This window comes from Ovis aries, chromosome 13 (genome assembly GCF_016772045.2).
Source record: "Ovis aries strain OAR_USU_Benz2616 breed Rambouillet chromosome 13, ARS-UI_Ramb_v3.0, whole genome shotgun sequence".
Classification (NCBI taxonomy): Eukaryota; Metazoa; Chordata; class Mammalia; order Artiodactyla; family Bovidae; genus Ovis; species Ovis aries.
Window position 1 is genome coordinate 74,525,015 of NC_056066.1, and position 121,896 is coordinate 74,646,910.

At 50.5% G+C, this 121,896-nt stretch overlaps 12 protein-coding genes and 1 pseudogene across 30 annotated transcripts; 7 read left to right on the forward strand and 6 right to left on the reverse strand.

The window, feature by feature from the left end:
* Positions 1-2,285: 2,285 nt before the first annotated feature.
* Positions 2,286-14,297, reverse strand: WFDC3 (WAP four-disulfide core domain 3). 3 transcript variants are annotated; one of them, XM_012189280.3, is made up of 6 exons: positions 14,199-14,297; positions 13,772-13,854; positions 12,097-12,331; positions 4,050-4,181; positions 3,098-3,284; positions 2,286-2,504 (listed from the first exon to the last, which is right to left on the reverse strand). In XM_012189280.3, the coding sequence occupies exons 2-5, from the start codon at positions 13,826-13,828 to the stop codon at positions 3,115-3,117; spliced, it is 594 nt and encodes a 197-aa protein (XP_012044670.2). In that variant the 5' UTR covers positions 13,829-13,854; positions 14,199-14,297; the 3' UTR covers positions 2,286-2,504; positions 3,098-3,114. The 3 variants fall into 3 exon arrangements, with proteins under 3 accessions (XP_012044670.2, XP_060253051.1, XP_060253052.1); XM_060397068.1 differs by having other exon boundaries at positions 3,098-3,359; XM_060397069.1 differs by having other exon boundaries at positions 3,098-3,359; positions 13,772-14,297.
* Positions 14,298-14,363: 66 nt separating this feature from the next.
* On the forward strand, positions 14,364-39,166 carry DNTTIP1 (deoxynucleotidyltransferase terminal interacting protein 1). 2 transcript variants are annotated; one of them, XM_012189279.5, is made up of 13 exons: positions 14,364-14,526; positions 15,099-15,169; positions 16,187-16,283; positions 22,409-22,507; positions 26,884-26,952; positions 27,215-27,271; positions 27,526-27,584; positions 28,818-28,866; positions 31,803-31,861; positions 31,961-32,021; positions 36,524-36,595; positions 38,653-38,708; positions 38,805-39,166. In XM_012189279.5, the coding sequence occupies exons 1-13, from the start codon at positions 14,422-14,424 to the stop codon at positions 38,941-38,943; spliced, it is 993 nt and encodes a 330-aa protein (XP_012044669.1). In that variant the 5' UTR covers positions 14,364-14,421; the 3' UTR covers positions 38,944-39,166. The 2 variants fall into 2 exon arrangements, with proteins under 2 accessions (XP_012044669.1, XP_004014653.1); XM_004014604.6 differs by having other exon boundaries at positions 28,821-28,866.
* Positions 35,454-35,577, forward strand: LOC114117683 (U5 spliceosomal RNA; annotated as a pseudogene).
* A 1,053-nt stretch (positions 39,167-40,219) lies between the features above and the next one.
* On the forward strand, positions 40,220-43,689 carry UBE2C (ubiquitin conjugating enzyme E2 C). Of its 2 annotated transcripts, XM_004014605.6 has the most exons (6): positions 40,220-40,403; positions 40,962-40,989; positions 42,044-42,130; positions 42,568-42,772; positions 42,879-42,938; positions 43,439-43,689. In XM_004014605.6, the coding sequence occupies exons 1-6, from the start codon at positions 40,303-40,305 to the stop codon at positions 43,495-43,497; spliced, it is 540 nt and encodes a 179-aa protein (XP_004014654.1). In that variant the 5' UTR covers positions 40,220-40,302; the 3' UTR covers positions 43,498-43,689. The 2 variants fall into 2 exon arrangements, with proteins under 2 accessions (XP_004014654.1, XP_060253053.1); XM_060397070.1 differs by having other exon boundaries at positions 42,879-43,689.
* Positions 43,690-51,011: 7,322 nt separating this feature from the next.
* TNNC2 (troponin C2, fast skeletal type) lies at positions 51,012-54,055 on the reverse strand. Of its 3 annotated transcripts, none has more exons than XM_027976352.2 (6): positions 53,989-54,055; positions 52,276-52,327; positions 51,985-52,128; positions 51,783-51,897; positions 51,480-51,616; positions 51,012-51,192 (listed from the first exon to the last, which is right to left on the reverse strand). In XM_027976352.2, the coding sequence occupies exons 1-6, from the start codon at positions 53,989-53,991 to the stop codon at positions 51,161-51,163; spliced, it is 483 nt and encodes a 160-aa protein (XP_027832153.1). In that variant the 5' UTR covers positions 53,992-54,055; the 3' UTR covers positions 51,012-51,160.
* Positions 54,056-57,419: 3,364 nt separating this feature from the next.
* Positions 57,420-63,040, forward strand: SNX21 (sorting nexin family member 21). Its single transcript, XM_027977245.2, has 3 exons — positions 57,420-57,913; positions 58,344-58,522; positions 61,967-63,040. The coding sequence occupies exons 1-3, from the start codon at positions 57,652-57,654 to the stop codon at positions 62,639-62,641; spliced, it is 1,116 nt and encodes a 371-aa protein (XP_027833046.1). The 5' UTR covers positions 57,420-57,651; the 3' UTR covers positions 62,642-63,040.
* On the reverse strand, positions 63,034-77,213 carry ACOT8 (acyl-CoA thioesterase 8). 2 transcript variants are annotated; one of them, XM_004014607.5, is made up of 6 exons: positions 77,003-77,213; positions 75,353-75,489; positions 69,064-69,289; positions 65,445-65,599; positions 64,731-64,925; positions 63,034-63,275 (listed from the first exon to the last, which is right to left on the reverse strand). In XM_004014607.5, the coding sequence occupies exons 1-6, from the start codon at positions 77,119-77,121 to the stop codon at positions 63,157-63,159; spliced, it is 951 nt and encodes a 316-aa protein (XP_004014656.1). In that variant the 5' UTR covers positions 77,122-77,213; the 3' UTR covers positions 63,034-63,156. The 2 variants fall into 2 exon arrangements, with proteins under 2 accessions (XP_004014656.1, XP_060253050.1); XM_060397067.1 differs by lacking the exon at positions 77,003-77,213 and having other exon boundaries at positions 71,442-75,445.
* Positions 77,214-77,415: 202 nt separating this feature from the next.
* Positions 77,416-94,201, forward strand: ZSWIM3 (zinc finger SWIM-type containing 3). Its single transcript, XM_012189483.5, has 2 exons — positions 77,416-77,785; positions 91,786-94,201. The coding sequence occupies exons 1-2, from the start codon at positions 77,631-77,633 to the stop codon at positions 93,707-93,709; spliced, it is 2,079 nt and encodes a 692-aa protein (XP_012044873.2). The 5' UTR covers positions 77,416-77,630; the 3' UTR covers positions 93,710-94,201.
* A 1,087-nt stretch (positions 94,202-95,288) lies between these two features.
* On the forward strand, positions 95,289-98,312 carry ZSWIM1 (zinc finger SWIM-type containing 1). Of its 5 annotated transcripts, none has more exons than XM_012189282.4 (3): positions 95,289-95,323; positions 95,757-95,800; positions 96,255-98,312. In XM_012189282.4, exon 3 carries the CDS (start codon positions 96,401-96,403, stop codon positions 97,769-97,771), a length of 1,371 nt encoding a protein of 456 aa, XP_012044672.2. In that variant the 5' UTR covers positions 95,289-95,323; positions 95,757-95,800; positions 96,255-96,400; the 3' UTR covers positions 97,772-98,312. The 5 variants fall into 5 exon arrangements, with proteins under 5 accessions (XP_012044672.2, XP_042086138.1, XP_027833047.1 ...); XM_042230202.2 differs by lacking the exon at positions 95,289-95,323 and adding an exon at positions 95,502-95,580; XM_042230204.1 differs by lacking the exon at positions 95,757-95,800 and having other exon boundaries at positions 95,289-95,477.
* A 654-nt stretch (positions 98,313-98,966) lies between these two features.
* SPATA25 (spermatogenesis associated 25) lies at positions 98,967-100,184 on the reverse strand. The gene is made up of 2 exons (XM_004014868.5): positions 100,029-100,184; positions 98,967-99,647 (listed from the first exon to the last, which is right to left on the reverse strand). Exons 1-2 carry the CDS (start codon positions 100,081-100,083, stop codon positions 99,046-99,048), a joined length of 657 nt encoding a protein of 218 aa, XP_004014917.1. The 5' UTR covers positions 100,084-100,184; the 3' UTR covers positions 98,967-99,045.
* A 1,069-nt stretch (positions 100,185-101,253) lies between these two features.
* On the reverse strand, positions 101,254-103,722 carry NEURL2 (neuralized E3 ubiquitin protein ligase 2). 3 transcript variants are annotated; one of them, XM_042230206.2, is made up of 3 exons: positions 102,689-103,722; positions 101,865-101,955; positions 101,254-101,494 (listed from the first exon to the last, which is right to left on the reverse strand). In XM_042230206.2, exons 1-3 carry the CDS (start codon positions 103,428-103,430, stop codon positions 101,428-101,430), a joined length of 900 nt encoding a protein of 299 aa, XP_042086140.1. In that variant the 5' UTR covers positions 103,431-103,722; the 3' UTR covers positions 101,254-101,427. The 3 variants fall into 3 exon arrangements, with proteins under 3 accessions (XP_042086140.1, XP_004014657.2, XP_042086139.1); XM_042230205.2 differs by having other exon boundaries at positions 101,384-101,494; positions 101,771-101,955; XM_004014608.6 differs by lacking the exon at positions 101,865-101,955.
* Positions 103,723-103,799: 77 nt separating this feature from the next.
* CTSA (cathepsin A) lies at positions 103,800-110,317 on the forward strand. Of its 2 annotated transcripts, XM_027977252.2 has the most exons (15): positions 103,800-103,847; positions 104,054-104,247; positions 104,598-104,709; positions 104,984-105,034; positions 105,128-105,214; positions 105,445-105,600; positions 106,013-106,104; positions 106,496-106,580; positions 107,378-107,469; positions 107,552-107,630; positions 107,725-107,864; positions 108,502-108,577; positions 109,259-109,348; positions 109,522-109,626; positions 109,871-110,317. In XM_027977252.2, exons 2-15 carry the CDS (start codon positions 104,054-104,056, stop codon positions 109,952-109,954), a joined length of 1,443 nt encoding a protein of 480 aa, XP_027833053.1. In that variant the 5' UTR covers positions 103,800-103,847; the 3' UTR covers positions 109,955-110,317. The 2 variants fall into 2 exon arrangements, with proteins under 2 accessions (XP_027833053.1, XP_060253049.1); XM_060397066.1 differs by having other exon boundaries at positions 109,259-110,317.
* On the reverse strand, positions 110,251-121,537 carry PLTP (phospholipid transfer protein). Of its 5 annotated transcripts, none has more exons than XM_060397065.1 (16): positions 121,372-121,537; positions 120,038-120,148; positions 119,814-119,913; positions 119,155-119,283; positions 118,723-118,878; positions 117,663-117,726; positions 117,499-117,562; positions 116,318-116,409; positions 114,894-115,070; positions 114,762-114,821; positions 112,944-113,108; positions 112,781-112,848; positions 111,367-111,409; positions 111,195-111,258; positions 111,026-111,102; positions 110,251-110,565 (listed from the first exon to the last, which is right to left on the reverse strand). In XM_060397065.1, the coding sequence occupies exons 2-16, from the start codon at positions 120,135-120,137 to the stop codon at positions 110,434-110,436; spliced, it is 1,491 nt and encodes a 496-aa protein (XP_060253048.1). In that variant the 5' UTR covers positions 120,138-120,148; positions 121,372-121,537; the 3' UTR covers positions 110,251-110,433. The 5 variants fall into 5 exon arrangements, with proteins under 5 accessions (XP_060253048.1, XP_027833050.1, XP_027833048.1 ...); XM_027977249.2 differs by lacking the exon at positions 121,372-121,537 and adding an exon at positions 120,779-120,850; XM_027977247.2 differs by lacking the exon at positions 121,372-121,537 and adding an exon at positions 120,775-120,850.
* Positions 121,538-121,896: the final 359 nt, after the last annotated feature.

Here is a 121,896-nt window from a genome sequence, read left to right on the forward strand (position 1 = left end):
TCACCTAGCAAGCACTCAAGGTGAACCAGGTGGAAGCCTGAGGGTTAGGGAGTGGGAGGTGTGTGGCCTTTCTACCAGGTCAGAAGTTAATTTAAGGGTACAAGGTTACAGAATGGGACCAGGGACCACAGAGGCCTTCAACCCTCAGAAAGGAAAGGTTCTGATGGCTTCTTTGGTTTTACAGTGTGGGAAATAAAGCCTACCGGCCCAAACCCAAGGAATGAACCCAAGGAATGAAGTGCGATATCCGATATCCAGCGTCTGGTGCGCACACCCGGGTCATCCTAATAGGGTTTTTACTCTCTCTGCTCCCAAGTCCGTCCCCCAGCTCCTCCTTGGCTGAGCACTACAGGGTTAACAATCTTCCCGAGGACGTCACCTGGGTTTACGACTCTCCCTTTGTCTGGATATTCCGTAAGCATCCCAAGGGCTATTACACATTAGCAGGCTGTCACTGGTCTAGTTGTCCTTGAAAAGGTATCAATGTTAGGTTTTATTTCTTCCAACAATAGGAAAAGCTGCCTAGAAAGGTCTTGGGGGCGGGGGCAGGCAGGTAGGGTGCAAGATGTGAAATTTGGCCTCAATTTCAAAACTGAAATTTGGTCTCAGCTGTTGACCACCAATGGTTGAGCCCTAACACAATCCTTGGAGAAGGCAATGGCAACCCATTCCAGTACTCTTGCCTGGAAAATCCCATGGACAGAGGAGCCTGGTAAGCTGCAGTCCATGGGATCGCCAAGAGTCGGACATGACTGAGTGACTTCACTTTCACTTTTCACTTTCATGCATTGGGAAAGGAAATGGCAACCCACTCCAGTGTTCTTGCCTGGAGAATCCCAGGGACAGGGGAGCCTGGTGGGCTGCCGTCTCTGGGGTAGCAGAGTTGGACATGACTGACGCGACTTAGCAGCAGCAGCAGCAACACAATCCTAGTTCAAATTCAGCCCTTCACCCCTTTCCCCCTCCTCTCTCCCCATCCTGTCGGCCTCTGCTTTCCCCACCCCCTCTCCCCCTCCCCGCTATTCCAGGCAGACAGGATAGGCTGGCCCAGATGAAGAGGACAGGAGGTCTGGAAGGACTCCTCTCCCAGTGCTCAGCCTGAGCTGCACCTGGAGCTCACACCTCCCTCTTCAGTCCTGCTCCCCACCTGGCAGAAAACCATCCTACAGTATTTTAAGATCCTCTTTTTTTTTTTTTTTTTTTTTTTTTTTTTGACCGCACTGAGAAGCATGCAGGATCTTTGCTTCCCAACCAGGGATCTAACCCATGCCCTGTTAAGTGGAAGCATGGAGCTCTAACCACTGAACTACCAGGGAATTCTCTGTGTAAAGATATTAACGTCCAACAAGGGATAACTGCTTAGTTACTTTTATGGAGCTCTATTAAAAGAATGTATGTGATGGCATAAAAGATCTCCCAGATATAGAATCTGATCCATAAAAAATAGAATTTTTAAAAAATTATCTTGGTCCGAAGAACCTAAAGAATGTCCAAAAAGAGATAACTGGTTAGTTATCTTGGTGTGTGTGTGTGAGTCACTCAGTTGCGTCCAACTCTTTGTGACCCCATGGACTGTAGCTAGCCAGGCTCCTCTGCCCATGGAATTCTCCAAGCAAGAATACTAGACTGGGTGGCCATTCCTTTCTCCTGAGGATCTTCCTGATCCAGGGATTGAACCTGGGTCTCCATGCACTGTGGGCAGATTCTTTACTGTCTGAGCCACCAGGGAACCCCAGTTATCTTTATGGAGCTCTATTAGAAGAATACATGTGATGGCATAAAAGATCTCTAAGATATAGAATCTGATCCATAAAAAGTACATATATATATGTATATATATATTTTATTATCTTGGTCCAAAGAGGCTAAGGACATCCCACCCTATAGCAAAGCTTCCTGGAGGGGACAAAACGCCTATCTTGAAGCCAAGGGCTGGCCCCCAAGGAAGGCGGACCATGGTGGGATCATCCAAGTGACTCAAAAAACTAGCCATCACCCCAGCTCCACCCCAACCCTCATTCTCCAACCAAAGAAAAGTCAGCAAGTCCAGAAAGAGGCCTGACTCTCCCCCTCCTGGAGCTGAGACACATGTCGATGGCAAGTCACCCTGGGTTTGGCATCCACCCATCTCCCCCTTGGCTGTACCTAACCAGCATCCATTTTGGTGTTCTCAGAATAGATCGCTTACCCCTCCTAAAGAAGTCAATCCCAGAATCCCACAAGCATGCTCAGACCCCTTTGCTCTCTTTCCTCATCTTAGCCCTCAAACAGCACAGACAAGAGGGTCAGCACCAGCCTTTATTGGGGAGAAGAAGCACGACACAGCCACTGCCCAGACCCAGGGCCGGGTTTCCCACAGTCAAAGCAGCAGTAGGAACAGCAACACGGCGAGGGCAGTGACAGTGCCCGGGGGTGCCACCAGCCCCAGGACGACAGCCTCTCCTGGCTGCAGGACAAGCCCCCTAGACGCTCAGGACACATCAGATTGAGAGAGCACCGGGGCCCTGCAAGAAGAAACATCAGGTCATAATTGCGCCCTCCTGGCTCCAGCTCCCCAGCATGTCTGTCTCCCCTTCTACACTGTAGCAAAGATTGCGCTCACGGACCTTAAACGGCTGCCTGCTTTTCAGACAATCCAGGCTAAACTGGCATTGACGACTACGTGTTATGCAGTGACCAACCTTGTATTTCCTGCTGTGAGAGCAGCCTGTCTGGCCCCTCACCCCCTCTCTCATATCACCCCACCCGTCCCCCAAGCGCATCACACACAGTCCACCCTCTGTGTCTTTGGGCACCAGGCCACCCATCCAGCTTGTTCTCTGTGTTCTCCTAGCTGGGTCACATCTAGCCGAGCCTTCTGGGCCCAGATCAAATGATACTTCTAGGAGAAGGACCTTCCCAAGGAAGCACACTCACTCTGATCACCTGTATGCCCATTCGGCCTATACGAGGGTCCTGACCTGTGAAATAGAATCGAACTAGACTCTCCAGGGCAAATAGTGTCTTGCCCTTCTGGAGTTCCCACCCAGCACCTAAGTCGGTGTTTTGGACATAGCAGTGAATACCGTTGTTACTGTTAACGAGGGACTGTACTCACCTAACTCAGAGTCAGACCTAATGGTCCGGGTGGGGTTCAGGGCCCGCTGGGGGGATGGGACTGGGTGGGACACAGAAGCGGCCACAGCCTGACTTGCAGCACTTTTCCCCAGCTTGGCAGTTCGCATCGACCATGCAGTTGACAATGCACAGGCCCACTAAGACTTTTGGACAGTCGCCGGCCCACCCTGGGGGATAGACAGGCAAAGGTGTAGAGACAGGACGGTTGGTTCCAGTGACTCCAGGTGGGATCCCATCTGGGACTTAAGACACAGAGGCTCAGATGAATCCATCCCTGATTCTGACTAGATCTTAATCAAACATCTGGCTGGGACACCTTGAAGCTAGAGGATCTGAGCCCCGCAGGGCCCCAAGAGAGCATCTGGATTAATGATTTCCAAATGGTGTCTCACAAGGAGTTCCCTAGAGGTACCTCGCTGGTGGCTCAGATGGTAAAGAATCTGCCTGCAACGCAGGGGATCTGGGTTTGATCCCTGGGTTGGGAAAGCTCCCCTGGAGAAGGGAAAGGCTACCCACTCCAGTACTCTTGCCTGGGGAATTTCATGGATGGAGGAGTCTGGCGGGCTACAGTCCATGGGGTCACACAGTCAAATATGACTGAGCAACAAACTTTTTTCTTTTTTAACTTCGGGACTTGATATCACTGTGGGTTTGGGGTGGGCCTGAGTGGGGTGCAGAAGCAAGGCTCCCACACCACCACCCTCACCCCTGGTGCTTGGGCTTCCTACTCCCCACCCCCTTCCATACATGGGCCCCTTGATCAGGAGGAGGACTGCCTTGGCTTGGAGGGGGCCAGGGTATGAGGACTGGAAGGATAAGGATTCTGACTTCCTCCCACAGACAGAAAGAGAAGACCACAGATGGCTCCCTCCCTAACCAGCTCTGGGAGCCCAGGAGCACCCAAGGATCTCTTCCCCAAAGAGCTGACGTACCTCCCTTAATGTCTCCGAAGCAGGCATGGCCACAGCCGGTGCTGCAGCACTTCTGTCCCTGGGGACAGGACATGTCCCCATCACACAGCTCTTCACACGGAAGGGGGTCAGCCGGACATTCACCGCCAAGATCTGCCACGGAATCAGAACACTGGGGCTCAGAGGTACCCCAGCCGAGTGTTGCCAGTTATTTTTACTGGGACTCCAGTACAAAATGTACAAACAAAAATGTAATGGAATGCTTAAAGGGTGTATATTTATGTGCATTCATGTATATTCAGTGCTGATACTTCTTATTCTATTTCTTCTTTTTTTTAATGCTGGCCACAAAATACGAAGTTGATATCCAGATGCAGCTTGAAAAGCGCGGTTGAGGTCCAACAAGTTGTGACAAACTCACTAGTTGCCGCCCCAATATTCGTCCTCCCTCCTTGCTTCCTGTGGTTGACATCAGCACTGCTGGCTGCTGAACTCATGCCCATTGGTAGCCCCCTTCCTATCGTCTCTGGGCTGGACTGGGTGATTTGCTTTGACCAACAGACCCCAGCAAGTATGATGTAAGCAGCGTGTGTGCATGTGTGCCTGCTCAGTTGCTCAGTCATGTCTGACTCTTTGGGACCCTGTGGACTGTAGCCCACCAGGCTCTCTGTCCATGGGATTCTCTAGGCAAGACTACTGGAGTGGTTGCCATGCCCTTCTCCAGGGGACACGTTCACGGCCCCTAGACAGACAATGAAACTCAGAGAAGAGAAGCTGTTGGCCCAGAACGCAGAGTGAGTCAGCGCCAAAACAGGACGAAACCCAGCCTCTCGGTCTGTAGTGAAGCACTCTTTCTACTACACCATCCCTAAGACAGGTGGGCAACGGGCCAGCTCCACAGGGCAGGCACACCCAAGAAGTCACATCCAAACCACACCCACTCACCGTGACTCACTCCTCTCGGTGTTCAAGTTTTTTAAATGGAGGGGAAATACAGGCCATTCAAGGCTTTGCAGAAAACCAAGACAGGACTGGCCCAGTGCCTCTGAGAAAGAATATATACATATGATTGGACACAGCTGGTTCCAGGAAGCCTGACATGATGGAAAAAGCACATGCTAGACTCCAAGGCAATGCGCGCAGCTAAACATGTGTCCAGTCGCACAGTTGTGTCTGACTCTTTGCAACCCTATGGACTGCAGTCCTCCAGGCTTCTCTGTCCGTGATATTTTCTAGGCAAGACTACTGGAGCAGGTTGCCATTTCCTCCTCCAGGGGATCTTCCCCACCCAGAGATCACACTCCAGTCTCCCGCATCTCCTGCACTGGCAGGCAGATTCTTTGCTACTGAGCCACCTGGAAAACCTCGTACAGCTGAACAATCCAAGGTATAATAACCTAGCATCCTTAGATTTTCTAAACAGCCCCTATTTCATGCCATTGTCAGTCTGTATTACAACTATATGTCTTGATTTTTTTATTCATAAAATATGATCATTGTTCATCACCACATACATGTCTCTCCCCACACCTCCCCACTTGTTTGACAAACACTAAAATCCCTCTAACAAGGAACAAAGCCTTTTATCCCCAAGGTTGAGAAGACTGAGCATAAAAACAATTTCCCCGATAGAGAAAAAACCCAGCAGCAAACACGTCTCACCAAATTATACCTTGTACCCTAGAAAGTGGAAGCCTAGAATCTCAAACTTCCCAGATTTAACCATTTTGCTGGGCCTGACTCTGAAGTAGCTTCCCAGGTGTCTCAGGGTAAAGAACCTGCCTGCCAATGCAGGAGACAGAGGAGACGCGGGTTCAATCCCTGGGCCAGGAAGATCCCTGGAGGAGGAAGTGGCAACCCACTCCAGTATTCTTGCCTGGAGAATCCCACGGAGAGAGGAACCTGGGAGGCTACAGTCCATAGGGTCGCAAAGAGTTGGACACGACTTAGCAACTGAGCGCACACTCACAACTCTGAAGTAACCAATGCCAGGAGCACCCAGCTACCACTGCTTTCGTCCCCAGGACAAGGAACAGACACCAAAGCTGTACTGTCTCCCAGGCCAGACTTCCTTGAGTTCCCTGGGGATTTATCAACTATCAGAAGCAAAAAAGGGACCCTTGGAGGATAGGCTGAAGCCCTGAGGCTCAGAATATATCCCTTCAGACCAGTGCCCAGCAGGGCCACCCAGTCCAACACTCTATCTGATGCCTGAATCCCTGCCAAACGACCCCCCATCCTCAGTTTGGAAAGCTGGAATTAAGGGAGAAGGCAATGGCACCCCACTCCAGTACTCTTGCCTGGAAAATCCCATGGACGGAGTAGCCTGCTAGGCTGCAGTCCATGGGGTCGCGAAGAGTCGGACACGACTGAGCGACTTCCCTTTCACTTTACTACCTTCAAGCCCGACTACAGCCAGCCATCCTTATATTTAAGCTAGACAGCCTTAAGGATAAGAAAGTCTTTCTTTATACTCAACTGCCATCTGGTTTTCTCCATTGGTCCTTTACCTATCCCCAGACACCTGGTAAGATCACAGCTTGTGCCACCTTTGTAGACATCCTCTGCCTTTCACTGTCTCAGCTCCACCAGGCTAGGTGAGCTCAGTCCCTCCTATCACACGGTTTCTAGCCACCTCAGTCACCTCAGCAGGAACCAGGGTGAGAAATACGAATGACAGCCAGAATAGGGATGGTCAATCTGGCCTCTGGATAAGCCCGATCCCAAGCTCCCAAGCTACCATCAGAAAGGCAGAATAGAAAGCTGAAGCCCAGAAACACTCACTGAGTCTCCACTGCTGCCTCAGCTCCAACCCTCCACTAGGGAAAGATGCCAGCTGCTGGCCGGAAAGTGACATGTTAAAACTTCTTAAGCCAAGAAGGGCCCTGAGTCCTCAAACCTATTCGTTTCTTCTCATGTAAATAGACAGACATCCATCCAGAAGGGGGAGAAATTGGCCTGAAGTCAATGGTCCCAGAACTGAGCCCCAAACCCCCAGCTTTGACACTAGGTCCAGTGCCCTTTAACCCACATGATTACAATCCCGTACACTCTGCAAGGATCACCTAAAAGCCAATCAACAAGCACTGGGACTCAGCTCAGTTCTGCCAAAAGACCCAGCAGTAGACAGCTTTAGGGGTTAGGAAAACTTACAAATAAACTAGTGTGTGTCTGGAGCCCCCAGGACCACTCCTAGTTTTGGTGATTCACTGGGACTCAGCATACAGGTATACACATGGCCATGATTCACAACAGCACAAAAATACAAAGCAAAACCCATCAAGGGGAAGAGGCACGTGACGCGAAGTCCAGGGGAAACCAGGCACAAGCTTCCAGGAGCCCGCTCCAGGGGAGTTGCACAGGATGAGCTTTATTCTTCTGGCATGAAACTGTGACAACACGTATGAAGTGGTATTCTACCAGGGAACCCACTGGAGACTCAAGATTCTTCCTTGGGGCTGGGCACACGGCACTCTCTGCCTAGCCCATACCACTCTTAATAGTTAGGGTGGCAGGAACTCACTCAAAAATCCAAATTCCCAGAAGCCAGCCAAGGCCAATCTTGTGAGCAGGCCTTTCTGGGAATGTTAACCTTGGACCTGCTGTGTTAATTCTCTCAGCTGTACAAACAGCGTGGAGGTTTCAGGAAAGGGGGGCCCAAACACACATGGAGCCCACACCCTCGATCCATACAAAAGGACGTAATGCATATTTCCTAATAAGAAAACTGAGGCTCACAGGGGCTCAGGAGGGGCCAACCTTCATGCAGTGGGAGGTAGGCCATAAGGGACCCAAGACAGACAGACAGAGATTGGCTCAGTCGTGTCCAACTCTTGGCAACCCCACATGCTGCAATGCACCAGGCTCCTCTGTCCATGGAATTCTCCAGGTAAGAATACTGGAATGGGTTGCCATCCTCTTTTTCAGGGGATCTTCCAAACCCAGGCATTGAACCTGGGTCTCGCACATTGCAGGCAGATTCTTTACCATCTGAGCTACCAGGGAAGCCTCTGGGACAACATTAAGGCCACTATCTGAATCTTCACTCCAAACCCTTCTCCTCCCAAACTTGTCCCCTTCTCAGCAAAGAATACGACCATCACCCAAAGGCTCCAGCCAGCCACTCAGCATCCTTCTTGACACTTCCTCTTCCTCATCACCCACATCTGCTAACCAGGCCTGTCAGCTCCATCTTCAGAAGTATTTCAGGGACTTCCCTGGTGGTCCACTGGTTAAGAATCTGCCTGCCAATAGTGGACACGGGTTCAATCCCTGGTCGGGGAAGATCTCACATGCCCTGGGGCAACTAAGCCGGTGAACCGCAACTGCTGAGCCCCTCTGCTGCAACTACTGAAGCTTGCTTGCCATGAGCCGGTGCTCCGCAACAAGAGAAGCCCGAGCCACACAACTAAGTGTGGCTCCCCCTTGCCACAACTTAGAGAAAGCCCAAAAGCAGCAACAAAGACCACACACAGCCAAAAATAGTAAATAAAATTTTCCCCCCAGAAAAGTACTTCAAGTCTGCCGCTTCTCCGGGTCTGCACTGTCACCAGCCTGGTCTGAGCCATGTCACCCCCTTGCCCAGCCTGCCACAGTGGCCTCTCAACTGGCCTACCACCTTCCACATTCCCCTCATCCATTCATCACACTCCAGCAGAGAGGTCTTTTTAAAATGAAAACCCAACCAGGTCTCTCCTGCTTTAAAGGCCTCCCGTTGCACTTACAATAAAGCCTCAGACAGAGGCCCTGGAGGTTCCCTGAAAGCCTAGACCTGAACTGGAAACACCCTCCTTCTCCATCTCTCATCTCCAACCACACTGACCTTTCACCTCCTGAAAAGAGCAAGCCCAGCCCCACCCTGCAGGCTTTGCCCCGGCAGTTCCCTCTTCCTAGCATTACACCCAACAGCCAGCTGCTTCTTCTCATTCTCCAGCTTAAAACGATACCTCCTCTTTCCCACACTTTTCTTTCCTTTCATAGCAATAGCATGACTGGTGCTTATTATTGTCCACTTATGATTATTTCCTCTGTCTCACATCAGGGCCTGAGCTCCATGAGACCAAGGACCGTGACTGCCCTGCTCACCCCTGGATGCCCAAATGCCAGGTAGTAAAGACCGACTCAATGTGTACTGAATCCATTTATAAGCAAGCAAGTGAAATAGACAGGCCGGACGTCAGAGAGCTGGGAGGAAATCTGATCGGCAAGGTGCTGGGCATAACTCTATAAGCTGTTGGGCATTATTTGGCAGGTTTTGTACAAGCTTCTTATATACATTTCTTCTCAACTACATGATTGGAGAAGGCAATGGCAACCCACTCCAGTACTCTTGCCTGGAAAATCCCATGAACAGAGGAGCTTGGTAGGCTGCAGTCCATGGGGTTGCAAAGAATCGGACACCACTGAGCAACTTCACTTTCACTTTTCACTTCCATGCACTGGAGAAGGAAATGGCAACCCACTTCAGTGTTCTTGCCTGGAGAATCCCAGGGATGGGGGAGCCTGGTGGGCTGCCGTCTATGGGGTTGCACAGAGTCAGACACGACTGAAGCGACTTAGCATCAGCATCAACTACATGGGATAGACTGAATACTTGTACTCTCCGAAAATTCTTATGTTGAAACTAAATACCCAAAGTGAGGGTATTTGGAAGTGGGGTCTTTGGGAAGTGATTAGGTCAACAGACTGGAGCCCTCATAAGGGCTAGTGGCCCTTACTGGCCTTTTGTCACATAAGGTCACAGCAAAAAGAGAGCAGTCTACAAACCAGGAAGCAGGCCCTCACCAGACACTTAATCTGGCACCTTGATTTCGGATGTCCCCATTTCCAGAACTGTGAGAAATAAATGTCTGTAGTTTATAAGCCACCCAGTCTGTACTATTCTGTTACAGCAGTGAGAATGGACACTGCCTTATCACTCTATGAGAGAAATGTCCTTGCAGGCATGTGTTTGGAGAAGGCGATGGCACCCCACTCCAGTACTCTTGCCTGGAATATCTCATGGACGGAGGAGCCTGGTAGGCTGCAGTCCATGCGGTCGTGAAGAGTCGGACATGACTGAGCGACTTCACTTTTACTTTTCACTTTCATGCATTGGAGAAGGAAATGGCAACCCACTTCAGTGTTCTTGCCTGGAAAATCCCAGGGACGGGGGAGCCTGGTGGGCTGCCGTCTCTGGGGTAGCACAGAGTTGGACACGACTGACGCAACTTAGCAGCAGCAGCAGCATGCATGTGTTTAGTCAATCAGTCATTTCCGAGTCTTTGCAACTCTTTGGAGTCCACCAGGCTCCTCTGTCCATGGGATTCTCCAGGCAAGAATACTGCAGCAAGTTGCCATTTCCTCCTCCACGGGATCTTCCTGACCCAGGGATCTCCTGTGTCTCCTGCATTGCAGGCAGATTCTTACCTGCTAAGCCATCAGGGAAGCCCTGATAAGAGATAAATATGCTTACCTCCATTTTAAGGATGATAAAAAGAGGCCACAGAGGAGCCAGGCTTCTTACCCATATTCAAACCCTAACTGCCTCAGGAGAGCAGGTCCAGGGTCCAGCCCGGGCCCTCAGGCACTCTGATGAGCCTCTACCTTACCAAACAGACAGCACAGGAAGCCTCTGGTGAATCAGGGCTTAATGAAAGCAGACGTTGTTCACAGCCCAGAAAGAAGAGCTCCTAGTGCCGGTCACTGGGTGTAGCAATGAGTCCCATTGGGTGAGTGGGCCAGCCCCGCTCCAGGACTGGAACTGCAGAAAAGCACTTAACTCATAACCCCATGGCCAATATCACTTCCCACCGGACGAGGAACCCCACGCAGCCAGTGGGCTCTGGGAAATCTGCAGAGAAATCACTGTTCTAACCTGCTGAGCTCCCAGGAAAGAAGCAGCCCCAACTGGGCTGGCCAGGGCCCAGAGCAGCTCACTGAGGTGCCCAGCTGGGCTGCCAGCCTCACCCTCAGCCCCTACAATTCAGTCATCACCTTCAAACATGGGGAAGACTGCACCAGGCCCAACAAGCCGCCAGGGAGTGACCTGTGGGAGACAGACGCACAGCCCTAGTTCCAGATGGGGCCTCAAGAGTCCTGGCAAGGAGTACAACCCTCTATTCTCTTTTATGGGCACGCTGCCCAAGGGAGCTGCCAAAGTCAGGTGCAGACAATCCTACTGGGTAGAGGGAAGGGGCCTGCTACATGGGGAGATTTGGCTGGCAGGTCAGCCTTCACAAGAACCCTGAGTTCCAAGTAAAAGAAGCACAGATAATCAATGGTCTATTCTTTCCTGACAGAAAGCAAAGAACTGGGGACTCTAGTGATTAAAGGAGAAGAGACAGCTCCCCCACCAAAAAAAAAAAAGGTGGGGTGGGGAAGAGGTGCTCTAGGTGAGCTAGAGTCCAAGAGCCAACCTTGAAGACAGGAAGCTGGCTGGGTCTACGTAGCCCAGGGGCAAGATCGGAAAGGAGACATGGATTTTGCCTCTCGAGACATCCTTAGGGACGACTCCTCAGCAGAGCCAACCACAGCATGCACTGCAGTGCATCTGCCCAGCCAGACAGGATTCATCCCCCTGGCCTGGCTCTTGGCATAGGTTCTTATCGGGAGGGTATTTTCCTCCTTTCACTGCAAAAGAGATCACCTGAGATTGGGCGTACCTGATAAGGCCTCAAGAAATGGGGAACGGAAGCCAAATGCACTTCGGGGACCTTTAGCCTCTCCCAAATTCTTATCTAAAATATTTCTGCAACCACCTTCCCCTCCTCCCACACCCCCACCATCCACCAATACACACCCAGCACCACTCAAGGACCAGCCATTCTGCAGAGAGAGAGAAAGGATGGGCAAAGCCAGAACCTCTAGTAAGCCAGACTGGAAATGCTATCTCCTTGTCCAGAGAGGACAGAGAAAGCCAGGAAGACCTATCCTGGCTGCTCCCAGAATTGATCCATCCAGGTCTGTCCTACAGAGGAGACCACCATCTCCCCAAATGAGGATGCTCACTCTGGGGGGAGGCAAGGGGTGATTTCTTCTCTAGTCATTTTCAGTTACTCTTAGTCAGGGGTCCCAAAGGGTAACTCACCGCGCTCTCCTACAGTCACCCTGGATGCCGTGGACCCAAGAGCCACTATTGTCTTCAGGAGGAAGAGGCAGCTCAACATGACGATGATGCTGAGAGCTGAGACGAAAACTCCAATCCGGCCAGACATGTACATCTTGCCCAGAACATCAACCGAGGGAAGGGCAAGGCAAGGGGACTGGCCTAAGCCCAGCCCCAGATCCTTCCCTTTCGCAATAATTCCCAAGGATGTCTTCTCCTGACAAGAAGAAGAAAAGTGATTGGTTGCTGGTGTGTGGGAACATTCCTGGTGCTACCAAAAGACACATGTGATCAGAATGATCAAACTCTGTACAAGGGACAATGATGAAGAATCTAGGGGGAGCTGGGAAAACAGAGGGATAGACACTGGATCAAAGAGAGCCCTAGAGGGTTTTTCAGGGACATGGCTACAGCTGAAATGAGAGAGGAAAGGACTAAAGACACCACTAAAGAAAAGAACCAACGCTAATAAAATGCACTGTGGCTCCTGTCCATCATCGCAACCTAGAAAACAGAGACTAGAACCAACTGCGTACAAACTATTCAAAAACTATAGAAAAGTAGTGTTTGAATTTCTTCAGAACTAACATAAATGCACCAAAAACCTACATCTTGGTCACTCTGGCCCATATAGGACATTTTTGGACTATAGGAAGGCTAGTTGACAAAACTCAAAAGAACAGTTGCTGACTCAAGGAATAACCTAGGTCATATAGACTCCCTTTCTTTATCTCTTCTTCCTATATTTCTTTTTATTTTTCTTTATCTGTCCCTTTGATTAACCATGATACTTAATAGTGTCCACTGGCTCTGCTTAGTCTAACAAGGTTAAAGGGCAGGGGACATTCAAGGCACAAGATAAAAAACCTAAATAGGGTCTAGGAGTTTGTTGCCAGAAAGTCACCTTATTATTTTAAGGCTGATAAATGAACATTTGTTGATCTAATATGTGCTTGACATATTTTATTTCTCACAACTAACTTGCAAAAGTAAGAAAACTTATTCTTTTTTTAGAGGGAAAACTGCCCAAGGTCATTAAGCTAGTAAGTGGTGGCTTTTGGAATTTAATAACAGGAATGTCAGATAGCATTGTTTGAAGGTTTATTACTGCCAAGGGTCTAAGTACTTTACATAAGTTAGCTCACTTAATTCTCACTACAACCCTATGAGTTAAATACTATTATCCCCATTCTACAGATGGGGAAACTGCATCGCAGAAAGAAATGTAGGCCGCAGCTAATAAGTGGTAGAACAAAGGTGCGTGTGTGCATGCTCAGTTTCTTCGGTCATGTCTGACTTTTTGCAGCGTCTGAGTCTTTGTAACTCTATGGACTGTAGCCCACCAGGCTCCTCTGTCCATGGGATTCCCCGGGCAAGAATACCAGGAGTGGGTTGCCATTCCAGGGAATCTTCTGACCCAGGGATGGAACAGACGTCTCCTGCATCTCCTGTGTTCCAGGAGGATTCTTTGACCACTGAGCCACTTGGGAAGCCCAGAACAAAGGTAAGCAGTCCAATTCCATAGCCAGTGTTCTTTATCATCTTATCATAATGAATTTGAACTCAGATCTTTCTAACTGCAAAACTCATGCACCTTCTACTACCCCATATTATGACCTGGTAAAAGTAGGTCCAATTCTATTCATGGATGTCTTACCTCTAATGCAGAGCAAAAGGGGATCTGGGGAACTCCACAGCTGTGAAACCCCTGCATCCTCAACCTATCCCAGAATCAACCATCTGGGGAGAGAAGCCCAGGATCTTCATTAGATGCCTTCCGACGCCAAGAGGCAACCCCTGGGGTAAAGGCCTGGAGGGACCCCTGAGTGAGTGTTTAGGATGCCATGGGCCAGACGCCCCCACCTCTTGTTGGGTTTGGGGGTCCTCGCATGAGGCCCATCCAATTCTGGGAGCATATTAAAATCTAGTTTTCCAAAGACAACCGCAGACGCCCCCGTACCAAACGCCCCCCTCCTCTCCCCAGCTCCAGCCCATGGAAACCTGCTCCCTTCCTCCCGCCCCGCACTTCTCCACGGGCCTTGGCCCGGCCAGAGAACGACCCTTGACTGAACACCCCCAGTCACACCCGAAGCGAGGCCGCCCCCGAGAGGCAGAAAGGCCACCCGACACGCAACGCCTCTAAGCAGCTGCAACCGGACGAGAACCAGCGGCGCGGTTTCCCTGGCAACCCCACCGCTCGCCGCGTCGCGCTTCCGGAGCCTGAGGGCGGCGCGCTCCAATGACGTCACGGGGCCACTTTCCGGCCGGTGGCAGAGTCGGGCTGAAGTTGTGGGGGCCCGTGGCGCCATGGGGGCCACTGGCGACGTTGAGCAGCCGCGGGGACCCGGCGGGGCAGAGCGGGGTGGCCCCGAGCTGGGAGACGCGGGCGCAGCGGGGCAGCTGGTTCTCACGGTGAGGGCGCCCCCGGGGAGGCCCAGGCGGGGCCTGGGCTCGGGCCGGGCAGGGCCTCGGGCTCCCGGGACCCTGGCCCGCGGGGGAGAGAACGCGGCGGCTGATCTACCGAGGGGGTTGGCATTGTCACAGTCCGACGACCTGGCTTCAAATTCTGGTGCCGCCCTCCTAGCTAGGTGACGTGGGCCAGCCCTGTCAAGCCTCTCAGCCCCAGTTTTATCTTCGGGAAGATGGAGATGTCTAGCCCCTGCCTCTTAAAGTTGTCAGGGGGAGGGATAATAAATGCGGGTAAAGCGCCCAGCGCATCATCTGGCAGAGTAGACCCTCGGTAAACACTGGTCCCCTTCCTCCACCCTTTTATGAAAAGTAGGGTTGGGACTTTGGAGGCAGGAAACTTTGCTCTGTTCCTCTTCCCCTGCCGGGCCTTCCCCTGCACCGCCCTAGCCCAAGGTGGCAGAGACGGTGAAAGCACCCGAGAAGCAGGAATGTCTGAGGTGTAACTTAATGCCCACGCTCCACCTCCACGCCAGTGTCACGGACCTCGGTGACATCTGCTCCCTTGGTCCCCACAGAACCCTTGGAACATAATGATCAAGCACCGGCAAGTGCAGCGGAGGGGCCGCCGCTCACAGATGACCACAAGGTAAGGCTAGCCCTGGACGGGATGTCTCTCCAGGGCCCTGGCGTGGAAGGCAGCTTTGCGGTCCCCACTGCACAGGGCTAAGAAAGAGTTCATCAGCCAGTAGAAGGAGGAGATTCAGATTCAGTAACTCTCTGTGTGACCTTGAGCAAGTCATTTCCCCCAAACTCAAAACGAGGGAGAGGTGTGTTGATTAGACAATGCCCAAGATCCCTAACGTTCAATGGCTCTTGTATTTAAAGCTGCCAAAGAGGCAGAATAGCATGAAGATTATGAGAAACGTAAGCCTGATAGTCTCCATCTCAGGGAAGGGAGGGAGCGCAAGATGGGTCTTTGGGATGCTGGTTGTATATGTTTGTTGACCTGTATGTGTGTATGTATGCTAATTCGCTTCAACGGTGTCCAGGTCTTTGCAACCCTATGGACTGTAGCCCACCATGGGATTCTCCAGCCGAGAATACTGGAGTGGGGAGCCATGCCCTCCTCCAGGGGAATCTTCAGACCCAGGGATCGAACCCTCATCTCCTGCATCTCAGGCGCATTCTTTACATGTAGCACTACCTGGGAAGTCTTGACCTAAGTAGTGATTAAATGGATGTTCACTAAAACTTACAGTATATTAAGTATTATTCTGCTAAAACACTTTAAAAATAGTGCCCATTTCATAGAGTTATGAGTATGAAATGAAGTCCCACATCTATGTGGTTTGCACAGAACTTGGACTCATAGCTAGTTTTCAGTAAAAGTCATCTTTTTGTTTATTCGGGGGTGGTTTGTTTTTTTCTTTTTCTAGCCGCGCTACATGGCATGCAGGATCTTAGTTCCCTGACCAAGGATCAAACCAGTGCTTCCTATAGTGGAAGCATAGCGTTTTAACCACTGGACTGCCAGGGAAGTCCCAAAGCCATCTGTTATTGTTGTTGAAGGATCTTATGTCAGTAATTGGCTGGGCAGATTGGGAAAAGAAATGTTTGGAACATGCCTCCTGACTGTGGCTTCTTCCCCTCCCTCCCTCTGCAGTTTCACAGATCCTGCCATCTCCATGGACCTCCTCCGAGCTGTCCTGCAGCCCAGCATCAACGAGGAGATCCAGACAGTCTTCAACAAGTACATGAAGGTGAGAAGGATGCAGAGACAAAGAAAAAAAAATAGGAGTTAAGACTCATCGGTGATCCTTCCCTGCATCACAGTCTCCCTAGCTCTTTCTAGTACCTACACATGCCTAAAGTTTTCCAATTTGGAATCCCCACTCCAAGAATGTTTTTTCTCTTTGGGGGGTAATTGAATACCTCTTATTGTTACCAAAGCAGGTTTGGGTCTCCTCACCCATGTGTATGCTAAGTTGCTTCAGTCATGTCCAACTCTTTGTGACCCTATGGACTGTAGCCCGCCAGGCTCCTCTGTCCATGGGATTCTTCAGGCAAGAATACTGGACTGGGTTGCCACGTCCTTCTCCAGGGGATCTCCCTAACCCAGGGATCAAATCTGCATCTCTTAAGTCTCCTGCATTGGCAAGTGGGTTCTTTACCTGCAGCGCCACCTGGGAAGCCCAAGCAAGTTTGGGTCTGCTCACCCACACGCAGTAAAACCAATCTACTGACACCAGGTAGTGGTGAAGGAAAGTGCAACATTTACTGCTGGACAGCACCAAGCAAGGAGGCTGGGCACTAGTTTGTTTCTGTTATTGTTATTTAGTCACTAAGTCATGTCCGACTCTGCAACCCCATGGACTGTAGCCCACCAGGCGCCTCTGTCCATGGAATTTCCCAAGCAAGACCACTGGAGTGGGTTGCTGTTTCCTTCTCCATGGGATCTTCAAACCCTCATCTCCTGCATTGGCAGGTGGGTTCCTTACCACTGAGCCATCAGGGAAGCCCTCCGGGGACTAGACTAGGGCTTGAAACACCCAGACTCCCCAGTGGGTTTCAGCAAAGCATTTTAAAGACAACGTGAGGGAGGGGCATCCCAGGGTATGTGATCAGCTTGTGCACAATTCTCTGATTGGCTGATGGTGAGGTGGCCGTGTAGTATCACAGGGAGTAACATTATTAACCCTTAGGCTCTGCTCATGTTCATCACGTAGTTCATTTCTTCCACTTCATGGTGGCTTTAACATCTATTAGACAACTCAGGAAATGTGCATCAGATGCTGTTATTGAGGAGCCTTAAAGCAGAGGATATGGGAGAGGAGCCTGCTCCCTGTCCTCCAAGGCCCCATAGGGTCAGCTCCATTAGTTTTGCCAAGCTGTTGTGAGGATGAAATGACTTAAGTGTAATGTGCTCAGCCTGTGCTTGGAATGCAAGTATTTTTATTACTTGTTTAATAGATAACCATTGTTGCTGTTTAAAATTTATTTCAATATCTATTAATAATCTTCTACACGGCTCTACCTGAATTTCCCACAGATGCTTCAGTCCCAGCATATTAAGGACTGAACTCTTGTGTTTCTCTTCCTAAATCTTCTCATGTATTTATTCTTTCATCCGAGAAGTATTTTCTAAGCCCTTACCATAATGCAGGCACTGTTCTAGGCACTTAAGGGTGTAACAGGGAACAAAATGGGCAGCGTCCTTGCCCTCTTTAAACAAATGTGTCCTTTGTCAGCAAATGCCAGAGAGAAGGAGAAAACAGTGACCTATAGGGAACAGAGGTGCTCTTTCATAGGTTGTGTCTAGGCAAGACATTTGAGCAGAGACCCAAAAGAGTGAGGAAGGAACAAGTCATGCATATACCTGGAGGGAAAGCAACACAGGCAGAGGGAACAAGGGCAGAGGCCCAGAGCCAGGAGCATGCTTGGCACGTTCAAAGCACCAGAGTGGCCAGTGTGGTGGGAGCCAACCAAACCAGGAAAGAAGTAGGAGAGGTGACCAGACAGGTAACAGACTCAGCTCAGGCAGAACTTTGAAGCCGGGGTGAGAACTGTGAATGAGAAGTATTACCTGCCACATCAGAAAACAAAGGCTGCTGCAGCCATCAAGCCATCTCTCTACAGCCACCCGGCCTAGAGCCCCGAGGGAACTCAGGACAGAAACAGGACGCCCACCATCTAGCGGTCAGCTGCTGCAACCGCCCCTGACAGTGCACCCCGAGGGGACTCGGGACTGAGAAGGCACAGGATTCTGGCCCCAGGAAGCTGAGGCACACACCAAAAGAATGGTTTCAGTGAGCCCAGACTTCTGCATCTTTCCATACATAGGAAAGCACTAAATTCCTTAACTGGAGATATGGTTTTCTTTGTTTAACAGTAATCTTTTGATGTGCCGACTACCTACTCTTTGTTGATAAACTTGTGTGTCGATATCCTGGCTCCCCACCTTGCCTTCTTGGAGCCGTCTCCCAAAGCTGTCTTAGATGCTATGTCCCAGACTTAAGTCCTCAGTTTTGTCCACCAAATAAAACATAACTCTCAACTTTTAGGTTGTGCTTTTTTTTCTTTTTTTTCCAGTTGACAGAACTTAGGGTTTTATTACAAGTAAAATAGAGGCTCTTGGAGAGTTGAGCAGAGTTCATGATCTGATCATTTTTAGAGTCTCTCTGACAGTCATAGAGTAGACTTCAGAAGGAGCAGTTAGGGAGCTTGAGATGATAGTATTAGGCTTGGGTATTAGCAGTAAGGGTTCCAGGAAAGAGTCAGATTCTGTATGTCTCCAAGGTAGCAAATAGGATTTGCCAGTAATTCAGAAGTGCCGGGTAAAAGAAAAAGAGAAGTAAATAACTCCCAAGTTATTTGCCAGAGGCAACTGTAAAGTAGAATCACCACTGACTTGGTATGAAGAAGATGGAAACAAGCAGAGGAAGCAGGAGCTCAGTTATGGACAAGTTTAAATGAGATCATCATTCACTTAAAAACCAGAGTCCAGTGGGCTCTGCCCTCCTCCATCTTCCATATTCAGTCCTGGGGTCCTGTGCATGCCACCCCACACTCTGACCAGCCTGCCTTTCTTCTTTGGCTCTGCCTTGGTTCCGGCCTTCATTATTTCTCCCTCTGTAATCCTTAACTGCCTCTGTTCTTTCCCTCTTTCAGCCCACCCTCCATAAATCCAGTGATTCCTAAAATGTAAATCCTTTGAAATCCCTCCATGACTTTCCATTTTTTTCTGGGTGAAAGCCAAATTCCTTTACGTGGCATATATGGCCCCCTGAGATCAGACCGCAGCCACCCCTTGCTATATACCTAGTTATTCCTTCCCCTGACTTCTGCACTTCCCAGGATGCCCCAAGTATTCTTATACCTCTGCACCTTTACATATGCAAAAATAAAGGGGTTAAGCCACTAGGAAAAGGCTAGACCAGGATTGTCTATCTCCAAAGCACTTTCCTGGTTGCTTGTCCTGATAGTGGATACCATGATTCAGGAACTTTTCTCTCCTGGACAAATGTTGAATAAACACAATTTGTGGCTTCACGTTGTCTGCAAAGATACCTCCTTGCCACGCTTGTTTTTAGGACAAGGTACAAATGACTTGATTACATCACAGCTTTGTATTAAGTGCAAGCTCTTGATCAGCCTCATCAGATCGCTTTGTTTAATAGTGTTCCCAAATCTCAGCTACCCATTTTCTTAAGAATGTTTAGAATAATAACTTCAGAAATGGCTGATCTTATCCAAGAAATGTTTAATTTTATCAGTTTATTCTTGTTACTACTAAATGCACACCCCTTTGAAAAATCTTCTAATAACATAGCTTAGAAAATGGAGTGATGGATGGATAAGTGGGATGAGTAGATGGCTATGTGATAGCAAATACAGCAGAAGGTTAATTGTAAACCTAGAACCTATTATACAGAGTGAAGTGAGTCCGAAAGAGAAAGATAAATACTGTATTCTAACGCATATATACAGAATCTAGAAAAATGGTAATGAAGAGTTTATTTACAGGGCAACAGTGGAGAAAGAGACATAGAAAATAAACATGGACATGAGGAGAGGGGAGGAGAGGGTGAGATGCAAGGAAAGAGTAACACGGGAACTTACATTACCATATGTAATATAGATAGCCAACAGGAATTTGCTGTATGGCTCAGGAAACTCAAACAGGGGCTCTGTATCAACCTAGAGGGGTGGGATGGAGAGGGGATATATATACACCTATGGCTGATTCATGTTGTGGTTTGACAGAAAACAGCAAAATTTTGTGAGGCAATTATCCTTCAATAAAAAATAAATAAATTTTTTAAAGGTTAATTGTAGACTAGATAATAGGTATTAGTATCAATTGAATAAAAGTAAAAACCAAAAGTCACTAAAACTCACCTCACAGAATACCAGACTGTTAATAATGACCATGTAGTCTCCTGTATTTATTTGTGTGTCTGTGTGTGTGCGCACGCGCATGCATGTTTAAAAAATACATAGGATCGTTTTGCACCGTTCTGCAATTTGTTTTTTTCATTTAACAGTATATTTTGGTCATGTTTCTAGGGCAGTACGTAATAGCCCACACTGATTGTTTTGTAATAGCTGCAGAGTCTAGTGTGTGACTGTACTGCAGTTTAGTTAGCTAGTCCGTAGAGCACTTGAATTATTTACATTTTTCCCTATTACAAACACTTCTACCTTGAACACTTTGAATGTATATCTTTGTTCACCTGTGAGAATCTTTCTGAAGGATAACGTTGTAAAGATGAAATTGAGGGGTAAAGGAGGAAACATTTTTCCCTCAAGAAAATTTCTTTCCAGAAATTCTGTGCCATTTTGCATTTCTACCAATAGTGCTTGAGAATTCCTTATTTATTCTCATATCCAGAGGTGGCTTACGCTTAGCCTACATATTCCTTGTACTGCCCGCCTCACAGGGTGGTTGTAAAGTATCCGTTACTTCATTTAGCATTCACTTAGTCATTAATCAACGTTGAACACCAGTATTAACCTCCAATTTTTAGTTTTTGTTTTGAAGTCAAACTCATCTGATCATTTCACTTAATTTTGCCTGCAGAATTTTCCTCCTAAACTCTTGAGCTCTCTAATCCAGTGCTTTCACTCTCTTCCCCTTGGTTTGGTGTAAACAACAAAGGTACATATGTAAGTGATTGTACCTCCGCCTGGTTGTCTGCCTCTAGGGGTTCATGGGTTTTAGATTTCAGAATTTTTCTATTTACTGAAGAGAACCTATCTTTTCTTCTAGAGACATGGACTCTCTTTTTGATGTATTCCCAGTGTCTCTGTTTGGACCTCGCATCACCTTGGCCCTTGGTGGTTTCAGGCTCAAGCTCTCCCCCGTACCTGGTGGAGGAACCTTCTGCCTTTCCTTTCCCCGGCCAGCTGGGGCTGCTGATATCCGGGGGCCTGGCCGAGTCTTGCCCCGCCCAGTCAACAGATGTTCCTCTCAGATGGGGTGAAGTCAGGGTTCAAGTAGGCTTTTCTGCCCACTGTGTCTTTTCTGGCCTCCCTGACCTGTTCATCTCAGACACTGGCCTTTTTTTTCCTTCTTCTTCTTCTATGGAAGTAAAACAGGTGCATTGTAGAAATTGAGAAGATTTATAGTTACACAAAAAAAGAGAAAACAATCACGACATCACCACTTTAATATAGTGTATTCTCACAGTTCTTTTGTCTTATGTTTGCTTTTTGCTGTTTTAGTCTCACGCTATCCCAGACTGTTTAATAACTTCCTTTCTTCACTTGACTGTATATCATGAATACCTTTTTGTGTCAAAAATATATTCTCCTGTTCCTTGCTTACTGTGATTTTTGATACTTGTCTACTTCTTCATGGTATAGATAGTCCATAATTTACTTCAGTTGTACTTGGACATTTAGGTTATGCTTTGATTTTGTACTGTCCACACGTTACTACTGTGAAGACCCTGCTTTGAGTACCTCAGTGATGGTTCTCCTCTGTAAGAGAGGATGAAGAGGGGAAGTAGAGCCAGGGACCTGAATCTAAGCCTGGCTGATCTCACAGCATGGTCATGATTGCCTTTCCCTTCTTTATGCATACGTGTGTGCTTAGTCGCTCAGTTATGTCTGACTCTTTGCAACTCCATGGACACCAGGCTCCTCCGTCCATGGAATTTTCCAGGCAAGAATACTTGAGTGGGTTGCCATTTCGTACTCCAGAGGATCTTCCCCGAACCTGTGTCTTGTGTGTCTCCTGCGTTGACAGGCAGATTCTTTACCAATGAGCCACCTGGGAAGCCCCTTCCCTTCTTTATAAGGGTAGATTCTATGTACAGTTCCCTTCACGTTGGTGCAAATCAGCAGGACTTCTGGCTCTGTCTTCTATTGTACTTCTCCCTAGTTCTTCCAGAAGGCAGCACTGAATGTACGAGACAACGTCGGGGAAGAAGTGGATGCCGAGCAGCTGATCCAGGAGGCCTGTCGGAGCTGCCTGGAGCAGGTGAGATCAAAGGGGAGGAAAAGTGTAGGCACAGGGGTTAGCCCTCCGGGCTCGGCAAAGACAGACGGTCTCATCATCAGTGGTATTTGGAAGGAAACCCAGTGAGCTACTTACTTAGACAGGGCTTGGAGCTTTGAAGACAGAGGGAAGGGAGGTAGCTACTAGATGTCAGGTACTATGGTAGACACTTTCACCTGCATGAGTTCATTTCCATCTCAGGAGAAACCTGCACAGAAGGCACCTTTCAATTCCTAGTTTACAAATGAAGAAATTGTGGCTTAGCAGAGGCAGGAGGTAGAAGAGCTAAGATCTGGCTTGCCTCTTAGTGCGTGGTGACTTGACCCTTCACGTAGTCACAGCCCCTTTTGGTGTCACGAGAACTACCACCCTTTCTGCCTCCTTGCCTCCCAAGGTGTGGTCAGGAGGCATGACGTCAGGTCTAGAAATGGCTGTGTGCTCAAGATAGTCGTGAACCTGTTTACATGTGTCAGCTGCTGTTATTAATAGGAATTGTCAACATCACCCAGATTCCGTGCTTGACTGTGAAACCAATAGCTGTCAGAGGTGGAATCTGCTTCATGACGATAGCCACAGGAGCAGACTGGAGTTCAGTCCTTCTATCACGTTGTTGCTGTTCAGTCACTAAGTCGTGTCCGACTCTTGGGGACCCCGCGGACTGCAGCCCGCCAGGCTTCCCCTGTCCCTCACTATCATGAGTTGAGAGAATAATGTCTTCTGGGAGGTTGGCTGGCAAGCTGCTCAGGCACAGCCTCAGAAAAGAGCAAGACCAGGGCCTCGAATCTGAGGTCGTTGAGATTCCCCCTGAGATACACATCTTATCTGTCTGAGGACCTGTTTTTCCAAAGCACAGAGTGACTCTTTTTCGTCTTGAATTCCTCTCGGGGTGCAGGCTACTTGCAGTGGGTTACAACTTAACCCTCGTAGAGCTGAGCAACGCTCTTTGTTTTGTTTAGTTCACAAATCCCATCTTATCTCTGGCTCCCTGTCCTTCCACATGACTTTATCTGGTCCTGTGGCTTTGAAGCCAGTGTAGCTGTTGATGATTCTAAACATACAGCTCAGCCCTGAGCTGCTTCCCCATTTGCCTTCCTCCACTCTATCCTCAGAGCAGCCAGCCCCAGGTTGTTTTTCTTTCTTTTTTATTTATTTTGACTGGAGGCCAATTACTTTACAATATTGTATTAGTTTTGCCATACATCACCATGAATCTGCCACAGGTGTACACGTGTTCCCCATCCTGAACCCCCCTCCCACCTCCCTCCCCATACCATCCCTCTGAGTCATCCCAGTGCACCAGCCCCAGGCATCCTATATCCTGCATCAAACCTGGACTGGCGATTCATTTCATATATGATATTATACATGTTTCAATGCCATTCTCCCAAATCATCCGACCCTCTCCCTCTCCCACAGAGTCCAAAAGACTGTTCTATACATCTGTGTCTTTTTTGCTGTCTCACATACAGGGTTATCGTTACCATCTTTCTAAATTCCATATATATGCCTTAGTATACTGTGTTGGTGTTTTTCTTTCTGGCTTACTTCACTCTGTATAATCAGCTCCAGTTTCATCCACCTCATTAGAACTAATTCAAATGTATTCTTTTTAATGGCTGAGTAATACTCCATTATGTATATGTACCACAGCTTTCTTATCCATTCATCTGCTGATGGGCATCTAGGTTGCTTCCATGTCCTGGCTATTATAAACAGTGCTGTGATGAATATTGGGGTACACGTGTCTCTTTCAATTCTGGTTTCCTCGGTGTGTATGCCCAGAAGTGGGATTGCTGGGTCATAAGGCAGTTCTATTTCCAGGTTTTAAGGAATCTCCACGCTGTTCTCCATAGTGGCTGTACTAGTTTGCATTCCCATCAACAGTGTAAGAGGGTTCCCTTTTCTTCACACCCTCCTCAGCATTTATTGCTTGTAGACTTTTGGATCGCAGCCATTCTGACTGGTGTGAAATGGTACCTCATTGTAGTTTTGATTTGCATTTCTCTGATAATGAGTGATGTTGAGCATCTTTTCATGTGTTTGTTAGCCATCTGTATGTCTTCTTTGGAGAAATGTCTGTTTAGTTCTTTGGCCCATTTTTTTATTAGGTTGTTTATCTTTCTGGAATTGAGCTGCAGGAGTTGCTTGTATATTTTTGAAATTGTTTGTCAGTTGCTTCATTTGCTATTATTTTCTCCCATTCAGAAGGCTGTCTTTTCACCTGCTTATAGTTTCCTTTGTTGTGCAGAAGCTTTTAAGTTTAATTAGGTCCCATTTGTTTATTTTTGCTTTTATTTCCAGTATTCTGGGAGGTGGGTCATAGAGGATCCTGCTGTGGTTTACGTCGGAGAGTGTTTTGCCTATGTTCTGCTCTAGGAGTTTTATAGTTTCTGGTCTTACATTTAGATCTTTAATCCATTTTGAGTTTATTTTTGTGTATGGTGTTAGAAAGTGTTCTAGTTTCATTCTTTTACAAGTGGTTGACCAGTTTTCCCAGCACCACTTTTTAAAGAGATTGTCTTTACTCTATTGTATATTCTTGCCTCCTTTGTCAAAAATAAGATGTCCATAGGTGTGTGGGTTTATCTCTGGGCTTTTTGTTTTGTTCCATTGATCTATATTTCTGTCTTTGTGCCAGTACCATACTGTCTTGATGACTGTGGCTTTGTAGTAGAGCTTAAAGTCAGGCAAGTTGATTCCTCCAGTTCCATTCTTCTTTCTCAAGATTGCTTTGGCTATTCCAGGTTTTTTGTATTTCCATACAAATTGTAAAATTATTTGTTCTAGCTCTGTGAAAAATACTGTTGGTAGCTTGATAGGGATTGCATTGAATCTATAGTTTGCTTTGGGTAGTATACTCATTTTCACTATATTGATTCTTCTGATCCTTGAACATGGTATATTTCTCCATCTATTAGTGTCCTCTTTGATTTCTTTCACCAGTGTTTTATAGTTTCCTATATATAGGTCTTTAGTTTCTTTAGGTAGATATATTCCTAAGTATTTTATTCTTTTCATTGCAATGGTGAATGGAATTGTTTCCTTAATTTCTCTATTTTCTCATTATTAGTGTATAGGAATGCAAGGGATTTCTGTGTGTTGATTTTATATCCTGCAACTTTACTATATTCATTAATTAGCTCTAGTAATTTTCTGGTGGAGGCTTTAAGGTTTTCTATGTAGAGGGTCATGTCATCTGCAAACACTGAGAGTGTTACTTCTTCTTTTCCAATTTGGATTCCTTTTATTTCTTTTTCTGCTCTGACTGCTGTTGAGGATAATGTTTGCTGTGGGTTTGTCATATATAGCTTTTATTATGTTGAGGTATGTTCTTTCTATTCCTGCTTTCTGGAGAGTTTTTATCATAAATGGATGTTGAATTTCGTCAGAGGCTTTCTCTGCATCTATTGAGATAATCATATGGGTTTTATTTTTCAATTTGTTAATGTGGTGTATTACATTGATTGATTTGCAGATATTGAAGAATCCTTGCATCCCTGGGATAAAGCCCACTTGGTCATGGTGTATGATCTTTTTAATGTGTTCTTAGATTCTGATTGCTAGAATTTTGTTAAGGATTTTTGTATCTATGTTCATCAGTGATATTGGCCTGTAGTTTTCTTTTTGTGTGGCATCTTTGTCAGGTTTTGGTATTAGGGTGATGGTGCCTCATAGAATGAGTTTGGAAGTTTACCTTCCTCTGCAATTTTCTGGAAGAGTTTGAGTAGGATAGGTGTTAGCTCTTCTCTAAGTTTTTGGTAGAATTCAGCTGTGAAGCCATCTGGACCTCAGCCCCAGGTTTTTAAAGATGAATCAGATTGTGTCCGATCATGGTCCCAAATCCCCTTTTATATCTGTTTGTTTATTTGCTTGCCATCCAGATCACCCACAGAATGAGCCTCACAAGAGGAAAGCCCTTGCTTGTGCTATTAATCGGTGTGTCTCCAGCACTTACATACTAAGCACTCAATATTTATTTTAAAAAACAAAACAAAACAGCAGCTTACTGAGGAACATGTTTAATATCAGTGCATTTACGTAGAAAAAAGTATTTAGCATATGTTTACATGGAAAAAGTGAGGAAGAGTCTTACATGAAATGTTAATAGTATTCTGTGGGAACTGAGGTTTCAGATTTTTTTTTTTAATTTTGCTTATTTACATTTTTGTAATTTTTCAGTAATGATCCTTCATTATTCAGGGTTTTCAAAAAAGGTGTTTATTTGTATGACTATTTCAGGGTCCCTTTGTACTGACCATGAAAAAGTTTTAACAGTTTGAAGTTGTATCTAATGGAGGTAGATAGGTTTACCCACCAAAAGAGTGACTGATAACACTTTTTTTGTCGTTTCCCTTCAGGCTAAACTACTATTTTCAGATGGAGAAAAAGTAATACCCAGATTGACACATGAGCTTCCAGGGATAAAGGTCAGAGTCCCTGTGTGACGGTGTTTCGCAGGGAGGACCGATCAGACTGGGAGGCTGGAGAGCTCTGTGGCCCCGAGGAGGCTGCACAGATCCCCCGTTTGTGGGACCAGGTCTGAATAGCATCGTGCCAGGAGGGCTGCTGAGTCCTGGCTCAGCGGGGAGCCAGAGGGTGTGGTCTAGGGCTTCTGTCTTCTGCGGCCCGGGGACCTACAGCTCCCGAGCAGCGGCCTCCATCTGACTCCCTTCCCTTCCCCACCCCCAGCGTGGCCGGCAGGCAGAAGAGGAGTGTGCCCTCCGAGGAAGCCCCATTCCCAAAAAGGTGAACCGTCTCCTCATTTTCTGGCTGGGTAAAGGCCCTGAAGCTCCAGAAGAGGGTGGGCTTCCTCAGCGCCCCTTGGGGCCTTTCTAACGTGAGAGGCAGGAGTCCTAAGCACCGTCACCCTCCCTGCTCACCCCCAAGCGTCATCTGGCCTCGCAGGGAAGCCACCTCCTTCTGGCGACCCTGGTCCTGCCCGTGGGCTGGGGGCTCCCACAGGGCCAGGCCTCTGATGGCTGTTCTCTTCTCTTTGGCAGCGGAAGGGACGGCCTCCGGGACACATCCTGTCAAACGACCGGGCCGCCGCGGGCATGGTGTGAGTAGAGGCCAGCAGAGCTCTGGGGGAGAGTGGGCGGGGGGTAGGCCTGGAGGAGAGGAGGCCAGAGTTCGCTGCCTAGCAGCCTGGCAGACTCAGACTCATCTGTGCAAGAACCCAGGGAGGAGAGTTCTCTAGTCTGAGGGCTGAGGGAAGAAGGCAATGAGGAGGGTGTCGTATCTTGCTTTTACCCCAGAACAGTTCAGCCCAGCTTCACTAAACACCAAAGGTTCTCTTTAAACACCAGAAGTGTGTTTTATTAGTATGTACCACACGCTTGTGGGGCCTCCCCAGTGGCCCGGCGGTAAAGAACCCACCTGCAGTTGCAGGAGGCACGGGAGACGTGGGTTTGATCCCTGGGTCCAGAATATCCCCTGGAGGAGGGCGTAGCAACACATTCCAGTACTCTTGCCTGGAGAATTCCAAGGTCAGAGGAGCCTGGCACACAGAGTCAGGCATGGCTAAAATGACTTAGCACACACACACGAATGCTTGTAATGTGCCATCACTGGTCTGAACACCTAATATATACTTTTCCTTCTAATCCTTCCAAAAACCCTCTGACGACGGTATAATTAATTCTGCAAATAAGGAAACAGACTCACAATTACTTGCCTAAAGTCAGACGGCTAATAAAAGGCAAAACTATACCACATTGCCTCCAGGATGGTCATTTTCAAAGACTGTTGAAGGAACAGAATCTTTTTCAAACAGCTTTACGTGGAAGCCTAATACCGATATGTAAAAAAGATAAAGCCTCCCTGGTCAGGGAGCTGAGATCCTGCAAGCTGCATGGAATGGCCGAGGTTTGGGGGTAGGGTGAGGAGGAGCCACACTGATCTGGTTAAGAGAGATGGAGATAGTTTGAAACCACCAGCTTAGGAGATGGATTAGTATAATCCTTAGACCTTAGACTTGTCTCCTGCCTGAAGCAAGTTCATTCCTCACTTACACAAGACTGGGACTTGCTACTGTTATCTCTTCTGTCAGATGAGAAACTGCAGCCCAAAGAGGTTCCCAGACTTGCCCACATGGCTAGATGGTGTCAGATTGAGTCCTTGAGTGGACTAGGACCCGTTCCTTTTCCCTTTGCACCGCCTCTAACGGGCACCAGGCAACAGTCTCCCTGGGGCTGGAGTGAGAGTGTTTGAGGAGCTCCCACCAGTAGCAGCAAACTTTCTTGCAGTCCTAGGCCCTATCTCGGAGAATTCACCTTTCCTTTTTCCCTCCAAGCAGATGGAAACCAAAATCCTGTGAACCAATTCGCCGGGAAGGCCCTAAGGTATGATGCTGTGAGCATGGCAGTGACCCCTGTCCTAGGGAGACCCCAGTCCAAGCTCTGGGCCCCCCCTTGAGGGAAAGGACCTGGGGTTGGGTGAAGGATGTGTGCGCCAGAGCCATTTTACCTGCCCTCCTACCTCCCAACTCTGGCTTCCAGGAGGATCCCAAGTAAGGATTGAAATTAGGGGCAAAACAAAGAGAGGGCTTGGTGTTTGCCGCACCCTTCTCCCTGTAAAAGCTTGGTGTCACCGAGACTTATCCAGCACTTACTATGTCACAGGCACCACCCTACATCTTTGGCGTGGGTTGCCTCATTTAATCTTTATCACAACCTGTTGAGAGAGATTCTGTTACCTTTCTATGGTTCATGAGCTTCCTTTCCTACCTCATGGCAGAAATTATTTTATCTGTTATCCTACACATTTGATACGCTTGAAGATACTAAGGATTACAGAGTTGCCCAAAGTCACATACCGAGTAAGTGGCAGAGCTGTATCAAACCCAAGGTCCAGGGACACCAGTCTGGGTTCTTAAAACTGTTAGCTTCTGTTGCCTCCAGAACAGTTGTTTGCAGGCTTTTTTTTTTTTTTTAATATTTTTAACACCAAAAACATTTTGTTTTGGGGTATGCCAATTAACAATGTTGTGATAGTTTAAATTGAACAGTGAAGGAACTCAGCCATACAGGTACATGTATCCATTCTCCCCCAAACCCCCCTCCCATCCAGGCTGCCACATAACATTGAGCAGAGTTCCACATGCTATACAGATGTTTGTTATCCATTTAAATATAACAGAGTATGCATGCCATTCCCAAAGTCCTTAACTGTCCCTTCCCTTCCCTTCCTGCCCCACCCTCCACCCCTCCGCCAGCAACCATGAGTTCATTTTCTAAGTCTGGGAGTCTCTTTCTGTTTTGTAAGTAAGTTCATTTGTATCATTTCTTTTTAGATTCTACATATAAGCAATGTCATATGATATTTCTCCTTCTCTCTGACTTCTCTCAGTGTGACATTCTCTGGCTGCACCCATGTTGCTGCAAATGACCTTATTTCTTTCTTTTTAATGGCTGAATAATGTTGCATTGTGTGGGTACCGCTCTTCTTGATCCACTCCTCTGCTAATGGAGGCTTAGGTTGTCTCCATGTCTTGGCCGTTGTAAACAGTGCTGCAGTGAACACTGAGGTGCATGTATCTTTTGGGGCCATGTTTTTCTCTGCATATATGCCTAGAAGTGGGATTTCAGGGTCATATGGTAGCTCTGTTTTTAAAGGAGCTTCCATACTGTTCTCCATAGTGGCTATAGCGGTTTATATTGCCACCAATAATTCAGGAAGGTTCCTTTCTCTCCACACCCTCTCCAGCATTTGTTGTTTATGGATTTTTTGATGATGGCCATTATGACTGGTATAAGAATAGAATCTTTTCTTCAACTAAAATCATACACACAAGCCCACTGTCCAGTCATACATGATAGGTGAAAGCTCCACCATCCAAATTGAGGCTATGTCCAGTGGAAATGGTCCCCCCGTTATTGTACTGGCCCACGGCCTCCACCCATGCCCAGGCCTGCCTTCTTCACCTCTGCTCCCTTGGAGCGGGTGATCCGGCAGCCTCCTAGAGCTCTGTCTTCCTCTCCAAACACCCCTTCTCTCTCTCCAGTGAGTCCTTCCTCCTGTATAAGTGGGCATTCCCCAGAATTCTCTCCATTGCCCACTTCTCCACCTCAGGTTTCTCTCTGGATGACCTAAAGCATCCACGCTTATTAGATCTTGGGGACTAGTACTTGCTGAAGTTCCCTTACCTCTTGGTTTGTACCCCACCTTTCCCTCTAGTTTAAAACCTGTATATCCTACTGTCTGCTGGAGCTCTTGGCCTGGAATCTCCATAGAATTTCAAACTCAGCGTATCCAGAGTTGAAATCAGAATCTTTCTCCAAGACCCACTTCGACCTTCTCTTCTTGAGTCATCTTTGCCTCTTCCTTCCCTTCCCCTCCCTACATCCAGTCCCGGCTGATTCTGCCTCCCAAATACATTCCATAAAGAGGTTCCTATTCCTTCTTCTTCCTTCATCCTACTACTGCGGCCCTCATCTTCCTCTTTTTTTGGCCAAACTGGCATGCAGGACCTTAAGTTCCCCAACCAAGGATCAAACCCATCCCCCTGCAGTGGACGTGCAGAGTCCTAACCACTGGACCACCAGGGAATTCCCCCTCATTTTCCAAACTGCTCTGTACAACTACCTCTAAACTGCCCACCCCTCCTATAGTCGAGCCACTTCACACCCGTTAGCCAAGTTACAGAAGAGCAGGCTATCGTGAGTGCAAATCCAGCTCTCCCTGCCTAGAGGCCTTCAGTGACTCCATCACCTCCAGGATAAACAAATAAAAAGCCGTCCACGTAGTGAACGAGCACCCCCAGCCCCGCTCTGCTTCCCTCCAGCCCCAGCCGTTGCCACCCTCCGAATGCTCGCTCTCTCAGCAGCACAGAGCTTCTGTGGTTTCTCCGCAAGCGCCCCAGCCGTCACCTGCCTGCTTGCACTGCCCCTCCTGCCTCCCTTCTCGCTGTCCAGCTCTGCTGTCTGTCAGCGCCACCTTGGGAGTCACCCTTCAAGGAAGCCCTTCTGTTACCCTCCCCTTGACTCCCATCAGGCCCTGCACTCATCTGTGTCACCGCCCGCCTTATAGTCGTATCATTATCCGCACGTGCGTCTGTGACCCTGTGGAGAACAGAGACTGTCCCTGATTCATCCCCTTACCCCTCAACCCCCCATTCCCCCCGCCACAGTATATAGCACAGTGTCCAGTAGTTTAAAAGTATTCAGTTTCTTAAATCAGCTGTTTGTTGAGTAATGGCCAAGGACGATTGTAGGGGAGAGTTTCTGTCCTGCCCACCAGATAAACCTCCACCTCACCAGCCTCTCTGTCTTTTGCACAGTGGGACCCTGCTCGGCTGAACGAATCTACCACCTTCGTGTTGGGATCTCGAGCCAACAAGTAAGTCTGTACGGAGTTGGTGCTGAGGGAGGGGCCCTGAGGGGTCCCCCTGAGCACCACGCCTGCTGGGATCCTCACCACTCATCTGTTGCCTTGCAGGGCCCTGGGGATGGGGGGCACCCGAGGGAGGATCTACATCAAACACCCACACCTCTTTAAGGTACGTGAGTGCCAGGAGTCGGGCCAACCCTGGCCATGGAGTAGACGGCGCTGCGAACTCTCCATGGCCCAGAGGAACCTGGAGTAAACCCTGACCCAGGAGCCAGGGCAGCAGGGTTCTAGTGGCCCCTCTGCCCTTAACCTTTCCTTTTTGTAATTGACTCAGTGCCTCTGTGCCTCATAACATAGCTCCTGTCCTCGTCTCTTTGCTGTGTGTCTAACATGGTTCTAAGTGCTTCGCTTACGTTACCTCTTGGACATGAGTCAGGATTCTGTCTTCTGCAGATCCTGAGCTCTTAACCACTGCTGTATTCAGTTGTCTGCGAAATAAAGAGATCGCAATGGAGCAGCAGTTCTAACGTTTTCCAAAGAGGGGACTCCTCGTCTGAGCTATGCTTTGGTCTCCACTATTTGAGAAAATAATGGAGCGGGGAGGGCATGAATTCATGCTCTTAGATAAGTTTGTATTTTATCAGTCACAGAAGCATCCAAATATATTAGAAGAAAGGTAACATGCACGTGTTCAGGTTAATGGTTTTTGCACCTCTGTGCAAGACTCGGTGTCCCTTGTCAGAACAGCTCCTTGGGGTCTCAGAATCAGGGGCTCTGGCCGCTACATTTGGTGCAAGGTCAAGTTCTTTAAAGGGCAAAGCTACTTCTGTCTTATCAGTCTTATGTTCTGGGATTTTCAACCTATGTTTCGGCCTGCGTGCTGCTACTTCATTTTCCTCCCTTAGTGTCTCCACTCCTGCTGTTCCCTTTGATGACCTTCCCCCGCCACCCCCACCCTTTTCTCTGCCTGACTGTTCTGTTAGATCCACCTTGTCCAAGACCCTCGCTGGCATCATTGCCAAATGGATATGCTCTTAGACCTCCTTCCAGGTCCTTTTGTGCAGTGGTTAAGAGTATCATCTCAGTCCCGATTCCATTACTTACTAGCACGTGACCTTGGGCAAGTGGCTCCACATTTCTGAGCCTGTTTTGTCCTCTGTAAAATGAGAAGGATGCAAACCAGCCTTTTATGGTTGGTAGAATTAAGAGAGAATGTAGTGAAACAGCCTTTTTTGTAGTAACTTTTCCTTTTAATACTTATTTGGCTGTATTGGGTCTTAGTTGTGACTCACAGGCTTAGTTCCCTGACCAGGGATCAAATCCACATCCCCTGCATTGGAAGGCAGATTCTTAACCATTGGACCACCAGGGAAGTCAGTAGTAATAACTTTAAAAGGAGTATAGTCTATAAAAACATTGAATCATTGTATTGTACAATTGTACAATTGTATTGAAATTAATACAATATCATGAATCAGCTATACTTCAAAAAAAAAAATGGACTTCCTCTATTAAAAAAGAGAGAGAGAGAGAGATAAAGCACAATAAAGCCCCCAGACAATGCCAGCATAGCAAGGGCTCAGTAAATTGTCAGCATTACCAGCATATTTTCCCAGTTCTTAGACCCATTGTTGGTAATAAACTCATGGCCAGTAGATACTCTCTCTTACATTAGTCTCTTCAGAATAATAAGTAGAGGGGAAAGTTTTTTGGTTTTTTACTTTTAATTCTTTACTGGTGTTGATAAGCATCTTTTCATCCATTTAGAGTTTTTGTGTTTCTTCTATAAACTGCCCGTTATACCTTTTTACTCATTCTTCTGTCCTTCTAAAGGCATTTTGCAAATTTCCTTTTTGTTTTTAACTTTTTAAAATTATAGAAATAATATATAAACCCATTCTTGTAGAAAGATTCAAAGAATGCTCTAAAGCTAATGGGGAACAAGGCACCAAGCTCCGCTTCCCTCTTGACTCTGACTCTTCTCCCCTAGAGGTTACCCCCAGCAGCATGGTAGCATTTTCAGTCCCATGTGTGTCTATGTGTCCTTGTCCTTTAATGATGTTTTGTTTATGTTATTGGTCTTATCCTATATATATTGCTCTAAGTTTTTTTTCACCCCAAAATTTGTTCATTCATTCATTCAAATATCTATTGAGTACTGAGCAGTCTCAGACTGCAGAGATACAGCAGTGGGCAAAACAGACACACACAGCTCCTTGCCCTCACAGAGCTTACAGTCTAATGTAGAGCAAGCTGTATACCCTGGAGCCAAATCCAGCGTAGCCTTGTTTTTGTCCAACGCAGAGTGATGACATTTTTTAAGGGTAATTTAAAAAGAAAAAATAAAGATTATGTGACCAGGAAAGCCTAAAGTATTTATGGAAAAAGTGTGCTGACCACTATAAATCTAGGGAATAAGACCTTAAGGGATTCGTCCATGTTATTAAGTCCCCCTCATTTTACTTTTTTTTTTTTTTTCAAGATTTATTTTTGACTGTGCTGGGTCTTTGTTGCTGCACAGGCTCTTCTCTGTTTTCGGAGAGCCCCTCCTTAGGGTCTGCTCTCTGGTTGGGATGCACCAGCTTCTCACTCCACGGGCTTCTCTTGTTGCCGAGCTCAGGCTCTGGGACACACGGGCTTCAGTAGTTGCGGCTCCTGAGCTCACTAGTTGCAGCTCCCAGGCTTTAGAGCACAAGCTCAGTAGCTGTGGCGCGTGGGCTCAGTCGCTCCTCGGCATGTGAGGTCTTCCCAGATCAGGGATGGAACCTGCATCCCTTGCACTGACAGGCGGACTCTTCACCACAGAGCCACCAGGGAAGCCCTTCTTTTTTTTTTTTAATTTTATTTATTTATTTTTTTGGCTTCATTGGGTCTGTGTCCAGCCTTCTCTAGTTGCGGCAAGCAGGGTCTACTCTTAGTTGTGGTGTGTGAGCTTCCCTCGAGGCGGAGCGCCAGCTCCAGGTGCTCGGCCTTCAGTAGTTGCTGGATGTGCGCACAGTAGTTGGGGCACGCAGGTTTAGTTTCTCCCCGGCATGTAGGATCTTCACCGACCAGGACTGAACCCAGGTCCTCTGCATTGGCAGGCAGGTTCTAATCCACTGGACCAACAGGGATGTGCTGACTCCTTTAATTTCAACAACAGTCCTATAAGTGTTAATACCCTCTGTTTTACAAATGAAGAAACTGAGTCTCAAAGAAATCATTGCCTCGATTTACACCACCTAATAAGTAGAAGAAACCAAGATTTATGAACCAGGTTTTTTTTTCTTTTCTTTCTTGTTTTTTTTAACCTGCCACCCCTAAAAGCCCACCAGGCCAAATTGGCCACCTGCGCATATGCTCATCTCCAACTTTCCCCACCACACGTGCTCCCTATGGGCTGAGCTCTGAACCCCACAATTAAGTTCTGACCCAAGATGCTCTTCTGCTTCCAGGGCATGAAGTGTCCTGACTTTTGCTTTAAAAAATTTGGTCACCTTAATAGCCACATGTGTTGTAAGCCACCTCCAATCACTTCTTCACAGAGGAGTACAGCTCTCAAACGTAGTCAACAGTCTGACCAGTTGCCAGAGGTCCTATGTTTTAAGGAAGGAAAGGGAGGATACTCTGGTTTCTCTTGAAATCGAATATATCTTTCGCCTTTTACTAAAGATTTCCGTAGAGAGAAACAACTCGAGTGTTCAACTCGGATCCCTTGGCAGGGCTAATCTTTTATGTTATGGTGGTGGTTTAGTTGTTAAATCATGTCCAACTCTTAGCGAACCCCTACTGTAGCCTGCCAGGCTCCTCTGTCCATGGGATTTCCCAGGCAAGAATATGGGAGTAGTTTGCCATTTCCTTCTCCAGGGGATCTTCCCCACCCAAGGGTTGAACCTGAGTCTCCTGCATTGCAGGCAGATTCTTTACCAACTGAGTTACCAGGGCAGCCCCTTGATGTTATAATAAAAGATAAAGTAAAAGAAAGCAGACGGGCAAGTTCATTGGTGGTCTAGTGGTTAGGACTCCATTCTTTCACTGCCATGCCCCAGGTTCAGTCCCTGGTTGGGGAACTGAGATCCCACAAGCCTCGAGTCTTGGCCAAAAAAAAAAAAAGAAAAAAAAATTTTTTTAAAGGGAAAGGAATTAGAAGTGTATTAAATCTCTGGGAATTGGGCCCCTTTCCCTGGCCTCCTGGACTCAGCCCTGTTTGCTCTGAAGAGGTCAGTGAGCCCTCTCTAGCCACCAGGACACCAAAAGAGTGTCTAACAGGCTTTTTAATGGCGAAGCGCTCCTGGGCAGGGTTCCCGGACCTGAAGGAGGCCGAGGAAGTCCGCCCGGACCGTCTTGGGGGTGGTTTTTATACGATTGTTGCAAGGGATGGTCAGGCTAGATGGACGGGGTTTCCAACAGGTCGCCAGGCCAAGGTGTCACGGGCTGACAGGTCCTTCTACGTGGCTGGGGTGGGGTGGCTTTAGTTGGTGAAGTATGCTGTCATTGGTCCCCAGGATCTGGGAGGCTCCTTCTGTTAGGGACTTACCCTGCCGGAGGGAGGGAGAGGAGGGGCGGTCCATCATAGCCCCCAGGGTCCGGCCTTACAAAAAGGCCTCAAAGGCTAAGAGTATGTTCTGAACCAAATGAAAAATGCCCATCACACCAGGCTAATGTCTCCCCCTGTGGCTTCATCCCTCACAGTATGCAGCTGACCCCCAGGACAAGCACTGGCTGGCCGAGCAGCATCATATGCGGGCAACAGGGGGAAAGATGGTAAGCACTGTTCACACGCGCCACTGCCAGGGACCCACCCAGCCCAGGGACCAGGCTGTTGGTGACAGCTTGCCTCCAAACCTGAGAGACTCCATGCCCAACAAATGAGAAAGGAGACTTGTAGGAGGAGAGAGGGCCCATTCCTTCACGCTGAAGACCCGTCTGTAACCCCTGCCTCTCCTCTCCTGTGCCCAGGTCTCCCACACACCGCCCGCTCCCCGCCCCCATGGCACCCTCATATGTAGTTCATATTAGCTGTACGTAAGAATACCAAGTACAAGACACACTTAACACTCTTTGCCATCACGCACTGCCTGTCAATAGATTTCACCCCTCCATCACAACTCTGCCACCAGACGCACCTACGGAATCTCTTCTCAACACTGCCCCAGGCAGCACCCCTTAGCAGAAAAAAATAGCACATGCAGTGAAACTTGTTTGCCACACCTGGCAGCCCCTTCCAAAATCACTTCTACTTGAAGACTTCTCAGCTCAAATCAAGCAACATCCTTAGGAAAATCATCTTCACATGTATTCTAAAACTGTCACGGGGGGATGTGTCCATCACATGCGCTGTCTCTCACCTGAAGATGCACTTAGTCCCACTGCCGGGACTGCTCCTGTTAGAATTCAGTGGCCTTGCAAGCCACTACACCATCCCCTACCTGGCTACCTTTTATTTCCTACTGTATTTATGCCATACTCTCTTTCAAAAAATACTTTAGGAAGCTTACTGTGAACACATAACATAAATAAGAAACAGAGAGGAAAAAAGGAAAGGCATGATCGAAAATTGAGGCAGGAGCAAGATTAGTTATAAAAAAGAATTGTTTTGTTTGTTTGTTTGTTTGTTTTAAGAAAAAAGGGCAGGGGAATTTTAAGTTACCAGACTGGGAGACCAGTGCATGTCTATAGGTTTTCACAAATTCAGTTCCTTTGCCCCTGAGATGAAGACAGTCAAATGACTCAAGGGACACACAGTTATTTCTGACCCTAAGACTGGAAAGAAATGCCTCCCACAGAAGACTCATGTGATGAACATCATCGCCCACATGGTAAATTCACAAGAGGACTCTCCCGAGGCAGATCGTGGCGTTGTGCCAAAGCAATTCTGCAGGCCCCGGACCACACAGCCCAGCTCCTCGACAGCAGTGCGGTTTATCTGTTTGCCCTTTTGCCTCAGAGTTCAAAACCAGCTTATCTTAGTTCCAGGGTTCACACATGGCTTCCTTCTAATTTCCTGTTTCCACGTATATTTTGCTGGCTCTCTGGCCCTTTCATTTTTTTTTAATTTCTATTTTATTAAAGGATAATTACAATATTGTGTTGGTTTCTGCAGTACATCAACATGGATCACCCATAGGTATATATGTCCCCTCCCTCTTGAGCCTCCCTCCCGCCTCCTACCCCATCCTATCCCACTAGGTTGTCACAGAGCCCCAGTTTGAGTTCCGTGAGTCATACAGCAAATTCCCACTGGCTGTTTTACATATGTTAGTGTATGTTTCCATGCTACTCTCTCCATTTGTCCCACCGTCTCCTTACCCCACCCCCTCCACGTCAGTAAGTCTGTTCTCTATGTATGTACCTCCATTACTGCCCAGCAAATAGGATCATTAGTACCATCTTTCTAGATTCCATATATGTGGGTTAATATACAATGTTTATTTATCTCTTTCCATCTTACTTCACTCTGTGTAATAGGCTCTAGGTGCATCCACCTCATTAGCACTGACACAGGTGTGTTCCTTTTTATTGGCCCTTTCATTTTAGAACACGTCAGGGTCCCTTTTTACAAGAGATGGCAGCTATAGATAAATTAGTCACCATTGCCCACTCTCCCACCCAGAAAGTTTCAACTTGAGTAAAAGAATGCTTCAAGGAACTGTTCCCCAGACAGACAGTCTCTCTCTACTCTGTCCATTGCTAAATTATAAACTGTGACTACCGGCCCCTCCCTTCCAGCCCTTACTTTAAGCAGACATTTAATAAAGTACTAATCAAGTTGACTGAAGTGAACCATAGGCAATGATGACTCTCCTTTGCTCCTACTCTAGGCCTACCTTCTCATTGAGGAGGACATCCGGGACCTCGCTGCCAGCGATGACTACAGGTAAAACCAGTAGTCTCTGCTCTCCCCTCCCCACTGGGATGAGCGTGGACCTACATCCTCCCTTGCTCCAACTCTCCTCCTCAATGTCTGTTCCAGAGGATGCCTGGACCTGAAGTTAGAGGAGCTGAAATCCTTTGTCCTGCCCTCCTGGATGGTTGAGAAGATGCGAAAGTACATGGAGACACTCCGGACAGAGAATGAGCATCGTGCTGTCGAAGCGCCTCCACAGACCTGAAACCCGGTCCCCTGGTTACAGTTGGCAGCGCTCCTCCAAGGCCCTCGTACCCATATGGCTGAGGCCACTGCTAGGACTGCTCCTAGATGGATCTCAGCGGCATTAAGCTATGCCTGGGCTAGTTTGTAGTGACTCACTGCAGAGCGCCCCCAGACTGGCATGTGGTTCTATATTTGTAAAGTTATTGGGATAAGAAGCAATTAAACAGTTTGTAATAAACACAGATGGTGAGCCTGCTGTGAGGTCTGCCAGTGGGAGCTGACAAAATATCAAGGGCTCTAGAGGAAGTGGGTGTAGGAAAAAAGAGCCAGGCACCCCCCACCCCAGGAAGCCCAGTGCCCCCGCGAATATCTGCTTTGTGAGATGAAGCTGGGGACACCAGGTATTTTGTCAATCTTCGCTGTCCCTCTGTTTCTGCTTCCTCACCCAACTAAAGCATGGAATAGCAGAGTGTGATGGCTGGCACCGTGGGAGATTGATGACAAATCAGAAGAAAAATGTAAGGTGGTTTTTATTACCCCCATTTCATAGGTTAAAACTAAATTTTGTGCCCAGGGTAATACAGCAAACTTGGAGAGGCAGCCAATGAAGCTGTTTTCTAATAAGGACTCTCGCTCTAACCATCAGCTTCTAGTTTTTTCCCTCACCTGCGTGTTCAGACACCAAAGGCCCCAACCAAAGTGCCTAGGACATTAATAACAGGTGGAGGAGCTGAGTTTCCGGTTTGAGGGACGAGTGTGGCTTCCCAGGTGGCATTCTGGTAAAGAATGCGCCTGCCAGTGCAGTAGACAGCAAGAGACACTGGTTTGATCCCTGGATTGGGAAAATCCCCAGGAGTAGGAAATGGAAACATACTCCAGTATTGCTTGGAAAGTTCCATGGACAGAGGAGCCTGGTAGGCTACAGTCCGTGGGGTCGCAGAGTTAGGACTGAGCACACACACATCACAAGATCGGAGACCCTCGGTCAGGGCGTGCAGTGTGCTGCCGACTGTAGCCAAGCATTGACCTAAAGGGATTCATCCCACGTGGACGTCTTCTAGGCCCTTTAATGGTTGGCGTTTTCCGAAGGCGGCCAATCCATTACAGGTTCGTTGATCAAAGACAGCCTGTTCTGCCAATCGCCAGTGAGAAGCCCGAATCCGTTGCCCAATAGTAGTAGGCTGGTAGGTGGGTCTAGCGGTTGCGCGGTGACATAGCACTCTGGAGTGCCCCATTGGCTGGATCAAACCCAAGCGAGCCACTGATTGGTTAGCGCTGCCGGAGGGTTACAATTCAAACGCGGGCGGGCGGGCCCGCAGCCCTGCAGTTGCAACTGTGGGCTCCGCGTATCGCTTATCTCCGTCTCATCGCCGCCGGGATGGCTTCCCAGAACCGCGACCCAGCCGCAGCCAGCGTCGCCGCCGCCCGTAAAGGAGCTGAGCCCAGTGGGGGTGCTGCCAGGGGCCCCGTAGGCAAGAGGTGAGTGGTGTGGAGGTAACACCCGCCGAGCCTGGCACGCCCTGGGCATTTGGGGCCGAGAGGGAAGACTTCCGGGACCCCCACCTCCTCCTGGAACGGGTTAGATACGGGAGTTAAAGAGACATGCCAGAAGCTCTCCTGCTCTTAAGAGACACTCCCGAAAGAGGACGGAAAGGGTAGGATCACTGCCGGGATCCTCTGTCAGTGAGCCGAGATGAAGATACTCCGGCGAACCTCGGTGGCTAGGCCGGAGGGCGGCGGGGGAGCGGGGTCGGGGAGAAAGAAGGGGAGAAATTGAGATCCGGAGAGAGATTCCAGAGAAGCAGATAGGGTTAAGAGTAAGCCAGATCCGTCCTTCGAGATCCTCGAATTAGGGAGGGTAAGGGCTCACTAGGACCCTCCTATGGAAATGGAGGTGCCTGTTCCCCCAGGTGAGTCCGACTTCAGGGTAGAGGAAAGCCTCAGTGACAACTACCCCAGAGAGACTGGGGCGGGAGAAGATGCCTGGAGTCCTGGCCCATCCAGACTCCCAGGTGACTCCAAGTACTCTTTTTGCAGGCTGCAACAGGAGCTGATGACTCTCATGGTGAGTGACTGGTGCCCACATCCCCAACCAACTGGTCTACCCTTCACCTCCTAGTCACTTAGCAGTGGCTTCCTTTGCTACATCAGGCTCTTTGGTAGTCATGGGGGTAAAAAGATGAGTCCACCTTTCTCTCTTCTGTAAAGAAGTTAATCCACCCCACCTACACACCTTTTCTCCCCGATCTCTACTCCCCAGTACCATCACCCCGCAGTGAAGTTATACCTAAAATACAGCTCTTATACAAGGCCCTCTCCTTGTCGTGCCTGGCCCTACTTCCCTGCCCTAAGGTTTGAAAAAAGGAAAGTGTTAGTATCTCAGTGGTGTCCGACTCTGCGACCCCATAAACTGTAGCCTGGTAGTCTCCTCTGTTGAGGGAACTCTCCAGGCAAGAGTACTGGAGTGGGTAGCCATTCCCTTCTCCAGGGGATCCTCCTGCATTGCGAGCAGATTCTTTATCCCCTGAGCCACCAGGGAAGCCCTCAGGTTTATCCACACCCATCTCTCCATCCTTCTTACTATTTCTAATCCTGTCATACTTCTTCCTGGACTATGTTTTCTACGTTAGCCCTGGATACTCAACTCACATCCTTCAATGACCATATTGTTCCTCTTCCCAGTCTGTGAATAGTTTCTGGGCTTCATATATAACCAGCACTCAATAGCATGTTGAGGGAATTCCCTGGTGGTCCAGTGGTTAGGACTCAATGCTTTCACTGCCTTGGGCCAGGTTCCATCCCTGGTCAGGGAATGAAGATCCCACAAGCCAAAGAACAGTCAAAAAAAAAAAAAAAAAACAAAAAACAGCATGTTGAACTGAATTCCCGCAGCCAGCACTAAAGGTACAGAGCTGCCTTTCTGCTTCCCTACACAACATCTCCTTTCTTAGCCTGGCAATGAACCTCCACAATCCCAGTACTCCCTTCAGGAAAGCATATCGGTTTGGCCCGGTTGCTTTATTTTGGATCAAAATGTGAGGTTAAGAGGAACGGGTTCACTGACTGGCCCCCCAAGAGCGAACTCTTCCAGCCCAGCATGTGTGGTGTTTCCTCCCCAGATGTCTGGCGATAAAGGAATTTCTGCCTTCCCTGAATCGGACAACCTCTTCAAATGGGTGGGGACCATCCATGGAGCCGCTGGCACAGTAAGTGCAGGGCTGGGGGAGGTGAGCGTGACTAAGCTGAGTCTGGGGAGAGGTGGGAGGTGAAATCCAAGTGCCAGGTCTGCTTCACATCTCTTGCCCGCCAGGACACTCCTCTGTGTCTGCTGTGGTGCCCTGAGCTTGTGGCCCTGGTCACCCTGAGTACAGTAAGAGGCTGGGTTTAAGGCAGCGCTGTCCATCTGAGATGTGTACAGAGGACTAGACAGCAAAGACAATTGAGCACACTTAGGCTGGTGGGCCTTAGACCAAAGGATCACTGAGGACCCCACCAGATATGAGAGAACGCACCAGACCAGTTTCATGCTTCATCTTCTGTTGAGTCCTGATGAACTCGGGTCCTGGCAAGTCCCTTATGTGGAGTTTAGGCTGGGAACTGAGGCTCGGGGCAGGAGGGTTAACCCGCGACTCTCTTTCTCCAGGTATATGAAGACCTGAGGTATAAACTGTCCCTGGAGTTCCCCAGTGGCTACCCTTACAACGCACCCACGGTGAAGTTCCTCACACCCTGCTACCATCCCAATGTGGACACCCAGGGTAACATCTGTCTGGACATCCTGAAAGACAAGTGGTCCGCCCTGTATGACGTCAGGACCATCCTGCTCTCCATCCAGAGTCTGCTCGGAGGTAACTGCCAGGCCCGGCCCCTCCCCCAGAACCTGGGGACCTGTCAGGACTCCCCCGGGGCCGCCTCTCCTACCCGCACCTGACCCTTCTTTTCCTCCACCCGCAGAGCCCAACATCGATAGCCCTTTGAACACACATGCGGCTGAGCTCTGGAAAAACCCCACAGGTGGGTCCTTCATCCTGAGGGCACCAGACCATCCCTCCCCAACCTTCAGAAGCTCCTTCAAACAACAGGAGGATTCCAGTGACTTGGGAATGTGTCCTGATGGCTTTAGGGGGCCGGGGAGGAGGGGGAGGTGGTAACCCACTTCCACCTCTTCTTCCTTGATGTGTCTGGTTCTCTTGTTTGCTATAAAATCAGAAAAACCAACCCATTCCACATTAATAGAGCTTGGGGAGATTTTAAGTAGAAGGCAAAGCTTTGTGCAAATGACTTGCTCTCTCAGGGCCCCTAGGCGCCTCACCTGTCCCTGGGAGCAGAGCTACCCCCTAGAAGCAGAACCCATCCAGGAGACCTGTCTGGGTGGCCAGCAGAGGGTCAAGCCGTTGTGCTGGGAAACCCCTCGGAGCTCCCCAAAGTCCTCCCACGTGTGTATTCTTGCTGCTCTCTTGCCCACCTTACCCCCTGCCCCCATCAGTCACCAAGACCTGCCTGTTCTCTTCCAGCCTTTAAGAAGTACCTGCAAGAAACCTACTCAAAGCAGGTCTCCAGCCAAGACCCCTGACCTGGGATGTCCAGCTGTCCTTGTGTTCTTTTTTTTTTCCCTTAGGCAGTCTGTCCATGCCTCAATTTTCTGTACAGAACTCTGTCTTATCTGTGGTGTCATTTTTGTTTTGTTTCTGTTTTTTAAATTAAGTGTGGTTAAACCCTTGTGATGAATATATTAAATAAATACATTTTGGGGTTTTTATAGCAAGTTGCTGTTTTGTCATTACCCAAGGGTTGGAAGTGCCCAGGGTCGGCAGAAATCAGGTTTAGGATTTGAGTTCTCTGCTCCACAGCCCAGGGAGTAGAAACAGCTGATAGGCTATAGGGCTAAGCAAGGAAGTGACAGGATTCCCTCCCTTGTAACCTGAGTTATTTTATGATTCTGCACCTGTTTCCTCATCTATAAAATGGGTGTCACAAAATGCTAGTTTCTGGGAGTTCCCTGGTGGTCTAGTGGTGAGGAGTCAATGCTTTCACTGCTGCAGCCCAGGTTCAACCCCTGGGAACTGAGATCCCAGAAGCTACACAGCATGGCAATAAATAAATACTAATTTAAAGAAAAACAAAATGCTGATCCTATGGAGTGGTGACACAGACCAGGAATATAGGTGTTGTCCCAGTTGTATTGTAGATGAAGCTGAGCCAGATCTTAAGACTGAAATGGAGCGATACAGTGTGTATGTGTGTGTTGGAGAGGGTTGGGAGGAGGACCAGCTACCCGCTTTATGACAGATTTTTTTGACCCTGAAGAAGGAGCAAGAGGACATTCAGGTGACCCTACAGCCAGCCCAGGGTCTGGGGGAGACAGCCAGGGGAAGTTTTCTGGATGAAGGTCACAAGTCACCCCAGCCCAGGTCCTCCACTGATGGTTCATTCTCCACTGGGGCACATCTCCCAGCATTTCCTCTGTTTGCTGCACCACTGGTCCAGAGCCCCATCCTCTTGGGCCATCTTTCCACTGACCCAACACAGGCCTTTGAGCCCCTGGAAGGAAACCCCCAGGTGTTGACCAGCTGGGTCCCAGCAGGCTGAAGTGCTGGGCCCTGCCCAGGTCCTGCAGGAAGATCTCTGTGAGAAGCTTAATGTTAGGTAAAAGACCAGGACACCAAAAGTGTCTAACAGGCTTTTTAATGGCGAAGCGCTCCCAGGCAGGGTTCCCAGACCCGAATGAGGCAGGTCGAGGAAGTCCGCACCCAGACCTTGTTGGGGGTGGTTTTTATATGATTGTTGCAAGGGATGGTCAGGCTAGATGGACGGGGCGAGGCGAGGGGGGGTGGGGGGAGTTCGATAGGTCGCCAGGCCAAGGTGTCCTGGGCTGACAGATCCTTCTTTGTGGCTGGGGTGGAGCAGCTTTACCTGGCGAAGTGTGCTGTCATTGGTCCCCGGGATCTGGGAGGCTCCTTCCATTAGGGACTTACCCTGCCGGAGGGAGGGAGAGGAGGGGCGGCCCATCATGGCCCCCGGGGTCCGGCCTTACACTTAGGTGCACTCCAACAAGGCCCAAGTGTTGCCTTGCTCACCTAGCCTGGTCAACTGTGTCTGCAGCTGCTTGTGCAGGCCTGGGATAGGCTAGGAGGAGGAGATAGCAGGGAGACCATCAGGAAGGTTCTCATCCACCTTTTTCTCTTAATCCAGCTAGCCCTCATCCCTGCACCCCGACCAAGCTGTCACATGTGGAAAGAACTGTGGTTGGAACTTAGATGTCCTCTGATCAATTTCTTTATCTCAAATTGTGCTGTTGGCTCTCTCCTTGGAACTTAGACTCATGTTGCTCAATCTGCTGTGCATATAAACCTTCCTGGGATTTTATTCAAATACAAATTTTGATTCAGTCCATCTGGGTAGAGCCTGAGGCTCTGCAGTTCCAGTCAGCTCCCAGGTGTTATCATTGCTGTTGTCTAGTTAAAGGTACAGAGCAGTCTTCTCAAGGTGCGGTCCTTCCACTTGTCACCTGGATCTGGCTAGAAATGCAAATTCTTGGCCCCAGTAATCTGTCCAGATGATTTTGATGCTCTCAAATTGAAAATCACCAGACCAGACTTCCCTGGTGGTCCAGTGGTTCAGAATCTGTCTGCCAATGCAGGGGACACAGGTTCAACCCCTGGTCCAGGAAGATCCCATATGCTGCAAGGCAACTGAGCTCGTATGCCAACTACTGAGCCTACACTCTAGAGTCCGCCAGCCACAACCACTGAGCCCACGCACGCCCTAGAGGCCATGTCCTGCAAAAAGAGAAGCAGTAAGAACCCCAAGCACTGCAACTAAGAGTAGCCCCACTTGCTGCAACTAGAGAAAGCCCGTGTACAGCAACCAAGACCCACTGCAGCCAAAAATAAATAAAATTAAAAAAAAAAAAATCACCAGGCCAGGAGATGTCTGAGAAGAGCAGCACTCAGAATCTGACACTAAATTGGTTCTTAGGTACTGGCCAAGGTGGATGAGTCTTTGCCTGCCTTAGGAAGCCTCTTTATGTGCTTTCCTAGATCATGGTGTCTGATCCCCCGAGATGGTCACGTGGCCTAAAAGTGTCAGTCACAGAGACCCAACTCCACATTGTCATTCAGAACTAATCCCTCCAAGAAAGTAAAATTGCTTTCTTGAATACTACTAGAAGGCAATGGCACCCCACTCCAGTACCCTTGCCTGGAAAATCCTATGGACGGAGGAGCCTGGTAGGCTGCAGTCCATGGGGTCGCTAAGTGTTGGACACGACTGAGCAACTTCACTTTCACTTTTCACTTTCATGCATTGGAGAAGGAAATGGCAACCCACTCCAGAGTTCTTGCCTGGAGAATCCCAGGGACAGGGGAGCCTGACGGGCTGCTGTCTATGGGGTCGCACAGAGTCGGACACGACTGCAGTGACTTAGCAGCAGCAGCAGAGCTGCTAAAAGAGGAGGGAGTCAGTCTAGGCTTCTGGTGGAGACAGCTGCAAATGAAAGAATGCCAAGCAGAGACAAATAGCTGAGAGATGACACTGAAACTCTGGCCTCCACTTCACGCCTTGGCATCCCAGTATCATGAGTCAACAAATCTCTTCTTTGTGTAAGTCAGTTCGACTTCAGTTTCTGACACTAGCTCAGTAAGTATGAGAAGGTGGTCGTGGTGGTTGCTAAGTCGCTAAGTCATGCCCAACTCTTGTGAACCCATGGACTGACTGTAGCCTGCTAGGCTCCTGTGGTGATTGTCATTCTCATTCATTCAGTACAATGGTTGAGTACCTACAAGGTAAAGGCCCTAGGTTGGGGGCTGGGGATAAGGCAGGGAAGAGGACACAGTGCTGTCCTTGAGGAGAGTGAAGTTTAGGGAACAGATAGACATATCGATGGGGCTTCCCAGGTGGCTCAGTGGTAAAGCCTCCGCCTGCCAATCCCTGGATTGGTAAGATCCCCTGGAGAAGGAAACAGCAACCCACTCCAGCATCCTTGCCTGGGAAATCACATGGACGGAGGAGCCTGGCAGGCTACAGTCCATGGGGTCACAAACAGTCAAACACAACTGAGTGGCTGAACACATACACAAGCAAAGGCATGTCAATAGCAGGAATAAGTGGTGGTTAAAGTAGAACTGTGTTAGAATTCCTGATCCACGCCCATATTACTTGTACACACTTGGGAACTTAGAGTGAACCTCTCTATAAAATGGAAATATTAGTAGCTATCTCATAGGATAGAACAGTGCCTCAGAATAGTTCCTGACACATAAAAAGCACTAAATAAAAGCTGGATGTAGGAGATCCCTGGCAGTCTAGTGGTTAGGATTCCAGGCTTCCACTGACATGGCTTGGGTTCAGTCCCCAGTCAGGGAACTGAGATAAGCCACATGGTGTGGCAAAATACAAAAACTGAGTGCTAGGCTCACATGTTGCTATGAGAACTCAGAGGTGAGTGAGGCACCTAACGAAGATGAGGAGGGTCAAAGAAGGCTCTCTGGAGAAGGAAATTGGGCCATGCAGGAGGTAATAGGCAGTTCATGAAGCCTTGAGCAGGGCAGTGACATAATCAGATTTGGTTTTGGAAAGATCCTTCTGGCCACCGTCTGTCTAGGGAGTGAATGGCTGGAAGGAAGTTCGCTACCATTATCAATAGCCTGGTAAGCAATGGTGGTGACCTGAGTTATGACGTACAGTGGGCTTGGAGAGGAGGAATGAAGTGGTAGGGAGACAAAGTGGTGGGGCCCAGTAAGGAAATTAGAGGTGGGAAACGAGCTCCAGAATTTCTGACTTGGGTCTCATCCCTGAAAAAGGTACCACAAGACAAGATGGAGGAGGGAGATTTATCAATTTACGGCAGAGCCAGTTTGAAGCACTCAGGACGCCCAGGAAGAACTGTCAACAGGTAGTCTTACTCCTGTTTCCACCCCACAGCCATATCATCTAGGTCAGCGGTCCCTAGCCTTTTGGGCACCAGGGACCAGTTTCATGGAAGACAATTTTCCACCGACCAGAGTGGTGGAGGGGGGGAGTGGTTTCAGGATGATTCAAGCACCCTACATTTCTATTATTATTACATTGTGATATATAATTATATAACTCACCATAACGCAGAATCAGATCATCAGGAATTAGATTCTTGTGCAATCTAGATCCCTCACATGCACAGTTCACAGTAGGGTTTGCACTCCTTTGAGAATCTAATACTGCCACTGATCTTACCTGACATGAAGCTCAGGCGGTAATGTGAGCAATGGGGAATGGCTAGGAATACAGATGAAGTTTCAATCGTCACTCACTAACTCACCTCTCCCTCCTGCTGTGTGGCTCAGTTCCTAATAGGCCCCAGATGGGTACCACACCCGGTACTGGGGATTGGGGACCTCTGATCTAAGGCAATGCCAAAAATGCTCAAACTACTGCACAATTGTACTCATCTCACATGCTAGTAAAGTAATGCTCAAAATTCTCCAAGCCAGGCTTCAGCAATATGTGAACTGTGAACTCCCTGATGTTCAAGCTGGTTTTAGAGAAGGCAGAGGAATCAGAGATCAAATTGCCAACATCTGCTGGATCATGGAAAAAGCAAGAGAGTTCCAGAAATACATCTATTTCTGCTTTATTGACTATGCCAAAGCCTTTGACTGTGTGGATCACAATAAACTGAAAAATTCTGAAAGAGATGGGAATACCAGACCACCGAACCTGCCTCTTGAGAAATCTGTATGCAGGTCAGGAAGCAACAGTTAGAACTGGACATGGAACAACAGACTGGTTCCAAATAGGAAAAGGAGTACTTCAAGGCTGTATATTGTCACCCTGCTTATTTAACTTCTATGCAGAGTACATCATGAGAAACGCTGGACTGGAAGAAATGCAAGCTGGAATCAAGATTGCTGGGAGAAATATCAATAACCTCAGCTATGCAGATGACACCACCCTAATGGCAGAAAGTGAAGAGGAACTCAAAAGCCTCTTGATGAAAGTGAAAGAGAGAGTGAAAAGTTGGCTTAAAGCTCAACATTCAGAAAACGAAGATCATGGCATCCAGTCCCATCACTTCATGGGAAATAGATGAGGAAACAGTGGAAATAGTGTCAGACTTTATTTTGGGGGGCTCCAAAATCACTGCAGATGGTGACTGCAGCCATGAAATTAAAAGACGCTTACTCCTTGGAAGAAAAGTTATGACCAACCTAGACAGTATATTCAAAAGCAGAGACATTACTTTGCCAACAAAGGTCCATCTAGTCAAGGCTATGGTTTTTCCTGTGGTCATGTATGGATGTGAGAGTTGGACTGTGAAGAAGGCTGAGCGCCGAAGAATTGATGCTTTTGAACTGTGGTGTTGGAGAAGACTCTTGAGAGTCCCTTGGACTGCAAGGAGATCCAACCAGTCCATTCTGAAGGAGATCAACCCTGGGATTTCCTTGGAAGGAATGATGCTAAAGCTGAAGCTCCAGTACTCTGGCCACCTCACGAGAAGAGTTGACTCATTGGAAAAGACTCTGATGCTGGGAGGGATTGGGGGCAGGAGGAGAAGGGGACGACCGAGGATGAGGTGGCTGGATGGCATCACTGACTTGATGGACTTGAGTCTGAGTGAACTCCGGGAGTTGGTGATGGACAGGGAGGCCTGGCGTGCTGCAATTCATGGGGTTGCAAAGAGTCGGACACGACTGAGCGACTGAACTGAACTGAACTGATCTGTTATCATCTGTATGTCTGGGTAAGATGGTTAGATGGCATCACCAACTCAATAGACATGAGTCTGAGCAAGCTCCAGGAGTTGGTGATGGAAGCCTGGCATGCTGCAGTCCATGGGGTTGCAAAGAGTCAGGCACGACTGAGCAACTGAACTGAAATGAACTGATATGTCTGGGTACATCATTCCACTCAGTCTTAATTTCCTCAACTGTAAAATGGAAATAAGGGCATCTGTCCCTGGGGTTGTGTGGATAAATGAGACAATGAGCAGCACACAGTAGGCATTCATAGGGATGATAACTAACCTCCAGCACTGCTCCTGGCTGGAAATACCATCAGGAAACATGATGAGACAGAAAGGGGAGAAGAAAACACAGAGTTGGAGAGAGAGAGTTCAATGTTTCAAGATGATAACGACATTACTAAAAGGATTTACTGTATGCTGACTCTGTGCCAGTCTCTGTTCTAAGCGCTTGGTACACATTAACTAGTCCTTCCAACCCTGTGAAAGTGAAAGTCACTCAGTCCTGTCTGACTCTTTGGAACACCATGGACTGTACAATCCATAGAATTCTCCAGGCCAGAATATTGGAGTGGGTAGCCTTCTCCCTCTCCAGGGGATCTTCCCAACCCAGGGATCAAACCCAGATCTCCCACACCGCAGGCGAATTCTTTACCAGCTGAGCCACCAGGGAAGGCCAAAGCTATGTACTGTCATTGTCCCCATCTTACAGATTAGGATAGGGAGCAGAAAGTGGTTTGTCACCAGCAATGAGGATTCAGACTTAGCCTGACCAAAGCCAAACTACCACTGCACCTAATTAGCTTCGACCCGACTCTCACTATCATTGAGTTGTTTCCAGAAGAGCTCTGGTCGCCAGAGTGCAGCCAGTCAGCGCACGGATCAAGGAAGGACGTGATGGTATCTGAGATGGGTGGTGATATCTTGGAGACGGCATCTGAGCTGAGTTGAAGGATTTGCCAAGGTTTTAATAAGAGGAAGAAGGGCAGTCCAAAGAGAGAGAACAAAGCGTGCAAAGGCCCAAGGGCTTAAAGTGCACCCCACCTGCAGAGCAAGAGAGAGAGGCCGAAGCCTGTCGAGGGCAGGGGCAACTGTGAGAAGGAGGGGATGGAATCTGGATTTGATTCTAGAAGCAGAGGGGACCCTGGAAGCGCCAGGCGCCACACAGCCCCTCAGCTAAGCTGTCACGCACGCTTAGTCGCGAAACTTCCGAGGGCATGGAACGCCACCTCGGGTTCCCGGGTCCCGCTGCGCTCGGACCCGAGGACTCTCGGGCGGCTCCAGCCTTGCGGCGCCCTGGACGGTGACCCAACCAGGCGGCCCCAGACACTGGATCCGTCCCGGTCCTCCCCTCTACTCAGACCACGAGCTTTGCAATGTTTCCTTTTATTCCTTTCAGACACATCCCCAGAAGGGGCCGCGCCTCCCTCCCGGGGCGGAGGGACGAAAGCGGCTCAGGGGGGCGGCACCGCCCACGCCAGAGGGCCGCGCGGTGTCGGTGGCTGCAGGGGCCGACTTCTTACTGCACGCCCTCCATCATCTTCAGGAACTCTGCAGGAAAGAAGACGGAGGGACGCTTACGAGTCTCCCCGCGGAGGACGAGGCCAGGTCCCGGGGGTAGGGGGCGGGCCTAGCCTCTTAGACCGGGCGCCCGGCTATTAGCGGATGCATTGCACAAAACCGGCCCGCGGGAGGCGGGGAGGGACCTGACCCCACCCCACCCCGCCCCCCCCCCCCCCCCCCCGCCCCGCCCCCGAGGCGGAGGACGCCCGCCGGGAGGCGAAGGTCTGGGGGCTCCCGTCCCCGCGCCCCGGTCCCCGCGCGCCCCAGACCCTCACCGTCGAAGTCAATGCGGCCGTCGTTGTTCTTGTCCCCGTCCTTCATCAGGGATTCGAGCTCCTCGTCTGTCACGTGCTCCCCGGAGGCTCGGAAAATCTCCGCCAGCTCCTCGGCGTCGATGTAGCCGTCCGCGTTCCTGCGGGCGTGTAGGGCCTGGGCGCGGGGCTCAGGGCCCGCAGGGGCCAGCCTCCCGCGCCACGCCCCCCGCCTGCACCCCCAACCGCCCCCCCGGAACCTTCGGGCCCTGAGAGCCAGATTCAGACTGCTCCGCGCCTTGGCTGTTCCCAGGGCCCCCGACGCACCTGTCGAAGATGCGGAAACACTCAGCCAGCTCCTCTTCGCTCTTGCCCTTGGCGTCCTCTTTCATCTGGCGCACCATCATGACCAAGAACTCCTCGAAGTCGATGGTGCCGCTGCCTGAGGGGAGCGGGTGGTGAGTGGGCCCAGCCCTGGCTGCCACGCCACCCACCCTCCCACCCCGCCTCCCGAGGGCCGCCGGCTCACCATCCTCATCCACCTCTTCGATGATGGCGTCCAGCTCCTCTTTGGTGGGTGTCTGACCCAGCATCCTCATCACGGTGCCCAGCTCCTTGACGCTGATGTCCCCGCCGCCGTCCGCGTCAAACATGTCGAAGGCGGCCTTGAACTCTGCCAGGGCGAGGAGTGCAGAGAGCCGAGGTGAGCCTGGCGAGACTGTCAGCCTCACATCCACATACTCTCTCCCCACCTGCCCAGACACTCCAGGTTCCCCGGCACCCCGCCTCCCAGCAGCCAGCCTGCCCACCCCTAACTCACCAGCGATCATCTCCTCGCTGAGGTAGGACCGGGCCTCAGCCTGCTGGTCGGTCTGCAGAAAACACGGGCCATCAAAGAGTCAAAGGGACAGAGGGGAGTACATTCCTGCCTTCACCCCGTTATCCTGCACCCCCATTTCTGTACGTGCCCCCTACGTCCCTGCAGAGCAACAGCTTCCAGTTGCCCCACTCTGGACATGCCCCCACAGCACCCAGCCCCACTTTTGAAGAACTGGGGATTATGTCTCACTTGTCTATCAGAGATCAAGTCAGGGCCCCCCACCCCATGACTTTCCGCGAGTCATTAATGTACCTCATTCCCTGATCTCTTCTCAGCAGCTTTTCAGGGATCAGCTGGAATCAGCCGAATGAGAAGGTTTTGTAAAGTGCCAGCATGGTTCCAGCATGATTTCTAGGTTCCCTACCTGCTCATCACACTTGGTACTTTAATAGTGAAGTCACTCAGTCTTGTCCTACTCTTTGCGACCCCGTGGACTGTAGCCTACCAGGCTCCTCTCTCCATGGGATTCTCCAGGCAAGAACACTGAAGTGGGTTGCCATTTCCTTCTCCAGGGGATCTTCCCAACCCAGGGATTGAACCCAGGTCTCCCGCATTGTGGACACTTTAACCTCTGAGCCACCAGGGAAGCCCGGTACTTTAATAGGTGCTCAATAAATGTTTGTGGTCACACAAATAATAATGTGACGGAAAGTTACTGAGTCCTGACCAAGGGTCAGGCCATAGACCAGGCACTGTTTCCCAGGTGGTTCCCAGGTACCACCAAGGAATCAGGCACATTCCCTCCCTCAGAACTTGCAGAGACAGAGGGTGTAAGCTTCCTTCCGCGGACTCAGTCATCAGAGTAGATACCACTCGGTGCTGGGCAGAGTGGGATGTGGGCCTTGTGGGGGTGACAGGTGGCTCTGGAGAGTTCCGATCACATCCAAGCCCAGCCACCCAGCCGGGGCTCTGGACTGAGGCTGGCCCTGAGGGAGTGCTGAAGCATCCTAGGAGTCCTTTGGCTGGCTGGCTGGCTGGCTACTGCCTGTCCTCCCTGTCTCCCTCCTCCCCTTCCCCTCCCCCTCTTCCCCTCCCCCTCCCCAGTCCTGAGCCAGAAGGGCAGACTATTTTTAGTAAGGCATGGGCAACAGCAGCTGCCCTCCGGGTCTAGTTACTCCTTGAAGAGAAGTGGGGAGGGCTCACCGAGGAGAAGCACAGCCTCAAATCCCAGCCCCTCTCCGGGAGGGTGACATCTCTCTAACCCTGCTCTGTCATCTTTGGCCCCTTGGAGCTCTGGGGGTCCTGCTCCTGAGCAGGCCTCCTGTCTTCCAGAGGAGGGCTTTAGCAAGGCTTCCAGCCCATCCCCCCACCACCACTCACTGCCTTGCTGGATAACCCCCTCTCCACCACGAGGGAGACAAGCTAAGGCCCACTCATGGTCCCCTGATCCACACTGCTAGAAGCCTCAGAAGATCTCAGGGAACCAGCAAGCCTAGAGGATGGGCCCCTGGAACGTCCTCACTAGCCGTCCCCTTCCAAGACAAGTCCAAGGCCCTCTTCCAACCTTCCTCCCAGACACCGGGATTCCAGGAGCGTTCAGATTCCATCTTCAAACATCCAAGTGACTGCCCCACCAAGCACCCAGATCTGAGAGATGCCCAGAAGAGCTCCAGTGAAGGCAGAGAGGAAGTCCCTTTGGATCCTTACCCTTACCATTTTGCGTGTCCACCTGGACTCCTTCGCTGTAGGTTACCTTCTCCGTACTCCACCACCCAAAGATGCCCTGGCCCGCTCTAGCCCCTCGGATTTGTAGGGGCATCCTCTCCTCCCACCTCCCTGCTCCCCAGGACCAATGCCCTGGCCAATCAGATCCTGGGGTCAGTGAGCCACCTCCTCCCAGAGTCCTAGCCCATTACCTAATTTAGCCAAGGGCCCTTGCAGAGAAATTTAAGCCTCTGAGCAGGTGGCGAGCCTTGACGTCCTAGATTCTTGTGAGGAGAACCCGCCTTGCTCTGCCACTCCTAGTGAGCCCCCCCACCCCGCCCCCAAGAAGCACACTTGCTCCCAGATGGGTGAGGAAGATCAGGATAGAGGAAAGAGAGGCAACCGTAGTAGCATGGAAGAGCACAAGCCTTGACGTTCAAAACCCAAGATCCAAGTCCTGTCTCTACAAGCTGTGCATACGTGGGCAGGTGGCAATGCCACTCTGAACTTCAGTTTCCTTGTGTGTGAGATGGAGACAGTCATAACCTCCCTCCCAGAGAAACCATGGTAAACAGGAGCCTGGGTTTAAGTCACTGGGCTTGTGCCAAATACTTAAAGTCAGTGCTTTGCAAATGGAGTGTTTTGTCTTTGGATCAGAGACCAGAGGGGGACAGGACAGGATGAGGGGAAATTGACAGCCACAGTTACTGAACCTCTGCGACGTGCTGCACATGTGCTAAGCGTTTTAATCATCTGATCTCACCCAATACTCATCCTGTGAGGTAGCAACTATGGTTATTCCCCTTTTTACCGGGGAGGTTTGTAAATCATAAATCTCTGTAGTCACGTTGGGGATTCTTATTCATCCTGACTGAGGGGAAGTTGGGGCAGACGGTCTTCCAGAGAGACCTGTCTGGAGGGAAAAATGAATAGAGGGGTCCAGGAAACGGGGTGTGCACTTGGAAGAGAAAGAAACATTGAAAGTAGATTCTTCTCTCAAGCTTACCTTGTCCAGGAAAGGAGGTTTGGGGATTCACTCTTTTAGGAGGGGAGGGGACCAGAGGAGGTTTCCCTAAGTAAATGCAGGGACAGCTTGCCCTTTGCTGGAGCTCAGGGAAGATGTCTGGAGGAGCTCAGCTGGCCTCCTGGAGAGTGAAGGGGTGGGTAGATCAAGTCAAATCCAAAGGGAGACCACCCTGAGAATCCACGGCCTCCACCAGGGTGTTGGGATGGGCAACATTCATGGACTCTTATCAAGTAACAGAAAGAGCACGATGATGACTAAACACAGGGTGTGGGGCCAGGGAAAGGGGGCTGGACACCAAGGAAGGCAGACGGACAGTGGCAGCTGGGCTGCCTTCTTGCCCTACATAGATATTCCCAAGGAAAGCTCAGTGGAGCCAGGCCAGGCTAAATAAGGCCTCCCCCAGCCAGGCCCAGGGCCAAAGGGTGATGCTCTCCAGGGGTGCCTATTTGGACACAAACATTGGAACCACTTGATCCTTTAGAAACAGAGTATAGGGAGTATAGAACTCCCAGCAATCCTTTGTTCATTAGTTTGTTCTTTAATTTATTTGGCGAAATAGATAAAGTCCAAACTCAGTGTGGCCAAGCAAGGTCCCTCTGATCCTTCCATTCTCATTCCCCACCTTACATGTGGTTCTGCTCTGGTTCAAGCTAAAATGCAGCTTCAAACACCATCCTTTATAGCCCTCCAAGCCCTTGCACATGTAGGTTTGTTGGTTTGTTTTTTTTTTTAAATATTATTTGGCTGTGCCAGGTCTTAGTTGAGGCATGCGGTACGTTCCATCTTCATTGAGGCATGCAGGATCTTTAGTTGTGGCCTATGAACTCTTAGTTGCAGCATGTGGGATCCAGTTCCCTGACCAGGGATTGAACTTGGGGCCCCCCCGCACTGGGAGCTCAGAGTCTTAGCCACTGGACCAGGAGTGAAGTCCCTCATTTTCTTCGTTTTAAAAATGGACGATTCTTGTCCACTAACAGCCTTTTCCCCAGGAGGTTGTGAGGGTTAGATATGACACCTTTTCAAGTGCCTAGAACCAGGTGGAGGATACCATGGAACCTCAGGAAATAAGAGCCCTGCCTCTTCTGCACCGAGGGATGGCAAGGAGTGTGTTCCATTCAAAGCCATCCCCCCACCCCTCTCTCCTGCACATTTAAAAAGGGCAGGAGTGGACTTCCCTGGTGGCATGGAGGATAAGAACCTGCCTGCCAAAGCAGGGGACATGAGTTCAATCCCTGGTCTGAGAAGATTCCACGTGCTGCAGAGCCACTAAGCCCATGCTCCACAGCTACTGAACCCTCGCTCCAGAGCCGAGGGTTGGAGCCACAACTTCCAAGCCCAAGTACTGCAACTGCTGAAGCCCAGGTGCCTGGAGCATGTGCTCTGCAACAAGAGAAGCCACTGCAATGAGAAGCCTGTGAAACCACAACAAAGCCAAGAGTAGCCCCTACTCGCCACCAACTAGAGAAGGCCAGGCAAAGCAACGAAGCCCCAGCGCAGCCGAAAGTAAAATTAAAAAAAAAAAAAATTTAAGAAGTAGTTACCATCAGAGATTTTATCTGATCATACGATATAACTAGCAATATCTGCCCTGCTAGGGACTGATAGCTAGGCCTTCTGACAGGAAGGGACAATAAATTCTGGACCTACAGCTGCCTTCTGGATAAAAGATGAAAACACAGCTGGTTAGAGGAATTGCTGAGATTGCAACTGACATCGGGAGATAAAAAACAGGATGTGGAACTCAGGAGACCTGGGCCGCAAGGCTCCACTCTCAGAAACCTCTGGCAAGCTGTGTGACTTCAGGCAAGTAACTCAGCCTCTCTGGGTCTGTTTCCTCGTTTGTCTATGTGCTATGTGTGAGGCAGGCTCAAATGAGATTGTAAGAGCGTGTGAACACTGGAGAAACAATAATCGTTGTGTAACTGATGATCCTCTTAGCTCCTGCTCTGAGCTAAGCCCTGGACTAGGGTCATTTTGGAGAGCTGCAGAAATCGTGCTTCAGTTCTTATTGTTCTTGTTTTAGGTATGAGAAAACCTAGGCCAATCGAGGTTAGATTCCATCTCAGATCACATGGCTTCTCTTGGCCTCGGTTTCCTCCCAGGAGAGATGGGTTTCTGACTGCCGCGCAGTGACTTTGGAAAGTTAAAGAGTGCTGGGTGGAAATGAGGGGACAGTCTCCGGCCAGCCTGGGTCTCTGGGAGGGGTGGGCGGATTCAAGGAGGGCGTAGGCCCCTCCGGATTGGGGACGATCCCGGAGGAGGCCTGGCCTACCCAGGATTCCCATAGCCCTCCTGGAGCGAAGGGCCCGGGATTCCCGGGCGGCTCCGGGAGCGGGCGGGGCGGGAGGCGGGCCAGCCGCAGGAAGGGGCCGGAGCGGCGCTCGGAGCGGACTGGGCCGGTTCGGTGCAACCCAGTCGGCCTCGGCCAGCCTCCGGGAGCTACACCAGGGAGCGGGGCGCCCCGGGACACAGGAGGCAGAGCCGCGGGGAGAACCCCCGATCCCCACAACGGGCAGGGGCGGGACCTCCCCGGCGCCCCGCCCTCCCCCTCCCCGGGCCCCGCCCCGCCCCCTCCCGGCGCGGGGCCGGGGTCCACCTCCCGCCCCGGCCCGCGACCCGGCGTCGCGCGCTCCCCCCGGGGTGCCATGGCCTCGCGGCTCCTGCACCGGCTGCGGCACGCCCTGACTGGCGACGGCCCCGGGGAGGCGGCGGCCGGCCCCGAGGCCGAGCAGTTCCCGGAGAGCTCGGAACTGGAGGACGACGATGCCGAGGGCCTGTCGTCCCGCCTCAGCGGCACCTTGAGCTTCACCAGCGCCGAGGACGACGACGAGGAGGACGGCGAGGACGACGACGACGCTGACCCCGACCCGCTGTCCGCTGGCGACCGGGTGGCGGGAGAAGACGCAGGCGAGTGCGGGAGGATGGAGGCGGGAACCCTGGGCTCGGTTAGGCCTCCACCCCGGCCGCGTTCTCGAATTGATCCAACCGAAACTCGAGACACTTCTTTTAAGTGCGTCCCGCTGCCTCTTGGCTGTGTGACCTTGAGAGATTCACACCACCTCTCTGGGCCAAGTTCCCTTGTGTCAAATCACTCGCATCTCAGGGTTTAGAGCGTGAAATGTACAGTCTGGGATACAAACGGTAGTACTGTGCTAGGGATGTTTGGGGGGTGGAGATGTTTATTTAACTCCTACTGTCTGCCCGGCAGGTGTTTGGCTCCGGGTCCCTCTCTGGCCCTCCGTTTCCGTTTATGTCAGATAGGGATAAAGCCTTTGTCATTCGTTGGGAGGAGGATGAATGAGGTCAGGCGCCTAATTTACGTCAAACCTGGCCCCAGGCCCATCCTGTGCTCAAGCAGAACGGAGTCCCCCACCTGATGGGCAGCGGGGCAGTCAGCTCCTGACCCGGCAGTTGCAAGATTTCTGGAAGAAGTCCCGGAACACCCTGGTACCCCAGCGGCTGCTCTTTGAGGTGACCAACGCCACCGTGGTTAAGGACCCACCCTCCAAGTACGTGGTGAGTGAGGGTCCAGGACCCTGAGCTATGAGTCTTAGAAGATCCTGGCTTAGAGAAAGTAGGGGAAACTTCAGCATCCTGGGTGATCTGGCTGTGTAGTTATAAATGGCTGCCCCATTTGACAGATGGGGAAACTGAGGCCAGAAAAGGGCTGTAACTTGAGCAGATCCTCAGGCAAATGAATCTATCCTATCCCAGTTTTGAGACTAAGAACTACTGTGCATGTCCTCTGCCCCCTGGACTTTTGCAAACTGTCACAAGATGCAAGATACATGGGGGAGAATATTATCTGAGTCAGACTTGAGACCAAGTTGGTATTGGTTGGAAAACTGGGTTTGGGATCCAGATCTTGATTCAGATCCCAGTTATTACCAGTTGTTTGACTTCAGGTGAGCTGTGAAACCTTGACTAACCCGTTTTCTCACCTGAACAATGGGGATAATGCAGGAGTTAAATGAGACAGTACACAGAAAGCCCTTCGCATTGTGCCTTGAAGTGCTCGATAAAATGGTAGTTCTGTTATTACTATTTTACTTTGGGTTGAAAATGTCAGGCATCTAGGGCCTGTTGTGGCCTCTCTGCAACCCAGAAGAGTCAGTTCTCCAGCACTCACACCTGTACAGAATAAACTGATCCGAAGGACTGGATTTAGGGGACTGGTGTGTGTGCGTGCCTTCAGTCGTGTCCGACTCTTTGCAGCCCCGTGGACCATTGCCCACCAGGCTCCTCTGTCCATAGGATTTTCCAGGCAAGGATACTGGAGTGGGTTGCCATTTCCTTCGCCAGGGGATTGGTGGATTGGGGTAAAGATCAGTCAGTGGTGGGGGGTTGCGGGGGGGCAGGCTGATTTCCTGACTGTGGAAAGGAGGAACACATGGAGGATGCGGTTGGCCTGGTCCTGAAACCCAGCCTAACCTGGCTGGTCGTGGCAGCAGCAGCTCCCTGCCTCTCACTTCCCTCCTCTTCCCCACCCTCCTCCATTTTTGACTCAGCAGGAAGGGGGCCTGGAGCCCTGTCCCACATCTGGACTTCTCCACCCCTTTCTGAGGCTCTCAGTGAAAAAAGGGCCACGCCCTCGGGGCAGCTGCTCCAGTTTCACCGAGGATCGACTCTGATGATCGAGTCTTGAGCGGCAGAAGTCCTGGCTGGGGGTCATGCACAGGAAGGGGGCGCAAGGAGCAGCTGAGAGACAGGGAAGTTGGGAGCAGCTCTGGGAAGAGAATGACAAGATAGAGCCAAGCCTGGCCTGGGCCGGGCCTGGGAGAATCCCAGGGAATCAGGAGCCTGGGGGTGGGTCACAAAGAGTCAGACATGACTGAGTGACTAGGCAACAAATCCTGCTTCAACATCTGCTGGAGGTTAAGAGCAGACTTTGGAATTAGGTCGGCCTGGGTTTGAGTCCCAGCTGGGCCATTTACCAGCTGTGTGACTTAGAGGAGGTCTTTAAACCCTTTGCCTTCTCTGGGAGCCTGCTTCCTGGGCTGACAGAGGTATGGACACCTTCCTCACAGTGAGGTTGTGATGGTGAAACAGTGGCTGTGAAGAACTCACACGGTGTGGTGCAGGGTACCGCTGAGTTAATGATCCTCATTATTATCTGTCACGTAGGACAACAGAAGGATCAGGCAATGAATCTGAAATGGGTTTTTGTCCAAAAACTACCAATGAAAATAAAAGCTAGATGAGCATAAGGGGTCACTATAGATGAGGGCTTCCTGAAATGTGTTCTGCAGAAAATTGGTTCCCTGGAATATTAATAACTGTCCCTTTAAAGAAAAAACAAAAGCTTTACAGTCAATATGTAATGTTTTAGGAATGCGGAGTTGAACTAGAGTAAAATAAATTTCTTTATGGTTAAACTTTCTAATCCTGAATACTAGTTAGACTGAATCTTCCAGAGTGAGCAGGCAAACCTGACTGAGCAGGCGTGGCTCTGATATTGGCAGTTTCACAGAACAGATTTGAGAATAAAATCTGGGTTTGGTGTTAGTACACTTTTAACATCTGTGTGTGTGTATATGTGTGTGTGTGTGTGCTCAGTTGCAACCTAGTGCTTGCTAATCCCCTTTTTAGACCTGTTAGCTCAGCATTATTATAGATTAAGGCATATTTGGGTTCTCAGACCTGGTGGGAAGCTTAGTGGTCAACTTGTTCAGCGTTTCCCAAACGTCCATCTTCCTCACAATTTTGGTCCTATCTAAATGCTACTTTTACCATTTGGTGCTTATCACTTTTCTTCAAATAAACCTATTTTTTAAAAATAACTTTAAAAGACAACTTTACAAAACAACTGTATATGGGAAGCTTGACTAACTCACCATAAAGAGAAGATAACCATAAAAATAAAAGCAGTGAAACAGAGTCTGACTGGATGCTGCTGCCTGGAGGTGGCGCTGACAGATTCTTTCTGGCTCTTTTGTAAAAACGGAGCTGAGAAGTGTTGGAGAAGGGCTTTTGTGAACCAAACAGAGAGTTTCTCAATTTGTAGTCAGAAAGATTCACAGAGAATGAGAGGGGGTATCACCTCCTGCCTCTATTCAAGTGTTATTCACTCCAGTACTTACCACCTAAACATCCCGGGGACTGACGTTTGTTCCTGTCCCACACCTGAGTAAAGAGTGAGCTGGGCCAGCGCTCCATTCACTAGAGTGGAAGTGGACCCAAGAAGGGGACCACCCTGCCTAACTACCATAGTGAGGGAGCATCTGACCCAAGGGTGGAACTTGGGTCCCAGTCCAGTGTGCTTTACACTGGTCACTATTGGGACTGTCTCAAGACCTGTGTTGAGGGTCTGGATGGGAATAACCCAGCCATGTGGAGCCATGTGTCCAGAATGGAACAGAGCTCCAAGCTGGTCCTAAAGGTTGGCCTGGAGATGGGCCTGGGTTTCAACACACAGCTGGTTTTCCAAAGGGGCTGTCAGAAGAGCTCTCTTCCCAATGGGAGGGGCTTCCCAGGTGGCACTAGTGGTAAAGAACCTGCCAGCCAAGGCAGGAGACATCAGACCTGGGTTCGATCCCTGGGTGGGAAAGATCCCTTGGAGGAGGGCATGGCAACCCACTGCAATATTCTTGCCTGGGAATCCCATGGACAGTGAAGCCTGGTGGGCTATAGTCCATAGGGTCGCAGAGAGTCGGACATGACTGAAGCGACTTAGCACGTACTCCCTGGAAAGGGTGAGGGGGGCAGCCATCCAGGCGCTAAAGCTCATCTCTGTCTTTTTCTCCCTGTGCTGCCTTGGGCCTGGGTCATTTCAGACAAGCCTCAGGTAAGATGAGACTGGGCTCCCCGGCTGCAGCCCTGGCAGCTCCCACCCTCCAGGCTCAATCTCCAGGGTGAAGGGAAGGGGTGGGGGAAGAGAGTTGGAAGTGGAGGTGGGGGGATCAGGGAGGGAAGGGGCCCGGGAACACCCTGCCTCTGCCCTGACCCCCGCCCTCCCTGCAGCTCTACACCCTCGCCGTGATGGGCCCGGGGTCACCGGATAGCCAGCCGGCCCAGATCTCCCGCCGCTACTCAGACTTTGAGCGGTTGCACCGAAACCTGCAGCGGCAGTTCCGGGGCCCCATGGCTGGCATCTCCTTCCCCCGCAAGCGCCTGCGCCAGAACTTTACCGCCGAGACGATCGCCCGCCGCAGCCGGGCCTTCGAGCAGTTTCTGGGCCACCTCCAGGCTGTGCCTGAGCTGCGCCATGCTGCAGACCTGCAGGACTTCTTCGTGCTGCCTGAGCTGCGGCGGGCACAGAGCCTCACCTGTACCGGCCTCTACCGCGAGGCCCTGGCACTCTGGGCCAACGCCTGGCAGCTACAGGCCCAGCTGGGCATCCCCTGTGGCCCAGACCGACGTCTGCTAACCCTGGCGGGGCTGGCCGTGTGCCACCAGGAGCTGGAGGACGCCGGGGAGGCCCGGGCATGCTGTGAGAGGGCCCTACAGCTGCTGGGGGCTAAGAGCCCGCACCCTCTGCTGGCCCCCTTTCTGGAGGCCCACGTGCGGCTCTCCTGGCGCTTGGGCCTGGACAAACGCCACTCTGAGGCCCGGCTCCAGGCCCTGCAGGAGGCAGGCCTGACCCCCACGCCACCTCCCAGTCTTAAAGAGTTACTCATCAAGGAGGTGCTGGACTAGCGTCACCTAGACTTAAGGCCACTGTGGGAGAGGCACCGCCCCTGGATGGGGGGGTGGGCTGGGGGGCTGACGAGGACACAGCTGCTGAGAGGCTCTCTGGGGTGCTGGGAACCCCAAGAAGGTCCACAGAGAATTTGCAGCAGACGAAGGAAACGTGCTGCTTCTGTTGAGCTGCACTCAGGACAAGCTGGGATGGCGCAGGGAGAAAGTCTGACGCTGCCTCTCCAGCTTATGAATACCTGGGGGCCGTTGTGACCCAGGTCAGGGTCGATGGTTTGTCTTCCTGCAGGCCAGCCTGGCTGAAGGGCCAGGGACTGTGGCCGTGGAGTCCTGGAGTTGATGGCTGGAGGGAGGGCTGCGATCCTGGCCCAGGGGCATTAAAGGGCAGCAGCTCCCGTGGTTTGAGTCTCTTTATTGGATCCCAGACAGAAGGCCCAGCCCTGGATGGTAATCCTGCCTCAGGAGTAGGGGAGAAGGGAGAGCCTTGAAGCCCCAGGCCCAGCTGGCACCTCTGGCTACAGCTTGCTCGTTGAGTCCCAGGGCTTAACTCGGATCACGCCCTCCTGGGCACAGGACACAGCCAGGACCCCGTCCTGACGCCACAGCCGCCCGTGAACCAGGCCCCGGGAGCTGCCTGCGGATGAAGAGAAGAGTCTCAATGGCCTGTCTCCTGCTGCCCAGCCAAACGCGCTCCTTGCAAGAGGTGCAACTCAGGTTGGGCCACCCCATGCCAGAGCCACGCTTGGTGGTGTGGTCACTCCCAATCTCCAAGCACCCCTTTAGGAGCCTATTATGTAACTCCTCCCAAGGGAGCCCCACTTGATGGTTTAAAAGCACTTTTATGTATCTGCTGACTTCCTCCAAAAAAAAAAAGAATCCCAAGGGGAGAAGTTCTGAGTACAGTCTGATTCAGAAGTTCAGCTAGGCAGATCTGCCCAACCTCTGGCCACTTGTGTAAGGAAACCTATCAGTTCCCTTTGTAATAAATCCGGCCCTCCAGGCCAGTCATTCATATTATTAAAAATTTTTAAAAACTCTTCCACAATCATGGGGACAAAGGGGCTCAGGGGAGAGGATATGAAGCCATGAGGAGCCTAGGCACTCCCCGCCCCCGCACGTGGAGATTGTCCCTTGCTACCCAGGGCTGGAGTCTGACATTTAGGAAGGGAACTGCTGGTTTCTTTTAAACACAGTACAGCCCACTTAGTTCTCATGGTAGCCAAGTAAAGTAGGCCTTGTCCTGTGTTCCAGATGATGACACTCAAGCCTAGAGAGGCTTGGGAAATTGGCCTTAAGGATCAGGTCAAAGCCGTACCCAAGAGACCTACCATCAAGGTGGCTGTTCTGTGCTGTGATGCTGTTGGTTCTTGAGAGTCCCTCTTCCCTGAGTATAAAGAGTCCCTTAAGTTTTGTCCCTGTTTCACAAAACAAGGCTTCTCTTCGTTTGAAATGCTGTTCCTTGGAACAGAACCCAGGGCTCTGAGACCAGGCACTGATGAACAAGTCTGGGTTTCTTGCTTCACAATATAAGGAGGGTCCAAGCAGTGGGGCCCCTACACTGCTGAGGGCCCCAACCCCCAGCCAGGCTAACTGTCAGAATCACTTAGGGAATCTTTGTAAACTTTTCTGGACCTCATCCAAGCCCTGCAGTCAGAATCTTGGGGGTCAAATCTGAGAATGTTTTGAAAAAGCTCTCCCGAGAGGTGGAAGAATAGGCCCCCAGCTTTGGATCCCTCTGCTCTGGTGCAACCCTATCTGTGTAGGCGAGGAAACAGACTCAGAGTGGAGATGGGACTTGCCCAGCATCACACAGAGAATCTGAAGTGGTTCTGGGACTAGCACTGAGCCTCAGAAAAAGTGAATCATGTCCCCAGCATGTTACAGAAATTAGCTGAGCGGGTGTCCTGTCCTCAGGCCGCACCCTGTCATTTTGGAGACAAGGATGCCACAGCCTGCGGAAGCAGGAGAGGAAGTGATCTGTGCAGCACTCCACAGTAAGAGGAGCATCACCCAAGAAAGCAGGCTCCCTGCCCTCCCCACCAAAGGCACCAAAGTCAGCACCCTCATCCCCCATGACCCCAGTACTCACCGGCCCAGGGGCTCTCACACTCATAGAGCATCCAGTGATCAGCTCGGAAAGGGGCATGGAACCACATGGAGTGGTCCAGAGAGACCATGAAGTCCACCTTGTACTGCCAGCGGTGGGGCAGTATTGCTGTGCCCAGGAAGGCAAAGTCTGAGATATAGGCCGCCACGCAGCAGTGCATCTTCATGTCGCCCTCGCCTGCAACAAGTTCCAGTCCCATCAGCCCTGGGCTCCTGGGCTTTACAGCACAGGACCTGCAGGGAGGTGGGGAGAAAGGGGCTGCCGTGCACAGACGTGCAGACTCTTCACAAGGGCACCTGGCCCGAGGGTGTGTGTGCGTGTGTGTGATGGAGGCCAAGGGAGACAGAGAGTGGGGGAGGGCAGGGGTGGGTGAGGACTGAAATCCTCCCCCCGCCTCCCACCCTGGACCTTGAAAGTATCTTCTTCCAGTTTTGCACAAAGGCACCTTATGCTTAGCAGGGGACCTGGAGAAGAATCTCGGCCAGGTGCCTTGCCTTCCCCAGGAAAGGCCCACGTGAGGATTCCCGTCACTTCCCCATTCTACCCCTGCAAAAGGCTGCGCTCACTTCTCCGTCACTCAGATAAGAAAATGGGCCCACAGTGTGGGAGGACCATGTTGAAGGCCACCCAGGGCAGAGGAGGTGCAGGTCGAGAACGCGGAAGAGAGTTTCCTTTCAGGCCGTGGGGTCCGCTTACCAATATGGCCCCGGGCTCGCACCCAGAACATCTGTTTGGGCTCCATTTTCTTCAGTTTGCATGGAGTAGTTGGGTTTACCAGCTTGATCTCAATGGGCACCTCCTGGGCAGCAATTCGGTTCAGCCCCACTTGGTACTTCTGGAGCTTCGGGTCTCTGAAAGTAAAGGGGAGAGGGGTGGGGAGACCCCGGAAGATGGGGCACCTGTCTGAGCTGCCTCTTCTGACACCGCTCGTTCCTCCACAGGAACTCCTGACATCCCCAGGCCTCTCCTCCCCTCCAGGAGGCAGGATAGGCCAGTATCTGCATCCATTCTTTGCCACTGAGGAGCCCTGTGGCCTGCTGCAAGTTAGTCATCATCAGCCTTTTTCCCATCTGCAAAATGGGGGTGATGACAGTCACCTCCCTCATAGTTAACACTGGGGAGGAGACAACATAATGCACGTGAAGCCAACACACCAGCCACGGGGCTACCCCGTAATGGGCCGAGCCCCCGGCAGTTCACATCCATGAACTCACATGCTATCTTCCCTGCTCTCTGAGAAGTGGAGCGAACATAAAGGGTGCAGACAGCCAGCTCAGGAAGTGCCTGGGGGCGGGAGTTGGTCTGGCTCCTCCTCGGTTCCTGCTCTTAACCGCTTCTCTATTCTAACCCTCAGGAAACAGGCTGCCCTACTTAGACTGACTTACCTAACCTGAGCCACTAGGGACACTGTCTCTTGGGGCAAGGAGCCCATTTCCAGGGAAGCCCCTTTGCCACAGGGAACACCACCCCTCGTGCCCCTAGCGCTCTTCCCCGGTATTTCATTTCCCTCCCTTTCCCCTTGAGCCTTGATGGAAACTTCTGTGATGATGGAATGCTCTGGTCCACTGTGGTGGCCACTAGCCACATCAGGCTGCTGAGGGCTTGACATGTGGCCAGTGTGATCGAGGAACAGATCTGAATTAACTCTGTTTAATGTTAATAAACTCAACACAGCCCCCTGTGGTTAGTGGTTTCCTTATGGGAGACACAGTTCTAGATTCGGGGACCTTTAAGAACAAGGTCCTCCTTTCATTCTCAAAGTTTTTTATTTAATTTATTTTTGCCCGCAGCATGTGAGATCTTAATTCCCCAAACAGGGACTGAACCCCAAGCCCCCTGTAGTGAAAGTTAACCACTGGGCCGCCAGGGAGAAAAGAAGAGAAAGAAAGTGAAAGTTGCTCAGTCATGTCCAACTCTTTGCAATCTCATGGACTGTACAGTCCATTGAATTCTCCAGGCCAGAATACTGGAGCAGGTTGCCGTTCCCTTCTCCAGGGGATCTTCCCAACCCAGGGATTGAACCCAGGTCTCCTTCTCAAATATTTTGGAGCTCTGACCACACACCAGGCTCCATGTTTATTCCTCTCTGTCAAGAGTGGCATAACTATAATTTACTGAGTGCTCACTAAGCACCTTGTTATCACTTATCTCTGTCATCCTCACAGCAGCCTTACGAGGTAGGGATTCCGATGGATTTTATAACTGATCACAAGCTCAAAGTGGGAAAGCAACTTGCCAGACTCACACAGCGGGCAGTGACAGAGTCCAGATCTGAGCCCAGGCCTTTCCCAGGTTTGGATGCACATTTGCGTCACACTGGGCTGACTCCCCTGCACGGGGCACTGGGCAGTGGAGCCCTCCTTACCACCCAGCTGTGAAGCAGGCGGGGCAGAAACAATGACCCCCACTTTTCATATGAAGAAGCAGGGCTCTGAGAGGCTGGAGAGGGCAAAGCTACACAGCAGGTGGGCACCAAGAGAGGTGGAGCCCTGGCAGGAATCAGTAACCGAGCAGGAACCTGTGGGCACCTCTGTCAAGTTTAAGATTAACTTCCATATCTGAACCTTTATTCCTTTTCTTGTTCAAAATGTGTTCTCGTCAATACTGAAGAGTATCAAAAGAAGGGTGGGAACTGTAACTGAGCAGGACGCTGGGGGGCCTTCTGGGGACAGGTCTTCATCCACTTCCTTGGCTTTCACTCCTCTCTGAGGTACCCAGGTACCCAGCATTTGATGCACATTTCCTGAGTTGTTTTACAGCTGTGAAAACTCCCCACCAAATGGAAGATGTTAACTACTGATGACCATGAGCACATAGCCCTGGGGCCTCCTGGAACCCAGGGACTGATAAGGTTCACCCCGGAGACACTGCCCTGTTACGTCAGCGTCAGCCAGTCAGAGACCTGCGCATGAGCGGATCTCATGCCCTGCAGCCCACCCCACCCCGCCTTTCTTCTTTTAATATTTATCTATTTACTTTTATTTGGCTCTGCTATGTCTTAGTTGTGGTAGGGGGGTTCTTTGATCTTTGCGGTACTCAGGATCTGTTTGTTTTTGTATGCGGGATCTAGTTCCCCAGCCAGGGATTGAACCCAGGCTCCCTGCACTGGCAGCACAAAGTCTTAGCCACTGAACCACCAGGGAAGCCCCCAGCTTTTTTTTTTTTTTTTTTAATTGGAGGATAACTGCTTTACAGTGTCATGTTAGTTTCTGCTGTACAACAACATGTATCTGATGGGGACAGAGTTAAGGGACAAAACAGGTGATTAAATAGTGAATCCCACTAGGAGACTGGGGGCTTCCCTGGTAGCTCAGCTGGTAAAGAATCTATCTGCAATGCAGGGGACCCTGGTTCGATTCCTGGGTCAGGAAGATCCCCTGGAGAAGGGATAGGCTACCTACTCCAGTATTCTTGGGCTTCTCTGATGGCTCAGCTGGTAAAGAATCTGCCTGCAATGCAGAAGATTAGGGATCGATACCTGGGTGGGGAAGATCCCCTGGAGGAGGGCATGGCAACCCACTCCAGTATTCTTGCCTGGAGAATCCCATGGACAGAGGAGCCTTTCGGGCTACAGTCCATGAGGTTGCAAAGAGTCAGACACGACTGAGCCCCCACAACTAAGCACTAAGGGATTGTTGAGTAGAAAAAGTATGGGAAACCCTGGTACGTTCATGATTCCTCAAGAAAGCAGGTTTGTTTAGCAACAAAGCCATGCAGCAGAAGCACGAGACCTGCCCCCAAAACAACCAGAGTCACATCCTGCCCAGTAAGCTCAGTAAGTCAGTGATCCCCGGGACATACTCTGCACACATGAAACACAGTCGTTTGTGGACCTAGCTTGACCACGCAGGGACAGGAAAACTTCCCTGCTCAAGCTAGAGCAGGAGCTGATGTTGGAAGCATGACATCGACTCAAGAAAGACAAAGACGTTCTTCTCCTCCCGACTTTTCCTTCGATTATAAAACTGTAGCCCAGTAAGTTCTCAGGGTGCACAGCATGTCTCTCCTGCCCACTTATAAGCCTCACAAACATCCTCTTCTAATAAATCACTTATCAATCACTTTGCCTCCTGCTGAATTATTTTCTGTGCTGAGCCATAAAGGACTATGGTGCCGAAGCTCTTCGGAGCCCCTGAAGTGACACCAAACAGTTTCAAATCAGCTGTAAGTATACCTATATTCCCTCCCTTCCACTCCGCCAATCCCAAGTCTAGCTTTTTAAAATGCTAGTTGGGATCCACTGAAGGAGCCCGTGACCCGCCAATGGGTGGCAACTGTGGTTTGAACACTGTCCTGGGGCCTCCAGGTCTCTCACCTTAAACATTGGTCAATGAGGGCCTTGTGGTTAAGCAGCTCCTCCGGCGGGGGCACGGCAGGCATGGAGAACTGGTGCTGCATGGGGCTGGGCTGGGCCTTCTGGAAGGAGGCCTGGCAGATAAAGATGGGCCTGCCATGTTGCACGGCCTTCACGAAGCGCACAGAGAAGCTTGCCCCTGTCCGCGTCCGCTCCACCTGGTACAGCACCGGCACCTTCGGGTCCCCTGCAGCAGGCACAAGGCACACAGTGAGCCCAAGTGAGCCCCGTAGGCCCGCTCACCTAATAGTTCTCCATTTCTTTTCTGCTCAGTAGCTACTGACTGCGGCCTGCTGAGTCCCAGGTACTGGGGATACAGGGAGGAAACCTAGACTCTGTCATCAGGATGTTCCTGGTGCAGGCAGAGCTCCTGTCCATCAGTAGCACTGGACAGAAGGGACACTGCCAGATTCCCTGTATTCAAAGCCTGGCTCTGCCACTCACCAGCTGCAGCCTTGCGACCTTGGGGAAATCACTTAACCTCTCTGAGCAGTTAGCCCATCTGTGAAATGGGAACATCATAGTGTTCATAACTCTCAGGATTTCAATGAGGGTAAATTAGTAGAGTTGTAAGGTGTGTTCAGAATAATATCCAGCACATACAGTAAGTTCTCTGTGTTTAAATAAAATACTCTCAGCTTTTGTCTTGTTCCACCTGTGACTGGGATCTTGTCATGAGCCCAGTACCATTCTTCTAGATCAGGGGTCAGCAGATCTGGCCTGCTGCCTGTTTTCTTTCTTTAAAATAATTGTATCTGTTTATTTTTGGCTGCCCCGGGTCTTCACTGCTTTCTGAGGGTTTTCTCTAGCTGCTGCGAGCAGGGGCTACTCTGGTTACGGTGCTCGGGCTTCTCACTGCGGTGACTTGTTGCAGAGCACAGGCTCTAGGCACCTGGGCTTAGTGGTAGCACTCAGGCTCAGTGGTTGCAGCGTGGTCTCAGTTGCTCCGCGGAACGTGGGATCTTCCAGAGCAGGAATTGAACCCATGTCCCCTGCAACAGCAGGTGGATCATTATCCATTGCACCACCAGGGAAGTCCCTGCTGCCTGTTTTCTTTCTGTTTTTCTTTTCTACCTTCCTTTTTTTTTTTTTTTTTTTTGAGAACAAGCAAAGGTTATTTATTCAGAATTTAGTACATCAAGGGAGTCAGCCACAATTACTTCCATTTGGCAGAGACCCAAAGGCAGACAGAGGAGTGGGAAAGCTTTATAGTGGGGAAAAAAAAGGTTTCCAGTGTGCCCTGCTTGGAGACCACTGGCAAGGGGAAGCTACAGGTAGGCTAACTATGTAATTGATGCAGGGCGCATGTTTGGCTTTCCCTAGTTAGTCCTAAGTTGGAAACAGGTAAAAAGTAAGGAAGCTCTCAGTTATTCACCAAGTCCTGGCCATTAGGGGCTGATCCTTACAGGGACTATGGTTTGGCTTCCTAGACTGGCTGCTAGAGATGGTGGTCTGACATCCTCCAAGCCTGACTTGCAGATAGTAGGCTGGTTTCCTGTGCTAGTTGCTACCAGTTGTGGCTCAGAGTACTTTTTTAATATACGGTTTGGCCATTGTCTGATATTCATTCTCCCAAGAAAGGCCTGCTGTCAAGTCAGTTCCTTCATTCTTAATGCAAGTGGAAGTCACTATGTCCTTCTCCTTTGGTATCTGCTCTGTCAATGCAAGAGGGGAAACACTGGCCCCAGGGTAAGGACTATCAACCCTCAACAAACAGGCTGGGAAGGGTTTTTAGACGGAGACAGTCTTCCTGGTGTTCCTAAAGTCCTTTGGTCTGAGTCAGACGACCTTGGAGAACATCTAGGTGGTAAAACAACTTGGGGATGATTTCCAACTTTGAGATGCAAGAAGCAAGTCTAGAGAAGTGTTGTTTCTTCCACCTTGTCCAGGTGGGAAGCCCCTGCCAGGCACAGGGACTCATTCAACAGCCATAAACACGCCTGTAACGCCTTGAAGCCCAGCATGTTTGCTCAGGTCTGCTAGCTGGCAATGCTAAAGGACATTTTTATCAGAATGGGGGCTCCTCAAGGCCTTAGTGGAGTATAAAGTGGCAACCCACTCTAGCATGCTTGCCTAGAGAATCCCATGGACAGAGGAACCTGTTGAGCTACAGTACGTGGGGTCACAAAGAGTCAGACGCAACTGAGCAACAGAGCATGCACACAAGGCCAAAGGCCTTTGAGAAGGGTTTCCCAAGAGTCCAGAAGCTGGAGATAGCTACATGAGCAGTCTGATTTCAGGGGATGGGAAAGAGGCCTCCCTTCCCTACCAAAAAAAGGTTTTCATCCAGTCCTTGGGCTACAGCTAAAATGCAGTATTTTCCATCTCTAGTGATTTACCTTTCAGTATGAATGAGTTCTTGGAGAAGGCAATGGCACCCCACTCCAGTACTCGTGCCTGGAAAATCCCATGGACGGAGGAGCCTGGTGGGCTGCAGTACATGGGGTCGCGAAGAGTCGGACACGACTGAGCGACTTCACTTTCACTTTTCATTTTCATGCATTGGAGAAGGAAATGGCAACTCACTCCAGCGTTCTTGCTGGAGGATCCCAGGGATGGGGGAGCCTGGTGGGCTGCTGTCTATGGGGTCACATGAAGCGACTTAGCAGCATCAGCATCAATGAGTTCTAGACCTGTTCTTTAAAATTTGTATTGGAACAGAGCAGGTAGGCTCCACAGTATATTGAAGGAAGAGAGATAAAGAGTTATGGAGTTGAGTGCATTTGTTACATTGACCTGAAACAGATAACCAGATATTTCTCCAGCGAAGATATGTTTCTTCAGGATCAGCAGGGAATTGCAATTTGAGGTCTGCAACCATGGTGAGCCAGGTACAAGTCCCCGCCCAGCAAGGGAAGGAGCCCGCTTTTATAGAGGGGGAAAGGGGGGCTACAGTACAGTGTAATTATGAGGGTCCTAGTAAACAAGGAGCCTATGGGTTTTCATTGGCTGATTCCTTGCCAGAAAGGAGTCTTTCTTTTTCCTCTTGGGTTCCATTGTCACAGGGCACGAGAGCGCCCTCTTCTGGCCTTCTAACACTCCTGAATGGAGGTTTCCGTTTCATTTTTTACAGTTAAACTAAGGTATCTTCTCATGTTGGTTTCACATTAACTATGCCAAGTGGGTCTTACCCAATTGTATAGATGGGGAAATTGATGCCATAAATAACATTTTTGGAGAATACAGCCAAGCCCATTTGTTTATGTATTTCAACTATTTTGCCCATAAAATCGAAAATATTTATGATCTGCCTTTATAGAACATTTTTTGACTCCTGCTATAGAATCTCCAAGCTCTAAACCTATATCAGGGCTTCCCTGGTGGCTCAGCTGGTAAAGGAATCCACCTACAATGTGGAAGACCTGGGTTCCATCCTTGGGTTGGGAAGATCTCCTGGAGAAGGGAAAGGCTACCCACTCCAGTATCCTGGCCTGGAGAATTCCATGGACCGTACCAAGCCAGATGACAACTATCTAGAGAAATACATTAAAAAAAAAATAAACAAAAACCTAAACTCACATTCTCTCCTAGGCTTCAAGAAAAAGAATTGCTACGATAAATGGCCAAGAACCAGACCCCAACCTCACAGTATCTTTTAATTAAAAATATCACTGGAGGACTTCCCTGGTAGTCCAGTGGTTAAGACTCTGTCCTTCCAATGCAGAGAACCAGGGTTTGATCCCTGGTCAGGGAACTAAGCTCTAAGATCATTGAAGCACCATCACTGTTTACAAATCTTGATATACCCAGTAGAGGGGGCTTCCCTGGTGGCTTAGCAGTAAAGAATTCACCTGCAATGCAGGAAACTGAGGTTTGATCCCTGGGTCGGGAAGATACCCTGGAGCAGGAAATGGCAACCTACTCCAGTATGCTTGCCTGGGAAATCTCATGGTCAGAGGAGCCTGGCTGGCTAAAGTCCATGGGATCACAAAGAGTTGGACACGACTTATCAATTAAACAACACCCTGGTAGTGGGTCACATCAGAAGCGAATAAGAGCTTCCCTTTCTGCCTTGCTCCCAGGAAGCTTGGAACTAACTTTTATATAAAACCGAGATGATATGCCTTAGCCTAGTATTCTGACACAATCATTCCCCCCAAGTCCTAGTCTCCTGGCCCTTTAATTGTTTACTTTTAAAACTTTTGCCCCAAATGTTTTATTTTTTTCCCCACACTTTATTTTCTTGCAGATTATATTCCATTACAGGTTATTAAAAGATATTGAATTCTCTATACCTCACAGTAAATCTTTGTTGCAGATCTATTTTATGTATAATAGTTTGTATCTGTTTAACCCCATACTCCTAATCTGCCTCAACTTTTATTTTATTTTTTAAATTAAAGAATTTATTTTTGGCCACATTACACGGCTTGCAGGATCTTAGTTTCCTGACCAGGGAGCGAACCTAGTACCTTCACAGTGAAACCATGGGGTCTTAACCACTGGGCCGTTAGGGAATTCTGACTTTTAACAGCCAGTTATTTTAAGCTGTCTTCTTTCAAGAAGTTGAAAGGGGATACAAATAACTGGTGATTATTAGGATATAGCGGTGTTGGCACTATTCATTTCATACTGCTCCTATACAGAGAATTTCCAAGGAAGTGGATGCCTCCTCTAGAACCTGAGATGGGCTCTCCCATGGTTTTGGAATTATTTCCCAAGAGTGAAAGAGAAAAGCACAGAAGGAGAACAAAGCACAGAGCTTGGAGTTACCCAACCTCAAGTTCAAATCCTGGCCTTGCCTCTCTGAGCATTATGGAAGCTGCTTACATAACCTCTTTGGGTCCAAGGTTCCTTACACGTAGAATAAACACCCCTTGGGTTTACTGAAGAGGATCAAACAAGACAATGTAAATAGCTGTACACTGTAATGTGCAAATTATAATCACTCCCATATATTCATTGTCAAAAAATAATGGCAAGTACTGTTTATGGAGAACTCACAACCTGCCAGGCCCTGCACTAGCTACTTCACCTACAAAGACTCAGAATTCTTTTCAGAAACTGGATAATGAAACTGGTTCAAAGGGATCAGGTAATGCCCCTACTTCCACAAAACAAAACAAAACTGTTTCACTGGGCAAGAAGGATTACAGTATCAAAAGGCCAGGATTTTTGGAGTCTACAAGCAAACTGAGGGAATCAAGGGCACAAAGGTATGTCTGCTTCCAACTGGCACAAAGGTTAAGAACAGGGCTCACCTCAAAATAAGCATTCCAACACTTTATAGCAATGGCTATCAGGAAAGGACAGGAAATAAAGGGATGGGGAGTGACAAACAGGGTATAGTATGAAAAGCTATATTTACTATTAAACTATTCTATAATTGTATATATGCTGGGAAAGACTGAAGGCAAAAGGAGAAGTGGGCGACAGAGGATGAGATGGTTAGATAGCATCACTGACTCAATGGACATGAATTGGAGCAAACTCTGGGAGAGAGTGAAGGACAGGGAAGCCTGGCAGGCTGCAGTCCTTGTGGACATGACTAATTGAGTGAACAACGATTCTATATTTGTAAAATGAAGGGGGGAAACCCACTGTCTTTCTTAATACAGATCACATTTCATAAAGTTGTATAAATTCTTCTCAGTTGATGGGACCACGCAGAAGGCAGAGACTCTTAAAACTGGGAGCATCTGCTTAGGAGTGAGATTTTTATGTTTTCTCAAAAGAGCCTGAGTTTTAAAAGATTATGCTCTTCCTTTGATTTGATCCCAGGGTTGTAAGCAGCTAGAATCTCGCTTGGCCCAGGCCCGCCTGCATTTTTCAGGTGGGAAGAAGGAGAGGGTGAGGAAGAGTGGTTATCTCACTCAAGGAGAGCTGGCAATCAGTGACAAAGCTCCACCTAGACCAGAGGTCTCTTGATTCCCAGGCTGGTCTCTTTTCCAAACTCCCAGCAGAGATTCCAGGACTTCTCTGAGGAACCAGCACCGGGACTGGCATGAGACAGTGAGTAAAGGACAAAGAACAGAAGACCCACTGGGAACAGTTAAGCACCAACAAGTACCTAGTATCTCAACAGGTACTGGGTCTAAGATTCTTCCTGGCCCCTGCCCTTCTTCCTCTAGGCTCCCCTGAGGGTGATCAACTAACCTCACCATCCCTCTCCCCTCCCGTTCTCTCCCGCTTTCCCCTCAGTCACCACCCCCATCCCTCAAGGCCAGAATTCTTCTGCTGAGCCACCTGGGCCGGGGTGGGGTAGGGAAGAGTTGGTTTACCTGTCCGGGGTAGGGAAGAGTTGGTTTACCTGTCCGTACAAAGTAGCAGTGCAGGGAATGCACATGGACATCTTCACTCACAGACTTGGCTGCAGCCACCAGGGCCTGGCCCACGATCTGACCCCCAAACAGCCGCTGAGTTGAGGGTACCCAGTAATGCGTTCCTCTGTGGGGAGAGGGGGACAAGAGGAAAGACCTGGGGGCTGAGCCAAATCCTACGACCTTCAGTGAGCCTCCTAAAGTGGCTCCTAAGTGAAATCCTAAGTGTAGGATTTCTTAACCTGATTGGGGTTTGTGATACTTTGAGAAACCTTTCCCTAGACAAATATCCTAACATCACTCTATCTACAATTCCAAGGCTTTATCTGTGGACTTCAGTTAGGGGTAATGAACCAATCCTCGTATGTTACACTAGGAGAACAAGGATCAGAGAGGGAAACTAACTTGAGAAAGGTCACACAGTTCACAAATTGCCATCCGGAGCAGTATCTGGGTCTTTTGATCCCAAGTCCAATATATCTTCCATTGCCCATACGAGGCGTGTCTCAACGCCTTGAGTAGACCAAGATGAACCCCACAAGCTGCAGGTGGACTGCATTAGCTCTGCCACTTACACCCCTCAACTTTGATAGACCAGTTCTTAAAAGAACTCAATTTAGAGCTTGGAGACCCTCAGACTTCAAGTCTAACCCATTCAGTGCACAGATGAGGAAACGCAGCCCCCAGAAGTGAAAAGTCTCCCCCAGTGAAAGATTAAGAATTAAGATTAAGTCTCAAGCTTCCCACTGCCCGGCCCAGCATTTTCATATAAGGCACTGCAAAATTCCAGGCAGTTGTTTGTAGTTGGTTAAATGGGGGAAATTAAGTTAGTGCCTAAAACAGCTTCCAATAAGCCAGGAGGAGCCTTGGAAGCTGGAACTGTTACATCCCCAGTTACAGTCAAGAAATTTAAGTGACATCAGGAAGGAAACTGGCTCAGGCCTCAGAATGAATAAGGAGCTACTAGATGCCACCTCGGAGAAGGCGATGGCACCCCACTCCAGTACTCTTGCCTGGAAAATCCCATGAACAGAGGAGCCTGGTAGGCTGCAGTCCATGGGGTCGCGAAGAGTCGGATACGACTGAGCGACTTCACTTTCACTTTTCACTTTCATGCATTGGAGAAGGAACTGGCAACCCACTCCAGTGTTCTTGCCTGGAGAATCCCAGGGACGGGGGAGCCTGGTGGGCTGCCGTCTCTGGGGTCGCACAGAGTCGGACACGACTGAAGCGACTTAGCAGCAGCAGACCCCACCTAGTGGTGGTGGGGATGGAGTATGTAAAAGGAAAAAGTGACTGCAAGGAGCTGCGGACACGTTTGTTCCCTCGGACAAATTACTGCCCTTTCAGGGCTGGCTCTCCCAGGGACCTGACCCTTCCTGGGGAGGCTGCTGAGAAGGATACCTCGGATCATCACTTTATCTGCCCAGATTGCCAGGACCTCCCGGGGATGAGGCTGCACAGAGCCCCGCGCCGAGGAGGAAGCCGGGGCAGCTTCCTCAGGCACAAGTTCCCTCCCAATTACGGCAGAGGCATCGCGCACAGAGCCCATCCTCGTCCAGAGGGGTACGAGCAGAGGCAGTGGGGTTGCAGCAATCAAGATCCCGATGCGGGGGTGCGGACCAGATGCGGCCGGCTACCTGAAGAGATCCTCGTCCAGCGGCTCGAGGTTGAGCACGCTGGTGACCAGGACGCTGCGGAGGTCCCTGGGTGGATCCCCGCCGCCCTGTTCGTCTTCCGGGTCCTGAGGGGGCGACATGTAGTTCACCAGCTGCCGGCACGGGCCGCTGCGCTGGAGGGACACACGCGGACACCTGAACAGAACGCGCAGCCTCGAGAGGACTCTTAAGTAACCGGAAATCTCCCTCAAGCCCTAGAAAAGAGCGAAAGCCCGCATCCTCTTTATGATTGGTCGGTGCTCCTGTCAGTCTTCGGATGAGCGAGCCCATCTGCTCTCTAGCAATTGAGGAAAATGAGTGCCAGTCCGGCGAACCCATGCGTGATTGGATATGACGGTGAGGGGGCGGAGCCTCGAGACTGGATAATAAGGGCTCAGTGTCATTTTCCCTACTTGTCGGAGAGCAAACCCACCTAACCCACGGTAACCGTCTCAGGCAGAGGGCTTCTCCTGAGCTCCGTAACAAGGCACCCAATAGAGGCCCGCTCTTAAGGCATCCTGGGGACCAACAGCCTGTAGGCCCTCCTAGGTGACCTCTGATCCCCAGTGTTGATCTTAGTGCAGCCCCTGGCTGGGCCGAGGGGGCGGCCATGGAGCTCGGGAGCTGCTTCAAGACCTACGAGGACTTCAAGGAGTGCTTCAGCGCCTACAAAAAGGAGAACAAGTGTTCCTTCATTCTCAGGGACTGCATCTCCGTCCGGTACCACAACCTCAACCATGGCACCTCTATCCGCGAGGACATCCTGTAAGGGCGTGGCGGGGCGGGGCAGGAGGGTGGGGAGGAGGCCGGACGGTCCCAAACAGGAGGGCGGCGTGGAGGAGGGAGTGCACCTGGGCGCCCCCCGGCCATGCCCCGTCTCTGAGCAATTCCACATTGAGCACCTGCTTGGTGCCTGGGAAAAGCGCAAAACCTCCACAGGCATCGCCTTTTGACCACCCACGTCACCTCCACTCACTCATGCCTTCATTCCCAGCTTTCCTGGAATTCATGACGACTGCAGTTTATCTCATTTTTTGAGCACCTGCCATATCCCAGACACAAAGTATAGCCTTCACAATGGATAAAAAGGCCTTGGCGAGAATTTTGTTCATGTCTTCTCTTTACAAAGCAGTGACACTGGTCAGTCGTTGGTTGGTTAGATTGGTAATTAATTCTTTCATTCTTTTCTTAGTTCTGTAAATGGTTCTCGAGCTCCAGAGATTAACAAACCGGTTTTCAAACACTTCCCATGTCCCAGGCAGCGTTCTCTATTCTAGGCACGCTTTCACCCACAGGGGTGTATTGAAAATCACAGGTAAATGTTATTTTTCCCATTTGGCAGATGAGAAAAGAGGCTTGGAGGCTAAGCTAAGGGTTGAAAACTCACTTGCCTTCAGGACTCAGGTGAAACAGCCCCGTGTAAGAAAGCTGAACTTTTAATTTAACTATATGAAAAGGAATGATGAAATAATCAACACCAGGTCTTTGTGCTAGGGAGAATAGACATGTAAACTGGGCAAAATGGAGAACAGGCCAATTAACTGCAGCTGATGGTCTCCATGTGAGAGTGAAGATCCAGTGTTCCCAGATATGGGGCAAATGGAGTTAGCAGTACAGGCTTTATGTGAATGTGTCCACTTTTAAAAAATTGGAAATCAATTCACATGTGAACATGCTTTCTATGGGCCAACTTTGAGAGTCAAAGTGTATCTGAGTTTGAGACCTCTAGGTTGAGACATTTGGCCAAAGCTCACTCTCTGGCCAGGCAGGTGGTGTTTTTTTCCCTGTTCTGAAGTCCAGTGCTGTGCTGGGTACAGATAAATATGAATAAGTAATTAAACTTGTGCTCGAAGAGCTTGAGATGGCATAGTACATGGACTAGTGTGTGACAAATGCTTTATTAGATATGTGCAGAGGAAGAAGTGACAAGTGTCTGGGAAGACAGGAAGGGCTTCACACTGGAAGTAATGGTTTCTGCTGGGCTATGAATGAAAGCAGAAGGTTAGTGCAGAAGTTCAGTGGTTAATATCAAGTATCACAGAGGGGTTTAACCAGAAGGAGCTGTGGAGTGAAGACACAAATATATGAAAGAATGTGGCATGTTTGAGAAACAGTGTAGGATGCCATACCTGGCAGGAGGTCATGTCAGTTGCAGTTCACCCATCAGTAAAAGCTTCCCTTGTGGCTTCACTGTAAAGAATCCATCTGTAACACGGAAGACCTGGGTTTGATCCCTAGGTTGGGAAGATCCCCTGGAGAAGGGAAAGGCTACCCACTCCAGTATTCTGGCCTGGAGAATTCCATGGACTGTATAGTCCATGGGGTTGCAAAGAGTTGGACACAACTGAGAGACTTTCATCAATAAAAGTTCATCGACCTTCCTTGGTGGCTCAGATGGTAAAGAATCTGCCTGCAATTCAGGAGAGTGGGGTTTGATCCCTGAATCAGGAAGATGCCCTGGAGAAGGGCATGGCTACCCAATCCAATACTTTATGGAGAACCCCATAAAGTATGACTGTGAGGTGTTTGGACTTTGATCTATGCCTGTAGCATCTTTCTAAGCAATGAAAGAATGTAAAAAAAAAAAAAATGCCCTGATTCAAACTGCTTAACAGTATAGGCCAGATAAAGTGCAATAGCCTCCCTGTTGCTCTCTTGATTAAGTCCAGGACTATTATTAACCTGGCTCACCAGACCATCCAACCCTTTTGACCTCCCCATCTTGCACTGTGTGCTCTATACTCACCGACTCTTTCTCCATGATCAGCTCCTGTCCCAAGCCCATAGCTTCCTAGTCCTTGCACTTAACCACTTCTGCTGGTTAGAATAACCTTGTCCATCACTATAGCTCTCTCTTCCTCAAACATCAGTTGTTTCGTATACTATTCTTTCTGTACTGTATATCCTGAACTACAATTTACCTAACATTTTTCTTTAAATTGTTCTAATATTCAAAGAAACTTTAGAACCAATCTAAGTAATACTATATAAGAAGTAACAGTATGCTGGCCAAAAAATAGTATATCTTTTATAAGTAACTATTAAACATTCATGTGTTCTCTGCAGTCATTTTGGACCACTTGTGGAAAACTCAGTCTTAGCTAATTGTTACTTTTCCTTCAGATACTAGCATAATTTCCCAAAAGCCTTTCTTAACTCCCTGAAGCTTAGGTTCAGTGCTCCTACTCTGTGTTCTGACAGCACTTGTTATAGCTCTTTGCACATCTTTTTGGAATATAGTTTACAGAGGTTTCCCTGGTTTGCTGAGCTCTTTGAGGGAGGGACTCTGGTTTACTATTTTTTGCTTTCTCACTGATTGACACCATGCTGCTTGCTTAGAATCAAGTCCAAACCCCTCATAAATGCACCTAGACGCCCTTCGGGTGGATCACCTCCAGGGTCTAGCACAAGGCTTGTCCCACAGCAGGCCTTAAGTAACCGTTGAATGAATGAGTCATCGAGTAGTAAATGTATAACTCAGGGAAACTGGAGCTGCAGGGACACAGAGAAAAGTCACAGTGGGCTGGGAAAGTAAGAGAGACAAGGAGGCTTGAGCTGGGCCCTCAGAGACAGGGAGGTGTCAGGAGGTGTATTTTTTATCTGCTGCTGTAACAAATTACCACAAACACAGTGATGAAAGCAACACAAATTTAGTAGCTTATCGTTCTGTAGGTTAGAAGTCAGGCCCAGATCTGACTGGGCTAAAACCAAGGCCTCAGCAGAGTTGTATTTCTTTCTGGAGTCCCTGTGCATGTGTGCTAAGTCACTTCAGACTCCATGGACTCCAACCCTCCAGGCTCCTCTGTCCATGGGATTCTCCAGGCAAGAATACTGGAGTGGGTTGTCGTGTTCTCCAGGGGATCTTCCTGACCCAGGGATCTAACCCAAGTCTCCTGAGGCGCCTGCGTTGCAGGCGGCTTCTTTACCTCTGAGCCACTGGCGGAACCCCTGGAGTCCCTGTAAGAGAGTCCATTTTCAAGACTTCCAGCTTCTAGAAGCTGTCCACACTCCTTGACTCATGGTCCCCTTCCAGCTTCTAGAAGCTGTCCCCATGCCTTGACTCATGGTCCCCTTCCTCCATCTTCAAACCAGCAGTGGCTGGTGTGGTCCTCGCATCATATCACTCTGATCCTGCCTTGTTCCATCTCCTTCTCTGGTGCCCCTTCTGCCTCCCTCTTCCATTTTTTAGGATCCTGTGGTTATATTAGGCCTGCCCAGATAATCGATAGTTTCCCTTTTAAAAAATCAGGTAATTAGTACCTTGATTCCATCTGCAATCTTAATTCCCCTTTGCCATCTAACCCAACATATTGACAAATTTTAGAGATGAGGAAGTTGGCATCTTCAGGGGCCCATCTGTCTGTGACAGGAGGGTTAACATGCTGGAGGGAAAAGTGGTGTGTGAGCCAGTGCATATGTTAACATGCTGTACCTGGAAGGCAGTGAGGAGACATACTTGACTAGAAGGAAGATTTATGCTGGAGCAGTACCAAAAAGAATGTCAGGGACTTAGCTAACAGAGGTGCAGATTAGTTTTATTTACTTTTTGCAGGTTGAACAGTTATTTAAATGAATTTGTTTTTGAGTGGTCAATATAGTCATTTAATTTTTTTTAATGTCAAATTACATCAAAGTTTGCAAAAGGCAATGTCCGTTCCGGTATGTTATCTAGAGACAACCACTCTTATCTTCCTGACATACTCTGAGCTTGAAAAAATATATCTTGTGTATACATATGCACCTTTAAAAAAAAAAAAGAAACACCGGTGACTGACTTTTTTGTGTGTTTTTGGTGACAATGTACCACATGTGGAATCTTAGTTCCTTAACCAGGGATCAAACTTGGGGCCCCCTGCATTGGAGTCTTCACTGCTGGACCACTGGGGAAGTCCCTTGCATACTACTTTTACATATCATTCTGCACCTTGTTTTTCTCACTTATCAGTGTATTTTGGAGATTACTCCACATCACTCCATTGTATGAGCCATTTGATTCATTGATTTTGGCAATTGTTAACTGAAAACTTACTCCATGCTACTGTCTAGAAACAGTGTTGAAAAACATAAGTTGAGTCCCTGCCTTCATAGAGCTTGCCCTCCAGTCAGGGAGACAAATATTAAACTCTAATTGCAGAAATAACAATTTCCTTAAAATAGTAGTAAGAGGGAATTCCCTGGCTATCCAGTGGTTAGGACTGCTAAGGGCCCAGGTTCCCTTTCTGGTCAGCCTCAAAGCCAATTAGTCAATCAATCAATAAGATAGTAGTAAGAGTCTAGGCCAAAGCCTTTGACTGTGTGGATCACAATAAACTGTGGGAAATTCTGAAAGAGATGGGAATACCAGACCACCTAACCTGCTTCTTGAGAAACCTGTATGCAGGTCAGGAAGCAACAGTTAGAACTGGACATGGAACAACAGACTGGTTCCAAATAGAAAAAGGAGTACGTCAAGGCTATATATTGTCACCCTGCTTATTTAAGTTATATGCAGAGTACATCATGAGAAACGTTGGGCTGGAAGAAACACAAGCTGGAATTAAGATTGCTGGGAGAAATATCAATAACCTCAGATATGCAGATGACACCACCCTTATGGCAGAAAGTGAAGAGGAACTCAAAAGCCTCTTGATGAAAGTGAAAGAGGAGAGTGAAAAGTTAGCTTAAAGCTCAACATTCAGAAAACGAAGATCATAGCATCTGGTTCCATCACTTCATGAGAAATAGATGAGGAAACAGTTGAAACAGTGTCAGACTTTATTTTTGGGGGCTCCAAAATCACTGCAGATGGTGACTGCAGCCATGAAATTAAAAGACGCTTACTCCTTGGAAGAAAAGTTATGACCAACCTAGATAGCATATTCAAAAGCAGAGACATTACTTCGCCAACAAAGGTCCATCTAGTCAAGGCTATGGTTTTTCCAATGGTCATGTATGGATGTGAGAGTTGGACTGTGAAGAAATCTGAGTGCCGAAGAATTGATGCTTTTGAACTGTGGTATTGGAGATGACTCTTGAGAGTCCCTTGGACTGCAAGGAGATCCAACCAGTCCATTCTGAAGGAGATCAGCCCTGGGTGTTCTTTGGAAGGAATGATGCTAAAGCTGAAACTCCAGTACTTTGGGCACCTCACGAGACGAGTTGACTTACTGGAAAAGACCCTGAGCTGGGAGGGATTGGGGGCAGGAGGAGAAGGGGATGACAGAGGATGAGATGGCTAGATGGCATCATCTACTTGATGGATGTGAGTTTGCGTGAACTCCGGGAGATGGTGATGGACAGGGAGGCCTGGCGTGCTGCGAATCATGGGGTCGCAAAGAGTCGGAGACGACTGAGCGACTGAACTGAACTGAACTGAAGAGTCTAGGGAAGACTAGTAGTAAGAGCCAAAGGAACAGTCTAGGGTGCCAGGTGAGCAAAGACAAGGAACTTTAATCTTGTACACAGCGTGGGTGTTGGCTGACACTTGATGCCAGTGCGGGCTCTTGGGGAGGAAGAAACAGCCATCCCTGATATTTTCTGGAGAAAAGTTTACAGAGCACATTCACTTCCTTACCTGACTTGACCCTCTGAATCTCCTTGTCAGAAGCAGTTTTCACTCTCATTAAATGAGTTAATACATGTAAAGTATTTCTCAGAAGGCCCGCTACACAGAAAATAGTCCATAAATATTATTGCCTTTATAATAATGTTATTGTGCAGATTGGGGGAAACGGCCAGGAGAAGTTGAATGTTAAGAGGACTAAAAGTTCTACCTCTCTGCTTTACATTAAGGCTCCTAGTTTCCTTATGTAACTCTTTGGAGGCGGTTACCCCTTAGCTCCTCTGTTCTTGAGCAAAAAGGAGGAGAAAAGCTGGATAGAGTCAAGGCAGGCAAGGAGCAGAGGCCCGGGTAGTCAAGGCTTGAAAGAGGAAAATAAGAGAACCTGTAACAAAAACCACCCCCAGCCCCAAAACCACCTGGTGGGAGCCAGGGAAGTCTGAATTTGGGGTACAGTTACAGTCAAGGAAAATAAGAATATGCAGAAATGAGCAAGCAAGTCGGAGCAGGGAGTGGGGTAAGATTTCTTTCTTTTTTCTTTTTTGGCCGCACCATACAGCATGTGGGATCTTAGTTCCCCAACCAGGAGTTGAGCCTGCACCCCTGCATTGGAAGTGCAGAGTCTTAACTACTGGATTGCCAGAGAAGTCAGAAGATTTTCAGAAGTTGTAAGAAAGCATCAAGGTTTTAGAACTGAAGATCAGACCCATCCTGTTTATTGCCACAGCTCGAAGTTGCCTCTTCAACCACTGGCTTATAACAACATCCTGGTATTGATTCAGTCAACAAACTTCTAGTGAGAGGTAAAAAGGTTTACCCCTGCAGGCTTGAGCTAGGATAAAAAGATTGAGTGAATTGTGGTCTCTACCCTTGAGGAGAATCATATGCCAGAGCTAGTTTGGGAGGAAGTGAATTCTGAGCAGCTTAGGCCTTCAGCAGAGAGGGAGTGACTACTTGTTGGGGTGTTGTAAAGGGTATTCTTGGAGCTTGTGTTGGATACTGGCTCTGTGCCAGAGTGCACTGAGTTGGGCTTTTTGAATGATGTATGGATGTGTGGGATGAGCCCTTCTCTTGTAGGACTGGAGGGCAGGTGGGGGAAATGTTTTCAGCGAGTAATTTAGCGGTGTTTCCTGCAACCAGATAGACATGCTACTGGCGCTCAGGCGAGATGATTTTAAGTGTTCATGTTAATATCTAAACATAAAGATCCTCATTAAATAAACTGAGCTGATTTAAAGAAAACCATTTGAAAATACTAATACAAAGATTGTAGGAATGGCTATGGCATATGGAAAGAGGATCGGTGATTCCTTGACGTTCAGGAAAAGCTGGCGTATCTGTTAAAAGTGAGAACTCTGAAGTCAGAAAGACAGGCTTTAGCTCAGTTAAAGCCAACAAGACTTTAAATTTCCATGACACAGTTTCATCCTCTGCAAAATGAGGAGGATGTGGAGAAGATTACGTAAAATACACGTAGTGGTTTAAAAGTGAAGTCCCTCAGTCGTGTCCAACTCTTTGTGACCCCATGGACTGTAGCCTACCAGGCTCCTCCATCCATGGGATTTTCCAGACAAGAGTACTGGAGTGGGTTGCCATTTCCTTCTCCAGAGTATCTTCCCAACCCAGGGATCAAACCCAGGTCTCCCACATTGTAAGCAAGACGCTCTTGCTAGTGGTTTAAGCACAGTAATATTTGCCAAAGTCATAGTTGTATACATGACAGAAAATGATAGGTATTTTTAAAAGAGTCAGAGAATTGTGTCATGGGAGTTATTACTAAATGACCCAAAATCCCAATCAACTGGGAGATTCTGTGAGTTTTATGCCCAGTTTCCCTTCCCATATTTTTATGTACGACTATTACGTGTGTTTCTCTTTTTGTTATGTCTTTGGGGGATTGATAGTCTTCAAACATCCTGTGAGGTATTCTGTTGTCTCTCTCCATTGCTGTTCAGTCTAATAGCTACCTTTTTTGAACACTGGAACACCTTCCCAAAAAAGTGTTCAAAAAAGGTAGCTGTTAGACTGAAGACTATCGACCTCAACATGAATCAGTCATAGGTATACATATACATATATGCCCTCCCTTTTGAACCTCCCTCCTCTGCTAAGGATTTTACAGTTTTATTTAATCCCCATCACACCCTTTGAACTAAGCCTTTGTTATCTGAGTTTTCATGTTCCACCTATCCCTGGTGGCTCAGACAGTGAAGCATCTGCCTATGCTGCGGGAGACCTGGGTTCGATCCCTGGGTTGGGAAGATCCCCTGGAGAAAGAAATGGCAACCCACTCCAGTACTGTTCCCTGGAAAATCCCATGGGCAGAGGACCCTGGTAGGCTATAGTCCATGGGATTGCAAAGAGTCAGACATGAATAAGCAACTTCAATTTCTTTCTTTTCTAGTCACAAGGCTGTGTAGGAAAACGAAAATCATGCTAACAAACTAGCCACTTTTAAAATTAGTTACTACTTAGTCATTCCTTCTTGCTTGTCTCCACCAACTCCATCAACATCTTTAGTAGTCAGTTTCTGGCTAATGAATAGATGAGGTAAACCTCAGGATAATACAGTGCAAATAAAATTGATTGCAAACTGAAATAGCACGTCTTCCAAGAGCTTCGGTACTTGGTGAAGTCCCTGAGAGTCACGATAGAGAAATCCTTACATTCCCCACAGCTTTATGCCAGCTGACAGACAGAGAAGGAAAATCAAGGACAATGATGTGATACAGACTTGAAAAGCAAAGGATTTCCAGAGCAAAAAATTAAATTAGGTCCTTGGGAAACATGATAAAGCACAGGAATATTTTGGTAAGATTGACCTTTATATATTGTGAAAGTGAGCTAGGAAATAAAGTAAAAGAGTGTTTGGGGGAAATACATCAGGAAAAAAAAACAGATTCTTCAAGTGGTTCTTTGATTATTTTAAGAATTGGCAGACAGCCACCATTATAGCTTCTTGTTCACTTGCTAAGTTGTGTCCAACTCTTTGCAACCCCATGGACTGCAGCACATCAGGCTTCTCTCTCCTTCACTATCTCCCAAAGTTTGCTCAAATTCATGTCCATTGAGTTGGTGATGCTATCAAACCATCTCATTTTCTGCCACCCTCTTCTCCTTTTGCCCTCAATCTTTCCCAGCATCAGGGTCTTTTCCAATAAGCCAGCTCTTTGCATCAGGTGGCCAAAGTATTAGAGCTTCAACTTCAGCATCAGTCCTTTCAATGAATATTCAGGGTTGGTTTCCTTTAGGATGGACTGGTTGGATCTCCTTGCAGTCCAAGGGACTCTCAAGAGTCTTCTCTAGCACCATAATTTGAAAGTATCAGTTCTTCAGTGTTCAGCCTTCTTTATAGTGCAACTCTCACATCTCTGCTGCTGCTGCTAAGTCGCTTCAGTTGTGTCCGACTCTGTGCGACCCCAGAGACGACAGCCCACCAGGCTCCCCCATCCCTGGGATTCCCCAGGCAAGAACACTGGAGTGGGTTGCCATTTCCTTCTCACATCTCTACATGACTTAAATTTCATTACATATAATATTTTCATAATTTTCGTCTCATTTTTTAAAGATCTGCTCAAATCTTTTTTTCTACTATTTTCTATAAAATATGGATTCTGAAAATGTCTTTTGGGCTGCAATTAACTGAAAATCCTGACTCAAAATGCTTTATTTCTTAGCCCAGAGAAGGTAATTATTTCAGTGGCTCAGGCTTTCCCTTTCTTTCCACTCTCCATCTTCAGGTCTCAGCTTTGTCCTCAGAGTGTCTCACCACATGGCACATATGTAGGAGTCACATTCAGAAGAAAAAGCTTGCCTTGGTTTCCTACAGACTTCCTATCATGTTTCTTTGCAGAATTGGACCTGTATCCACGGCCATTCTTAACAAGATTACCTTAATTGGCTTAGACCAGCCCTGAAGCACTTAGCTGTGTGGGGAGGAATGACAACCTGAATGAAACTGGCCCGAAGGAAGGAAGGAGGGGGATGGGGGATGTTGGATTAATTACCAACTGATCATGCCTTTTTTTTTTAATTGAAGAATAGTTGAGGGAACTCCCTGGTGGCCCAGTGGCTAAGATGGTTAGGACATGGGCTTTCATTACCATGGACCCAGGTTTGATCCCTAGTTAGAGAACTAAGATCTCCCGAGCCTCAAGATGTGGCCAAAAAAAGAAAGAAAAGAACAGTCACTGTACTACATAAGTTACAGGTGTACAGTATAGTGATTCATAATTTTCAAAGATTTTACCCCATTCTTATTATAAAATATTGGCTATATCCCCCATGTTGTACAGCATATCCTCATAGCTTATGTTATACCTAATAGTTTGAAAGTGTTAGTCCCCTACTCCATACTCCCCCTCCCCCCTTGCCTCTTCCCACTGTTAACCATTAGCTTGTTCCCTGTATCTGTGAGTCCACTTCTTTTTTGTTACATTCTCTAGTTTGTTATATTTTTTAGATCCCACATATAGATGATATCATATTGTAAATTATCTTTCTCTGCCACAACCTTTTAAACAAATTCACTTTTGTGCATGCTAAATCACTTCAGTAGTGTCCGACTCTGTGCAGCCCTATGGACTGTATAGCCCACAGGCTCCTCTGTCCATGAGATTCTCTAGGCAAGAATACTGGAGTGGGCTGCCATGCCCTCCTCAGGGGATCTTCCCAACCCAGGGATCAAACTTGAATCTCTGACATCTCCTGCATTGGCAGGCAGGTTCTTTACCACTAGCGCCACTGGGAAGCCTGAATACACTTTTAGTTGTAGTGATTTTTCTTGGATCAGGTACTGATTATTCAGAGACCAGTGCTCTGGTTATTTCTGTGTTTATAGATAAGCTTTGGAGGCTGAGAGGAAATGAAGTGACTTGTTCACTCTCACACAGCTAAGTGGTAAAGCTGGAAATTAAACTCAGATCTTCTGAGTCTTGTTCCTAACTCAGATTATGTTGTCTAAAATGGCTTGACTTCACCTGTAAAAATTCTGTCCATTGCTCAAGGTACAGTTTACATGCAACAAGGACACAAATCTCATGGAAAATTAATCAAAAGCTTTAGTTCTGTTCCAATCCCCATAGTCAGGGGGAATTAGTCTTTATTCAGTTATAAGTGTATTGCTCATACCTCTGTTTAACCCTTCACTTAGTTTTGACTTTACTGATCATCTGTGTACTAATCTCCCTGCTCAACAGACTTTGAGAGTAGAGGCTAATTTGTCTCCATCACCTTCTGAGCAACTAATACAGTGTTTGGTACAAAATAGACTTAGTAAATGTTTGAAATTAAACAAAGAACTTGTCCAAAGTTACAGTTAATAGTAGTGCTGGGATAGAAGCCAAGTCACCTGACAGAACTCTCCTGGTGATCTTCCTAATGTGCCGCTCAAACTGTAAGATGAATTTCCTGTCATGCCATCACTCCTTTAATGTGTGTGTTCTGAGCACCTACTCTGTGCCAGGTGCAGTACCGGGCACTGGGAGTACACGGGGGGCACAGTCCAGTTAGAGGAAAATAAACACCTACAGAGTAGATTTGGCTGACTTCCTTCCTTCAGGTCCTGGCTGAGCATGCTGGGATAGAAGCACTAAGGGGGATTCAGAAGTATAAAACCCTATCCCTGTCTTGAAGAGAGTCTATGCCTTCACTTGGGAGATAGAAATAAATATAGATTAAAATTACTACAGTGCTCCAATAATTCTTCCAAAAGACTTGTGTATTTCACTGTGTGTAAGTTACAGCTCAATACCAAAGATTAAGGGAAGCAGGAAAAAATGACCGAGGCTTTAACCTAGTGCCCCTGAAGTTTGAAGTGCTTGATGCCAACAAGCACAGTATGTTTGGAGATCTTTAAGGACCTTATTGAACCTGAATAAAGTATTGAGGGTCAAGTTGAGGAAGGTAAAAATGAGAATTCAGAAGGAGAAATATTTTGGAAGAAGACAGGCAACATAATGGTTAACTACATAGACTGTAGCCATGCAGGCTTAGTTCAAATCCCAGATTCTCCAGTTTTAGCCAGAGGATTAAATCCCAGATTCTCATGCTCAAGAACCTCTTTAAGCCTGTTGCCTCATCTGTAAAATGTGGATGGTAGAACCCTTTTATTAGCATGAAATGATGCATGTAAGGGGTTTACATGGAACTTGGCATATAGTAATCCTTATACATGCAATAGTGGGAGAAATGAATTTAAAAGACTTAACATATTGGATATAAACCTGGAGAAGGAGGAATTAAAAAGAATGCTGATGTCTCCACAGGGAGGTGCAGTCGTTAATGAACTAGGAAAAGGGGAAAGAGTTTTATGGTTGGCACTCACCAGTGTCTTTTTGTTTTTCTTTTGACTCGGTTAACAAGCATGGATTATGAGCACATAAAGTCAATACAATGTAATGAGCTAAGATCTATGCCAAGATGTTGAGCCAGCGGAAGGGTAGGGCCCATCCTGAGGGCTTGGGGGAGGCCTCCTAGGAAGGAAGGTAGTTGCATCTAGTCCTGAAGATTGAGTAAGCTCTGAGATGAAGACAGGTGGGTAGGGCATTCCAGACAGAGAGACAACACAAGCAAAGGCAAAGAGGTGAGACACAGTGTAGGGAACCCGGGAAGCAGTTGGTCTTTCTAGGGTACAATAGAGTAAGACGGTGGGGGCAGTGGAAAACAGGCAGGAGGTCAGGCCTTGCTGGCCTTGCCGTATCACCAGGCCGCTCCCTGAGCCAGGGATGACGTGGCCGCCCTGCTGCTGTGCACACAGCAGGTGCAGGCATTTCCAGCCTCAGGCCTTTCCACCCTGTAATTTCAAGCCAGACTTCCTATTTCTCTAAGCTTGCCCCACAGGGTGAGCAAACAGGACCAGATGGATTAGTGTTTGGAAAGGGTTGTTGAGATGCCAGCGTTGTGTCGTGTCATGCCAGAGGCTGAGATTTTTTTTCCCCTTCATTAATCTTTAGGTTGGGACCTCTCTGAGGAAGCAGGGGTGTGACCTGTCCCACCCACCTGTGGTCCCTGAGTCATTTAGCCAGCCCATCTTTGACAAGCATCTGCTGAAAGAATAGCATTTGTGCCAGGTGCTTAGAATACGCTGAGGACTGATTTACTCTTGACACTTGAAAACAGCCCCATCCAATTGGAAAAGTACTGCATAAACACCCAAGAATAGGTCACAAGTCTTAGGAGCTGTAATAACAGTTGATGACTCCTATTTAGAATAAATAAAAGGCTGAACCAGGCTCTGGGCCAAATACTACCTCGGTGGCTTATTTAAATCTCGTAACAACCCTATTTAGTTTTATTTTATGATGTTAAGGAAACTGCATACAGAGAGGTGAGGTACCTTGCCTAAGATCAAACAGCTTCTGAGTGGTAGAGCCTGGATTCAAATCCAGGAATAGTGGTAGAGCCTGGATTCAAATCCAGGAGTCAGCCTCCAGCCTCCCCACTGTGTAACCACTACTGCTACCCCAAAAATCTGCTAAGCCTTTTGTTCCAAATAAATGCTATGAATCTTAAGTAAGGAGCAATTACTGTGGCTTGAGGGCATCCATAAACGTTTCCTGGAGAAGGTAGGACCTAATTTGGGCCTCAAAGGTAGAAGGGGGGGAGAGAACAGATATTCAGTTTAATTACCAGTTTCCTTTGAGTAGGCACTTTCAGCCTAGATTGGCAATGCTGGCAGAATCCCAGGGATCATCCAGCCTCAGGGTTCTCACTCTCTCAGGATGTAGACGTTTTCCTTTAAGTCAAAGATGAACCCAGATCTTTCCTCTTAGAGAGGAAGCCCAGATCTACCCTAACCCCTGAGACCTCTTTTATTTTTGCTGCCTGAAGGAGGAGGCAGAGAAGGCAATGGCTCCCTGAAGGCAGGAATGAAAGGACACTTTAGACAGCAGGTAACTAGTTCTGCTGTTGCTGTTTGTCTATTTCCCCTTATATCTTTGCCTCAGATTGACAACTACAGATGGGAAAATGAGAGTAAATAAAAGGAGTTGGAGCTTAGAACTTCTGTAGATGCAGATTAAGGGTGTTTTAATTGGATGGGGTCTTGAAGAAAGACCTGACCACTTTGGGACTGGAGTGTAAACGCGAATCTTTCTCTCCCATATCCTATACCACACTGTGGTCTCTAGGAAATGTAACAGGCACTCTAAGTCCCTACAGGGCCTAGACTTGTAAGAGAAAAATGAGTGGTCAGCAACTGTTTCATTGTTGCTTCTGCCTTCCCTAGATATGTGCAGGTGAAATTTGTCTGTATTCGGACCCAGTCAAACAGGAAGAGAGCAGCAGAAGCAGACATGTGCCCAGCATACTTGCTCCTGCGGTACAATGAGAAACTGGATAGACTGTTCATCAGTGAACTCAACACACAGCATATACACACTGACCCCAAAACCACGGGTCCTAGAGGAGACGCCACCGGCAAATCTCAGAAGAAACTCCAGTCTGCACAGCCCGAGGTCAACAAAGACCTTGGCACAGCTGCTAAGTCCCCAGTTGAACCACCATTTTGCTTAGACAAGGTCCAAATACCCGCCAAGCCAGAGCAGGAGGGCATTACTCCTTCTGACCTGGCCAAGATAGCCAAAGTGATGAAGAACTTTCTTAAGGTGGACGTGGGTTCCATGGCCTCCTTCAGTGTGGGCAGCAGCCGAGACCTGGACCGGCTCAGTTTCCAGAGCAGCAAGATGAGCGATCTGTTTGTCCGCTTCCCAGAGAATCTCTTGCTGCACCGGGTGGAGAATGCCCAGGGCCACATCCTCTACGCTTTCCTGGTGGAGAGCAAGGAGCGAGAGGGGCGGGTGGTGCACTTCGCGGTGCTCAAGGCCGAGACAGCCACTTCCGTGGCCAAGATGCTAAGCATCTTTACGGAGTTCAACTCAGACTGGCCCAAGGTCAAGGTGGTCTTCGTGGACCCATCCTTCCCTCACCGAGCCATCCTGCAGGAGGTCTTTCCTAGTGCCCGCACCCTCCTCTCCATCTATCACACGACCCGACTCTTGGAGAAGAAGCTGCATCGTAGTTCCGCAGATCCGTCCTTTAAACGGCTCATGAAGGAAGCCCTGCGGGAGGCCGTGTTTGTCACCTCCGAGACCAGCCTGCAAAATCTCTGCCAGATGTCCCGGGCCCTGCTCGACGAGCAGCTTTTCAGCTTCCTACAGGCCCACTGGTTCTCCTGTGAACTGCTGTGGTACATGCACGTCAGAAAGGGCCTGCACGCCTGTAGCACCTACATGGACAGTCTGGACGTCGTCACTAGCAAGGTGTCGAGCCTCTTCCGGGAGCAGCAGTCGCTGCTGGACTGCATCCTCCGCTTCGTGGATTACATAGACTTCTTTAACACCAAAGGCGTGAAGAACTTGCCCACTGCTCCCCCCAAGTTAAAGAGAGCCCGGTCAGCAAACACAGCCCCCAAGTCCAAGAAGCCTTCTGGCATCTGCAGAGGGAGCCTCAGCAGGCCCCCTGTGCAGGATGCCAAGCCAGAGCAGGTGCGGGGGCCACCATGGCAGCCTCCCCAGGGGCAGCCCTCGCAGGGCGGCATGCTGGCCTCCTTACGCCAGAGTGGCTCCGACCTGGCCTACAAGCTGTGCCACAATGAGTGGGTGGTGGTGCAGAGCTCCACGCACCTGGTGGACGTGGCTGGCTGTGCCGTGGACGTGCAGCTGCTCGAGGACTCCCATCAGGTGAGCAAAGACGGCTGCAGCTGCAGCTGCTCCTTTCAGCAGCGGTATCACCTGCCATGCCGGCACATCCTGGCACTGCTGCACACCAGCCAGAGGCCCGTGAGCGAAGCCATGGTGTGCCGCCGGTGGCAGAAGAGGTACCAGCACCTCCTCGGGCCCAGCGGGGAGCTCCGGGACCCCATTCTGATCCCAGCAGATGCAGGCCAGCCAGGGGAGCCGGGACGGAATGACATGATTCAGGACCTAAGCAGGGAGCTTGCAAATCTGCTGATGCAGAGTGAGGGACCAGAGCTGGAGGAGCGCTGCTCCACGCTGCGCAAGATTGTGGACATCTGGGCGGCCCCCTGCCAGCCTCCTGAGCCCAGTCACCAGCCAGGGGACTTCAGGGATGTGGGCTGCCTCCCTTTCCTCTGGGGAAAGCAGGAGGAAGGGGAGGGACTGGCTCCTGCTGGCGCCACCATTCACGGCTGAAGCACTTGCACTGGCAGGCTAGGCCGCCAGCCCCTCTCCCTAGCAGTCTGAGAGCTCAAAGCGGGCAGGACATGCTCGGGGTCAGCGTTTTAACCAACGTCTTTCTAGGCAGGGTTAGGAAAATGGTTCCGAGAGAAAGAAGAGGAACCCTACTGTGTGACAGTCCTTTGAATCTGCCCCATTTCTGCCCTGCCTTTGGTTTTCCTTGGGAGCCTCATTCATTGTTCAAGGCCAAAGTTATTTCCATGCAGAAAGGTCATTCCTCTTTCCCCCTCAACCCCTGAGATCAGACCTTACTAACTTTACAGAGATGATAACCCAGCCCCAGGATAGGGGGAGATAAAATGGACCTGGTTTCAGGGACTAAAGGGAAGGAACGTGCTACTTGGCTGTTGCTGCTGTTTACAAAGAATGTGTTTGTACCTATTTTTATTCATATTAAAGTTTTGTTTTGTTTCTGTTCTTTAAATAAAAGCAAATAAGCAAGAGAAATGTGTTCTGCCTGAACAGTGAAGGAATCTGGGTGTTGTGCAGCCAAATAGAGTGCGATGCCTCAAATTCAATGATTAGCGATCCTCCCCTTGCTTCATCCTCTTCCTGCAACCAAGTCTTCAACATGGACTTCAGGCTGCCTCATATTCTAGCCTGAAGAAGCCAAATAGATTGGGAGGGAAGAAAGCTGGGTCCAAGACTTGACTGCTCTCAACTTGCTGGGCGACTGTGGGCAAGTCCTTAATTTCTTTGACCCCAGTTTCCTCATCTGCAAAAACGAATCCATTGGCCTGTTCTAATCCCAGTTTCCCTTCTAGATTCAATGGAGGTTTAAGCACCAACACAGACTTTTGTTGTTGTTGCTAGTTTGTAACCTTAGTCACCTAAAGCCTGGTAGCTTCCCAGCTTTCCAAGAACCATCTTCAACAGAACCGAGGTCAAAAGATGGTAGTCAATCCTGCTTCTTGCACTAGTTCACCATGACCTTAACAGTCACAACACTATCCTGGATCTTGCCTGTAAAATACTGGAGGGGTTGGGCTGAGCAATACCCAAGTTCAGCTCTCTTAGGAAGACCTCAATCTCCTCAGTTCCGAGAGTTGGGCCCCTCGACCCTTGGAGAGACGCAAAATTTGAGACCGGGCCTCAGCTTCCCCATAAGACAGGGGACACAGTGCAATCACACAGGCACCACTTCCTACCCTCCTGGGGCTTTGGAATTTGACCAGAGAAGAAAAAAAAATCTTGAAACTTTGCTATTTATTTTCTTTTTGCTTTTTGCCCTCTGAGGGAGTTTCCATAGTAACCCACCCTTCCAGCCCTCTTCCCAGAAGTGTGGCTCCGCAGTTTCAGCTTCAGAGCTCAGACTCCAAAGGATGCTAGTGTCTTCGGGCTCTCATTGGTTGCCGCCAGCCGAGCCCCTCGTAACCCTGGTAACAGCGCCCGCCCACAAGTCGCCGGGCTATGATTGGTCGTTGCCACAAAGTCCGAAAGCGAATTCCTCAGGCCATTGGCCCGAGTCACAGGAAGCTGGCACCGCGGTTGGTGAGCCTAGAGGTCAGTCAGAGTCAGAGGCAGAGGCAGGGTCAAATAGGGAGAAATGGCGACGGAGCCAAGCTGTGGGTGAGTAATTCCAGAAGGGGTGGTGTGAGGCAGCTGGTGACCGTAGTCACCGTGACACAGCCCCCAAAGGGGTGGGAGGTTGACTTCTCTTCTGGCTCTGGCCAGACCCCGAATGCGAACGTCAGACATCCACATCCTGCCACCTGGGTTAGAGGTGAGAGGTCAGAGGCCGTATCCCCTCTCTGTCTCTGGTTTTTTACTGTGGCAAGCTGTCAGAATCCCGAGCCAAAGACTCAGCTTCCAGCTACTTAGTGATGGTAGGCAAAACTTAACTTCTTTGAGCCTCAGTTTCTCATCTGTAAAATGGGGACAGTAACCGGTTTGAGGGGCTAAATAGAGGAAACATTTGAACTAAGTATTACAGTTGATAGCGGGATTAACGTAGAGGGAGGAAAGACTTATGAACACTTGTTAACCCCGTTTTCCGTTGAAGGGATTGAGGCCTAGAGGGATCGATGACTGGCCCAAGATCACACAGTAAGTCTGGAGCAATTGCAGTTCTCTTGTATATACCAGGACCAATGAAAGAATGGAGGCCAAGAAGTAAATACAAAGTGCTGTACAAATATTTTAAATATTTAAGGAGAAAAAAAGGCAGCTCCGCCCTTCACACTCACTCAAATCTCCTGGCACCAAATCCTTCCATGCTGACTTATCAATTAGCTCTCAGCTCCAAGTCATCCTCTCACCACCCAGAGAGGGCTTCCTTGGCCACCTTGGCTAGGGCATCCCTCCCTCCTCCAGCCTACCCTTATCCCGTTTTAGAGTCTTTATAAACTTCATTATCTGATACATCCTTGTTTGTTTACATGTTTATTGCATGTCCCTCAGAACAGTGCTGATACATAGTTAAGGAATAAAATATTGTCTGCGTGAATAATTGAAGAGCCGAACCCCTACTGGCTCCTTAAACCTCTTTTCTTCTCCATAGGCCCATCTTTGGATTAAGATCTGGTGTCTACAGCCTAGCCTCAAGCCTTGACTTAGTTGGAGCTTGAGAGAGTGGGAGCCTTCTGTTTGGCAGACACACAGAGCAAATATTTTGACCTTGGCATCGAGACATTTCCCATCTTCCCCATGGCGCTGACAGTGCTGAATGAGTTCCTGATTGAGGACCCAAGCCCACCTCTGCTGCTCTACCAGCTTAACAAGACTGCCCAGTTGGAGACCCTCAACTATCAGAGCTGCTATATGCAGAGGGTCTTTACCCATTTTCCCGAGATCCTATTTATCCACCGGACCTATAACCCGAGGGGTGAGGTGTTATACACCTTCCTGGTGGATGGACCCCGGGTGCCGCTGGAGGGTCATCTTTCCCGGGCCGTCTACTTCGCCATTCTTGCCAAGGAGGATGCTGAAGGCTTAGCCCACATGTTCCAGGTGTTCAAGAAGTTTAACCCAGCATGGGAGAGAGTCTGTACCATTCTGGTGGATCCCTACTTCCTCCTACTGCCCACCCTCGCTATGGAGTTCCCTGCAGCTGAGGTCCTGCTTTCGGCCTTCCACATCTGTAAGTTCCTCCAGGGCAAGTTCTGTCAACTGGCCCTCGAGCAGCCGGTGGAGAGGCTGCTCCTGACGGCCCTGCGGAGCACCATGTGCTCGGCCACGGCCGGGAACCTGCGGAAGCTGTACGCGCTGCTGAGCACCTGCATCCCGCCGGCCCAGCTGCCCGCGCTCCACTCACACTGGCTGCTCAACGACCGCATCTGGCTGGCCCACCGCTGGAGAAGCCAAGCTGAGAGCAGCCGCTATTTTCAGGGCCTGGAGGTCACCACCCGCCTCCTCAGCCAGTTCTTTGGCACCACGCCAGTGGTGGAAAAAGGCATGAGCGCCCTGCTCCGGTACCTGCAGCAGAACTCGGGAGACAAGGTGAGTTTCAACCTGGGCCCGAGTCCCCCGAACCATTACACCCCCGTGGAGGGCAGTCCCGAAAGCCCCAAAGTGGAGCAGTTGGTGGAAGCCCGCATCCAGCACTCACTTAATGCCATCTGCACGGGGCCGGCCGCCCAGCTCTGCCTGGGCGAGCTTGCTGTGGTCCAGAAATCCATGCATCTCATCGGCTCGGGTTCCGAAAAGGTGAACATACAGATCCTGGAGGACACCCACAGGGTGCAGCCCCAGCCCCCGGCCAGCTGCAGCTGCTACTTCAACCAGGCCTTCCATCTGCCCTGCCGTCACATCCTGGCCATGCTCAGTGCCCACCGCCAGGAGCTCCAGCCTGACATGCTGCCTGCTGAGTGGACGGCAGGCTGTGCCCCCAACCTCAGTGACATCCTGGGCAGCACATGGAGCGAGACCCTGGAGAAGCGCTTGGCCGTGGCTCTCCTCACGGAGGAGGTGAGTCAGCTCCTGCAGCATTGCAGCCAGGAGGAGTTTGAACGGCGGTACAGCACCCTGCGGGAGCTGGCCGACAGCTGGATTGGCCCTTATGAGCAGGTCCAACTCTGATTACCCGTGATGTTCATCCTCGTGTATCACTCACATCCCCCCCCCCACACACACACACCCTCCAACACTCACACTGCTGTACTTCTTCAGACCCTCCTTCCAGGGAAGAAGCACAAGGGTCTTCTCTTCTGCAGCCTGCTACCCATGTGTCTAGAATCCTAAAACAGGAGGCAGCAAAGCTGTCCCATAAAGGGCCCGATAGTTAGTATCCTAGACTTTGTTGGGCACTTACAGCCTGTTGTATATTCCTGGTTCTTTGTTGTGTGGGTTGTTTTTTTTTTCCCCTAACACTAACACCCTTTTCAAAAAGTAAAACCCATTCTTAGCTCAAGGGCCTTAACAGGTAATACCTACTGTAGGATAAGAGATAAGACACTGAGTGAAGATGAAGATTCGGACTTGGTAAGAGCTTCCACAGTCATGAGATGACACCTTACCCACAGAGGAAAAGTCCCCCAGAGGCTGAGAGCCTGGCTCTCAGCCTCACCACCTGCCACACTCCCCCATCCTGAGGTTATTAAAGTGAATGTTGTCTGTTTTAGCACTTGTCTAGTTTTTTGTCTCCTAGAAGGAAGTTTAGGAAATACTGGGTTGGCCAAAATGTTCGGGTTTTTCTGTGAGATGTTAGGAAAAACCTGAACAACCTTTTTGGCCACCCCAATACTATAGAGCGACTAGACTCTACAGAGCCTGACATTACAGACTGGTTTCCTCCCTGTCTGTTTTCTGAGGCCTGGTGCTGCCTTTTACTTGCCCTGAGACTTGAGGCAAGTCACCTCTCTAAGCCACAGTTCATTCACCTGTAAAAATGGAGCTTTCCCAGAGCACTGGTAAGATGAGAGGAGAATGGGAATGTGATGGGCTGATGCCCAGTGGGTGCTCAAGCAAGAGTTAATGTTCCTTCCTTGCCTGTGGTCTCATCACCTGCCCTCAGCAGAGTGAGAAACAAAAGGCAGGAGAAAAGTGCACGTTGCCTAGGGCTTTGCACAAGAATTCTGATGGGAGTACCAAAACGGTACAAAAGAAGCCTCCACTCTCCAAGCAGGGCCACCTACCTCAGTAATTCTCATTGTAACTACTCTGATCAAAGACCTATCTCCCAGCTTAATGGTTTCTGGGAAATTCCTGGAGTCTGGGCCCTGAATGGGCCAGTATTTGTCAGAGTGGCTCAGACCACCACCTTATTCCAGTCCCTGCCATAGGCACCACCAACCCTGCCTGCCCAAAAACCATACGGAGAAGCCACCCTATGTGTCTGGTGCTATTTCATCCAGCTACAAGTAGGAGCCAGGAGGCTGGCCCCTCCGGGATCTTGCTAAGGCCACTGGCCCAGAGGCTGTGTGGGTCTGTGCCTGCACCCACTGGGCCCCCTCCACAGCCCCCTCCGGCTCCGGATGGGCCATCATGAAAGCTTGAGCCGCCCGGATCAGGTCCTCCTCCCGCAGGCCCGGGACGGGCACGGTAGGGATGCCAGCGATCATCATGGCCAAGGTCAGGATGCAGATGTCGGGCTGGGAGTTGGCCTCCGTACCCCCTGCGTTGGCGGGCATCGGCGGAGCCCCAGGTGGCAGCCCACACAGCAGCAGAGGCACAGGCCTGCTGGGGCCGCCCGGCTGGGGGGCTCTGCTTCTGGAGCAGCCATCCTCCCGGCCCAGGTTCTCCGGCTGCCTCGCGGCGGGGAATTTGTGGCAGTACCAGTTGTACTCCTGCCTCGGTGGCTCCCAGCCAGTGCCCCCAGGGGCCGGGCCCCAGGCCTGGGCAACAGGTGTCACCTGCTCAGCTTTCTGGCTCAGTGGGCCTTGTCCGCCAGAGGCTACAACCCCTGGCTCTATAGGACTATAGAGGCCAAGAGATGAGCCCAGAGAAGCAGCCCCACCTGCAGAGACAGGAATGGGATGGAGTGTTATTCTTGGTCTCGGAGGAGGAGGCCCTGAGGGGCAGGGCATAGTAGCAGAGCACTGGGATCAGGAGCAATTAAGACCTGCCCAAGAGGGCAGTCTGGTGGTTGGGAACTGGGTTTTACTCATATCCACACCCCAAATCAGTCCCTAATGCAGGTAGGTGATGGAGCCTTGTTTGTTGAATGAATGAATGAATAAGTGGGTGGCTCTTGGCAAGGACTTTGAGAATGGCTTTCTTCAAAGAGAACTGACTCCAGGGCAAGCCCAAAAATGCCCAGCAGAACCACCACCTCCCCAGAGCAGGACTCAGGTTTTCAGGAAGTTGTACACCCCCCCAGTTCCAAGAGCCCCCTCACCTTGGCCAGAAGACGGAAGACCTGGCTGAGTCTGTGGAGACATGAAATAGGACATGGCTGCCCCAAAGCCCCTATTTGTGAGGGAACAGTCATCTGCCTCCTGTCCTACCTTCTCCACCCTTCTAGAATGTCACCTCATAGTGATAGTATAGTGAAGTCACTCAGTCGTGTCCGACTCTGCGACCCCGTGGACTGTAGCCTACCAGGCTTCTCCGTCCATGGGATTCTCCAGGCAAGAGTACTGGAGTGGGTACCATTTCCTTCTCCAGGGGATCTTCTCGACCCAGGGATCGAACCCGGGTCTCCCACATTGGAGGCAGACGCTTTAACCTCTGAGCCACCAGGGAAGTCCCCTCACAGTCCTTCCCTTTTACACCTAGAACCCACCTCACAGGATTGACCTGTTCATTCTAGAACCTGCACCTGACAATGGATGGCGCTAAAAGAGCCCTGGAACAGGAACTGGGCATTCTAGGTTCTTGCCTTTACCTTGGGCAAGTCACCTGGACAGTTCTGTTCCTTGATATCCTTATCTGTAAGATGGGGGGAATGACTGCCCACTACTTCACCAGAAGTTATGAAGGATCAAATGAGATCATCTGTATGGAAGAAATGATCAGAGATGACAAATAAAGGAGTCGGGTGCTTTGTGCCCTGTAGTGTGTGAGGAGGAAACACCCTGTATTCATTCATTTGCTGTGTGTCCTTGGACAAATACATTCCCATCTCTGGGCTTCCACTTCCCATCTGTGAAATGATGTAGTTGCTCTAGGGCATTGGTTCTCACCCCAGGCTGCACGTTAGATTCTCTTGGATTCTCTTGGAAGCTTTTAGAAATCCTGATACTCAGCCTTATTCCGGGGTTAACTAAATCAGAATCCCAGGGTCAGACCCAGTTAGCAGTATTTTTCAAAGTTTCTCAAATGGTTACACCATGAGCCAAAGTTGAGACCTCTGCCTGAGGGAAATGCTTCTCAACCCTGGCTATTCCTTAGTATCTCGAGGGGAACTTTTGCAAAAACAATGTCCTTTGGCAAATCAAATGAGAATCTCTAGAGACTGGGCCTGGAGCGCTGGCAATCTATCTTAGATCACGAGTAGTCAGGCTAGGAGTCACTGGTCTAGGTGATGTCGAAATGCTCTCTCTCACCTGGCCTGCTGAGCCCCAGTGATTCTAAAAGAAATGCCCCTCCCAGATTCCAAGGGCAAGGAGACCCTCCAAGGATCAGTGGCAACATCGGCTGTGTTTATTTCCGTCCTGGCTGGCAGTAGCATGGCCAGCTTCAGGGCAGGCACGCCTCTGGGGCCAGGATGCACTCGCGTGGCCCTGCTCCAGGGCGGTGCAGGCCTTCACTCATATTTGCAGAAATCCTTAAGTCCTTTGGGCAGGTGGAGCCCATCAATGGCCAACCGGTGCACCACACTCCTCTGGATCACCAGGCGGCACAGGGTCTGCAGCGATGGCACTGTGGAGAGAAGGCTGTCTAAGGCAAAAGCAGTGGGGGGTGGGGGGTGGGGCGGGGGAGCCGAGGCCGGAACCCAGATCTAGGTCTTGGTCCCTTCACTCTCTGGCTCGGAGCTGTTTACATGATTGAGATAAGCACCTCTCCTGCAGCACTTCCCCAACACTGCAGCTCTGTCTCCTTGATAGCATCACCCTGCTCCCCTCCCTTCCCTTAGCAGCTTCTGGGGGCAGGGGTAGTGTCTGATTAACCTGCGCAACCCCAGCCTCCAGCACAGACCTGGCACAGAGAGGGTTCTCATCTACTGAAATCATAAAATGTGAATTCAGATTTATGGATTCCCAGGCGGTTCAGTGGTAAAGAATCCACTTGCCAACGTAGGAGCTGCAGGGGCTGTAGGTTCCATCTCTGGGTCAGGAAGATCCCCTGGAGGAAGGCATGGCAACCCACTCCAGTATTCTTGCCTGGAAAATCCCATGGACAGAGAAGCCTGGTGGGCTGCGGTCCATAGGGTCGCAAACTGCGGAAGCAACTGAGTGCGCACGCACACACACGCTCAGATGTATAAATAAAGGGCTTAATGGTGCTATCATGAACCAGACCTCAGGATTCAGAAGCTCTTAGGGGTTGAGGTGATGCCTTTAAACTCTGTATACTCAAATTGATGAGTATTTGTCTAATAGACATAACTCTCAGAGGACCAAAATCTAAAATTGGTTTAGAATTCATGCCCTAGGTTAATACAGAAAATAATTGGCAAAGCCAGAAAAGGGATTTAGAGGACAACTTAATCGATCACAGCCAAGGTGGGTAAATCGAGGCCCAAAGCCAGGGGAATTGACTTGTCCAAGGCCACAGGCAGAGGCAGAATCTGAAGTCAGATTCCCCCCTCCACCTTTTTTTTTTTTTTTTTAATATTTATGTATTTATTTGGCTGTGCCAGGTCTTAGTTGCAGCACGCAAACTCCTAGCTATGGCACGTGGGATCCAGTTCCCTGACCAGGGATGGAATCCCAATTCCCTGCATTGGGCCCACTGAGTCCTAGCCACTGGACCACCAGGGAAGTCCCAGGTTCCCCAACTTCTAAAGCAACCCTGGACAGACCAAGGCCTTGCCAGCTGGTCCAGAAGTCCTAGCAGGTTTCTGTCCCCACTGGGGGCCAGGAGGGGTCGCTGCCCAGGGGATGGGATACCTACAGCCATACTCCAGCTGGATCAAGCGCACGCTCTTGGTGGAGGCGAAGACGTCCACCACCGCGTAGAGGGGCTGGGCAGCTGGCAGCCCCCGGGCGCTGGGGCCCATGTCCTCGCCGTTGATGACGATATGCATGTCAGCCGTGCCATCCGGGCGCGGGCAGAAGAGAACGCCCAGGCGGCTGCGGCGCGCGGTCGGAGGCAGCACATTCAGTTCATAGAGCTGATCCAAGAGGTGGCTGTACAAACCCGGCCGGCTGCGGCCGACCAGGCGATCGCGGGGAATGCGAAACTGCTCGATGCAGAGATACGGTTCCACCAGGAGTGCTGGGGGGCGACTAGGGGCTAGGGCCTCTGCCTCCGGGCGGCCCTCCCGGGGCACGCGGTTATGATGGCGCGTGATGGCGAAGACCCAAGTATGCCCAAGGCTGACCAGGTCAGGTAGCGAAAACTCGGGCACGGCGGCCAGACTGGCGGGGTCCAGCGCGGTCAGGCCGAGGCGCAGGTGCCCGCACCAGCCCAGCTCTTTCTCCTCGATCTCCACCAGGAACAACTGGCCGGGGGCCAGCGGCTCGCGACTGAAGCACACACCGTGGGCGAAGCTCTCCACGCGTGTGGCCCGCGTCCCGGAGAGGTCGACGCGGATGTTGGCACCGTGCACTGGGTGGAAGCGGGTGGGAGGGGGCTCGGGGCGCGCCGGTCCCCGCGGAGCACCCAACCCCACGGGGTCGGAGACAGCAGCCATCTCCCGGCCATGGGGCAGATCGGCGGGCGCCGGAGGCTATTTTGGGCAGCGGACTCAGATGGTGACCGCCGGGGGAGGGGGAGTGTACCATGTAAGGTATTGCCCTCCGCCCACCGACTCCCTTCCCCAAGGCTCTGCCCAGGGGTCCTAGCGCCGCTAGTTTGGCCATCCCGCCTCGATGCGAGTCCCAGGAGGCTCGGGACCGCCGGCGCCCGGGATGCGACCTGCCGAACCCGCTGACCTTCGCCCGGGTGGAACCTCCGCCGCCCCCGTCCTGCCCGCCTGGGTCCTTAGAGGCCAGAAGGGGGCAGGAGGCGGCCCGTCACGTGATGCCGGGGCACACGTGACTCGGAGTACACATGACTTCCCGTCGCCGGGCCGGCACCTCCAGGAGAGCAAGGACGCGAGGGAGCGGAGGTGAGAGGGATCCCGGGGCTGGAAGGGATCCCGGAGGCTGGAAGCGATCCGGGAGCGCCCCGGGCGGGGCGCGACGGAGGAGGCACGGCGGGTGGGAGCTGGGGCAGGGCAGGGGCTTCCCTGGAGGGTGCGCCGCCAGCTCCCCGCCAGGGGCGGCCGAGCACAGAGCGGGCGAGGCCACAGCGGGCACCCGCTTCCCGCCGCAGATGTTCCGAGCCGAGCTGTGGCCGCCAGTCCTCTTCCTGCTGCAGCTGCTGCTGCTGCTCGCCTGCTCGCCCGAGGGCGAAGCGGCCCCCGACCAGGACGAGATCCGCTTCCTGCCCGGGCTGGCCAAGCAGCCTTCTTTCCGCCAGTACTCCGGCTACCTCAAAGGCTCCGGCTCCAAGCGCCTCCACTACTGGTCTGCAGCCCTGTCTCCCAGGACGGGGTTGGGAGGGGGGCACTGCAATGCCCACCGTGGGGGGAGATGATGGTGTGGGGGGTTGTCCTTAAGACCCCTGAGGGATCGGACTTGCCTGGGGGTCCGCTGGTTAAGGCTGCAGTGCTTCCAGCTGCAGGGGACTGGGTTTCCATCCCTGGTTGGGGGACTAAGAACTCGCATGCTCTGCCGTCAAAGTGAGATGAAGAAGAAAAAAAAAATCCCTGAGGAAATCCAGGAGTAGGGAAGGCTGGAAGACCGAGCTGCACCCAGTCCCTCGCACCAGCACCCACCCTAGACTGACTCCCCGCCCCGCCCCCCCCCCCCCCCAGGTTTGTGGAGTCCCAGAAGGATCCGAAGAGCAGACCCGTGGTTCTGTGGCTCAATGGAGGGCCAGGCTGTAGCTCCCTTGACGGCCTCCTGACAGAGCACGGCCCCTTCCTGGTGAGTGGAGAGCAGCGGGGTCACCCCCTGGTCAGAGGCAGGGAGGGGACAGTTCCCAAAGGAAAAGGCCCGGGAAGAGGGAGAAAAGGACTTTGGTCTTCCAAAAAATGTGTCCGTTTCCTGAGCCTCGGTGTCTTCATCCATACCCCTGACTTGACAGTTTCATATCTCAGGGGGTTTTGCCTGGTTGTGCAATACCCAGCAGGGTGACCTTCCCCCACTGCACCCCCCACCCAGCTGACTCTTGGAATTTAGCCATCTCTTTCCTCCACAGATCCAGCCAGATGGTGTCACCCTGGAGTACAACCCCTACTCCTGGAACCTGGTATCGCTGCCCCTTTGGGTCCTGGGTGGGTGTCTCAGCAGTTGGATGGGGAAGGGAACAGCCCCCCTCAACCCATTTCCACTTCCCCTCTAGATTGCCAACGTGTTATACCTCGAGTCCCCAGCTGGAGTGGGCTTCTCCTACTCCGATGACAAGTCTTATGCCACCAATGACACGGAGGTGAGTCCAGAGTCCGCCCTCGTGTCCCAGTCTCCCTGGCTGGCGTGACGCAAGGAGAAAGAGAGCCTGGTCTGGGGGCCCATTTGTGGCTCTGTCACCAGCTCTGGGGTGTGGGCTTGGACTAGTCACAGGCTCTTGCACAAACAGGGTGGGTGGGTGTCATTATCTCTGAGATTGTTTGTAGCTCAAGCCCCACCACTTTCTGATTCCCTCTATCCTGCCCTCTCTAGGTCGCCCAGAGCAACTTCGAAGCCCTTAAAGATTTCTTCCGCCTGTTCCCAGAATACAAGGGCAATGAGCTTTTCCTGACTGGCGAAAGCTATGCCGGCATCTACATCCCAACCCTGGCAGTGCTGGTCATGCAGGACCCCAGCATGAACCTTCAGGTGCAGGGAGGCTGCAGAGGGGAGGGAGGCCTAGACTTGTGGTTAGCAAGGTCAAACAGCTCCACTCCTCCACCCACGTCTTGGGCAATCCCCTGCGGCAGGTCTCCCCAGGCATGTGGTACCCCAGGTCCTACCTCCCCTGCTCTATGAGCAGAACGTCAGCTCCTTCGTCCACCTCTTCCTTCATGACACCCCTTGCCACTCGCTGGCCCCTCTGGGCTACGTGCCTCCCCTGACCGGAAGCTCACTCATCAAGCTGCCGACTCCATTCTTTACACCGAGTGGCCTCCCCCGCCCAACCACTCCCACACACTGGGTTTCAGCTTCCAGACTGCTTAAGGTTTGGGTGGAGGTCAAAGGAGGCTCTTCTGGCCCACGTCCAGATGAGCTGAACGCCCTGGGTGTTTCACAGGGGCTGGCGGTGGGCAATGGACTCTCTTCCTATGAGCAGAATGACAACTCCCTGGTCTATTTCGCTTACTACCATGGCCTTCTGGGGAACAGGTATGGGAGAGGACCACTGGGCAATCCCTGTGGCGTGGCGGGTCATAGGGGTCTCAGGTCTGTCCTCCAGGCACATGCTATCTCGGGTCCTGCCCTGGTTTATGAGCAGAAGTTGGGGGGCAGGGGAGGTGGGTGAGGCTGGGATTTTGATGTGGAAAGATGAAAGGGTCTTTCATGTAAAGATCAGAATGTAAAGAAATGAAGGAGGGCTGGCAGGATGGCCCCAGGGCAGCTAGGTTTGAGAGCTACATACCACGTCCTCTGATAAATGTCTTTGTCCCCAGGAAACAGGTCCCTTGGGTCCAAGCCCTGACAGGGAAGTTGAGAAGGTGGGGTACTTGCCTTCTCTGGCCCACCATGGGCCTAAGCAGTTATCATTCATCTCTTACAGGCTCTGGTCTTCCCTGCAGACGCACTGTTGCTCTCAAAACAAATGTAACTTCCACGACAACAAAGAGCCAGAATGCCTGGCCAATGTGCGGTTCTGCCCCCGCCCTGCGCCACCGCCCGACAGCCCCCATCCTGCCCATCCCCCTTTATTTTATATCCTGCTTGGTGTTGTTTAGTTGGTTGTGTCCTATTATGTGACCCTGTGGACTGTAGCCCACCAGGCTCCTCTGTCCATGGGATTCTCCAGGCAGAAATACTGGGGTGGGGTGCCATTTCCTTCTCCAGGAGATCTTCCCGACTAAGGGATTAACCTGTTTCTCCCGCCTTCAGGCGGGTGCTTTGGAGTGTGGGTGCAGTCCCACGCCACTGCCTGAGGTCTCCCTATGAGGGGAAAGGGCATCTCCCTCGTCCAGCGTCTGATGTGCCATGGCTGTGCTCAGTGATGGCCACGCAGATTGTTCCTCCTCCAAAAGTCCCTTTCGAGGGAGATCGTATCATCCGCATTTTCCAGATAAGGAAACTGAGGCCAAGCATGTGGAAGTCACAGTGCTAGCAGAGGCACAAGGATAGGGGCCCAGGACCAGCAGATTCCTTCCACTGAGGCTCAGTTTCCCTAGGGGAGGTGGGGGAAGGATAATGGCCAGGCAAGTAGAACAGCAGTAAATCTTGGGCTGCGGGACTTCCCTGGTGCTCCCAACGGTTAAGGCTCCTTACTCCCAAGACAGGGCGTGCAGGTTGGATCCCCGGTCCATCAGGGAACTAAGATCCCATGTGCCGCCTGACAGGGCCAAAGAAAGAAAGAAAAAGTCTTGGGGCGCTGTTGGGGAGGTGGTGGGAGGCCAGGATTCCGTAAAGCATGGCGGCTTGGGGGGTGTCATTGCAGCTTCAGGAAGTGTCCCACATCGTGGCCAGCTCCGGCCTCAACATCTACAACCTCTATGCTCCATGTGCTGGGGGGGTGCCCAGCCATGTAAGGTAGGCCCTGGCAGGCATCCCGTGTGCCAACCCCAGCCCCATCTGGGTGCCCAGCACCCATTCCCCCCAACTGCGCTTGCAGGCATGAGAAGGATACTGTCGTGGTCCAGGATCTGGGCAACATCTTCACCCGCCTGCCACTCAAGCGGGCGTGGCATCAGGTGTGCATGGGCCTGGGCTTCCTCCCAGCAGGGACGGGGAGGGACAGCAGGGCAGGGAAGCCAAGATCCTGACCCTCTGTGCCCCCCCTCCCAGATGCTGCTGCGTTCCGGGGAGAAGGTGCACCTGGATCCCCCCTGCACCAACACCACGGCCGCCTCCAACTACCTCAACGACCCTCAAGTGCGGAAGGCGCTCCACATCCCCGAGCAGCTGCCCCGCTGGGACATGTGCAAGTGGGTTTCTGTGGGTGCTCGTAGCCCGTGGGTGGCGGACTGTTGGGGCCTGTGGGCCTCAGAAAGGTCCCCAGGCATCCTGTGCCTAGGGTTTCTCATTGAGGACACCAGGTGCATTTGGCTTGTGACCATGAATTGTTCCAATAGGATGTTCAAGGTCCCTGACCCCCAGATGGACTGATATTCAGCCACTTAACTCTTAAGTGGCCACACTGGTTGTTAAAATGTCAGTTGCTTACACTGGTATTTAGTAGACACTCCCATCCCCTGCCCCTCCCTGACTTTAGTACCACCTGCAGCTGTCTCCTGTGACACCTACAAGTAAGAAGGTGACCACAGCAGGGGCCAGTCAGGTCCATTCTGATTGGTCAGCACGAGCCCTTCTGCCCTAACGCCAGTGGCACCCCAGCCACGGTAAAAAAGCATCCCTGTACATTTCTAAATGGGGGTGATTTGGGGTCTGCTGGATTCCAGCCCCACCTCCCCTCATCTAGGTGAGTCCCAGAGAGGTTACATGCCCAAGGAGGGGCTGGATCCCAGCTGTCTGTCTCTTGGGCTGGAGCTTGGGAACAGGAGCAGGGAGGGGATGAGGTCTGATCTGTGGTCTCTTTTTCTTACTGCCCATGTGGTTCTGCAGCTTCCTGGTGAATATCCAGTACCGCCGTCTCTACCAAAGCATGTGTTCCCAGTACCTGAAGCTGCTCTCTGCACAGGTGAGTGGGCAGCAGCCACAGCTGGGTCCATCAGCAGGCTGGGACCCTGGAGCAGCGTGGCAAGGTGGGGGCTCCTTTAGGGCGCTGCTCGGGGCAGGGGAAGCTGAAACTCCCCAAAAAGTGAAGTCACTTGCCAAGAGCTGACTTGTGGTCAACAGGGTCAGGATTTTAACCTGGCTCTGTCCCTACCTGATGCTGCTCTGTGGGAAGAGTCTGAAGGGTCTCCATCAATCAAGGAGCCTTTAATGTGAGAAGAGCTAGTCAGATCATGTTACAAGGGGCAAACAGAGGTCCAGGGTGGGAGAGGACCTTGCCCAAGGTCACCTAGAAGATACGGTAGGTTACCTAGGAGATACTGGCTGAGCCAGGGCAGGACCAAGTTATGCAGAGCACAGTGGGTAGAGTATGGGCTCTGGGGTCACTAGCCAGGTGACCCTGGGCAAGTTTCTCACATATCTGAGGCTTGATTTTCCCATCTGTAAAATGGGGTTACTATGGTATCATAGTAAAATGCTTCATAGGTAAAGCATTCAGTAGGGCTCTCACCATGTAGGAAGTGGTCAGAAAACACAAGAGTTTCCTGGTTTATGCAATTTAGCCAGTGGGTAGGGCTTGAACCAGGGGAGGGCTGGTGTCTGGGCTTATTCCAAACCCCTCATTTTCCCCCTTGTGCTGCTTCAGAAATACCGGATTCTGCTGTACAACGGCGATGTGGACATGGCCTGCAATTTCATGGGAGACGAGTGGTTTGTGGATTCCCTCAACCAGAAGGTGAGGCAGGGGCCCCAGCCCCAGGGTCAAGTAGGTGCGGAGGAGGGCAGACTGGCTGGGGCAGACAGAGAGAGCAAACCTGGAGGTGTTCCCGGCCCCGGAGGCCTGGCCGGTGGCTGCGAGCAGAGGCAAGGGGGCAGCTGCTGGCCGCTAAGTCTTTCCTGGCGGGGCAGATGGAAGTCCAGCGCCGGCCCTGGTTGGTGGACTACGGGGAGAGCGGGGAGCAGATCGCCGGCTTCGTGAAGGAGTTCTCCCACATCGCCTTCCTTACCATCAAGGTAGGACCTTGATGAGGACCAGGGAGGAGGGAGAGGGTGCGGCAGGACCTGCCTGTCCTTTTCTTCCGACCTTTATGCTGGGTTACCACATGGCCCCTGGAAGGGCAAATTCTGGGCAGGGATGGGATAAAGGGAGGGACCAGAGGAGGAAGGTCATGGGCTAGAGGGATCCCGTAGGATGAAGGAAGCACCCAGTGGCAGGGGTCGTCCAGGGAGGGAAATCTCACAAAACTTTGCCCTTCAGGGCGCTGGACACATGGTCCCCACCGACAAGCCCCAGGCTGCCCTCACCATGTTCTCACGCTTCCTGAATAAGCAGCCATACTGAGAACCACAGGACCAGCCCCCACTGCCTGATCCAGCTCTTCCCAGCCTCTCCTGCCAGAAGAGAGGGCCCCCTTTATGCAGAATGCCCCTGTGGGGCAGATCCCTGCTTCCAGAACGGCTCCCACCCCCCTCCACTGCCCTGTGCATCCCAGATCTGGCCCCAGAGCCTCACTTGGGGGGAGTTTGCACTTTATAACTCACCAGGGTGGGGCCTAACCCCCTCCCTGCTGAAAGAATGGCCCTCATTGCACTGATAGCATCCCACAATCAAAACAAAGCTCAGAACAGCCCCACGGGGAGAGTGGACGGACTGTAATTGATGGATTGACTGTGATTATGGAATTAAATTGGGTACAGCTTAAAACCCCGTCTTCTCTGTGGCACTGAGGGTTATAGAGGACACTAGAGGCTGTGATGGGGTAAGGGAGGGGATGAGGCGGTGGAGTCCTGAATGCAGCTGCCAGGGTAGGGGCTGAGGGCTCAGACAGCTGCCGTGGAGGGTGGTGGGGCACTGGATGTTCGGGGGTCCCTGGTATCAGCGGGCCGGTTCTTCTCAATCACCTCTCGCAGCCCTTTGGCAAAGTGGAGGTCAGCCCCGATGGTGAGGAAGCCCTGTACAGGAAGGAGCAGAGAAAGGGGTCTCTTTATTCCATTACTGAGAATAGAGTTTAGAGACACAGAAAAGAATCCCTGGCCTCAATCTAGTGGGAGAGGCAGAGCACCAGAGCGGTTCTTATAACTCTCTGTGATGGGTGCTGAAATAAAGGCTGCAGGAAGTCCAGGAGGGCTTCCTGGAGAAGGCAAGCTCTTAGTTAAGACCTGAAAGATTAGTAGGCATTGGGGATGGAATCAGGGAAGAGTGTTCCAAGGTGAGGATGCAGCCTGTGCAAAGGGCTGGAGGAATCTGATATAAGGTTGAGATGAGAAGAAGCCGTTGAAAAAAAATTAATTAATTAAAAAAAAAAAAAGATGCCGTTGATAAGGGAGAAATAGGGATCGGGTCATGGAGGGCAGAGGAAAGCTGTAGAGGGAGGGGAAGGCTCTGCCTCCTTCCCCAGGCGCCCCTACTCACCGCGTGGTTTGTCACCACCTCGCGCACAAAGTCGATTCCCTCGGGGAGTGGGATCTGCACCCCACGCCAGGTCCGCTCTGTGGGCGGGAACAATCAGCTTAGCCTGAACCCACCCAGCCCCTCCCCTGACCTCTCCCCCGCCCTCCTCACACCCCCACCCCGACCCTACCATTGAGCATGGGCATCACTGCAATCTGCAGCAGGGTCTTCAGAGGGGTCTGCAGTGGTATCAGCTGGGAGTGGGGAGACAGGAAGTCAGGGCAGTGAGGAGGGGGTGGGCTGGCCTTCACTGCCCTCCCCAGACCCCAACCCTGTGCCTGCACTCCCTCTTCCCAACTCACTGCCAGTGACTCCAACGCAGATTGGTTTGAGTAGATTCGGAACCTATGGGAGAGAAAGAAGGGTCCCGTGGGCAGGGGCCCTTCAGGCCACCCAGGCCTGCCTACCCGAAGCCCTTGAGCTTCCGTCTTGGATGTTCCACCCACACACCTTTCCAGGGGGTTCTAGCACTTTCCAGCTGTGCATCCTTGGGTGAGTTGTTTCTCCCTCTTCAGGTCTCCTTTCTCCAAGTTTGCTACCTTTTTGTTTTGTTTTGTTTTGTTTTGAATCTCAAGTCTGCTACTTTTTATTTGTAGAGCACCTCCTATAGCCAGACTTTTGCTGATGGCTTTCTGTGTGTTGGGGCTTCCCTGGGGGCTCAGATGGTAAAGAGTCTGCCTACAATGCAGGAGACCCGAGTTCAATCCCTGGATTGGAACGATCCCCTGGAGAAGGAAATTGCACCCCACTCTAGTATTCGTGCCTGGAGAATCCCATGGACCGAGGAGCCTGGTAGGCTACAGTCCATGGGGTCGGACACGACTGAGCAACTTCACTTTCACTTCCGTGTGTTGTTTACTTTTATTTAGCAAAACCGTCAGTGCTTGCTTCCTGCCAGATACCAGGCATGTTAAAAAGCTAAATACTGAAATATTTTTAAATGCCACATGATTTAATCCTCATAACAACCCTAAGGAATAGGCACTATTAAAATTTGCATTCCTAGAGGCCCAGAGAGACTGATTTGCAGAAGGTCACACAGCTGAGAAATTCCAGAACCTGCCTCTAGAATCTAGGCTCTTGTAAAGTGTTCTACACCAGCCACACAGTAGCCACTAGCTACCATGGTTATAGAAATGAGCAAGTGAGGAACTATTTCATTATAATTAAATGTATACAGCCACCAGTGGCTAGCGCCTGCTACACTGAACAATATAGCCTTAGACAGCAGATGCTACTATTTTCTATATTTAATACATGAGGAAAATGAAGCTCAGAAAGATAAAAGGACTTGTTTCAAGATCACAAAACTAAGTTGTGCAAAAATCTATGTTCTTACGCACTTTGCTGTGTGACAGTGGGTGTGTCATTTAACCTTGCCGGGCCAGCTAGATCATCTCTCATCATACCTGCTCTGCCTGCTTCTGGGTGGTTGAGGATGCAGAGAAATTACACTGTAATGAAACGCTTGATGCATTAACAAGACCCTGGCTCTCAGGTGGCTGATAGCTATGACTGAATTGTGGGCTTCCCTGGTGGCTCAGAGGTTAAAGCGTCTGCCTCCAATGTGGGAGACCTGGGTTCTATCCCTGGGTCGGGAAGATCCCCTGGAGAAGGAAATGCTTCCCAGTATCGCTGGGCAGGTACGATTATCCTGAAGGCACTGACGCTCAGAGAGGTTACGGGCTCACCCAAGACCCTCAGACACCTGCCCACCTGCGCAGGTCCAGCTGGGTGCGCAGCGCCTTCCCCCGGAGGGCCATCTTGGCGCTGAGTCGGGCATCCTGGGTGGGAAAGCGGGGAGGGTGGTGTTACTGCCCGAAAGGGGGTAGCGGCCCCCCTCCTTGACCCTCTGTGTCCCCTGCTCTGGTGTCCGCACCATGATCATGCTGGACAGCTGGACCTCGGGCTGGTTGGGTGGCACCAGGGCGATGGTGACACTGGCGGTGACAGAGACGGTGGTGCCCGAGGGCTTGATGGTGCAACGAGGAGGCTCTGTGACCCGCAGCTCCAGCTTCAGCGGAGAGTCAATCACTGCCGGGCTCTGGGACACAGCAGGGAGGGCCAGTCAAGTCCTCCCTGAGGAGTCCCTGGGGCGGAGTGGGTAATTTCACCTCTGGGAGCACACAGACACAAATAGGAAGACAGCGGTGGCTTCCGGAACCCTCCAGGACTGTGTCCAGCCTCTGCCTTTGCTCAGACAAGGGAATGTCTCGTTCTAGGAATGCCTCCTTCCTTCTCTTTCTGTTTTCCCATGTTCTCAATATTCAGGACCCAGCTCCAATCCAGACTCCCCCAGAACAGTCTCTTTGCATAAAATACCCCAGGGAATTCCCTAGTAGTCCAGTGGTTAGGGTCTGCCTCCAAGTAGGAGGTGCAGGTTCGATCCCTGGGTCTGGAAGATCCCCTAGGGAAGGAATGGCCACCCACTCCAGTATTCTTGCCTGGAGAATCCCATGGACAGAGGAGCCTGGCAGGCTGCAGTCTATGGGATCGCAAAGAGTCGGACACGACTTAGCGACTAAACCACCACCACCAGCACTGGTTAGGACTCTGAACTTTCACTGCTGTGGGCCTGGGTACAATCCCTGGTCAGGGAACTAAGATCCCACAAGCCACATGACTTGACAAAAAAATTAATAAATAACAAAACTCAGCGCCCTGCCATACCTTTTTTCTTGGACCTGCTGAGCTATTTCTTCTACAGGCAGTGTCGTGACCACCTGCTTGCTTTTCACCAAACACTTCACACGTGTTCGCTCATTTAAACCTCACAGTAACTGTGTGGAGCAGGTGTTAACGTATACCCACTTTTGAGATGGGAAAATTGAGGCAGAGGGAGGTTAAGTAACCTGTCCAAGTTGTGTTAGTGAGTTGAAGAACTGGGACTGAGACCCAGGCAATCATGGCAACAGAGTCCACGCTCTTAACAGTGCTCGGCCACGACGATGAGGCCAGTGATGACGACAAGGATAGCATTCATAGCAGCTGGTGTTGTCATTATAAGTATTAACGCATTCAATCCTCATGACAACTCTGGGAGGCTACACAGTACAGAGAAGTAGGGTAACCTTGAATCACCGAGATTCATACCCAGGTTCAAATCCCAGCTCCATCATTTTATAAACTAGAACCAAGAACAAGTCCTTTAATGATCACTAAAGATATGGACAGGGGTTTGGGTAAACTCTGGGAGTTGGTGGTGGACAGGGAGGCCTGGTGTGCTGCAGTCCATGGGGTCGCAAAGAGTCGGACACGACTGAGTGACTGAACCGAACTGAAGTATTTTTTTAAAACTTTTAACTCTCCACTAAACAAGGGAAAAGAAGCAAAAAGGATAATACCCGGGTCTCCCACATTGCAGGCAGATTCTTTACCATCTAAGCCCGTAGGGAGGCCCAGGCTGATATTTCAGTTGCTATTAAAGTCCCTACACTGGTCTGCCTTGGGTTCTCAGCCCACCTTCATCCTGGTTTTCCCGAAAGAGATGAAGCAAGAGTAGCAAAGTCTTCCTCGCAGACCTGGGAACCTTCATAGACTCTGGCCAAGTCAGGGGCTGTGGCCACAGGCAGGCCAGGCCTTCTGTCTACTCTGTGGCTGCCGCTGGGGGCCCTGCTCGCCTCGCCAGTCCCCTCATGGGTGTACACTTGGTGTGCCCACCTGCCTGACCAGGCTCCCACCTCCCACCCACACTCACCATCAGGACGATGCTCCCAAAGTAGGAGGCCCTCAACACCATATCCAGGTCATGAGGTACCTGCGCAGGGGAATCGGGGGTAAGGCAGAAGCAGCATCACAGGCCCCACCTCACAAACAGATCCCGGCTTACCTTGTCCCCCACCAGAGAGAGCTTCAGAGCTCCTGCCCGGAAGTAGCTCTCCATGGCAGAGTCGAAGAAGAACTCAGAGAAGGCCACGTACACCATCCGCTCTTCCTCCTGCAGCTGGGGCTCCACCGCCCGGTTGGGCAGACTCCAGTTGGCCTCAGTCAGGGGATAGAAGGCCCCCTGGTGTTGGAGGATCAGGGTCAGGACCAGGCAGACTGGTCCAGCACCCGGATGTCTTGAGGCATATAATTCACAGTCCCCAGACGGCATGGTGGAGGCCTGGACCTTGTTGTTGACCTTGGGGGGACTCAACAGGTACTTTTCTTAAAAAGCATGGAAGGGAGGGTAGCTGGAGTGCTCCGAGGGCGCAGTCCCATCCGACTGAAGGAGCGACACACGAGAGGGTTCACAGGGGAGGTGGCCCTTGAGTGGGCCTTGAAAACTAGACGGTAATAATGATGGCAACTACTGCCTCCACGTACGGAGCACTTCTGTGCCGCTTACCTAGACCAACTCCTTTAATCCACACAACATCCCATGAGATTATCTTTTCTTACTGTATTATTTCCATTTCCATTTGAGGAAACGGGTACAGAAACGTTAAGCCACTGGCTTAATATCACACAGCTAGTAAGTGGCAGAGCGGGAGCTGACCTTCTGGCACTCTAACAGGCCTCTCTGCTCTGAAACTCGGCAACACTCCATTAGAGAAAGCGATGGGCATGGCCACAGACTAGTTGAGTGGCCTTGGACAAGGGACGTGGCCTCCCTGAGCAAGTCTGCACATCCCAGAAATAAAACATCAGGACCTGATTTACAGGGTTATGAGAGGAGGGAATGAGATTGCGTGCGTTAAAGCTGAATGTTCAGTTCCTTCTGGGAGAGATGGGGGAAGACAGTACGTGAGCAAAGGCCCTGAGATAGGAAGCAAAGGGCATCTTTGGGAAAGAGTAGCAGTTTCCCAGGTGGCATTGGAGTAAAGAACTCGCCTGCAATGCAAGAGACATAAGAGACGTGGGTTCAATCCCTGGGTCGGGAAGATCCCCTGGAGGAGGGCATGGCAACCCACTCCAGTATTCTTGCCTGGAGAACTCCACAGACAGAGAAGCCTGGAGGGCTACAGTCCACAGGGTCGCAAAGAGTTGGACACAACTGAAGCGATTTACTACACACACACACACACACACACACACACACACACAGCTGCAAAGGATGAAGCTGGAAAGGTGGGACACACACACACACACACACAGCTGCAAAGGATGAAGCTGGAAAGGTGGGACCAGACCAGATTAACAAGGCTCGAGTGTCAGACCCAGGAGTTGAGCCTGAGGCCACAGCATCCCCGCCAGTGGAGTGGCCACATCACAGTGTGCTTTAGGGGAGAAGGAGGGGGTCCGGTTGCACACACCAGCTGGGCAGCTCACCCGGAATCCCATGTCCAGGTTGCTGGTGGAGGCCACGGGATCCTTCAGGAGGGAGTAGTCGATGCCCACGAGCTCGTCCACAGCACTGCGCACTGTGGGGAGGGGCTGGAGTCACGCAAAGCTGTGTGGTGCTGGGCTGGGTGCTTAGGCTCTCTGGGCCTCAGCTGCTTACTCATAGAAGGGGGATTAGAATACTTCCCTCACAGGGTGCTTATGAAGCTCAAATCAGTTTTACTATAAGTGGAAAGCATTTAGTTCCTGGTGTGCAGTGGTCAACAGTGTTAGCTATTATTATTGTGGCTTTTGTTGTTCTCTTGGTTTGTTTTTGGCCGCACTGCTCAGCTTGCTGCATTTTAGTTCCCCAACCAGGAACTGAACCTGGGGACATGGCAGTGAAAACACTGGGTTCTAACCACTGAGCCACCAGGGACCCCCCCCCCCCCACCCCCCGATGACGATTATTGTTGTTGTTGTTGTTTGCTGCTACTACTACTACATAGGTTTCATCAAGTCACTAAATGATATTGCAAGGGAGAGACTTCCCTGGTGGGCCAGTGGCTAAGACTCCATGCTCCCAATGCAGGGGCCCGGGTTTGATCCCTGGTCAGGGAATTAGATCCCACATGCCACAATTAAGAGTTTGCATGCTGCAACTAAAGATCCTGCATGTCACAATTAAGACCTGGCACAGCCAAATAAATAAATAAAAAGAAATTTAAGAAATACTCTAAGATGGCAAGGGATTCCCTTCTCTCAATGGTTTGGTTTCCCCTGCCCTCTCCTTCCCATCCTGTACCCCATGCATGTGACATGATGATCTCATCTCTTAGGGAAAGGGAAGTCATGTTAACTGAGCTCCTATTAAGTGCTAGGAGTTGAATACAAATGAGGCCCTCACAGCAGACGCGTATTAAGGATCACGACCACCATGCCCTCAGTCAACCCTCACAGCGAGCCCTGAGGAAGTGTTGTCAGCCAAGCAAGGAAACCAAGGAGGGAGAGAGTGAGTACTGACCACACGGAGTCGGTGGCAGGAGGCTACCTTTGAACCCAGGGCTGCTCCACCACAGGGCGGGGAAGGGGTCTCCTCAAATGCTACCTGACAGCTGCCCACCCAGCCTCCTCCCCACCCCCGCGCCAGGGCGAGGCCCAGAGCTCCCCACCCTGTCTGCACAACTCACCAGGCACGGTGTCCAGCAGCGAATTGAGAAGCACAGTCCCTGCGTGGTAGAGCACGGGGCAGATCTGGGAGGTGGCGGCCCCAGTCAAGGTCTTGGCAAGAGAGGGCACACCCACCCCCCGTTGTCCTCCAACACGTGCCCCCCCCTCCTGCCACTGTCCGCACCTGCTGGTTGAGGAGGAAGCGCATCCCTGAGGTGATGAACGTGGAGAGGAATTCATACACCTTCCTGTGAGGAGAGGAGAGGCCAGGTGAGTCCAGACCCTGCCCTCACCCCAACCCAGTTCTGGGAGAAATCACAGTGATCAGAGATGGGGGTGGGTGGGCAGAATACCTCTACTTCAACTTAATTTACCACCTCTTTAGTGGAATTTCCATTAAAGATGTGGGCTCAAATTGCTTCTCCATACTGGTTCTCAAGACCTCCTCTCACCCCATCCCCCACCAATCAAATGAATGGACCCAGAGTTTCTCAAGCCTCTGAGCATCCTCAGCTCCATATCCTTACTCCTGTCTTCCCTTACATCCTCAGTGCTCCCACCCTGTATTTTCCTATCTGGGCACAGATGCTTCCTCTTCCAGGCAGTCCTCCTAGATTATTCTTCTCTGAACTCCTCCTCCTCCTCCCAGAGTACTTTCTTGGTCCCTCTCTCAAGGCCCCAACGACAAATGTTTCATCCCTCCAGCCCGGCTCAGTGTCCTTTCTGAATCCTGGAGGCCTGGCCTACACTTCGTTTGTTGAATGAATAAAAAAGAAAAACTGTGTATCAACACCAGATAATAAATCCACCATTTTCTCTCCCCCACCTTCTTTCAGAACCAGCACAAATTCCCCTTCTCAGCCCCAATCCTGGAACTATGTTATTATTTTTGCTATTAGTGGTTAAGAGCTACCGATTATTGACAGCCCAGTACATGCCCACTGTATACACTAGGTCCTCACAGTGAGGACCTAAGCGGTGAGCCCATATTATATGTGAGGTACTGTTATAAATATTTTTACATAAATTAAGATGAACAGTCCTCACATCTCATAGAATAGGTCCTATTACCATCCCCATCTTTGAGAGCTTCAGCAACTTGCTCAAGTTCATAGCCAGGAAGTGGTGGGGCTGCAATCTGGACCCAATTGATCTGACTCCCAAGCCGGTGCATTGTGCATTGCACTAGGCAAATGGGCTGTGGGGCTGAAACGGGGGACGCTAGGATTGGGGACAGGGCTTACTTGAAAGTTCCCCCAAAGGCTGCATGCATTCTGGAGACAGAGGCCTGGCAGGAGACGTTGGACACTTTGATCCGGCCAGCGGGATCCCGGGAGAGCTGCAGAGCAGTGTGGATGGATACACCCTCGGCAGAGGCGTTGATATAGCCCCCATCGTAGCTGCGGCAGGGGTGGGAGTGTTAATGGTCACTCCAGCTTGGAGCTTAACCAAGTCTTTACTGTCCTCCTCCTCAACCCCCCCCACCACCACGACCCCTCTTAATAAGGCTTATGTGCTTCTGCGCAGCCCACCTGACTGTGAAACGGGTGTGGCGGCCCCTTTTGTACAGATGGAGAAACTGAGGCTCAGAAAGGCTAAGGGATTGCCCGCAGCTCCACAGTTCCCCCAGGCTTCCCAATCCACTCTCCGCTCCCCCAGGGGTGCCAGGTCCTCACAAGAACCAGTAGAGGAGCTGTCTCCGGAAGCGCAGCCCCCAGGAGGCATTGTTGATTTGTAGCACCAGCTCCTGGTCTGGCTGGAAATGGAGCTCAGAGAATGTCAGCTGCAGCTCTGTGACCTTCACCCTGTGTAGGAGGCCTCAGGGTCAGATTCAGGACCAAGAAAAGGGCATCCCACCCAACTGTAGTAAACTCATTTGCTCCTCTTCCGTTCCAGGTTTGGGGAAGCTGGGGTGAGTGGAATGAATTCTTCCATTGCCCGTCACGTGCCCAACCTGACCTGGGCGGCTAAAGACCACGGGCCTTTATCTCCTGTCCCTCGGACCTCTCCTATTAGCTCCACCCAGGTACCCTACACCCCACTCTCTTCCTTGGCCAAGTTTCTTGACTCCGCCTCTAGGGCCAGCCTCAATTCCACAGGTTTGGCTTTGCTTTTCTTGGTCCCGCCTACCTCTAGGCCACGCCTATCGGCTTGGTCCCGCCTCGGTAGGCGGGCCAGGCCTTCATCTTTTCCGGCCTCATCCTGTTTCTTAAGTCCAGCCTCCGCGATCAGGCCACGCCCCCAATCCACTCAGCCCTCCCTTCTCCCGAGACTCCGTAGGTATTTCCTAAGCCTCCGCCCCTGCTCAGGCCCCGCCCCCTTGACCCCGACTTACTCAGAGATGTTGTAGAAGAAGTGGCCCTCACTGCCCCGCAGATCCGGGATGGTCACGGTCTCCAGCTCTTGTTCCAGAAAGCGCAGCCCCTCCTGCTTCACTGAAGCCGCAGTGAGGTCCTTAGTTCCTGCGCACGCACACACGCGCACACACACACACACACACACACACATACCTCACCTCCTCACTACCCGCCCCCACCCCACAGCACCCCCGCGCCTTACCCAGCTCCAGTGCCTTGGAGGTGATGCGAATCTTGCAGCCGGGGAGCTCGGCGTGAGCGCCAGCCAGCAGCGCTAGGATCAGGGCCCCGAAGAGGGCCATGGCGAGCGGGCCTGGGGATGGGGTGGGGATCGCAGGAGTCATCCAGGCCGCTAAAACCCACTCCTCGGATGGCCAACCAGAGGAGGGGGATGGCCCGGCTCGTTAAGCTCGAGATCGCTCTTTGGGGAACTTGCAACCAGTAACATTGCCTCCATTTGACAGATGCGGAAACTGAGGCTTAGGCGACGTGCTCCCTTACGCTCGGAGGATTTGGGGCACCGGAGGAGAGCAAGGGCACCTTCTCTGCTCCCTCGTGCAACCGCCGCGTGACGAGTCTGGACCTCCCGGGGATTAAGCCCCCCAGCCCCCACAGCAACCTCCCCTTTTCCTCGGCGGAGGGCGGGTGCGGCTTGCACGTTACCGTGGGAACGGCTGCACGCGCATTCCTGGGGGGTGGCTTGCGGTCTCCTAGGCCGCGAGTCTGAGAAGCCGAGGGAGCAGGCGGCCGACCCGACCTCCGGCTCCCGGGGCTCCCGGCTCCTCCAGGTCCTAAATCCCTGTCGTTGGGATTCTGCCTGATGCCCCCCAACCCAATCTCAGCGCTCTCCTTCAGAGGCCCTTTTCCCCAGCCCGGGTTCAGTAGATCAGGGGGCTGGGCGAGAGTCTGAGGGCAGATAGGGGCGCGCCCCCAACTCACTCACGGTGGAGCTGGTGGTCGGCGCGGTCACGTGGGGCGGCGGGCAGCGCAGGGGATCCAGGCGGCGGGGTCTGGCGGGCAGCGCTGGTCCAGCCGCCTTTATAAAGCCGAGCCTCCCCGAGCCCCCCTCCTCTCTCCCACTCTCCCCTCCTCCCTCGGAGATTGGGAGGGGATGGGGCGGGTCGCTGGCAACCGGGAGGGTGGAGAGGGCTGTACGGAGCCCCGTGACAAGCCTGGCCTTGTCAAGACAAGTGGGGGACCCAAGCGGGGCAAGAGGGAGGGAAGTGCAGAAGTCAGCCCGCCCAATGCCAGCAGTCCCTGCTTGGCTGGGACCTTGGTTCAGTTTCCCCCTACCCATCTCTTTCTGTGTGATCCTAGGCAAGTCCCTTCCCTTGGGTGCCTGAGCCTCAATGTCCTCATCCAGTAAAATGTGTGTGATAATAGGAACCACCCCTTGGGCCCCAGCAAACCTCAAAGTCAATGCCCAAGGCGCGTACTTCCCTTTCCTTTCACTGAGCATCATCTCAAGACCTCTCCTTGCCAGGCTTCACTGTGGGAAGCCCCCACCGCCACCGCACCCCCAACTGTGTCACTAACCTGCAGATCTTCAGGGCCGAGAGACCTCTCCAACTGGGGTTCAAGCAAACACTGCCAATCCAGGAGGACACACACAAGCTGCTGGAATCACCCTCAGGGGGACTATTTCCCCAAGGGCTGTGGGCTTCTGGTGAGCCTCTGAAGCTAGGTTCTCTGCACGTGCACTGCCTACAGATGGCCCCAGCTCCCAGGACAGGCTCAGGGCGTGCAACCTTTTTGTTATCAAATGTGTGAAAGCAGGAAAGAGAAATAATGATGGTTCACGTCCATTGAACATGTGTTTAAGCACAAAACACTACTCCAGACATGATGACCAACTCCTCCTAATTTCCCCAGAACTTTCCCAGATTTTGAAACTCCAAGTCTCTCTGCCTGGGACCCCCCGCCCCCAACACCACACACACACACACACACAGTCCCAGGGAAAGCAGAATGGTCAGTCACCCTGGATCTAGATTAACTTGTTTAATCTTCTAACAACCTGTGAGGTTGGCATTATTATGAACCCTCTTTAGCAGGAAACTA

Excerpts from the sequence above, each read along its gene's own strand:
- WFDC3 (XM_060397068.1), bottom strand. The coding sequence starts at position 13,828 with ATGCAGGGGTTTCACAGCTGTGGAGTTCCCCAGATCCCCTTTTGCTCT. Across the intron at positions 12,332-13,771 it reads CCTTTTGCTCTGCATTAGAG|GAGAAGACATCCTTGGGAAT; the intron begins GTAAGACATCCA and ends TCTTCTTGTCAG. Across the intron at positions 4,182-12,096 it reads GGTGACTGTAGGAGAGCGCG|ATCTTGGCGGTGAATGTCCG; the intron begins GTGAGTTACCCT and ends ATTCCGTGGCAG.
- DNTTIP1 (XM_012189279.5), top strand. The coding sequence starts at position 14,422 with ATGGGGGCCACTGGCGACGTTGAGCAGCCGCGGGGACCCGGCGGGGCA. Across the intron at positions 31,862-31,960 it reads TTGGGATCTCGAGCCAACAA|GGCCCTGGGGATGGGGGGCA; the intron begins GTAAGTCTGTAC and ends GTTGCCTTGCAG. Across the intron at positions 32,022-36,523 it reads AACACCCACACCTCTTTAAG|TATGCAGCTGACCCCCAGGA; the intron begins GTACGTGAGTGC and ends CATCCCTCACAG.
- UBE2C (XM_060397070.1), top strand. The coding sequence starts at position 40,303 with ATGGCTTCCCAGAACCGCGACCCAGCCGCAGCCAGCGTCGCCGCCGCC. Across the intron at positions 40,990-42,043 it reads AGGAGCTGATGACTCTCATG|ATGTCTGGCGATAAAGGAAT; the intron begins GTGAGTGACTGG and ends TTTCCTCCCCAG. Across the intron at positions 42,773-42,878 it reads CATCCAGAGTCTGCTCGGAG|AGCCCAACATCGATAGCCCT; the intron begins GTAACTGCCAGG and ends CTCCACCCGCAG.
- TNNC2 (XM_027976351.2), bottom strand. Across the intron at positions 52,129-52,275 it reads CAGCGAGGAGATGATCGCTG|AGTTCAAGGCCGCCTTCGAC; the intron begins GTGAGTTAGGGG and ends TCGCCCTGGCAG. Across the intron at positions 51,617-51,782 it reads TGTTTCCGCATCTTCGACAG|GAACGCGGACGGCTACATCG; the intron begins GTGCGTCGGGGG and ends ACACGCCCGCAG.
- SNX21 (XM_027977245.2), top strand. The coding sequence starts at position 57,652 with ATGGCCTCGCGGCTCCTGCACCGGCTGCGGCACGCCCTGACTGGCGAC. Across the intron at positions 57,914-58,343 it reads GGTGGCGGGAGAAGACGCAG|GCCCATCCTGTGCTCAAGCA; the intron begins GCGAGTGCGGGA and ends ACCTGGCCCCAG. Across the intron at positions 58,523-61,966 it reads ACCCACCCTCCAAGTACGTG|CTCTACACCCTCGCCGTGAT; the intron begins GTGAGTGAGGGT and ends CCCTCCCTGCAG.
- ACOT8 (XM_004014607.5), bottom strand. The coding sequence starts at position 77,121 with ATGTCGCCCCCTCAGGACCCGGAAGACGAACAGGGCGGCGGGGATCCA. Across the intron at positions 75,490-77,002 it reads CTGGACGAGGATCTCTTCAG|AGGAACGCATTACTGGGTAC; the intron begins GTAGCCGGCCGC and ends CTCTCCCCACAG. Across the intron at positions 65,600-69,063 it reads CTCATTGACCAATGTTTAAG|AGACCCGAAGCTCCAGAAGT; the intron begins GTGAGAGACCTG and ends CTTTACTTTCAG.
- ZSWIM3 (XM_012189483.5), top strand. The coding sequence starts at position 77,631 with ATGGAGCTCGGGAGCTGCTTCAAGACCTACGAGGACTTCAAGGAGTGC. Across the intron at positions 77,786-91,785 it reads TCTATCCGCGAGGACATCCT|ATATGTGCAGGTGAAATTTG; the intron begins GTAAGGGCGTGG and ends TGCCTTCCCTAG.
- ZSWIM1 (XM_042230204.1), top strand. The coding sequence starts at position 96,401 with ATGGCGCTGACAGTGCTGAATGAGTTCCTGATTGAGGACCCAAGCCCA.
- SPATA25 (XM_004014868.5), bottom strand. The coding sequence starts at position 100,083 with ATGTCCTATTTCATGTCTCCACAGACTCAGCCAGGTCTTCCGTCTTCT. Across the intron at positions 99,648-100,028 it reads TCTTCCGTCTTCTGGCCAAG|GTGGGGCTGCTTCTCTGGGC; the intron begins GTGAGGGGGCTC and ends CTGTCTCTGCAG.
- NEURL2 (XM_042230205.2), bottom strand. The coding sequence starts at position 103,430 with ATGGCTGCTGTCTCCGACCCCGTGGGGTTGGGTGCTCCGCGGGGACCG. Across the intron at positions 101,956-102,688 it reads GATCCAGCTGGAGTATGGCT|GCAAGAATACTGGAGTGGGT; the intron begins GTAGGTATCCCA and ends GGGATTTTCCAG.
- CTSA (XM_060397066.1), top strand. The coding sequence starts at position 104,054 with ATGTTCCGAGCCGAGCTGTGGCCGCCAGTCCTCTTCCTGCTGCAGCTG. Across the intron at positions 105,035-105,127 it reads ACCCCTACTCCTGGAACCTG|ATTGCCAACGTGTTATACCT; the intron begins GTATCGCTGCCC and ends CTTCCCCTCTAG. Across the intron at positions 108,578-109,258 it reads TGAAGCTGCTCTCTGCACAG|AAATACCGGATTCTGCTGTA; the intron begins GTGAGTGGGCAG and ends GTGCTGCTTCAG.
- PLTP (XM_027977248.2), bottom strand. The coding sequence starts at position 120,179 with ATGACTCCTGCGATCCCCACCCCATCCCCAGGCCCGCTCGCCATGGCC. Across the intron at positions 119,914-120,037 it reads CTCCAAGGCACTGGAGCTGG|TGAAGCAGGAGGGGCTGCGC; the intron begins GTAAGGCGCGGG and ends CTGCGGCTTCAG. Across the intron at positions 111,103-111,194 it reads AGTGATGCCCATGCTCAATG|AGCGGACCTGGCGTGGGGTG; the intron begins GTAGGGTCGGGG and ends TCCCGCCCACAG.